At 45.1% G+C, this 144,179-nt stretch overlaps 1 protein-coding gene across 1 annotated transcript; it reads left to right on the top strand.

Annotated features, from left to right (window-relative positions):
• The first annotated feature begins 80,913 nt into the window (after positions 1 to 80,913).
• Positions 80,914 to 136,413, top strand: LOC147724387 (uncharacterized). The gene is made up of 3 exons (XM_086918032.1): positions 80,914 to 81,490; positions 101,330 to 101,469; positions 135,214 to 136,413. The coding sequence occupies exons 1-3, from the start codon at positions 80,914 to 80,916 to the stop codon at positions 136,411 to 136,413; spliced, it is 1,917 nt and encodes a 638-aa protein (XP_086774158.1).
• Positions 136,414 to 144,179: the final 7,766 nt, after the last annotated feature.

The raw sequence follows: 144,179 nt of genomic DNA, 5'->3' as shown, positions 1-144,179 counted from the left end.
TTAAATTTGAAGATGCATTCACATTCTCCAAATAACTCTTCTTTATTATTCTTCTACACTCTTTTTTTCTTTCACTTCCTTTTCTATTTTCTTTTTCTCAATTTTTCCCTCTTACAACTTTTCTTTGTATAATTATCTATTATACAGTATTTCTGTGTTACTCCCTCTAGCTGTCTTTCTTTTAACATTATTCTCTCTGTCTCCTTCCCTTATATACACTATTTTTTTTTTCATTTTTTTTTTGGTTCGCTTCCGGTTCGCGTACCAGGGCGCGAACCAGGAAGCGAATCAAAAAAAAAAGAGAATGCAAGAGTACTAAACATTTTAGCAATTTTTTATAAATGGGAGGTAGTTCTGAAAATAACTTTTTTTTTGTTTTTGTTGTTTTATATTTTTCTTTATTATTTTTCTGAACATTTTAAATTTTTTTTGTATTTTTTGAACAATTTAAAAAAAATTGTTTTTTTGAGGGGGAAGAACGAAAAACAGGCATTAGAAACGGCTCAACAGGAGCAAAAAAAAAGAAATTCACTTTTTGGGGCGTTTTGAGCACTTGTGATTTTCAAATGCTCTGTTCATTAAGTTTACACTCATTTCGCCGTAACAAAGCAATCCCCCACAATAAATACACACCAGCTTGATGTGTGCAAAATTGGTTTGGATAGTGGGGACCGTCTCCCTAGCCTCTGGTCCCGAAAGACTTTCTTGTGTTGAGGTGGTGGCCAAAGGAGTTGGTGGGTTTTCACGTAGGTTACGCACTTCAGCCACACTGTAATTTATTGGATGCCACCTTTGCATGTGACGATGCATTGTATAGTTCACAAAGCTATACTTTTTATCTGTGCCTCGGGATAGAATTTCTTTACTGATCAGGCATGTAACATGACGGGCATTCACCTATTTTTGGCCTTGAGGAAATGTAAAAAAACGCCAAATGAAATTGTCCTTGCGGTGTGATTTCCGGGGCTGTTCAGGCAAAAATATTCTGTCATGTACATCCTGTTCCTCTTCTTCCTCCTCTTCCTCAGGGTTGGAAATGAACTGGGGAGGTGGTCCTTCCTTCCTAGGAGGTGGTGGTGGTGGTGGGGGTCCACCAGCTGCAGCTACTATTGAAGCCATCTTTCAATAATCAAAATAGGTCTTCCTCTCACAAAGTTGAAAGTCAGAGTGAGAAAAAAAGGAGGGGCTTTCATCATTTGGGAAAAAAATGTTCTAAACCAATGAAAAGTGTTATTTTTAGGTCACATGACCTTGCCTTACATCATTAGGAAACCAAAAGTGAAATGAACCAATAAAAAGTGTTATTTTCAAGTCACATGACCTGTTACGCGTCCCGCTACGCACCTGGAGCGCTTCCGGGGTGCTGCGCTTCACGCCTCGGTTCGCATTCCAGAACGTTTCCGGGTGCGCTAACGCGGCGCGTCATAAGACGCATTACGCAGCAACGCGATACGTCGCGCTTACGCGACGCGTCACAATGTTGTTTTCTAACACGGTAGTTGCGCTAACGGAACGTTTACCGGTTCGCGGACCGGGTCGCGGCACCAAATTGAGCTAACGGGAAGCTACCCGGTGCGCGGACCGGTAGCGAAACAAAAAAAAATATGCACATAAAAAAATTATATTAAAAACATATAAAATATATTTTTCCATTAAAATAAGAATACATTTTACAGCTTTTGATATTTGCTATAAAAAAATACATTGAAATTCACTGAAAAAAACATAGGTTATAAACCAAATATAGTTAGGAATTAGCATTTACAAAACCTTGAAAATTCTCTGAAAAAACCATAGGTTATAGACCATATATAGTTAGGGATGAGCATTTACAAAACCTTATTTTACTCACACAAAACCATTGAAATTCGCATATATAGTTAGTTGCACTAACTATATATCGCGCACCCGCAATCCACTGCTGATGATGTCACATATTACATCATTCATGACATGGTCAGTGACATCACTGATGACATCACTGATGACATCATCCAGTGACTGTATGTTTCTGTAAAGTTAAAATATGTCTTACATATTGAAGAATGAGTAGATGTATAAGTGTCTGGATGAAGGATTTAGTAGGTGCATGACTGACTGTATGAGTGAGTGATTAAATGTGTCTCACTGAGTGCATGGGTAAGTGACTAAACTGTCTTAATTTGTGCATCATTATGTCTGTTGTTCTGTAAACTGCTGCATGTGTTAATTAGTAGCTATATGAGTAACTATATGGGTTATTGATTGGTTGCCCAAGTATTTGTATGGGAGAGTGAGTGTGTGTGTGTGGATGGCTGGGAGGTGTGTGACTCTGTGCATAGATGTGTGAGCAGTTCATTCACTAGATGTATGGGTTCAAAAGTGCATGTGGAATCAGCTGTATGGGCGGTTGACTGTGTGCATGAGTGTATTGGTGAGTGAATGGATATCTCAGTGCACATGTCAAAGTAAGTATATATGTAAAACACAGTACATGTGAGAGTTGACATATATAAATAACTGTGCATAAGAGCCAGTGAATGTGTGAGTGGCTGCATGGATCATTGTAAACTTGTATCAGGGATTTATACTAACACAAGAGTAAATATGTGTTAGTATATGTTTGAATAAGTAAGGTGTGTATAACTGTATAGTACAGGAAATGGAGTTGTGATTGGTTCTTTGCATGACTGAGTAGGTGTATGAGTAACTTCATGGATGAGTGACAATCTGTAAGTGTCTGTTTACACTGAGTGTATCTAAGGTTATATTAGAGTCTGAAGAGGTAGATCGTATTATCACATGAATGATGTCATCAGTGATGTTGTCAGTGATGTCATTTGAGTTGTCAACAGTGATGTCATCAGTGATGTCACTGACCATGTCATGAATGATGTAATATGTGACATCATCAGCAGTGGATTGCGGGTGCGCGATATATAGTTAGTGCAACTAACTATATATGCGAATTTCAATGGTTTTGTGTGAGTAAAATAAGGTTTTGTAAATGCTAATCCCTAACTATATATGGTCTATAACCTATGGTTTTTTCAGTGAATATATATATATATATATATATATATATATATATATATATATATATATATATATATATACATATATATATATATATACATATATATATATAATATATATATATATATATATATATATATATATATATATATATATATATATATATATATATATATATATATATATATATATATATTTTTTTTTTTTTTTTTTTTTTTTTTTTTTTTCACTGAAAAAACCATAGGTTTCACACCAGTTATAGTTAGCTGGAAATTTTACTGACATAAAACCAATGAAATTCCACGTTATAGTTAGTTGGACTCACTATAACTTGCGCGTGTAATGCACTGCTTATGACATCACATATTACATCACTCATGACATGGTCAGTGACATCACTCATGACATCACTGATGACACCATCCAGTGAATTTGTGTCTTTCTGAAAAATAAATATGTTTTATATATGTATATGTAAAGGTCGATGGAAGAATAAATGTTTAAATTATTGTCTTAATTAATGTTTTTTTTTAAAAAATTGATTGGTTAACTGGCTTATTAAGTGTATCTTAGTGAATACATATATTAGCGAATAATGTTTAAATATTTAAATATATGTATCAGTGTTTCACTTTGTGTATAAGTGGCTGCATGGTTTGGTGAGTAGCTACATGTGTGTGTATATGGGTTATTAGATGTATTTTTAGTATCACTATGAGTGTCTGTATGGTTTGGTGGGGATGTTACTTTGCAGATAGATGCATCAATGACTGACTCACTGTTTGTATGTTTTTTGAAGACAGCATATGTGCAGGACTGCATGGGTGGATGAGTGTGTATATGTGTGTGTTAGTGAGTGAATACCTGCCTCATTAGTGTCTTTATCAGTAACAACATATGTTTTAATGTAGTATATGTGAGTATTGATATATATATAAGTCAGTATATGTGAGAGTGAGAGATTGAAAGAGTTTCTGTTTAAATAAGTATGTGTTTCTATAAGTGATTGTTTAAGAGAGTAAGTATGTGTAAGTTTCCTTAGAAGTAAGGTGGTAGTGTGTGTATATCTGTATATGTAAATAAATGGATGTTTATTAGTTTATTTGCATGTGTGAGTATGTGTGTGAGTAACCTTTTGATGACTGTCGGTGTGTAACAGGATGTATAGGTGTATCACTACATATGATGAGTGAGTATATGTATGAGTGACTATATAGAACTGTTGGTGAATGAGTGGATGTGTATATAGATGGTGGAATTACTGAATTGGTTGTTGTAACTGGTATGGGTATATCCACTTTTTTGAAAATGTTAGTTTCTATTTTTGAATATGTGTTTCAAGGGTTACTTTACAGTGAAAGGAGGTCTGTCACTTTGTCACAAGGATAGTGTCATCAGTGATGTCATGAGTGATGTCACTGAACATGTCATGAGTGATGTAATATGTGATGTCATCAGCAGTGCATTACACGCGCAAGTTATATTGAGTCCAACTAACTATAACGTGGAATTTCATTGGTTTTATGTCAGTAAAATTTCCAGCTAACTATAACTGGTGTGAAACCTATGGTTTTTTCAGTGAATTTATTAGGTTTTTTTACTGCTAATTCCTAACTATAACTGGTGTGAAACCTATGGTTTTTTCAGTGAATTTCATAGGTTTTTTAAATGCTAATTCCTAACTATAAGTCTCAGTTTATAAGTAAGACTGTTAGCGCTCTAGTTGTTCTTTAGAACACTCTGGGACATTCTGTCATTGGGCTATAGTTGGGCTACATCTGGCTGATATTTGGGCTAGATTTGTTTTTTTTGTCTCTGGTGGCCATCTTTGGGCTACATTGGGCTACATTGGGCTACATTTGGGCTCTAACATATATATAGCCCAATGTAGCCCAATATATATTTTTTCAAAGTTAATTTTCGTAAAAACCACTGGAGCATATATCTTTAGACATAGCAAAGGCACATCGGGCTACCAGTTTCTACAATTTAGCCCATTTTCTTGTTTGTATATATATATATATATTTTTTTTTTGTCAGAGCGCTCCCGGTGCGCGCCCCGGTGAGCGCCCCGGAAAGCGTAGTATTATGAAGCGCTCCAGGGCGCGTACCGGGGAGCGTCCCGTTAGCGCCCATATCGCGAACGAAAACATGATCGTGACGTATCGCGTAGCCGCGTCCGCGTGACACGCACGGCGTAAGCGCACCCGGAAGTACTCGAGCGAATACCATTGCGCAACGTAAACATCCGACGCGCTTACACGACGCGACCCGGGGGCGCGTAGCGTAAGCGTGTCGGGTCATGTGACCTGAAAATAACACTTTTCATTGGTTCATAACAGTTTTGGTTTCATAATGATGAAGCCCCTGGTCTTGTGACCTGAAAATAACACTTCTCATTGGTTCAGGACAGTTTTTTTTCCAAATGATGAAAGACCTCACCTTTTTGCCTTATTCTGACTTTGTCCTTTGACTTAGGAAGACCTGTTTGTACCTCTCTGTACCTTTTTGATCTTTATAATGGCTTCAGTAGCAGCAGCAGCTGGTGCATCTGCCCCACCACCACCACCACAACCACCAAGAGGACCAGCTCAAAATTACATTGGTGGTCAACAAGAGGAGGAGGAGGAAGAGGAAGGGGAGGATGGTGGAAGATGGCTGCCTGAACAAAATACCCCATACAAGCCCAAGTCACACATTGTATGGGAGTTTTTTTCACTCCCAGAGGGCAAGAAAAAAGTGAATGCGGCCAAGGTAACTTGCCTAATCTGTAATGAAGAACTCTCAAGGGGCAACCCAAACAAAAAATATTCCTTTGGTAACAATACCATGATTCGACATATGACCCATAAGCACCCTAACAACTATTCTCGTGCAGAGCTCAGGGAACTGGCCAGTAACCTCCCCCAGTCTTCAAGGACCACCTCCCAAAGAAACGAACCCACTTCATCGGGATCAGAAACATCAGAGATGATGCCTTGTATTCAGCCACGATTTGCTGATTTTAAAATCACTTGTACTGCATGTGGCAAGCTTATCGCCTATGGTGAAAAGAGCGTAAAGCTCATCGTCCTTGCAGGTGACAATCACAAGTGCCCCAAAAAGAAGTAATTTTTGGGTTTTTTTGTTTTTTTGCTTCAGTTGAGCCAGTTTCAATTCCCTTTTTTTGTTTCTCCCCCTAAAAAAATACAAAAAAAATATAAAACTGTTTTGAAAAGCCAAAAAAAGTACAAAATGTTCAAAAAACAAAAAAAATATATAAAACAACAAAAAGAAGAAAAAAAAAGTTCTTTTTAGAACTACCTCCAATTTCTAAAAAAAGGCTTCATTTTTTAAAAACTCTGTCATTCTTTTTTCCTCATAGTACGCTCCCTGGTCCGCGTACCGGGCTAACCCCCTGCGCAAAACAAAAAAAAAATATTTTAAATGCCCCGCGGGCCCTTTTATAGCCCCCACATCAAACCTAGGGTGTCAGAGGGGATCTATCCCTGACGCCTTATGGTCATTTCCCCCTTTGTTTTAGCCACCTCTTGTGTCTTGATTTTACTGAGACACAAGATGGCGGCCGCTCCGGACTGTTTCGAATGTTTACAGACACCCGAGAGCCAATCAGCTTTCCGTGCGCACCTCGCGTGGCGCGCCCCGGAGCGCTCCCCGGGGCGCGTACCGGGGCGCTGCCATAGATATATATATTTCTTTGAACCTAAATTACTCAAAGACCACTGGAGCACACATCATGAGACATAGCAAAGGCACATCGGGCTACCAGTCCCTACAATTTTGCCAAGTTTGGTGGAAATCCATTCAGCCGTTCGGGCTAAAAGTGAAATCGAACGCCCTATGGAAATTAACATGGGGAAAACGCGTTTTGGGACCCCCCTTTTATCTCGACCCCCGCTTGACAAATCACCCCCAAACTTTCAGGGAAGGACCGGAACGCCGCGAGGCCATTTTGAGGAAATTTTCAGTCAGATTCGTCAACCGGCACCAAAGTTTTTCCAAATAGAATTTTGAGATTTAACATTGAAAAAAATCCTAACTATAACTACCTACTGGCGACAGCCAGTAGGTAATATATATATATATATTCACTGAAAAAACCATAGGTTTCACACCAGTTATAGTTAGGAATTAGCATTTAAAAAACCTATTAAATTCACTGAAAAAACCATAGATTTCACACCAGTTATAGTTAGCTGGAAATTTTACTGATATAAAACCATTGAAATTCCCACGTTATAGTTAGATGGACTCACTATAACTTGCACATGCAATGCACTGCTGATGATGTCTTATTAAGCCAGTTAACCAATCAATTTTTAAAAACCATCCATTTAGACACTTATTTAAACATTTATTCTTCCATCAACTTTTACATAAACATATATAAAATATATTTATTTTTCAGAAAGACACACATTCACTGGATGGTGTCATCAGTGATGTCATGAGTGATGTCACTGACCATGTCATGAGTGATGTAATATGTGATGTCATCAGCAGTGCATTGCACGCGCAAGTTATAGTGAGTCCATCTAACTATAACGTGGGAATTTCAATGGTTTTATATCAGTAAAATTTCCAGCTAACTATAACTGGTGTGAAACCTATGGTTTTTTCAGTGAATTTAATAGGTTTTTTAAATGCTAATTCCTAACTATAACTGGTGTGAAACCTATGGTTTTTTCAGTGAATTTCATAGGTTTTTTAAATGCTAATTCCTTTGTATATCGAGTTTCTAACCTTTTTTTTTTTTTACAATTTGCTGTTTTTTTTAAAGTATTCATGTTTTTTTTATATAATTTTTTTCTTTTGCGCTCTGGGTGCGCGCTCCGGGAAGCTTTCAGCTAAGCTCTCCGGTAAGCTTTTCCGTGAGCTCATCTGAAAGCGCACCCAGAGCGCTACTGTCGTTCGTGAAAAAAATATGAATGAAAAGTTAATAATAATGCAAAACATTTCGTACCATACAAATAAAATTCGTTTTTTTTAATAAGGAAAATGATTATGCATTTCTGTAAAAGTTTGATGACGTCACTTCGGCGCGCAACGTAAGTGCCCTCGGAAGCGCCTACGTTCGCGGCGCATAAACGCACGCAAAAGCGCCTACGATCGCGCCACGTTTGCGCACCGGAAGCGCCTACGATCGCGCTGCGTAAACGCACCGGAAGTGCTCCGGAGCGCGCAGCGTAAACGCGTCGGGTCATGTGACCCTAAAATAACACTTTTCATTGGTTGCTAACAGTTTTTTTTTACAATGAATGAAATCCCCACCCATTTCCTTCACTTCTTCTTTCACTTTTGTGACTGAAAGACCTGCCTTTTTTGCTGTTGCATATTTCTTGATTAATCATGGCTGCCAGACCATCCAGCAGTGAAGATGACTCCAATGATTTCATTGATGAAGAGCCTCCTCAGCCGAAGGTCAAAGAACATTTCATCTGGAAATTTTTTAAGTTTCCAGCAGACCAGAAAAAGGTGAATGCACCAAAAGTAGAGTGCAGGATCTGCAAACAGGTCCTGTCACGGGGTAACCCCCAAAAAAAGTATTCTTTTGGCAACTTCACCATGATTCGCCATGTGGAGAGGAGGCACCCCCAGAATTTTGCCCGGGAAAGTGTCAGGGCTCTGGCACAAGAGGTTCCCAGAGATGGGGCCTCTACATCAACAGGAGGAGCAACTTCTTCTGGGAGAGAGCAATCGCAGGAGCAGGTGGCAAACATACAACCTGCATTTAACCATGGGGTCGTCAAATGCAGATACTGCAATCAACTCCTCACCTATGGGGAGCAAAGTGTCCTGCTCATGGTTCGAGCATTGGAGAACCATCGCTGCCCTTCCCACCCCTAATTTTTTTCTTTTCTTTTTGCTCCTGTTGAGCAGTTTCCATTCCCTGTTTTTGTTCCTGTTCAGTTAAAAGAAGAAAACCAAAAGTTCTTTTCAGAACTACCTCCAATTCTCATCAAAGAGCTATATTCTTAAAAAAATGAAGAGTAAGTGAAATATAGTGCATTGATAATTGAAAGGAGAATGAGTAAGAAAGAACAGAAAGGTATGAGAGGTGAAAGGAAGTGAAGTAGGAGGAATGAAAGAAGGTGAGTGTTAGAAAAGAAAGTTATGACACAGTGAATAAACTGGAGGCCTCATTTCTGAAAAGTGACGCATCGCTACGTGAAAACAGCGATGCGTCACTTTTCTGGACGCACTCCTTATGACATTCCAGATATGTCATATTTAATATATGACTAATCAATTCGCAAGGAGTTACAGATATGTCAGTATTTCTGACGTATCTGTAAACACAAAAGTAACGCATTGCTGGAGTGCGTCACAAAAGTGACGCAACTCCAGTAATGTGTCCTTTCACATGGAAAAAGCACCATGTGAAAGGTTTGCTGTGAAGCAGGCGCAAGATTTTGGCGCAACAGCATCCTAAAAAAGACGCACTGCGTCATTATTACCAAGCTTTTTGCAGGGGAACACCCCCTCTGCATGCATTATACCTGACACTATTTTTAAAAAGTGACGCATCTAGGTACATGGGTCACTTTTTAAAACTCTGCGCCACATTATATCTGCATCAGGTATAATGTATGCAGAGGGGGCAATCCCTCGCAAAAAGCTTGGTAATAACGACGTACTGAAATCTATGAGATTTCTCTGCGTCACTTTTAGGATGCTGTTGCGTCAAAATCTTGCGCCTGCCTCGCGTCACTTTCATGTTTACAGATATGTGAGAAATACTGACGTATCTGTAACTCCTTGCAACATGATTCGTCATACATTAAATATGACACATCTGGAATGTCATAAGGAGTGCGCACAGAAAAGTGACGCATCACACCAGCAGTGTAATAAAATGTGCCTCGTTGCACTATATTTAAAGGATGCAACAGCATCCTAAAAGTGACGCAGTGATATCTCAAACATTTCACTGCGTCGCTATTACAAAGCTTTTTGCGGGGGAACACCCCCTCTGCATGCATTATACCTCACGCAGATATAATGTGGCGCTTGATTTTAAAAAGTGACCCATCTACCTAGATACGTCACTTTTTAAATATAACGCAACGAGGCACATTTTTTTACACCACTGGTGCGATGCGTCACTTTTCTGTGCGCACTCCTTATGACATTCCAAGTAACGCATTGCTGGAGTGCGTCACAAAAGTGACGCAACTCCAGTAATGTGTCCTTTCACATGGAAAAAGCACCATGTGAAAGGGCTTGCGTCAGTCTAACACCTGCTGTAAAGCAGGCACAAGATTTTGACGCAACAGCATCCTAAAAGTGACGCAGTGAAATCTCAAAGATTTCACTGCGTCGCTATTACAAAGCTTTTTGCGGGAGAACACCCCCTCTGCATGCATTATACCTGACGCTATTTTTAAAAAGTGACGCATCTAGGTACATGGGTCACTTTTTAAAACTCTGCGCCACATTATATCTGCGTCAGGTATAATGTATGCAAAGGGGGCATTCCCCCGCAAAAAGCTTGGTAATAACGACGTACTGAAATCTATAAGATTTCTCTGCGTCACTTTTAGGATGCTGTTGCGTCAAAATCTTGCACCTGCCTCGCATCACTTTTATGTTTACAGATATGTCAGAAATACTGATGTATCTGTAACTCCTTGCAACATGATTCGTCATACATTAAATATGACACATCTGGAATGTCATAAGGAGTGCGCACAGAAAAGTGACGCATCACAACAGCAGTGTAAAAAAATGTGCCTCGTTGCACTATATTTAAAAAGTGACGCATCTAGATAGATGCGTCACTTTTTAAATATTGCATAACAATGCGCATTTTTTTACACCGCTGGTGCGTCACAAAAATTGACGCACAGGAGGCGCAAAACTAGCAGCGCAAGGCCTTCATAAATATGGTCCTGGATTTTCCCCGTGCTTCGCCGGTGCGCGTACCATGCGCTTCCCCCGCGCAAAACGAAAAAAAAAATAAAAAATGTAATGCCCTGCAGGACCCTATTTTAGCCCCTACATCAAACCTAGGGGGTCAGAGGGGGTCTACTCTTCCCCCTTATGGTCATTTGCCCCTTTTTTTTCAAACCCCTTGTGTCTCGATTTTACCGAGACACAAGATGGCGGCCGCTCCAGACTGTTTAGAATGTTTACAGACACCCAAGAGCCAATCAGCTTCCTGCGCGCAAGTCGCGTGTCGCGCCTGGAGCGCACTCCGGTGCGCGCACCGGAGAGCGCCTATAGATATATATATTTTTTTGAACCTAAATTACTCAAAATCCACTGCAGCACATATCTTGAGACATAGCAAAGGCACATCGGGCTACCAGTCCCTTCAATTTTGCCAAGTTTGCTGGAAATCCATTCAGCCGTTCGGGCTAAAAGTGAAATCGACCGCCCTATGGAAATTTACATGGGGAAAACGCGTTTTGGGACCCCCCTTTTATCTCGGCCCCCGCTTGACGTATCCCCCCCAAACTTTCAAGGAAGGACCCGAGCTCGACGAGGCCATTTTCAGGAAATTTTCAGGCAGATTCGTCAACCGGTGCCAAAGTTATTCCAAATAGAATTTTGAGATTTAACATTGAAAAAAATCCTAACTATAACTACCTACTGGCGACCGCCAGTAGGTAATATATATATATATATATATATATATATATATATATATATATATATATATATATATATATATATATATATATATATATATATATATATATATATATCAACAACTCATTGGAACCAGTTTGGAGCATATATATATTCACTGAAAAAACCATAGGTTTCAGGCCTTATATAGTTAGGAATTAACATATAAAAAACCATTGAAATTGCTCCTATATAGTTAGTTGAACTAACTATATATGGCGCACCCGCAATCCACTGCTGATGATGTCACATATTACATCATTCATGACATGGTCAGTGACATCACTGATGACATCACTGATGACATTTCAAATGACATCACTGATGACATCACTGATGACATCTCATTTGACATCACTGATGACATCATCCAGTGACTGTTTTTCTGGAAAGTTTAAATATGTTTTACATATTGAAGAATGAGTGCATGTATAAGTGTCTGGATGAAGGATTTAGTAGGTGCGTGACTGACTGTATGAATGAGTGATTAAATGTGTCTTACTGAATGCATACGTTAGTGACTAAACTGTGTGAATGTGTGCATCAGTATGTCTGTTGTTGTGTAAGCTGCTCCATGTGTTGATCAGTAGCTATATGAGTGGCTATATGGGTTATTGATTGGTTGCCCAAGTATTTGTATGGGAGACTGAGTGTGTGTGTGGCTGGCTGGGAGGTGTGTGACTCTGTGCAGATCAATGTGTACTTGTATCAGTGATTGTATAAGAGAGTAAGTATGTGTTAGTATATGTTTGAATAAGTAAGGTGTTGTGTGTATAACTATATATATGAGGAAATGGAAGTGTGATTGATTCTTTACATGACTGACTAGGTGTGTGAGTAACTCCATGGATGAGTGGCAGTGTGTGAGTGTCTGCATAGGTGTATGAGTGCATATGATAGTGTTGCATTGATGAGTGACTGTATGTATGAGTGATTGTATGGGTGAATGAGTGGATGTGTGTGTAGACCTAGGAATCAGTGAGTGCCTATGTAGTAACTGGTATTGGTGTGTCAATGGTTTCAAGAATGGTAGTCTGTATTTAACACTGGGTGTATCAAAGGTTATATTAGAGTGTGATGAGGTGCATCGTATTATCACATGAATGATGTAATTAGTGATGTCCTCAGTGATGTCAAATGAGATGTCATCAGTGATGTCATCAGTGATGTCATTTGAGATGTCATCAGTGATGTCATCAGTGATGTCACTGACCATGTCATGAATGATGTAATATGTGACATCATCAGCAGTGGATAACTAACTATATAGGAGCAATTTCAATGGTTTTTTATATGTTAATTCCTAACTATATAAGGCCTAAAAACTATGGTTTTGTCAGTGAATTTCAATGTTTTTTATATGTTAATTCCTAACTATATAAGGCCTAAAACCTATGGTTTTTTTCAGTGAATTTCAAAGGTTTTTTAAATGCTAATTCCTACCTGAATAAGGCCTGAAATCTATGGTTTTTTCAGTGAATTTGCAAGGTTTTTAAATTGCTAATTCTATTAGCGGATAACGTTTAAATATGTTAATATCCTTGTGGGACCACCTGAGCAGCACTAGGGATCCGATTTTTGGACCGGAGCAAGATGGGGCCGAAAGCAGCGGGAACAGTAATTTGGTAAATGTGTATAAGGAACATCATGAAAAACTAATTTACAGAAAGAACAACCTTGCACGTGTATACATATGTGTGTGAATGGGTCGTTGTATAACTAGAAGTAATTTGGTGCTGCTTGCGAAAATTGGTTCGGCTACATTATTTATAATAAAGGATTGTGCTTCAAAATGTGAAATTGCAGTCACAGACTGATTCTTTTCTCCTGCAAATCAAAGTGTTGTCAAATAAATGATGCCTTGGCAACTGTGCAATTGTTTTACTTCTATCATATGCTACAGAAATTAAAACTTTAAAGTAACTTTAAACAAGCATTTACAATGCAATGGTCTCAGCAATATTATAGGTAGAGCTATTGGTATTGCTCATTATTTTTTAATCTTTTTTGTATCCCTAAATAAATTGCATTGTCATTTCTATTGGCATTAGCTTTTTTTTGCATATGTGATACCTATTGCATTAGCAGAGAGAGAGTGAGATATTGAAATAGAGAGAGAGTGAGGTAGTGTGAGAAAGTGAGGTAGATAGAGAGTGAGGTAGTGAGATAGAGAGTGAGGTAGAGAAAGAGTGAGGTAGTGAGGGAGAGGGATGTTGTGAGGTAGTGAGATATAAGCATAGAGTGATGTGATGTAGTGAGATAGAGAGAGAGAGGTAGTGAAAGAGAGTGAAAGTGAGTTAGTGAGATAGAAAGAGTGAGTTAATGAGATAGAGAGTGATTGAGGTAGTGAGTTAGAGAGAGAGAGTGAAGTTGTGAGCTAGAGAGTGAGGTAGTGAGAGTGTGAGGTAGTGATGTTTTGAGAGAGAGAAGTTGTGAGATAGTGAGGTAGTGAGATAGAGTGGAGTAGTGAGGTAGAGAGAGTTATGTAGTGAGAGAGAGGTAGATAGAAAGTGAGGTTCCCTCCCCACACACATGCACACACAACCCTTCACATCACTCCCTGCAGCCTATGCTCCCCCGGTCAAGTGCCCCGGTCAACATCACTGACAGATGCCCCCCCGTACCCCCCAACAAACTCTTACCTCAGGGCCGGGGGCAGCTCCAGGGCCGGAGACACCAGCAGGGGGAAAGACATCAGCCGGGGAGGATGGGTGCAGGGGCTTATGGGCACCGCTCGTGTCTGATGAGGGGGGGGTGGACAGAGCCCGGTCACCGGAGGAAGAGCGGGGGGGTGGGGCAGAGTGCAAACACATGCCAGCTCGCCGGGGACAACATGCATCCCTCCTCACACACACACACACATGCATCCCTCCCCACACACATGCACACACAACCCTTCACGTCACTCCTTAAAAGGGGCACAATTGCATTAGTGGAAAAAAATCACTTCAAGCACTGAAAAGGTTTTTTCAATGTGGACAATGCAAAGTACATTGTCTAGGGAAGGTTGAATGCGAACAGTACATTGTGTAACATCTGGCCAAAAGCTAAAACATTTTAAATGACTAAGATTAAAGTTTTAGGTAAGATTGTCCGTTTATATTTTGCTACCATCGTCAAACTCCATTATTTTCCCTAATAAAAGAAAAGCGCCTCTTCCTACTGAAGGCCTATGAGGTGCGCCTCGTGATTTCCTTGTGGGCGCCATCTCAATCTGTGGTGAATTTTAGTTGATAGACGCCAGCTGGGAATGTCATGATGCGGGCGGAGCGGCTGGAGTTGTACCAGTGACAACTGGAGGAAGGGTGGAGGCTCTGGGATAAGAGGCCAGTGCTGGGGACGGTAGCTGCTCCATATAGCAAAATTAATTCAAATGAATTGGGCCACTCTTGGGTTCTGCTTGGTAAAGGAAAATGAATGTTATTGTAACGATTCCCTAACTGCGGTCTTAAACTCCTATACAACTGAACTTATTTTTACTAGAATACTCCGCCGGCAAGTTTTATAATCAGGTTTTTCAAATGGACGATAAAACGCTGGTACGAGTTATTGAAACAAAGTCCAGACATGTTAAGCGTGGCCTTTAAATTCATGATCGTGCGGGTCGTCTCCGCATAGTTCGCATATTCCTCGGGGCCAGCGCTGGAGGGGTGCAAAGCATCCGACCCGATCCCACCAGCACAGATCACTCAGAGCTGAAGATGGCTGGGACTGCTAGGAGAACAGAGCTGCTATGGGACGGGAGCTGACGCGGCCAAGGCTGCAAGGGGACGGGAGAGCTGAAGGGACCGAGGCTGCTAGGGGACCAGAGCTCAGAAGGCTGGGACTGCTAGGGGACGGGAGTTGAAGGGGGCGATGCTGCTAGTGGACGGGAGCTTGAGGGGCCGGAAGCTCTGGACCTCTGTGAGACAGAAGCCAAGAATGCCGAGGGTTCTGAGAAGGCCAGTGCTGCTAGGCGAAGGGAGTTCTGATATGACTGGGAGCTGCTAGGGCGTGGGAGCTTTAACGGCCAGGACAGCAGCTGTAAGGGAGCCTACCTGTAAAGACAAAGGGGGGTTCGAGAAGACCAGGGCTGCTAGAGGACGGGAACTAAGAGGACGGGAACTAAGAGGACGGAGACGCTCCTGCGCCGATAGGGAAGAGGTGGGGGAGGGAAAGCATGATGGAGCCGCTCCTGCGCCGATGGGGAATAACAACAAAGGAAGCCTACCTGTAAAGACAAAGGGGGTTCGAGAAGACCAGGGCTGCTAGAGAACGGGAACTAAGAGGACGGAGCCGCTCCTGCGCCGATGGGGAAGAGGTGTGGGAGGGAGAGTATGACGGAGCCGCTCCTGCGCCGATGGGGAACAACAACAAAACAAAACAAGCAATTAGACAAATTAGCGGCGTAAGCCTATATGGGGATGCATTTCGACTGTGGGTATTCCCACTAGAAATGTTGGAAAATATGACATACTGGTTTTTTTCATTGATTCGTCCCGCTTTTGCTCTCCGCTCGCATTATGAAGATGGGTTGAGGGATTGGCCATTCAACCCTACCCTGTCCTCGCTTGGTGAATGTGCACATGTGCTCCGAAAAGGTTCCAATGGTGAAGGAGGTGCGGCGGGGCTCTTTTCTTGTGGCTCGCCTTCTCCTCTCTGCCGGGAGCTGCGGGGCTCTCCCAACACCATGGGGGCCCCGCTGCAGGGTGGGCGGCGTCTCCTCTTTTCCCGAAAAGGTTCCAGTGGTGAAGGAGGTGCGGCGGGGCTCTTCTCTTGTGGCTCGCCTTCTCCTCTCCGCCGGCAGCTGCAGGGCTCTCCCAACACCACGGGGGCCCCGCTGCAGGACGGGCGGCGTCTCTTCTTTTCCCGGGGCTCCCTCAGCACACGGGAGCCCCGCACCAGCCCACAATTCTCCCTCGGGCCGGCAGCATCACCCGGTCTCCGCCTCGGCACGGGAGACCGGGTGGGCACATTGAAGGCTACCCCCAGGCAGGGGGAAGCGGAAACCACGTTCTCCCAGCCCCGCCCACAACCAGGCGGCGGCCATCTTGAGGCGGCTTGGGCCGCGGCGGTGACATCAGGGGTAAAACGAGGGGTGGGCACCCTTGAAATAAAAATAAACACATTAAAATAAAAGAGAGAAGCCCCCCAAGCCCCCCCCCCCAATTTTTTTTTCCCGAAAAATCGTGGGGTGCGCGCGTTCGGTGCGCGCTTACAGATATATAATTTTTTTCTCTTTTAATTTTCTCAGGAACCACTGGAGGGATTTACACTATTTAACCAAAAGCGTGATCTGCGTACCGGACTCTACCATTTTGACAAATTTGGTGTAATTCCATTCAGCAGTTCAAGCTGTAGCCGTGTCTATGGAAATTAACATGGGGAAAACACGTTTTGGGACCCCCCTTTTTTCTCAGCCCCCACTTGACTTATCCCCCCAAAACTTTCAGGGAAGGAGAGGAGCGGAGCGGGCCATCTTCTTTGAGAAATTTGCGAAGATTCATCCACCAGCGCCAAAGTTATTCCCAATAGAATGTTGTGGATTTCCTATGGAAACTAGGTCCTAACTACATATACCTACTGGCTACCGCCAGTAGGTAATATATATATATATATATATATATCCAAACTGGTTCCAATCGCCGTTTTTTCTGCAGCGCTCAATACGGGTGCGTGCGGCACCCTGCAGCTGAACCACGCTGCTACCAATTTCCACACAATCCCTCCAGATGGAGACACAAACGGGTCGCACTCCCAAGGTCGTTTTGAAATTTTTCTTTTATTTTTCTTACATTCTCTTTGATTGTGGCAAAGGGCAGTTGTTAACGATCTACGCGTTTCGGTATATCCAGATACCTTGCTCACGATCAACTGACCGCTTGGCTCCCCCTACTTTATGTAGTTAGTTTATGTAGTTAGTTTCACATACCCTCACTTCCTGTTTGGGAACACAAGCGCCTCAATGCATTTTGCGAGATGTAGTTTTCTTTAAATATGTTATTTCTATATATGTAGTTACAATAAAACTTTATTGCTAATTTTTATGCCTTTTCTTACTTTTTTCATAACTCTAAATATGACATATTCATTTAAGCAAGGCAAATTAGTATGCATATGTGACCAACGACAATTCTGCAGTGGTCATTATGATTTCATCTTTTCGTACCCTCTAATGGGTCATTGCCTGATTAGTTTTTCATTTTAATTATAAATGTTCTGTCCATTTTAGAGTCAAGCATAATATTTTGAGCAATTGTCATTTTTTTGAAAGAGAAGTTTTTACAAATGAATGTACAATTCTTCTGACTGATTTAACCCATGCGGGGTTAACTTTCTTAGGTTCAGGATGTGACGGGATTCTTTTTGTCTAAGAAGTCTCTCTCTGTCTCCCCCTCGTTCTTTTTTTGGGACACTCTCAATTCCAAAGAATTTTAGTTGATTCCAGTCACTTTGATGGTGTTGTTCCATGTGCTTGGCTATCGCGTTTGTTCTATCCTGATGAATGGTAGCTCGAACGTGGTCCAGGATTCGCTTCTTTAATTCACACACAGTACTGCCCTCATACCTCAATGGGCACGGGCATTCCACAACATATACCACATATTGTGTTTTACAAGTGATTAGTTCTCTGATTTCCCATGTATTTTTGTTAGCCATTTCCACTTTCTTTATAGGTTTAGCAATTTGGCACGCTTCACATGCATAGCATTTCACGAATGCCGTTGTTTTCAACCACATGTCTTTTTTTGCCGTTTTTTTGAAGGGGCTATGGATTAGATGGTCTTTTATATTCTTAGCCCTTCTGTACGTGATTGTTGGATGATGTCCCATGATGTTCTTAACTGTTTCATCCAACTGTAAGATCTTCCAGTTTCGTTTCAAAATGTTTGCAATTTCTTTACTTTCATTGGAATAATCCATTATCAGTCACACTGGTTCTGATTCACTTGCGGATTCCTTCTGTTTCTTTGCCAAACACTCTTCTCTGGTTTTCTGATTTGTTTGATCCCAGCACTTTTTAATTACGCCAGTGTTATATTTTCTCCGCTTGAACCTGTCTGAGGTTGCAGCACTGTGTTTCAGCCATTCCTCTTTTTCACTTCAGATTCGGCGAATTCTTAAAAATTCCCCATAGGGGATGCTGGAGATAAGGGACTGTTGATGGAAGCTTGTGGCTTCTAGGGTGGCATTAGTAGCAGTACATTTTCGATGTAAGGTAATGTGGATTTGATTTTCCCTTATATACATTTTCGTGTCTAGAAATACTATCCGTTCATTGCTGATTTCACAGCTGAACTTTAGATTTGGAATACTGTTATTCATGATCTCAAAGTATTCTAGAAATTCGTCCTTGCTGCCATCCCCGATAATTAGTAAGTCATCAATATATCTTGTCCAACTAATGACTTTGTTCAGTGCTTGTTCATTGCTGTTGTTCCATGCCACCTCTTTCTCCCACCATCCCATCGCTAAACAGGCGTAGCTGGGACTGAAGGAAAATCCCATTGCAGTTCCATTATTCTGACGATATACTTCGTCCCCAAACACGAAGATATTCCTGGTCAAGCATATCAAGATCATTTCCAGAAGCATTTGATTATGGTTTCCAAATTGCATTTTCCTTTCTTGTAGGAAAAAGTTGCATGCCTTGAGTCCTATGTCATTCCCAATGTTGGTGTAAAGGATATGACATCCATTGATATTAATTGGTATGACTCCTGCCAGGGAGTATTTTGTAGTCGCCTAAATAAGTCACTTGTGTCCTGTATGTAAGAGTCTAAGCACGTTACAAAAGGGTTAAAAAAATAATCAATGTAATTAGCAATTGAATCTAGGAGAGAACCCTTCACAGATAAAATTGGTCATCCTGGGGGCATCTTCTGGTTCCTATGGAGTTTTGGAACGAAATATATGGTAGCTGTAACCGGATGCGCTACCGTAAGATATTTCCCTTCTTCTTCATCTATCAGGCCTTAACAAAACCATACGTTTCAGGGACGTTATAGGTAGTTGGACATTTCACTCACACAAAACTATTGAATTTCCGCTGTTATAGTTAGTTGAGCTAACTATAACTCCTGTCCCCGCAATGCACTACTGATGACGTCACATAATACATCATTCATGACATGGTGAGTGACATCACTGATGACATCATCCAGTGACTGTGTGTTTCTGTATTACTGTAAAAGTTTAAATATGTTTTATATATATATGCCAAGATGTATTGAAGAATGAGTGGGTGTATAAGTGTCTGGATGAAGGATTTAGTAGGTGCGTGACTGACTGTACAAGTGAATGATTAAATGTATCTTACTGAATGCATGGGTTAGTGACTAAACTGTGTGAATGTCTGTATCAGTCTATCTATTGCTGTGTAAGCTGCTGCATTGGTTGGTGAGTAGCTATAATGAGTGTCTATATGGATTATTGATTGGTTGCGTGAGTATTTGTATGGGTGCCTGAGTGTGTGTATGGGTGGATGGGAGGTGTGTGACTGTGCTTAGATGTGTGAGCGCTTCATTCACTTGGTGTATGTGTTCAAGAGTGCATGTGGAAACAGCTGTATGAGTGAGCGAGTGTGTATGGGTGTGTTGGTGAGTGAATGCATATCTCAGTGCTACATATCCAAGTAACTACTTATGTAAAACACAGTGCATATGAGAGTTGGAGGACATAATTGACTGTAAATGAGAGCCTGTGATTGTGAGAGTGGCTGTATTTGATCAGTATGTACTTTTATCAGTGATTTAATTGCATAAGAGAGTAGGTATATGTTAGTATCTGTATGAATAGGTGAGGTTGTGTGTGAATAACTGTATAGGTGAGTAAATAGAAGTGTGATTGAGTCTTTGCATGACTGACTAGGTATTTGAGTAACAGTGGATGAGTGGTGGTGTGTGAGTGTTTGTTTAGGTGTATGAGTGCCTATCATAGTGTTGTATTGATGAGTCACTGCATCTATGAGTGCCTGTATGGATGAATGAGAGGATGTGTGTGTAGAGCTAGGAATCCGTGAGTGCGTATGTAGTAACTGATATTAGTGTCTCTATTCTTTCAAAAATGGTAGTCTGTATTTTAGAGTGGGTGTATCAAAGGTTTTATTAAGGTATGAGGAGTTACATCAGATTTTCACGTGGATGATGTCATCAGTGATGTCATTTGAGATGTCATCAGTGATGTCATCATTGATGTCACTGACCATGTCATGAATGATGTAATATGCGACGTCATCAGCAGTTCATTGCAGGGGCGCGAGTTATAGTTAGCTCAACTAACTATAACTGCAGAATTTCTATGGTTTTGTATGAGTGAAATGTCCAACTAATTATAACGTCCCTGAAACCTATGGTTTTTAAAGTGAATTTCAAAGGTTTTTAAATGCTAATTTGTAACTATAACGTCCCTGAAACCTATGGTTTTTTCGGTAAATTTCAATGAGTTTTTTAAATGGTAATTTCTAATTATAACCTTCTTGAAACCTGTAGTTTTTTCAGTGATTTTAAATGATCACTTTATTATGAACCTAGTGAAAACAGCCGATATCTCAAGTTTTCCAGCAATATGTTCCAACGGTAATAACATACAGAGTAGACATCCACATGCAAAAATAACACAAAAGCAACAGTTCCCGATATTTTCAAAGAGCAGCGAAATCTGGGGTGCGATCCAAAAACAGGGAATAAGCCACGTTTGCAGTAGGAATCTAACATTTGCATTTTACTGGTGTGTACCAGGACGACTACCCACAATGTGAAAGGGATTCCAGCCCAGAATCACATCTGAACTGCAACATATGTCATAGAGTAATGGATCACGTAGCTCATACACCAATAAAGGCCACAACACTCACTGCCACCAGCCTCAGGATGTCCCCCCCGGAACAACCCCCTCCATACTACCACCGAGGCAGCACCGTACAGGACCTTCCAAAAACGGCATGGTTTCTCAGCCACACAATACTTGAATGTTGGCAGATATGGCATCCAAGTATGTGTGAAGGACGCACGTCACCCATCATTAATAACAATGCACACAATACCAAGTGTAGAGGTGATGTGCTGCACAGACCTCACTATGCAGATCACAAACCTCTCCATGTATACATATACTGCTGGTGCTTGTAGTGTTGTGCACAATAGACGTAACCATGTTACCTCAGGCAGTAGAGAAGATCTTGGTCATGTAGCTGTGTTGTCCTCCCCTGGAAGTGGAAGCACAGTGGGCTGGTCCAACGTACGCCACTCCAGCATAGGAGTATGAATAAAGAAGCCATGACTCTGGGCGTGGTTCACTTGTGAACTGTGCAGACCAATGTGTCTGCCAGAGCAGCGGGCCTCACCCTGCACGTGGCTGCTGCCATGAACGCGAGTCTCCTCAACACAGCCCCCCTGCGAATCCAGTGGCACAGCACTGCAGACTTATGTCTGTATAGACTACTGCCTTTGATCAACACTGCGGACAGCAGGCCTCACAATTCAGATGGAGTAGCGATTACAGATGACGCAGTACAGTACGCAAGATACATTGCCCCCAGTGCAGCTCTCTCAGACCACACATCATTGCTGGGTACGCACAAGCTGAGTGCTTCAGGTGCCACTAACTCACTGCACCATAAGTCATCGCCACGTGGCCTTATTGAGGCTGGATTCAATAGACAAACAGCATTGCTCCGAGTACGGCCCCCCAGGCCACTCATCATCGCAGGCTACGTACACGCTCAGTGGCAAAGGTACTACTAACTTAGTGCACCAAAAGTCATCGCCACGTGGCTTTATTGAGGCAGAATTCAATAGACACAAGACATTGCTCGGAGTGCGGCCCACCCGGAACAAGCATCATTGCAGGGTACGTACAGGCTCAGTGCCAAAGGTACTCCTAACTCAGCGCACCATAATTCATTGCCACATGGCCTTATCAAGGCAGAATTCAATAGATAAAAGACATTGCTCCGAGTGTGGCCCCCCGGACCACAAATCATTGCAGGGTACGTACACGCTGAGCGCCAAAGGCACCTAACTCAGTGCACCATAAGTCATCACCACATGGCCTTATTGAAGCAGAATTCAACAGACAAAAAGACATTGATCCTAGGTTGGCCTCCTGGACCATGCATCATCGCAGGGTACGTACACGCTGAGTGCCAAAGGTACTACTAACTCAGTGCACAATAAGTCATCGCAAGGAAGAGTGAACAGTTTTATGTCAGCAGTGAGGCATACTATCACTCAAAAATCACCCAGAACAGAATAATTGAAGTACATTAATGATTATAATTCGGTGATTTTAAAGATGTGGATATACAATATGTTGCAGATAACTCAATTGCTGTTGCTCGCTATGGCACGTCATATATTTCCAAGTCTGAGAAGACAAAATTGAAAGAAATGTGGGAGAAAATTCCACAGGAGAAGACACTTAGCAAAAAATTGTACAGCTTCAGCTTGAAGATGCTTTCACATCGAGAAATTGAATCCTACTAACGACCCTGAAACCTACATATTTCGACAGTGTATCCATAAATGTTTCATCTTTTGTTCCATATACCTACACTGTGGTCAGAAGAGCTCACAATTTAAATTGAGACATGTTTTATTTATTACAGAGAGAATTGTACTCTATGTCCTCGAACTTTGTCAAGAGGAAGTGTCTAAAAACATTCCTCGATGTCTGTGCTGACTACTGCACCCAAAAGCTGGAGAACTTTACGATGCCAGATGTGATGTGGCAGAGATCTTACTTGCACCTTTCTTTATAGCTGGATGAAGTTCTCTATAAATTATCACTGAAATTACAAATATGTCTGTGGAGTGGTCAGTACGTTATGCTAAAATATTTTGTGTATAATTGCACATCTGCTGTCCTACCTCAGTGTACCACTAGTCATGAACCCATTACAGTAGAATCTTTACTGTATTATTTCATATCTAGTGCCCGTACCTTAATGCAGCACAAATTATTGACTCGTTATGATTAAATCTCTGTGTCTGATACAATAAATACTGTTGTACTTGTTGCCAGCACCAACCATTCCCCGACGGTTGGCTTACAATCACCCCACACGCATCCACCACAGACGTCACTGGAGATGTGACCCTGGTAATAAAAAGGAGTTGAGCGCACGTGCCCATACCCAGTTCCACTATCTATCTGTGTCGGTGTGTTCATTATGTATGCCCCTGGGCCCTACCACATTACATAGTGCTCTGGACTGCATATGCAACCATCTTACCTTTGACAGTGGGGGAAAATGTTAGTTATGTAACTTTGTCTTGGTCATTGTACAAGTACGTACGTAGAGGCTACATCATTAGAGTACTGCAAGCAGAGTGTATAGTAAATTTATAAGTGCGTGAGGATCGTCACAGTGATTTTAGAAGTACATATTTTGGCACAGCCTAACTCCGACAACAAGCTTGTCTCTAATTGGTGGTAAGTTATTATATACCTTACTTAATGATTTTTTTATTAGTAGGCTCGTAAAGGAGTGTATGATGTACTGTACAGTAGTGCACAGTACACTAGTATAAGTACACTGTACTGTCAAGAACATTTACTAATTTAGAACTACTTTTTGGGCTATCACGGAGAAGACAGTCAACCTTGACTTGTAATAGCATTAGCGGCGGTACTTCTCTGGTAACCAATGGCCCCCTCTATTTCACTTGATCTCAGCTGGCAAATTTTTATTGCGAAGCCAAGTCATATCAGATCAGATGTAGTTTAGGGATGTGAAGAACGAAAAGTTAAAGAAGGGTGAAACGAAGGACGAGCGAGTCTTAATATTTATTTATGACTGTAAAGAATGGTTTTGTTGAATGCAATTCAACATAAGAAAGAAGACGGCGGTTTCCAAAATATAATGAAAAGGGTGTTAGTTGGTTGTTGACAAAAATAAATTTTGGTACATTTGAGACATTAAGAAGAATCATAGACGTACTTTGGAAGCCTGGACGTTATCTTCTTTATCCTCCTCGTCGATAGCAGAGGTGTATGATGTAGTAGAGCAGACGCTGAGTGGATGAAGTATGGCCAGTGGCAGTGCCACCCCTATAGAAAAGTATGACATTCCTATCCCCACCTGCATGTACTGCTTAAAGTACTGTGAGTCTGCATCATCAAGGCCTGTGGCTGTATTTCTTGCGTTAAAGCTGAGTGAGCTGCCATTATGGCGGCTACCACAAGTTCACGTACCAGTAATTTCTATTGCAAAACAAGAGAAAAAAATTAAAACCGGCATTTTTTAGTACTATCTGACTATGTATGTAGTAATGAGTCCACCTATAGTGCTGCTAGTGGAATTCCTGAAACTCACAGTGTCACAGGCTTACAAAGACGGCGGAAAGATACAGGCCAAAATGTTATACTGTGTCTGCTACTTGCTGGTGTTACTGAGTGTCAACCTTCCTTTGAATTATTTTGACTTTATGTTAAGGACTATTGGCTACAGTATTTTTCTTTCTTTCTTCATAGATGCTACTCCCAAAAAGCTCACCCGTAAGGAGATGGCTGTCCGGGCCAGGGCCCGTAAGCTGGAGGCTATTTGTGTCGAGTATCGGGGGTTGTGGGCTCGGGAGCATGAGGAGACAACATCAACATCTACATCCTCCTCCACTGCCCCCGGGTCCACCAGTCAGAAGCCTCCAGCCAAATGGAGCCGTGGTCCGACAGCCTCCCACCGCTGCACAGCAGCAACAACATCAGCGCCCCCCCCAGATCCTGGATCGTTCGTGTGCGCCGACAACGCAAAAGAGTGGACTACCTGGAGCGGTTGGCCGAGAAACATCAGCGCCAGCTCCGGGACCTCCGCAAAGAGCAGCGGGACATGAAGCAACAGCTTGCAAAACTACGCCACCGGAGGAAGTGACTGACCCTTGCTCCTTTTTAAAAGACTGTTGGGGGGTGGGAATTGGGTGCTTGGGAAAGGGGACTTTGGACTTTTGGACATTGGTTGGGGTTAGGTAGGGGGGTGAGTTGAGTTAATTTATTTCATTTTTTGACTACCTCAATATATTTCTTAATAATTATTTTTCATACCAAAACATAGAATACGCGTTCATATTATTTTGTGTGGGGGTGGGCGGTGGTTACTGGACGTTTGGTTTCTTCCAACTTACCAGCATGAATGAAACATCTAGTCCTGAAATGTACCAAAGTGCCAGTAACCGAGTTAGTGAATTCAGTAGCCCTACTAGTACTTTACTAGTAGTACTGGCAATCTCTGCTCTCCTCCCAGTCCTAGCCCATTATTCTACCTCTCCAAAATGCTTATCTTACCTGTGATTCGTGTTTGAGAATCGGGGTAGCCCCAGGGCTGGCTGCATTGCAAATGGTGATTAAGGTTGGTTGTTGACTTGAATCCTCGACGGATGCAATATCATTGTTGTGCTGGTAGCAGTAGTGGTATGTATGTATAATGTATTTATGTATAAACCATTTTATAGCGCTCTCTATGACTTGAGAGTATCCTGGCGCGATGGGAAAAAGCAGAGGAAAAACAGACGGAAATCAACTTATGTCACACTCCTGAATAAATGGGTTTTTAGATATTTCTTAGGGGCTACACTTTGAGTGGAGCGCTATTGGAGGGGAAGAGCATTCCAAGCTCGGGCAGCCACTACAGCTATGGACTGGCCTCCTAGTCTAGTTCGCTTAAAGCGAGGAAGAGTCATCTTGAACTAAGAGCATGATCTGAGGGCTCGTGTGGGAGCGTAGAGGGTAAATCTCTTCTTCAGGTAGGCAGGTCCCTGATCATGGGTTGCTCTAAACGAGAGCACTAGGGATTTGAACAAGATGCGTTGAGACACTGGCAGCCAATGAAGGCTACACAGCTGGGAGCGAACGCTCTGCCATCTTGGAACATTAAATAAGAGACGGACAGCGGTGTTCTGGATAACCTGCAGGCGTTTAACCAGATAATCGGGGATGCCGCTAAACAGAGTGTTCGCGTAATCCAGCCTTGCTAAAATGAGAGCGCGAGCGACAGTCTCCTTTGCTTCTCTAGGAAGCAGTGGAAAACATCTCTGTAACATTCTCAGAGTAGCAAAGCATGTCCCAGATAGTTTCTTTATGTGGTCCTCAAATCTAAGGTCCTCTCCGAACCATATGCCAAGATTGTTTGCGGGGCCACTCATCACCTTAGGGCTGGGGATATTCGAGGGCCACAGCAAGTTTTTAAAATTGGAAGGGAAAGAGCCATAGAAGAGGACCTTGAATTTGTTCTCATTACATTTCAGCTGAGCCAAAGTTAGCCAGCGAAAGACTGAGGACAAACATAGCTGGACTATAGAAGTATTCAGATGATCATCAGGCCAGGTAAACGACAGCTGTGTATCATCCGCATACCCTATAATCTTAGCCCCGTACTATTCCGCTAGGTATACCAGGGGAGTGATGTAAATATTGAACAGTAGGGGACTAAGAGTGGATCCCCGTGGGACCCCAGTGAGGAGTGGTTTGGTCTCTGAGGCATGAAGCGGCATCCAGACCTGTTGTGTTCTATCTGATAGAAATGAGGACAACCAGGCCAGGACACTGCCACCAATGCCAATAGCAGACAGCCTGGCGAGGAGGAGCTCGTAAGGAACAGTATCGAACGCGGCAGAGAGGTCCAACAAGATCAGGACCGCTCTGCCGCCTCCGTCCAAACACTCCCAAATCGACTCCGTCATCTCAACCAGTGCTGTTTCCATGCTATAGGCCACCCTAAAGCCTGATTGAGCTGGATGTAGAGCATTGGAGGTCTCAACAAAGCTCTCCAGTTGACGAAAGACCACTTTCTCACATATTTTGGCCAGCGCTGGCAAAAGGGATATTGGACGGTAGTTCCCAAGAACAGTAGCATCCAGACCAACACGCTTGCAGTATCACCATATGAAAAAAAGAGGAAATTAAACATTGAGTGGCCTGAGCGTAGCATTAGAAACAGTACAATAGATAGTACGGTACAGAACAGTGCCCTAAATTGTAGCCGAAGCAGTGCCAACGTAAGGTAAGCATTAAGCATTAGATTGTTCACGTCGTGTAGGAGGAGGATGTTCTTATTATCAATCCACGATGGTGCACATGAACTTCTGGTTGCTTTGACCTTATCCTCCCCAGCAAGTGTGTGGGATTTATTGTTTTTGTCAGTCACACATCAATGAAATACCACACAGCCTGGGGGAAGAGAGTTAGGGTTTGAAAATTGGATGGGAATGGGGGTTTTTGGGAAAGTTTGGTAGAGAGGAAAAAACACAGCATGGACAGTCAAACAACAAATGAAGAGACACAAATCTTTGGATTTGAAGATATCGATAAACCTTTAAAGGGACATAAAGGAAGTGCACCACTGCATGCCAGAAGTTGTTTAGTAAATGGATGGTTATCTTACTGAAAAGTAGTACTACTACTTACTGCAACTTAATAGTAACTACGAAGGAACAAGTTGGCAGTACAGGTACTGCAGTCATTACGCAATTTCACTTGCCTCTCTGCCCTCAGACAATAAACACTTAGAACATTAAATTAGTGTTAAACATAGCAAAGACGTATCAAATAGCTGGAGGGATGAATTTGAAGCAGAGATCAAACAAACGCACAGTCACACTCATAGAAGTAAGTTCAAGTTCACAAGAATATCATTTAAAAGATAAGAAGAATTTTGGATACTGTTACTGTTTTTTGTAGTTGTCCCGTTGAATTTGTGAAGTTGATGCTTCCAGCCATACCTCTTATTTGTGGTACTCCTTCATTCCATCGGATGCTCCGTCGATCAATCTTGGTGACCAGACACACTGACTGTCCACTGCCTGCCTGATGCGTATTTGCGGATTGCTAATTGTAAGCCTGAGTAGTACATCGATGGCACAGGGTAAAAGCCTGCCTGTAATTGATGATGGAAAAACACAACAGTAAGTGTTAAAGACACCTTAGAGAAAAAAAATATATAAGGCACGCTGTGTAGTGCAAAAATTGTACTGTCACTTTCAGAGATGACAATCCCCAAAATCTAGAACACCCCACTTTACCCTCCCAAAAACGTGCAGAATATTGCTGCTACCTCGCAGAGGCCTAATTTCAAATCGTGCCAAAACGCACTCAGAAAGTATGCCCCAAACCCCCTTTTCCACCATGGATTATCTTCAAACCACGTGCAATCAAAATTAGACATTCCAACAGGTGTTCCAAGACCCCACCCAGTCGTAAAAATCTAGAACCCCCGCCCAAACACATGCAATACAATACTGCTAGTGCTTACCCTAACGAGCCTTAAGTTAAGAATAGTGGCAAACGCTTTCTTTAACTAGGCCAAATCCCCCCTTTCCCACCATGGATTTTCTTCAAACCACTTGCAACCAAAATTACACATTCCCACGAGTGCTCTAAGACCCCAGAACCCAGTTGCAAACATCTAGAATACTCTCAAACACATGCAATACTGCTGCCAGTGCTAACCCTAATGAGCCCTAAGTTAAAAAAAGTGCCAAAACGCTTTTCAGCATGGATTTTGTCCAAACCTTTTTTATCCGGTATTAGACCTTCCCAGCAATGCCCCAAGACCCGCCAACCCACCCGCAAAATAGCACAACACCCCCAAACAGGCAAAAAGCAAAAATGGAAAATCTCAAACTTACAATATTTTTTGGCCTTCTTTCAATTCTGTCCAAACGCGCTGTTCAGCTGGGCCATAACTCCCGTTTTCCACTATGGATTTCCTGAAAAACAAATGCAATCAAAATTAGACTGTGCCAGCAGTGCTCCCAGACCCCAAAACCCACCCACAAACACCCGAACCCCCCAAACAGCACCTCAAAGACAAGCAAGTCAGCATAAACGCAAAACAAATTTCGCCTCCGATTTGGTCTAAACCACTTTTATCCAGTATTAGACCTTCCCAGCAATGGCCCCAGGCCGTAAACCCAGGCGGAAATTAGTAGAAGACCCCCAAACAGCCAAAAAGCAAAACTAAAAAAATGGGGACAGAAATTTTCAGGCAAATTTCCAAAATCACTTCTCGTGCGCTCTGCAGCTAGGCCCTAACTCCCCTTTGCCACCATGGATTTTCTTCAAACCTCTTGCAATCAAAAGTATCCATACCCAGCGTTGCTCCAAGACCCCAAAACCCACCCACAAACACCAGGAAGCCCCCAAACAGGCCCCCGAAAATGCTAAATTGAGCGAAATGTCAAAAAATGCAAAAACTTTTTCCTCATGGATTTTGTCCAAACCACTTTTATACGGTATTAGACCTTCCCAGCAATGCCCCAAGACTCGCCAACCCACCCGCAAAATAGCACAACACCCCCAAACAGGCAAAAAGCAAAAATGGAAAATCTCATACTGACAATATTTTTTGGCCTTCTTTCAATTCTGTCCAAACGCTCTGTTCAGCTAGGCCATAACTCCCGTTTTCCACTATGGATTTCCTGAAAAACAAATGCAATCAAAATTAGACTGTGCCAGCAGTGCTCCCAGACCCCAAAACCCACCCACAAACACCCTGAACCCCCCAAACAGCACCTCAAAGAGAAGCAAGTCAGCATAAACGCAAAACAAATTTCGCCTCCGATTTTGTCTAAACCACTTTTATCCGGTATTAGACCTTCCCAGCAATGGCCCCAGGCTGTCAACCCAGGCGGAAACTAGTAGAAGACCCCCAAACAGCCAAAAAGCAAAACTACAAAAATGAGGACTTTGTAATTATCAGGCAAATTTCCAGAATCACTCCGCGCGCGCTCTGCAGCTAGGCCCTAACTCCCCTTTGCCACCATGGATTTTCTTCAAACCACTTGCAATCAAAAGTATCCATACCCAGCAGTGCTCCCAGACCCCGAAACCCGCCCACAAACACCAGGAAGCCCAGCAAACAGGCCCCCAAAAACGCTAAATTGAGCAAAATGTCAGAAAATGCAAAAACTTTTTGCTCATGGATTTTGTCCAAACCACTTTTTTCCGGTATTAGACCTTCCCAGCAATGGCCCCAGAACTGTCAACCCAGGCGGAAACTAGTAGAAGACCCCCAAACAGCCAAAAAGCAAAACCTTAAAAAGTAAGACTTAGCAAATTCCGGCCCAACCTGGAATTCAGTCCAAATGCGCTGTGCAGCTCGGCACTAACTCCCGTTTTCCACCATGGATTTCCTGAAAAACAAATGCAATCAACATTAGACTGTGCCAGCAGTGCTCCCAGACCCCCCGACCCAGCACCGCAAATGTAGAACACATCCAAGTAAACCCAAAAACCTGCAATACTGGTATATTGAAAACATGGCATATTGCGCTGTTCACAAAAAACAAACAGCGATTGGTTTCAACAGAGACAGACAGTCATTGCTGTCCACTGCAACATGCCATCTCATTACCTGTTCTACTTTTTGTCCGCATCTTCTTCGGAAAGTGAGGGCCCACGGGGCAGCCTCTCCTTTAAATTTCAGAAGTAGGTCTGTCAACAATCAGCATGCATGTAGTCAGTCAGTTATTTCAGTCTCACTTGAGGGGACTCGTCTTCGAAGACAAAGTTTGTTTTTTCTCCATAATCCATCCATCTGCCTTGAGGGAAATGGATAGGGGGAGTCTGGAGGAGGAGGATAGAGGAGCATGATTGAGTTGTGAACTTGTGAACATCTGAATGCAGACTGCGGCACCTTCAAATCAATACGGAAAATAAGATGAAGACTGTGCTGATGATGGACTTATTGTGATTAGTTGATTAGAGTTTTGTTGTGGTAAAAGTAGCAAAACAAAGAAAGACACACAGGAATAAAAGTGAATAAGTACGGAAAAAAGGGAAGTAATTTTCAGTCCTCGTTGTCAGGGAAGCAGAGCTCGTCCTCCAAGTCTATGAATTGAGACGGGAGTAGGTCTGGTGACCGAGAAGAACTTCCATTGTCGTCCTCACCTAAGTCGTGTCCTCTTCTTCCTGCGTGCATTCACGTATTTTGTAATCGGGTGGTATGAAGTGCTGATTCATCTTGATTATTGTTAACCTCTCCAAATTTTTGGGCTAAAGGCGGGTCCTTTTTTGAAGTAACATTGGCACCAGCAGCACTGAAAACACGTTCAGAAGACACACTTGTGAGTGGGCAAGACAAATAATTTAGAGCCAGGTTGGTGATCAGTTGCCATTTTGAGCTTTTCGTATACCAATATCCCAATAGGTTCTCATTATGACAGACCTCTGTTGGGTCATCCAGATAGCCTGCACCACCGACTCAAGGTTCTCCAGGGTTGATCCACTTTGCGCACCATCTGCGACCTTTTCATCAGTGGACCGAGCTAACCCTTGCTGAGTTAGCCAATCCCCTTCCGACAATATTGGTTTGCGGCCTGGTGCAAGTGAGGATGATGATATGGTTGCTGGTGTCGTTAACGGCTGTGAGGGAAAGTGACTCCCTTCGGCCACGGATTGAGAAGTGGAACTTGACGCCGGATGGCCTGCTGATTCAGTTGTACTTGTGCTGCCTCCTTGAATTTTCTGTCGATCTTTTTCGAACCGCCTGGCTGACACAGCTAGCCAACGTTTGTACTTTGAAACATCTGCTTCATCAAAAGGAATGAATGATTTGCTGGCCACTGCTTTTTTGTACCGTGGATCAAGAATAGCGGCACAAATGTAATGTTGTTCTGTATGTATCTTTTTAAGCCTTTCATTGTCAAGGAGGCGGCATAATAACTTCTGCGCCAAACCATATGCTTCTCGCTTTTCACCATCATCTCGGAACGTTGAAGACACCTCCTTCAGTTGGGGCTCTAGCTTGCGCAACAATGGGATAGCTTTGCTCAAAGAACAGTCCTCCCTGCTGACTTCACGCGTGAAGAGCTCAAAAGGACAAAGCATGTCTGTCAGGCATGCAATTAGCTTCCATTCCTCCAACTCTAGCATCAAGTCTTTGTGAGCAGCACCCAGTTTAAAGACAAACTCATGTATTACCTCCTACTGCTCAGACAGACGCTCAAGCATGTAAAAGGTTGAGTTCCAACGTGTTGCCACCTCCTGGATTAGTCCTTTGACTGGCAGTTTACGTTCATATTGAAGGCCCCTCAGCTGCTTCCGGGCCTTAAAAGAATGGTTGAAATGGGTGCAGATTTTTCGGCAGGTGGTCAGTACTTTGACGACTGGCTCTTCTGCTTCAAGAAGGCTTGCACCACGATGTTAATACTGTGCGCCAAACACGTAACTCTGAAGTAGCCACCATCGTCCTTGGCCTTAACTATATTACTGCCATTATCCGTGGAAACATAACCAACTGTGCGGTTTCTAGGATGCAGCCATTCTTTGACCTTCCATTTAAACTCATCCAAAAGGTTAGGTGCAGTGTGAGATTTCTCCATGGCAAACATGCCTACTGTTGCATGTTTGCGAGTAGCTTTAAAAACTTCATCCGGGGCAACATCTTTGTGTTTTAACTGTTTTTCGACCCCTGCAAAAGAGACCCAGTGTGCAGTGATGCACATGTAATCAAGGGCTTGGCAACTGGTCCACATGTCTGTTGTCATGTGGATAGTGTGAACAGCACTCTTCAGAATAGCTGCGCCAATCACCTCCAGCACATCTTGATGTAGTGCTGAAACAGCAACCCTTGCAAAATAGAACCTGCTAGGAACCTTCCCTTTAGGGCAGACTGCCACCAATTCACGAAAACCCACCCCTTCCACGAAAGAGAAAGGGAGAATGTCCAGCGCTAGCATTTTAGCCAGCTTGGCGTTATACAGACGCACGGTTGGCTGGTTGCGTTCAAATGGCGGTTCCGACCAAAACATGCTGGTAATGGTGGGCTGGAGCATTTTACGTGATGATGATGATGATGCAGACTTCAAACCAGTTAGGCTCAGTGATTTAGTTTTTTGCATTGGTGTCTGTCCCAGACTCTTAGTGGGCCTCATACATGTAGCAGGGGTAGAGGGTGTGGGCACTACCACTGCAGTGCTGCTGCCAGGGGTACTGTGTGTACCAGAAAAAATGGCTGTCGCTTCTCACTTCCCCCCTGCAGGATCAGACTCTCATCATCATCAGATGCAATATGAAGGGATACATTTGGATTTGTTTTGGCTTCCTCGATGTCACTTAGGTGCTTATACCACTGGATAGGGTGGTGTTGTTTGAGATGACCTCTCTTGCCTCCGGTACCATAGTTGGTACCAAGCTTACCCCAACTAACTAATACTTTACAAATCGAACAAACGACCATGTTTTCCGCCTTTTTGCTAATAGTAAAGAAGTCCCAAACTGGGGACTGGAGATGTCTGCTGGTGGTGGAGGAGCTACTTTGACTTTCAATGCCAGATGAAGTGGAGGATAGGCTTGGCTGAATTTGTTTCTGTAGTTGACTTACAGCACCACTACTTGAGGTAATGGAGGTCGAGCTGGATGGAGGTCCATGCCGGCCCTTCTGATGAGAAAATATGGAAGTTGTAGGTCATTTTGGTGTTGTAGTTAACTGCGTTGGTGGTGGTAACAGTGCCACGCCGCCCTAATGATCATCCCGCTCAGCAGCCATTCGGGATAGGGTTAAAATGTCTGTCTGCTCCATGCCCGCTGGGGCTTCAGTGACGTCTGTGATGACTGGGTCGTCATCGGACTGTTCATCAGCAGCACAAGACACCACTTCTTCTTCGTCGTCATCACCCATGAGAGGAAGCCTTGCGGGAACCTTCCTTTAGGCTTAGCTACCTTTGTCGGCTCATGGCGTGCCTCACTGTCAGACTGCATTGCTGGGTTCCAATCAGGATCAAGGTCATCAGAATTAGGGGGCTTGAAGAAGAACATGTAGTAGTAGCAGACCTCCTTAACCTTTTTCTTGCTGGGGATCTGGAAAGCAATGGATCATCCTCAAGAGGAGTGGATTCCTGGGATGATTCTTCCACTTGAATATCAATTTCCTCATGTGCCCCTACTTCTGGAGGAACAAGCGTTGTAGGCAGTTGTGCCGCTCCATGAACCTCTAGTGGCACCTCTCCATGCACCTCTACTTGCGCCTCTCCTTGTGCATGTACTTGCGCCTCTCCTTGCCCATGTACTTGCGCCTCTCCTTGCCCTTGTACTTGCGCTTGTACTAGTTGCACTTGTGGTTGTCGTTGCGGCTGTGATTGTTGAACACTCGCCAGCTGAGTTACACCCGGCGTTGATTGGATGGTACTTTCTTGTGATGAGCCAACATCACTGGTCGATGGTGATTGAACAACCAAAGTGGCTGCCTTTGCGGCACTCATGGGTTTGGGCCTACCTTGGCGTGGTGGCACTGACCCCAATGAGGCGGAGGTACTGCTTCCGGCTGCAGGCGTAGTTTATTTTTCTCCTAAAAAAGGTGTCGGTGGGCACACCCGTCTCCTAGGTAGGTGGTGCCACTTGCTTCTTCTGCTCCTTCTTACTGGCAGTGGCACTGGCAACTTTCTTCGCTGAGGCGCTACGGCCACCTTTCTTTGGGCCCATCTTCTTCAGATGTCAGAACAGCAGGCCGCAGTTGCTCGAGTTGCAGAGTTGTCTTGTCTGTGGCCACACGTGACGTCGTGTGACGTTATGCTGCACACACCGCTGCAGGACTTCTTCCTGGCACTGGTGGTTCTCTTGCGTACCTAAAAGCAATGGAAGACAGAGGAACATCAGTTATACACCCCAAAATGTCGAAAAAAACATAAAAATCAGCACAATACTATGCCATCCATGCCCTCAATGATGTTTAAATTCAAGACACCCCACGGAAAGACTAGGCCCATGCACCACTGAGTGCCCCTGGGCATAATGGATGAAAGCTAGGCAAAATGGGTGCCGGCCTGAGAACACTGCCTGCCATCAAAATGGCTCCTTGCCCCCCAGCACATGGCCAGGCCCTGCCTGTACCAGCACTCAAAATGGCCCCCACCCACATGGCCAGTCCCAACAACACCCCCAAAAGTCGAAAAACACATAAAAATCACCACAATCCTAAGACATCCATGCCCTCAATGATGTTTAAATTCAAGACACCTCACAGAAAGACTGGGCCATGCACCACTCACTACCCCTGGGCATAATGGATGAAAGCTAGGCAAAATGGGTGCAGGCCTGAGAACACTGCCTGCCTTCAAAATAGCCCCTTGCCCCACAGCACATGGCCAGGGCCTGCCTGTACCAGCACTCAAAATGGCCCCCACCCACATGGCCAGTCCCCATCAACACCCCAAAAAACCAAAAAACACACACAAAAAACCACAATCCAATGCCATCCATGCCCTCCGTGATGTTTACATAAAATGGACCCCACAGAAAGACTCAGTCCATGCACCACTCACTACCCCTGGGCAAAAGGCCCCAACAGCAGCCAAAAAAATTGAAAAACACACAAAAATCAATACAATCCCATGCCATCCATGCCCTCAATGATGTTTAAATTTAAGACACCCCACAGAAAGACTAGGCCCATGCACCACTCACTACCCCTGGGCATAATGGATGAAAGCTCGGCAAAATGGGTGCAGGCCTGAGAACACTGCCTGCCTTCAAAATGGTCCCTTGCCCCCCAGCACATGGCCAGGGCCTGCCTGTACCAGCACTCAAAATGGCCCCCACCCACATGGCCAGTCCCCATCAATCAACACCCCAAAAAATCGAAAAACACACAAAAACACCACAATCCAATGCCATCCATGCCCTCCGTGATGTTTACATTAAATGGACCTTACAGAAAGACTCAGTCCATGCACCACTCACTACCCCTGGGCAAAAGGCCCCAACAGCAGCCACAAAAATCGGAAAACACACAAAAATCAGCACAATCCCATGCCATCCATGCCCTCAATGATGTTTAAATTCAAGACACCCCACAGAAAGACTAGGCCCATGCACCACTCACTACCCCTGAGCATAATGGATGAAAGCTAGGCAAAATGGGTGCAGGCCTGAGAACACTGCCTGCCTTCAAAATGGCCCCTTGCCCCCCCCCAGCACATGGCCAGGGCCTGCCTGTACCAGCACTCAAAATGGCCCCCACCCACATGGCCAGTCCCCATCAACACCCCAAAAAATCCAAAAACACACAAAAAACACCACAATCCAATGCCATCCATGCCCTCCGTGATGTTTACATTAAATGGACCACACAGAAAGTCTCAGTCCATGCACCACTCACTACCCCTGGGCAAAAGGCCCCAACAGCAGCCAAAAAAATCGAAAAACACACAAAAATCAGCACAATCCCATGCCATCAATTCCCTCAATGATGTTTAAATTCAAGACACCCCACAGAAAGACTAGGCCCATGCACCACTCACTACCCCTAGGCATAATGGATGAAAGCTAGGCAAAATGGGTGCAGGCCTGAGAACACTGCCTGCCTTCAAAATGGCCCCTTGCCCCCCAGCATATGGCCAGGGCCTGCCTGTACCAGCACTCACAATGGCCCCCACCCACATGGCCAGTCCCCATCAACACCCCAAAAAATCGAAAAACACACAAAAAACACCACAATCCAATGCCATCCATGACCTCCGTGATGTTTACATTAAAGTGACCCCACAGAAAGACTCAGTCCATGCACCACTCACTACACCTGGGCAAAAGGCCCCAACAGCATCCAAAAAAATCGAAAAACACACAAAAATCAGCACAATCCCATGCCATCCATGCCCTCAATGATGTTTAAATTCAAGACACCTCACAGAAAGACTAGGCCCATGCACCACTCACTACCCCTGTGCATAATGGATGAAAGCTAGGCAAAATGGGTGCAGGCCTGAGAACACTGCCTGCCTTCAAAATGGCCCCTTGCCCCCCAGCACATGGCCAGGGTCAGCCTGTACCAGCACTCAAAATGGCCCCCACCCACATGGCCAGTCCCCATCAACACCCCAAAAAATCGAAAAACACACAAAAATTACCACAATCCATGCCATCCATGCCCCCCATGATGTTTACATTAAAGAGACCCCACAGAAATACTCAGTCCATGCACCACTCACTACCCCTGGGCAAAAGGCCCCAACAGCAGCCAAAAAAATCGAAAAACACACAAAAATCAGCACAATCCCATGCCATCCATGCCCTCAATGATGTTTGAATTCAAGACACCCCACAGAAAGACTAGGCCCATGCACCACTCACTACCCCTGGGCCTACTGGATACTGTGGCTAGCTACCCACCACAATATATATTTTGTTAAAGTTGTGAAAAAAGTTTTAGAACTGGAGTTGCCTCAACTGCAATGCCCCAAACAAACAACACCAACTTACTTGTAAAATTTCAAGACCAAAAGTGATCCAAACTCCAAAGTCCAAAAAGTCCTCAAATACAAATATCCACTAGCAGCAAGAAAAAGTAATCCTTCCAGCTCCAGATCCAAATGAAAAGTGACCAGGACATGGACAAAGCTCTGGGAGGAGCCTGCTGGACAGGAACAGGAAGTTGGAGACTCTGGGGCACTTCCTTCCTCCAACCCCCCCAAAAATGGACTCCTTGCCCCAAAAAGTGCAGCCAAATGTCAATCTGAGGAGTAATTCTGATCAAAATCATCATTTTCACAAGGTTTATGCTTCCTGAAATGGATTTCTTTTGAAGAATTGCAATTTTAGCAATTTCGGGAACTTGAGCTTTTCTAACCTCCCGCCGGAAGTCAGCTGCGCGCCGTCGCAGGCATTTATGACGTACTCGCTTTGTCAAACTCTGGTCGTGCAAGATGGCAAACCGCGATGACGTAATTGCATTCAAAAAACTCTCGCGAGATCATGCAGCTAGATAAAAAATGGCGCAGCACACGCAAAACCGGGAGAAAAACAACTCGACAGGCTCAGAGTCAACGCCGCACGCGCGATATTGTATTTGTCAAGCGCGACCAAGCAAAATAATTCGTAGCTTGCGAATTTGCGGATTTTTGGGAAAATTCGCAAGATTTGCTTATTGCGAAATCGTCAAAAATCCGCAAATTCGCCCGCGAAACGGATTTTACGCCCACTTGATGTTGCAGCAGGATGCCAAGAAAATATTTGTCTAATAAAGGACTTAAACATTCTACTTTGCTGGAGCGTTGTATATATATATTTATAAACTAGCAACTAGCACAAACCAAACTTTTACCAACCAACTGGCAAAATATAGCCCAATTGTGCGTGATTTAGCCCCATCTGGCAACTCTGCCCACATCACTTGATTCCTCATAGAGCTCAGAACGGAGCAAAACCCATAGCGCCGCAGTCATTATCCACAGCCTCACTGTGAACTGGCATACTCCAGGCCAGCCCACTCCGCTTACGCTTACAGAGAAGGGCAACAACGCTACATGGCCCATATTTTCATTGTAGTCATCTGCTGGTCACAGGACTAGTTGTTAGTATGCCACATAGTGTTGCCAGATTTTTCAGCATTCTCTAGCCCAAAGCCAACCAAAAAGTAGCCCAGAATTGCTACTTTAAGGAAGAAGAGGCAGGGACACCATCAAGCAGGCGATTAATGCATCGGAATTGATGTTGCAGCAAGCTGCCAAGTAAATCTTTGTCTAGTAAAGCGCTTTAACATACTACTTTGCTGGAGCGCTGTATATATATTTATATTCCGGCAACTAGCACAAACCAAAACATTACTGCACAACCGGAAAAAAATATAGTCCAATTGTTCGTGATCTGGCAACACTGATGCTACAGCCACTCCCTTACAGCTGGTATACACCCACACAACACCCATCCAGCACAGGCGTCACAAGACATGTGACCCTGCTAATATAAAAGACCGGGCGCACGTGCTCTATGCCATTTTAGAGTTTAGAGTGCGTGGCCTCACTTCTCACTGAGTTAGTAGCACCGTAAGCAGTGAGGGTGTGTACAACCTGCAATGATGATAGGTGCACTAGTATGTCCTCTGCCATGGCGATATCAAGACTCATCTGAGACCTGTTATCTTGCAGTACAGAGCTGCATGATGTGGAGTGTGCCCTGACCGCGAAAAGGTGAGCAGTGAGGCCTTGGTGCACAATTTCAGGCAGGTACCTCTGGGCGGCGGGAGTGGATGAGATACAGCAGCCTGAATGCAGAAAGACGGCAGAGCGATTTAGGCGTACGCACTCGTATATACCAAAGTGTCTAAATGGTAACGCGGGCACTGGTGCAATGCCCGAAGGGCCGGTGCCACGTTCCAACTGTAGGCTGCTTTTCGGAGCACTTTGAGGGGCAGATTTGGGCGGTGTCGCTGTTGTTCGGATACAGCCAGCGGCCCAATGGGTGTCTGAATGGCTTTTCTGGAGGCAAATGGGCGTTATTACCTCACATTTAGCAACACTTTCTTTCTCTCACAGGGCCGACCCATTAATGTATGCATACCTAGCAGGGCAGGGGGCCTGAGCAGAAGTGGCCTCACTTATTTTTAGGTCACCAGTGTAAACAAATCCGTGCATTGTTTTGTATCTCCCCCACCCTCCCATTTTTAAATAAAGTTTCGTCGAAGCAGTGTTTTGAGGAAAGGCAATATACAAATGTGAGCCACTTTTCTTTTGCGTGCCCGATTTTGAATCCTAATCCAACCCTGCTCTGCCCTTACTAAGTCTGTACTATCTTTAAGATGTGGGAGCTTGAGAGTTTCACTAGGTTGTGGTATGTGGTTGAAGACAGAGTGGTGGCATAAAAGTAAGCTGTGACGTTTTTGTACACAGTGTGGGCACTCAGTATCCCTCCTCATCTCTTCCTTTCTCTCCCTCACAATCTTTCTATCTCCCTCTTCCTCTCCCACTGTTTCTCTCTTTCTTTCTCTCTTTCTTCCTCTCTCTCTGTTTGTCTCTCTCTCACTCTTCCTCTGTTTCTCTGTTCCACATTCTCACACTCTTTCCCTCTTTCTCTCTCTCTCTCTCACTTTTTCTCTCTCTCGCTCTCTCTCTCTTTGTCTTTCTCACTCTTTCTCTCTGTCTTCCTCTCACTTTCTTTCTTTTTCTCTCTCTCTTCCTCTCACTATTTCTCTCTTTCTTTCTGTCTTCTGCTCACTCTTTCATACTTTCTCTCTCTCTTCCTCTCTCCTTTGATGGACGTATGACACACAATCTTATCTTGCTTTTTATCTAATAGGCTGTGAATCATGAATCGATGTTCACCCCCCCAACACCACCAGAGCTGAATGCGCAAAAAATCTGCAATGATACGTGGCTATCCTCAACACATGAGAAAATTGCTTCGGCATGTGGTAGACCCTCTTACACACACCCTGGTGGTGGAAGGTGAGCAGAGAGACTTCTTTCCGCAGCAGCGGGCAGTCACCTCTGGGCAGTGGGAGTGGATAGTGTGCAGCAGTCCGGGCGCAGAAGAGCGCACAGACACCTCCAGGCAATGGGGTGCACCAGCCTCAATGCACATTGGCGAAATAGAGAATTACGAGTTGTATGTACTCTACAATTACTAATTCTACACTATCTTTCAGATCACTAAACTTGAGGGCTGCACTATGTCCCAGCACGTGGTTGGAGACAAACCGGTGGCACAAAGTTGAGCTTCAAAGATTTTTTCCAGTGTCAACACTCCCTCTCCATCTAGTCCTTTCTCTCTCTCACACTTTCTCCCTTTCTCTGTCTTTTACTCTCTAACTTATTCTTTATTTCTCTTTTCCTCTCTCTCATTCTCACTCTCTCTTTCTCTTTCTCCCTCTCTCACTTATTCTCTCTCTCTTCCTCTCTCTCACTCTTTCTCTCTCTCTCTTCCTCTCTCACACACTATTTCTCTCTTTATCTCTCTTGCTTCCTGTCTGTCACACTGTTTCTCGCATTGTCTTCCTCTCTGACTCACTCTTTCTCTCTTTGTCTGGCTTTCTCTTTCTCACTTTTCCTCTCACTCTTTCTCTCTCTCTTCTTCTCTCTCACTCTTTCTCTCTCCTCTCTCTCTCACTCTTTCTCTCTCTTCCTCTCTCTCACACTAATTCTCTCTTTCTCTCTTCCTCGTGTCTCACTCTTTCTCTCTCTTTTTCTGTCTTCTTCTCTCTCACACTGTTTCTCTCTTCCTTGTAGCTCACTCTTTCTCTCTTCCTCTCTCTCACTCTTTCTCTCTCTCTCTTCCTCCCTCTCACTCTTTCTCTCTCTGTCTTCCTCTCTCTCAAACTGTTTCTCTTTCTCTCTTCCTTGTATCTTACTCTTTCTCTCTCTTACTCTATCTCTCTTACTATGTCTTCCTCTCTCACTCTTTCTCTGTCTTCCTATCTCTCGCTTTTTCTCTCTTCCTCCCCCTCTCTCTCTCACTCTTCCTCTCTCTCTCTCTCTCTCTCCTTTGCTGGACGCATGACACACCATCTTATCTTTCTTTTTGTCTTGCAGGCTGTGAATCACAAATGGACCAGCAATGACACGCCACAACTGTACATAGTTTTATTTGTTGTTGCTTTGTTTAAATAAAATGTTTCATATGTAAATCTAAACATGACTAAGATTCTTATTTGTCCAACCTCACAAGCACCTTTTTATTAATGGTTCGCACAGGGACACTTCCGGGCACTGAAAGAACTCCAGTATGCTTTCAGAAATGCCTTGGACAGATGCCAGCTGACAGACTGAATCACAAAATGGCTTTTCAATGCCCATATAGTGTGAGTTATGAACAGTTCGCACCCAGGCTTGCAAAGGGACAACTGCGTCCCATCCGCTTGACTCACAGACGCAGATCTACGAGCTGTCTGCTCCCAAAGGAATGATGTACCAAAAATTCTCAAACTCCTTCTCAGGGGTCTTACCAATAAGTAGTCCATTCAAAAAGCAGCAAAGAAATCAACAGAGAATCTGAAATATGAAAAGACATCTTTATTACAATTAATTGTGAGGCTACGTCGCCCAGTCACACCTAAAGCAACTTTTATACCATTCATTATGCCCTAGGCAAACATTCCTTATTTTACAGTTGACCATTCACATATTTTCACTACAAAGAAAAAGCAGAGTCATGATGACAAGCCCATATTTCAGTTTGTCCAACCCATAATCAAGGCCTAGTTTTTCCATCATATATCGACGGACCCCCAATAAAAATGGGCACCTCCTCCTCGTAAAGCAAGTCATAAAGAAAGAAACTGGGACAGGTGTGTGTAAGATTAGGCATGGTTTGTGTGTAGTAAATCTTTACAATGTCCTGTGCTCTGATCTATAATCTTGATCATCTAAAGAGCAGGAACTGGCTTGGCAAGGTTAGCCTCAAGCAACAGGGTCAGCTTTTGTCAGGTCATGCAGGAGTCAGCACAAACCCATGCTAAGGTCATGTCCTTAAATACTTGTTCTGCCACGGTGAGGGCCTGCTGTAAGGGCAACCCACAAAATGGCTGCTATGCACAAGATGGAACCCGAGGGTTCAGAACAAAACCTTCAAATACACAGTGAATCCATTGGTGTAACATGACGAAAACACTCGCACTTGCTGAACTCACTAATTACGGTCTGCTGTTACCAAATTCATAACAGAATCATGATATTTAAAACACAGGTTCAGAATTTTCAGTACCACAGACCATCCTTTTGCCCTTACATAGGCAATCACTCAGTCTATATTTGCAACTGTGCCCAAAGTCTGTTATAAGCCTCTTTGGAAGGCTTCTATTGTCCATCAAATCCGCTTCAGTTGTCTTCTTCCGCGTTGGGCCTCTTCGATTCAGGCCTTTTCATGAGAAAAAGTACTGCTTAGTTGGAGTGCCCTCCTGGCAAACACCCACAGCTCACTTGAAAGTCTCAATGTCTCAAAACAATGCACCAGTGTCTCTTCTTTGTGGCAGACACTACAAATGATGTGCTCTTCATTGATCATGGGCACAAAACATCTCATGCAGATCCAGGCACTACTGAGGAACAACCTCTCAAGATCAGCAGCACTTTCAGAGTCCAACATTCATTATTTAGTGTCAGAGGACGCTCAAGCTGCTCTCTCATGGGCACCAGAATGTAGCACCTCTCCGTCGGAGCAAAGGGAAAAGAGGTGTGTGTGTGGCCAAAGCTCGGGCCAAGGGCTCAAGGGACTGAACACTGTCAGAGGTTTCCAGCACATAACAGGTAGAAAGCCCAATCCAACAGAAGCTCTCATTCTGTGGCAAACAAGGAACCAGCTCCTCTTTTTCTGCAACGCCTTCCGATGAAGCAAATGCCTTGCTTGGGAGGTACCATTGACAGCACGCTGATGATTGCTGTCCAGCCTCGCGACTTTCTGGTTGCAGGAATTGTAGAGCCAAGAAGTCTGTCATTCATCTGTAGCGGTCACTGATGGGGAGTGGGCTTAGTCTCGATCACAGGTCTGCAGGGTATCACTCTTCCTTTGACTCTGGAAGATCCCGCAGAACCTAGTGATATAGGAAATGTAACACAATTGTTAGTTTCCTTCAAATCAAGCTCAAAAAACAGTTAATGGGTTTTAACAAGGGGACTGCAAGCAGGTGGCCTGCAATCTGCAAGGGAGTGGCAATACGCCATGGGAATCTAAATGGATGTCCTCACACAGTGGCATTGTCTAATGGGGTAAATACATATTTTCCTCTATGATTAAGCCTAGGTGTTCCTAAATTCCTTATCTAGAACATCTCAAATAGAGAAACGACATAATACAGATTATCAAGGACATGAAGAAAAGTCCCTTTAAAAAATGTGCATCAAGTGCACTATGCAATACAAAGGCTAATGATCAAATGTGCAGACAAAAAGACAAGAACTAGAGAGTCCTGGTATTTGCATGATTAGAAAACATCTGATCCCACCAAAAATTAAAGCAGCAGGAACAGAAGAGAACTGAAAAATTAAAATAGACATTGAAAATTCGTCATGTTCAAAAGGTAAACTTAAGATATCTCCTATTGAGATGGAAAACTTGTCTTACAATAATATTGGGTCAGTTAACCAGTCTATCACTATCCCGACAGTCAGTCTGAAAAAACATTGAAACAGGCCTAAGGAAAATTCTTGAAAACCAGTCTCGTCATACAAAAGGGAATTATACATAACATGGGGGGGGTCCCTGATACATCACTACAGTCTAGAAGTGTGAACATAAACAATACACCCATAATAATAAATGGGCTGACTGGTGAAAGGAATATGGAAAAGGGAAATGGAACTAGGACACAACTAAAATCCCCAATAACTAAGCATGATGCGACATTGGTCAGGGGAGAAGCAACAAAAGAAAAATCTATAGGAAGAACAAGAGTTTGCTTGGGTGCCTCAGGCATGTGACACAGCACCAAGAGTGCGGGGAATACAAAAAAGACCAAAGTTACACAAATTTTTAACTCTACCGCTGGCAACTACACCATATACGGTAATCTTAACTAATGTTCCTGTTCTCTCTTCAGGGAGAGAAAAAAAAATGAAACCTGGTTTCCTTTCAAGGGACAAAGCCATATGCTATTTGGGAAATAGAACACGATTAAGTAATGCAATATAGAAATTAGGCCACCTTGAGTCACAGATCTATAATTCCATCCTTAGGTCCAATCAAGGATACATAAATGTAGGGCTGCCTATTCCTTTAAGGGAATGTGCAGTAAGTGACTAACATCAGGTGACACACTTTGAACCTGTATATCTTTTTAGTTTTCTTCAATATCATTATAGCCAAATTTAGGCATGCACTGGTAAAAGTGCTGCCTGTCTTCCTCACAGTATGAAAACCAAGGGGCAGATTTATGTTAACTGGCGCATCCCCAGCGCATCCCAAGAGTGCGGGGAATACAAAAAAGACCAAAGTTACACAAATTTTTAACTCTACCGCTGGCAACTACACCATATACGGTAATCTTAACTAATGTTCCTGTTCTCTCTTCAGGGAGAGAAAAAAAAATGAAACCTGGTTTCCTTTCAAGGGACAAAGCCATATGCTATTTGGGAAATAGAACACGATTAAGTAATGCAATATAGAAATTAGGCCACCTTGAGTCACAGGTCTATAATTCCATCCTTAGGTCCAATCAAGGATACATAAATGTAGGGCTGCCTATTCCTTTAAGGGAATGTGCAGTAAGTGACTAACATCAGGTGACACACTTTGAACCTGTATATCTTTTTAGTTTTCTTCAATATCATTATAGCCAAATTTAGGCATGCACTGGTAAAAGTGCTGCCTGTCTTCCTCACAGTATGAAAACCAAGGGGCAGATTTATGTTAACTGGCGCATCCCCAGGGATGCACCAGTTAACGTGCGCCACAGTGCGCCACAGCTCCGCCACCCATGGTGCGCCGCATTTATAATGCGTCGCACCATGGTTCAAAAACGGCACAGATGCGTGACGCATCTGTGCCGGAAATGTGGCGCATTGCTGGAGTTGCGTCGCAAGAGCGATGCAGCTCTAGCAAGGCTCGGGGGTACACCATCTGCACAATGCTGCGTCAAGACCTACGCTGCTTCAAGCAGGCGCAGGGTTTTGATGCAGCATTGCCCTGAAAGTGACTGAGTGAAATCTCATAGATTTCACTCAGCCACTTTCAGGAGGCGTTCCTGCGCAGGAGCGCCCCCCCTGCGCAGGAACGCCTCCTTATGGCGCAGTGCTTTAGAACATGACGCATCTCCTAGATGCGTCACGTTGTAAATAGGGCGCTTTGTTTGCACCGCAGTTGCGTCAAATAAAGTGACGCAATTGCGGCGCAAAGAGGCGCAACGGCCTCATAAATCTGCCCCATATCTGTGAAATTTATCATTATACCAAATCCATCCAACTGTTGTGCAACGATACGTATCGTCATACGGATCCCTTCACAACACAGGGGAACTTGTAATAGTAACAACATAAAACAAAACATACACAAAAAAAATGCACATGTCAAGCCATTAGATATACTTGCTGTATATCAAGCACAAAAAAGCAGCACAGACAAAACAATAGCATATGTGAATAAGCGGTGATACACAGCACCATGGCACATGCACTTTATGCACTGTAAACCTGTAGCCCAAAACCCAATATTTGGGCTTGTCTAAATTTGTCAGGTCTAAAATCCCTACCCTCCTTTTGACAGTAGAGCACCAGGCAGTGGGAGTCTGCTGTCAGATATAACTTTGCTGTATCTCTTCTAACATACAGGACCAACTAAAATATTTCACGATAGGGCCAAATACACAAACGAAAACATGAACATTTCTTTCCAAATAAATTACGCAAGAACACATCTCCTTTCAACTAACCAAACGCACGTGTTTTGTCAGCCTTAGAACAATCCATGAATAATCTGTAGGCAGAAGCAGAAAAATACACAACACAAAAAAAAACCACATTTTAACATACACAAAAATAAATTTTCATTACTTAACTGTTACTCTCTTGTCAGTTCACCTCGCAACATCAAGCCACCTTATTTTTACCGTTCTAAAAGAAATGGTTACACTGACACTCCATATTAATTTGGCACCTATAATTGCCACTGTGAAAAATAATTCCTAATTAGCAAATCGTTTTCACTTAGGCCTGTAGCCTGTAACCTTCAAAATTTTGGAAAGGGCTGCATCTTATTTTCTATCTAAGACTTAATGCAACACTTCGTTTTCTGTCAAATAATTGCAACTAGCAAACATTATTTTACTTAGCGTGGAGACACAAATGTATCAGTTCTGCAGAGCATTTAACACAAAGTTTGGGACTTTCAAAGAAACCCCTTTTTATTTTCCCTTTTAAATCAAGTTCTTTCATTTTATTGATGTTCTCACGGAGAAACCAGAAACCCCACTTTTAGAGGCCCGTTCAGCAAGGTCATTCTGCATTCCTCGGAGGCAAAGTCCTAATTAAAAGGTCACAAATGTCAACATGACAGCCTTCTCCATTGTTTACAGAGAAACTAAAAGATAACATCTCAGCAGCGCAACTCGAGCCAGCCTCTGCAATTCTCTCTGCCCTCAGCTTCTGCCACACTGAAGCTGTCAAAGCTAGAAGGCTCTAACCTGCAATAATTCACTCTATTTTGAAAAATAATTTCTCTTTTTTTTTAGGCGCTAAAACTATCTCTATTCCCAGATCATTAAACTACATTTACTGTATATAATTATCAAAACCCAATGACACACATACCAGTTTTTTTAGAGTAAATGCTTGTTGCAATCCTATGATACACACTTCATCAGTCTTAAATGAACAAACTTTTCCGTAGGCCTAGCTGAAGCTAGAACCTTCAACCCTGATATAAAACAAGCCTTTGTACTGGCACAATAACCCACTGAATCATAAGAAGGCACAACCTGCAAATATATATCAAAACCTAAATGTATACATTTGCTTAAGCCTGAGACACTTTAAAAAGTACTTTGAATGAAAGCAAAATGCAGTTTAAACAGTGTTTTTACTCAAAATCGGCTTTCATATTTTGGACATTAAAAAATGAATATCCTACAATTTTCTTGCATAATATGCATTACTAGAATGTCTATTACATAACCCATAAGTCAGGCGTTTGAAAATAATAACTTATACTTTATAACAATGAGCTTGCTTGCGCCTATGCCAAGGGGAAATTATACACACGAATGCTTGTCATTTTAGTGATGCAACATACCTTAAATCAACTTTTAATGCTAGGAGGTCATAGTATGAGTGTTAAGCTTTATAAATATTAAAAAACGATTTTTGTAGCACTTATTTTTAATTATTATTTTTCATAATTAATAATTTTTTCTAATAAAACCAATTATTCCTTTTTGTGATCGTTCTACATATAAGAACCCACTGCATCCCTTGCCTATCATTTAGATGCATTAACTCACAAACCTAAGCACATATGCATAACTTAAAATGCGTCACATTCCTGCGTCACATTTTTGCGCCACATTTATTTAAAAGGACGGTTATGCAAAATTCCACCCGTATTTACCTGGAAAAATTCCTGGCTGAATGAACATTCCTATCAAATATACTTTAGCTGAAATGTTTGCCTGTGAACATCTAATACAATGCATCTAAGGAAAATGCTGTAAATGTATTTATTTTTACAAAAATAGATAATTTCGTTTTTTTTTTGGGGCCTTATTTATATCTATTGAATGTGACTCACACACACACATTGAGCTCATTTCAGACATAAACAGAAAGTGTTGAAACATTCAGGACACACAATATAGCGCTTTTAGGCATTTGTTTCATAAATTGCGCGAACACTATTCACATACCGAAGTTACACTAATGAGAAAAAGCCACATAAACATTTAAACATACATTAAACCCACAAATCAACACTCAGGACGGAAACAGGACAGCCCAGACTGTACTTTAACCACATGCGCGCTGCTGTTCTTCTGCTGTCATGCTGACTTTTTAAAAAACCCATTGTTCATGACGAGCTGGGCTCGTCATCAGTGTTTGAGGAGGCTACACCATGACGAGCCCAGCTCGTCATCAGCCTCGAAGGGGTTAACCAAACCATTTTAAAATAGTAGCTGTAAGTCATATTTACAAGAAACACTTCTCAATAGTGTTCCAAAAGACTGCATAAACAGCCCAACAGACCGCTGTATGTGCAGGAAACCAAAAATACACTCAATTCACTAGCTTTAGCTTGCAGAACACCAAAAAATAATTCTGCATATCTCCATTTATAAAATTGCACAGAACAAAGGATCCTTGTTTTGTATTATGTCATATTTTAATTCCCTGGGGATACAAAATCACCAAGGAAGAAATATGTTTGTAAATCTAACCTATTTAGATATTCCCTTTAGGGGAAACCGGATAATAGAAACGTATACAAAGTTGGCCAACACAAATCTTCAAATTTGCTAAGATCAGGCATCTTATAGCTCACTAATCTAGCTTCAAACTTCAAGGGGCTATCTCTATCGATACACTCGTAAATATACAAGACCCTCGGTTATTGAAAATTGCAATCTTCAAATAGAACTAAGGACCAAACAATCTAAGCAAAGAACCACAGAACCAAAGAGCAAAGGACTGGGAGCGACCCACTTATACCTCAACTAAAGCAGATGGAAAAAATCCCTTCATTACCTGCCTACACAAATTACAATTCGCATATACAAAACCTATACAAACCTATCAAAGCTATCCTAAACAAATAGTTGTCCAAATTCTAACTGCCAAGTTCTAACTGCACTAACAGTCTCTTTTTTTTAAAAAAACACTTACGCCAAAAAAAGGTTGCTCAGTCAGGAGTGACATCTTTTGGAGAGTTTAAGTCAGAAAAATCAAACATATACTGGGCCGCAGAGACAAAAAATCCCCCAGAACCTCTGTGCACAGAGTACCTCTTTTAGTAGATTTCTGTCTTGCCTTCCCCAGTAGATTTCTGTCCTCTGACAAGATTACTCCTCCAGATAGTCACTTCTTGCTGAGGCCCATCGTTGGTCGCGCCTTCTGATGTACCTAAAATTGTTAAACTCCTTCACAGGGGTCTTACCAATAAGTAGTCCATTCAAAAAGCAGCAAAGAAATCAACAGAGAATCTGAAATATGAAAAGACATCTTTATTACAATTAATTGTGAGGCTACGTCGCCCAGTCACACCTAAAGCAACTGAATGAGGCAGCCTCCTGAATGGTCTCAGCACAGACCTTTTATACCATTTATTATGCCCTAGGCAAACATTCCTTATTTTACAGTTGACCATTCACATATTTTCACTACAAAGAAAAAGCAGAGTCATGATGACAAGCCCATATTTCAGTTTGTCCAACCCATAATCAACTCTCCGGCAAGGCCTAGTTTTTCCATCAGATATCGACGGACCCCCAATAAAAATTAAACCTTCACTGCGTCAAAATCATCATTACACAGAGCTCCGCTCTATTAAATTGTCCCTGGAACCTTTCTTTTATATTTTCACTCGATGCGGGGCACAAGATGGCTGCTAACACTTCCTGGTTTGAAGTGTTAGCAGCCAATCAGAGGCAAGTCAGTGATCAGCAGTTAGGTACCGACCCGATATATATATTTTTTCCATTAATATCTCAAAACACTACTGAACGGATTTACACCATTCTACAAAAGCGCACTTTCTGGACCAAGACCTTTCTCCCTGCCAAATTTGATGTAATTCCGTTCAGCAGTTTCACCTGTAGCCTTGTTAAAAGTTTGTATGGAAAATGCATTGAGAAAACACGTTTTGGGACCCCCCTTTTTTCTCAATTCCCCCTTGACCAATCACCCCTAAACTTTCAAGATAGGAGCTGATCAAAAAAGAGAAACTTTTTGGAAAATTGCGTAAACATTCGTCCAACAACGCCAAAGTCATAAGCACATGGAGGTCTCAAGGAGAGGGGCTGCGCAACACCCCTCCCAATATGAGTGAAGCCCCGGGTCTCTGGGAATTCAGCGGGCCCCCTCAGCTATTTTTTTTTCTTATTCCCCCGAGACCTAGCCCACCCCGGGGTCTCATGAAAATAAAATATAGGAACCTGCAAAAAGGTATAAGCACATGAGGGCTTCAAGAGAGGGGCCACGCAACACTCCTCCCAACATGACTAAAGCACTGGGACTGCGGGACCCCAGTAAGCCCCGGGAGTTAGGGAGCTCAGCGGGCCCCCGCAGCCCCAGCGAGCCTCTGCTATTTTTTACAAAAAAAATTCCCCCAAGACCTAGCCCACCCTGGTGTCTCATTATCACAAAAAGCAGGAACCCGCGACCCTAAAGCGAATAGCGCCAATTTAAAAAAAAAAAAATTGTTTTTTTGGACCTGGGGGTCCTTCTGGGAACCCCTGAGTTGGCCTAGAGGGTCAGGGTGTTTCTACCCTGCCTCATTCTCTTGTTTTCTACCTTTTTTTCTCTGTTTTCTAGCGACTCGCTTCTACCGACACACAAGATAGCTGCCAACACTTCCTGGTTTGGAGTGTTGGCAGCCAATCACAGTGATGCTTGTGCACAGGACTTAGGCTCCGCCCAGATATCGAAACGTTTTCTTTTCTAATTTCTCATCAACTACTGAATGGATTTACACCATTTAAAAAAAAGGTCACTTTCTGACCCACGCACTACCTTTGCGCCAAATTTGGGGTAATTCTGTTCACTAGTTTCAGCTGTAGCCTTGCACAAATTTTCCTACAGGAAATTGATTTTTTGACTGTTATTTTTTTAATTTCTCAAAAATTACTGAATGGATTTACACCATTAAAAAAAAGGTCGCTTTCTGAACCAAGCTCTACCTTGCTGCCAAATTTGGGGTAATTCCGTTCAGCAGTTCGGCTGTGGCTCATTGCAAAATTTCCTATGTAAATTAACATAGGGAAAACACGTTTTGGGACCCCCCTTTTTTCTCAGCCCCTCCTTGGCAAATCAAACTCATACTTTCAGGATAGGAGCTGACCTGGATAGAGTTTTTTGGGAAAATTTTACAAAGATTCGTCAAACAACGCCAAAGTTATTAGCAAATCAAAAAATGCTTTTCCTATAGAAACTAGGTTGTAACTATAACTTCCTACTGGCGAGCGCCTGTAGATGATAAATATATATGTATACCCTTAACCCTTAACAACACAACACTCTTTAGACATCTTCAGTGAATTAATAATCAGTGAAATTGAAAATCTAAAAATACAATCAACCAGAAGTCGCAAAAAGTATAATTTTCAACAAAGCGCATATCATAGACTTATGAAAAAACTTCACTCTAATGATCAAACAATCCTCAGAACGTCGGACAAAGGGGGCAATCTGGTAATATGGCCAAAGAATATGTACATGCCAGAGGCTAATTTACACTTGGATAACAAAAACTGTTACAAAAGGAGCAATGTCTAAACAGTACGGACATCGTGGATTAAATATTATTCTAAGTTGAACATTTGGCGCAGTGCGGGATTTCTCAGCATAGACGAGTTTAAATATTTAAAAACGAACATCCTGTGATGCCCATTATATATTTTATACCAAAGCTGCACAAAAATATTACAACATCTCGAGGTCGCCCAATAATATTGGTTAAGGGCAGCTTATTGGAAAACTCTTTGAAATATATAGACTTCTTTTTACAGGATTATGTCAAAAGCCTTCCATCATTTGTACAGGTCACCAGTGACTTTTTAAGACGTATTAATATTTATGTTTGGCAACCAGATGATCTACTAATGTGTTTAGATGTAACATCGCTATACACAAGTGTATATGGCGTACTGGCAGTGGAGCACTACCTGAATTCTAGACTGTTACAACTTGCCCAACATAACAAGATGCTAATAACAATGATCATGTACTGTCTGAACAATAAATATTTTCTCTTTCAGAACCAAATCCTACAACAAATTAGAGGAGTATCTATGGGGGCATGTTTTCCCCTAGCTACTCCTGCCTCCACATGGGGTGGAGGAAAGAGTTAGTTCTGAATAAACTGCATAAACAAGTTGTAGACAACTACATAAGACTATGGCTACGCTATATAGATGACTTATTTGTCATATGGCGCAGAACAAAAGAAACAGCAGAAGAGTTTGTCCACAACATTAACCAAAATGAGCTGAATCTCCAATTTACAGCCAAAATAATTGACTGATCAGTATACTTCCTCGATTTAGAGGTATACATAGAAAATTAGAGAATTGAAACCCGCCTATATCGTAAACCAACAGCGGGTAATAGTCTTCTGCATGCCACCAGCCATCATCCTCAGCATTTGATAAAAAGTATGCCATATGGAGAAATGCTGAGGATTAGAAGAGCATGCAGTAATGACAAAGATTTGAGGGACGCCCAACAACAAAGCAAACAATGGTTTATTGAGAGCGGCTACAAATCTAATATCATTGATACAGCCAGAGATAAAACAAACTCATTGAACAGACAGGTATTATTAGCAAAGAAAGTCAAAGATCCCAAGGATCAGAATAAGGAGAAAGAAAGAAGAAACTAGGCTCATATTGACATATAGCCAACAGCATAACTCACTGCACAAAATTGTGAATCACAATCCATGAAAGATTCTATAGTGAGCAGCAGTCCAGAAATTAAATCATCTGCAAATTGGTTAACAGCTCGCAAAGGGTTTGTGAAGTGCAACATTTGCCGCACATGCAAAAATATTACAACATCTCGAGGTCGCCCAATAATATTGGCTAAGGGCAGCTTATTGGAAAACTCTTTGAAATATATAGACTTCTTTTTACAGGATTATGTCAAAAGCCTTCCATCATTTGTACAGGTCACCAGTGACTTTTTAAGACGTATTAATATTTATGTTTGGCAACCAGATGATCTACTAATGTGTTTAGATGTAACATCGCTATACACAAGTGTATATGGCGTACTGGCAGTGGAGCACTACCTGAATTCTAGACTGATACAACTTGCCCAACATAACAAGATGCTAATAACAATGATCATGTACTGTCTGAACAATAAATATTTTCTCTTTCAGAACCAAATCCTACAACAAATTAGAGGAGTATCTATGGGGGCATGTTTTCCCCTAGCTACTCCTGCCTCCACATGGGGTGGAGGAAAGAGTTAGTACTGAATAAACTGCATAAACAAGTTGTAGACAACTACATAAGACTATGGCTATGCTATTTAGATGACTTATTTGTCATATGGCGCAGAACAAAAGAAACAGCAGAAGAGTTTGTCCACAACATTAACCAAAATGAGCTGAATCTCCAATTTACAGCCAAAATAATTGACTGATCAGTATACTTCCTTGATTTAGAGGTATACATAGAAAATTAGAGAATTGAAACCCGCCTATATCGTAAACCAACAGCGGGTAATAGTCTTCTGCATGCCACTAGCCATCATCCTCAGCATTTGATAAAAAGTATACCATATGGAGAAATGCTGAGGATTAGAAGAGCATGCAGTAATGACAAAGATTTGAGGGAAGCCCAACAACAAAGCAAACAATGGTTTATTGAGAGCGGCTACAAATCTAATATCATTGATACAGCCAGAGATAAAACAAACTCATTGAACAGACAGGTATTATTAGCAAAGAAAGTCAAAGATCCCAAGGATCAGAATAAGGAGAAAGAAAGAAGAAACTAGGCTCATATTGACATATAGCCAACAGCATAACTCACTGCAAAAAATTGTGAATCACAATCCATGAAAGATTCTATAGTGAGCAGCAGTCCAGAAATTAAATCATCTGCAAATTGGTTAACAGCTTGCAAAGGGTTTGTGAAGTGCAACATTTGCCGCGCATGCAAATGTGGGATCAATAAGACTGTGTACGATACCCCATTTTCACAGCATTCAATCAAGATATCTAAATTCATGACCTGTCGTACGGAGTACGTGGTGTATGAGTTGGGTTGCCCTTATGGGCTGCAGTATGTGGGCAGTACTAAATTACAGGCCCGCAAACGTATACTGCAGCATATGAGGGCAATCACCAACAGTGACCCCCACATACCCGAAGGCTTACCATTTTATAGAGAAACAAGACAACCATTTTGACTTACTAACATACTTTTTAATTGATTGTATTACAGTGTCTAACCGAGAGGTTAAACTACGTTTCTTGGAGACTAAATACATATTAGAGTTAGACACAAAGACTCCGAATGGACACAACTCCAGTGAAGATTTTCATACATGCTTATGAATATATCAAAGTGGGCAGTATGATACAAATAACATATATGTGATAAGTAATATATAAATCTGTTGAGATGGGGCGACACATCACCCCAATATCGGACGCACAGCATTATAGAAGCGTAACATTGAGCCAAAAGTTTAATCCAATTTCATCATGTGTAAATATATACACATGAAATATTTTTCAAACTTTTCGCAGTAATGACATTAGGTCATAAGAATTGTAATGGAAACATTTTAAAAGCACACTTTTTTTAGACACCATATTTTAGTGGTAGCACTATTTATTTTTAGCACTTATTTCAGGACTTTCAATATATAGAGAAATGCGAGTACGTGGTGAAAGCAGAGATTAGTATCAATGTGCACTTCTAAACAATGTTAAAGAAATCTGCAAAGCAATGTACAATACAACACGACTAATCTGTAGATCCCGCTGAGTGAAACAAATGAGGGATGGTTATTTAAACATTCTCAAATTGGCGGTTAGGTAAAAATAAGAGACCTAATTGAGAAATGAAAGGCAAAGGAATAATAATAACATAACCCGTGGAAATCATGAAAAGATAATAATCCCAAAATCACGGTATAAAGCATGTTGAGTAATCATATGCCATTTTGCACTTAATATGTCCATATATAATCAATAGAGGCCTACAGTTGAGAGTTTTTTTTAATATGTTGTTATGTACTAAATGCAATTTCTAATAAGAAGGGTTTTAGTATAATGAAGTTGGTATTTTACCTAAATTATTCTATGAAAATAAGATACATTTTTATTTATGGCAGTATGTTGAACATTAAAATGCGAAATTGCACGAACATCAATATGCATTCAAAATATGTTGTTTATGTCTATGAAAGTACGACATCACGTGTGGTTACACTGTCACTTTAAAAACAGCATGGTCACTCCTTGGCGCGTTATGTGAACAAGGGCGAGTGATGCCGAAATGCGTCATGATGGAAATGGTGACTGACTAAAAAATCAAATTACACCACGAAGTTATGGTCTTGCCATCCATTTTTCCCAGAGGAAGGGAAGAGCAAGGAGCGGCGTTTTGTGACATATATACATATATATATGTATGTGTGTGTTTATATAAACATATATATATATATATATATATATATATATATATATATATATATATATATATATATATATATATATATATATATATATATATATATATATATATATATATATATATATATATATATATATATATCACTTACCTACTGGCAGTCGCCAGTAGGTAGTTATAGCTAGGACCTATTTTCCATAAGAAATCCGCAACATTCTATTTGTCTATTTGTATGTATGTATGTATGTATAGGCATTTATATAGCGCACTACTTACCCGTAGGGTCCCAAGGCGCTTCGACCGCTGCGAAACCCTTCCTGGCTTCCCTGAGAGATGGTCCCTTAATGGGTATCTCCAGGGTGAGACCAGGCATCCCCGGCGGTCTGGTGGGGCCGTTAGTGAAGATGAGGCAAGCTAATGCCCAGAGTTGCCGAGTGTGATCGCTGATCAGAGTGGGCACCGAGGCGAGAGAATTATCGAGTCCGCTGACCCTGGTCCAGAAACCTGCCGCGCCGGGAATCGAACCCTGGTCCCGGGCCGTCCTCTGCTCTCGGGTTTGCCGCCTCTAACCAGTGAGCCACAATAACTTTGGCGCCGGTTTACGACTCTTCACGAAATTTTCAAAACTAGTGAGGCGCTCCGCTCCTATAGGAACCGTTCATCGCGGCTACAGCCCGAACTGCTGAACGGAATTACAACAAATTTGGCAAAGAGGTAGTTCTTGGTTCAGACTCGTGCCTTTTGCTTAAATGGTGTAAATTAGTTCCTGAGAAAATCACAATTAAAAGTACATATATATCTATGGCTGCGGTGGATCCGAGCATCCTGAGTGCACCCTAAGTGCACCGTCCTGATCACGTGCTGAATGCTAATTGGCAGTCAAGTGGTTGTCAACATTCAAAACCAGGAAGTGTTGGCTGCCATTTTGATCCACGGTAGAAGCGAGGATCTAGAAATTAGTGGAACAAGTGTTCTAAACGTATAAAGGGGGCAGGTTAGAAATATCTTGGCAATCTAGACCTGCTTAGGGGGTATGAAAAAACGGAGAAATGTGCGCTGGGTTCATGGATCTGCCGTAAAAAACAAACAAAATGAAGAGCGGACTCCTGTGCTTGTTTAAAAATTAGCTACCTGGGTGGGCCAAATCCCGGGGTCTAAAATATTACATTTGATTGGGGTTCAGAGGAGCCCTGTAGCCTGGGGACTGCCATTCCTTGGTGCTACAAAATAAATGGGTGGTGGGGCTCAAAGGTCCGTCTAAGCCATGGGGATTACCACCATCTGGGTCTTTTGATATTTTTGGAGGGGGGCCGTGTGGTCCCCATTCTGGAGCAGACAAAAGCCTTGGGGAACACCATCCCCCAGGACCGGCTCCTGCTGTGTCTTGGGGTGCCTACCCCCGGGACATTGCTGTTTGCTATGGTAGGGCGGGAGTCAAGGTTCTCGCTCTGACATAGAAAACTTGAGGGCATATTAACAAGCGCTATTTCGCCGCAATTTTTTTTTAAAAGCCAAAAATGCGGTGCAAAATATATCTCCCTATTTACTAGGCGATGCTAAGATGCATTAACGCATTATAGCAGCCGGTTTGCTAACGGCTCGCCTCGTATCTCCAATGAGTTGCAATATAGGCATTCCCAGAGGCAAGGTAGGTGTTCCTATGACAATATAACATGGAAGAGGGAGGTATGACAACATCGTTGTATTTTCAAGGCGGCCCTGGATTTGAGGACCGATAGTAAAACTCTTGCTAATTGCAGTTTATGTCGGATCTTAACATCTGTTCTGAAGTAGACTTAAGCATGTTTAATATGCGAGGTGGATTAATATGTTAAGTCCACAGTCTTATATTAACAAGCTTTTCACTTGCGAACATGAATTATCGCGACATTGGGGGCATATTTACAAGGACAGCATTAACATTATCATCGCTTTAGCGTTTGGAAAGTGCTGTTAAAGCGGCCATAATGGGCTTAATAATAGGCTTTTGAGAATTTGTGAGAATTCCAATAGAAGCCCAGGTACACCAGAACATTTTAACGTTGTCTTTGTAAATATGCCCATTACAGACTCCTAATTTGACTGTAAAAAAATATCACCTACTACTAATTTTTATTCTTCCTTGGGATCCCATCATGGGATTTGAGATGTCATCAGTGATGTCATCAGTGATGTCACTGACCATGTCATGAATTATGTAATATGAGATATCATCGGCAGTGGATTGCGGGTGCGAGAGTTACAGTTAGTACAACTAACTATAACGGAGGAATTTCAATGGTTTTGTATGAGTGAAATGCCCAGCTACCTATAACACCCCTGAAACCTATGGTTTTTTCAGTGAGATATATATATAGTGAAAGTGGCTGCATTCTAATTTCCTTATGTGTTTTGGCCATGCAGCCTTGATCATAGGTAAGTGAAATGCAAGCACTAGGGCCCTTATTTATGAGGCCTTGCGTCAGTTTTGGGCCGCCGGTGCGTCACTTTTTGTGACGCACCAGCGGCGTAAAATATGCGCCTTGTTGCGCCATATTTAAAAAGTGACGCATCTAGGTAGATGCGTCACTTTTTAAACCCCTGCGCCACATTATACCTGCGTCAGGTATAATGTATGCAGAGGGGGCGTTCCCCCGCAAAAAGCCTCATAATAGTGACGCAGTGAAATCTATGAGATTTCACTGCGTCACTTTTAGGATGCTGTTGCGTCAAAATCTTGTGCCTGCCTCACAGCAGGCGTAAGACTGACGCAAGCCCTTTCACATGGGGCTTTCCCCATGTGAAAGGACGCATTGCTGGAGTTGCGTCACTTTTGTGACACACTCCAGCAATGCGTCACTTTTGCGCTTACAGATACGTCAGAAATAATGACGTATCTGTAACTCCTTGCGACATGATGCGTCATACATTAAATATGACGCATCATTGGTGTCGCAAGGAGTGCGCACTGAAAAGTGACGCATCGCTGTTTTCACGCAGCGATGCGTCACTTTTCATAAATGAGGCCCCTGGTGGGGCTTTTATCCCTGCACCCATGTGGTATGATGTCACAATCCTACAGTTACCACAATGCACCAGTGTTGGTATTCAATATCCATATCGATGGTGCCATATTAGTATTGCCACCACAGTCGGGATTAAATTGTTTGTCAGTGCATCTTGTCTAATTCAAAAGTAAAGTGCTCATGTGCCTGTTCATTAAAAAATACTACAAAGATTTCTTATGCTGGAAATTCAAAATTGTCCGGGAGAGGTTGTTGCCTCTTGCATCTCCCTTTCTCAGCTCGTAATTCAGAATTCCAAAGTCAGTGCTGATTTCGTCTGATATGAGGCAACGAGTCGTGCCCCCAGTAAATGTCACCATAGTACAGCTAAACTCCATTGCGGGGGCCTACAACCATGCAGGGCAGCTTCTGCAACACCATGCACAGTTTTCTCATCAATAATTTCATTGCAGTGTTGCAGTGATATTATCAATGATGTTATAGAAGCTATCATGAGTGATGTAATATGTAGGGTAATTAGCAGTGCATGGTAAGGACGCGAGTTATAGTTATCTTAGGTCACAAGTTATAGTTACTTGAGATAACTGTAACTTTAATAGATGAATTTCTGTGGTTTTTAGAGTTTAAAATGTTAAATTTTTACTGAACATTTCACCTAACTATAACGCTACTTTAACCTTTGTTCTTGTCAGTGAATTTTTTTGTTAATGTAAAGTAATATTTTCTTACTATACATAAATCCGTCCCCTCACCACACATGGTGAGGATTTGTTTGCGGGCCCTGCAGCCAACTACCCGCATGCAGCCAACACCGCAGTGTGCACAACCTTGGGCTGTGTGCAGTGGGGTTTGGCCACAAGGCCTGGCCTGTCGTTAACCCCCACAAAGGCACCCTCCTAGCCCCACACTATGCACTACCCCAGACAATGTATGATGGCTGTTGAACATAAGGACAGGCCTGCCCTGGTACCCACCCAGGATACCCACTATGCACAACAATTGGAGCTGCTTGGGAAGCCTCAGGGACCCAGCCATTTCCCTGCATGCAGGATCTGGCATTCCTCCCACCTGGAGAGAGCAGCTCTTTATGCTGCTGACTCCAGGTAGGAGGAATCTGTTGATATGTTTCCCTGCCTGTTTAAGTACATGCAGGGAAGCAGATCACAAGTATGCTCCCAGTGGGCGGGAGCTTTAAAAATGCAGACTTTGTGGATGCTCCCAATTGGCAGGAGTTTTGAAAACAACTACCACCAGGCAGGAGCAAACACAAGTTTCCCTGCTTGCGTCAGTGCTCTCGCCCCGGGATGGAGTCCACAGAGCCGAATATGGCTCAAGAAGTGGGGTTACATGCGCCCTCTCCTTATTAATTAAATTGAGCCCTGGGGCCAAAAGTGGTTCAAAGAGGGGGGCCTGCCTCCCTTTTAATTGAGTAATTGTCCTTGGGGTGGGGTATTAAAGGCTCAGGTAGGGGTGCTGTGTGGCCGCCTCCCCTTAAAAATTACTTTAGGCCTTGTTGATGGGGTCCCCGAATGAAAACGGCTTGGGAGTAGGGTCATGCACCCCCATCTCCCCAAAAAATAAACATATGTCACACCCTGGGCCATGGCCCACCTAGGCGGGGGTTTAAAAAAAAGCAGATGCGTCCACACTTCTGTTTGCAATATTTGTTTTTTACCACTGATTCATTAATCCTCCATGAATTGACTGCAACTTTTTTTTTTTTTAAATTAAACATTGTTTGGCCGTAGGCGGTGTTCCTCTGAGACCAAACCTCCAGGCCAAGGTGGTCAGGATATCCCTACCCTCCTTCCTATGTCATTGTTTCACATTTTATTTTAAACCATTGGCTGCTGCCGTCGGCCATTGGCCGGCGGCAGCACTGCCTCGCTGGTACTGACGTCGGCCAATGGCCGATGCAACCACGCCCGTTTTTTAAAACGGCAGCACTGCCGCAAAAAAGTGGAAGCAGCCAACGGGTTAAGGGCTTGAACCGAGTCCCAATTCCTAATATGGCTTCCCCCACTTGCTGGTTGAGGTGGGTCAGCCAATCAGATCTCAGTTGGAGATCTGTCGGATCTGCAGATCCTCCGTAGCGTGATATATATCATTTTTTCCACCTTGTTTTCTCCAGAACTACTGCATGGATTTACACCAAAATACATAAAGCACTCTACCTGGACCAAAATATATCTTCCTGCCAAATTTAGTGTGAATCTATTCAGCAGTTTGAACTGTAGCTGTGTCTAAAGTTCCTGTGGAAAATGAGTAGGGAAAAGCGTTTTGGGAGACCCCCCTTTTTCCAGGACCCAACTTATCGAATCATACCAAAACTTTCCATGTGTAAACTAGTCAATGAGCAGCTTTCTTTCTGAAAGTTTCGTGAATATTTGGCAAACGGGGCCAAAGTTGTAAGCAACAAAAAAAAAGCATTTCGTATGGAAACACAATTCTATCTATCTATCTATCTATCTATCTATCTATCTATCTATCTATCTATCTATCTATCTATCTATCTATCTATCTATCTATCTATCTATCTATCTATCTATCTATCTATCTATCTATCTCTCTCTCTCTCTCTCTCTCTCTCTCTCTATATATATATATATATATATATATATATATATATATATATATATATATTCACTGACAAAACCATAGGTTTCACACCAGTTATAGTTAGCTGGAAATTTTACTGACATAAAACCATTGAAATTCCCACGTTATAGTTAGTTGGACTCACTATAACTTGCGCGCCTGCAATGCACTGCTGATGACGTCACATAATACATCACTCATGACATGGTCAGTGACATCACTCATGACATCACTGATGACACCATCCAGTGAATGCGTGTCTTTCTGAAAAATAAATGTGTTTTATATATGTATTTGTAAAGGTCGATGGAAGAATAAATGTTTAAATAAGTGTGTAAATGGATGTTTTTTTTAAAAAAAATTGGTTGGTTAACTGGCTTATTAAGTGTATCTTAGTGAATACATATATTAGCGAGTATTGTTTAAATATTTAAATGTTTGTATCAGTGTTTCTCTTTGTGTATAAGTGGCTGCAGGGGTTGGTGACTGACTCACTGTTTGTATGTGTTTTGAAGACAGCATATGTGCAGGACTGTATGGGTGGATGAGTGTGTATATGTGTGTGTTAGTGAGTGAATGACTGTCTCACTAGTGTCTTCATTAGTAACGACATATCTTTTAATCTAGTATATGTGAGTATTGATGTATATAAGTGAGTATAGTATATATAGTGAGAGATTGTAGGAGTTCCTGTTTAAATAAGTATGTGTTTCTATAAGTGATTGTTTAAGAGAGTAAGTATGTGTAAGTTTCCTTAGAAGTAAGGTGGTAGTGTGTGTATAAATGTATATGCAAATAAATGGATGTTCAATAGTTTATTTGCATGTGTGAGTATGTGTGTGAGTAACTTTTGGATGACTGCTGATGTGTAACAGGATGTATAGGTGTATCACTACATATGATGAGTGAGTATATATATGAGTGACTATATAGAACTGTTGGTGAATGAGTGGATGTGTATATAGATGGTGGAATTATGATATGATATGATATGATATGGTTTTTATAGAGCGCGACTTACACTCCAAGGAGCATCTTGGCGCTAGTGGTAAAGTGTCACAGAGGAGGGGAGAAAGGAAATGTACGAAGCGACCAAAAAGGGAAGGAGGGAAAGGTGGACCTGAAAATGAATTAAGTTAAATTAAATTAGTGCTAGAACGAGGGTGTCAGAGGCATTAAAGATCCAGGTTTTGAGGGCCTTGCGAAACAGGTTTTCTGAAGGGATCAGACGCATCTGGGTGGGGAGCTTGTTCCAGGCTCTAGCTCCCAAAAAACCTAGGGATTTTCCTCCTTTCGTTGAGAGTCTGAATCTAGGGACCACCAGTAGGTTCAGGTTCGAAGACCTGAGTGAACGAGAGGGAGTGTATCTTCCAAACCTTTGGGACAGATAGGTGGGACCCGACTGGTGGTAGGCTCTGAAAGTGATAAGTAGGATTTTAAATAGCACTCTCTTGTGGATAGGCAGCCAGTGCAGGGTTCTGAGTGCTGCTGAGGCAGATGACTTCCTAGGCAGTCTCAGTACTAGGCGGGCTGCGGCGTTCTGAACCATCTGTAGTTTGTGCAGAACACTTTTATTGGAGCCTGCGTAGATGCTGTTGCAATAATCCAGACGGGATGTGATGAGGGCCACTGCTACTGTCTTCCTAGCTGTCAGGGGGAGGAGGTCAAAGAACCTTCTCAGGCCCTTGATGATGTTAAAGCAGGACCCTGCCACAGTACCTGCTTGTTGCTTGAAGGATAGAGCTTCATCAAACCTGATCCCGAGGTTGCGGGCTGATTTGATGGTGTTTGGCGGGACCTCAGCATCTTGGGGCCACCACTGTTTAGGGCAAAAAAGGTTGTCCTGACCAAAGGGGAGGATTTCCGTTTTCCCTGAATTACACTTGAGGTGGTGAGTTCTCATCCATTCAAAAGTTGCGGTGAGACAGTCTCTCAGATTTTCTTCAGCTGTAGTAGTGTTGTCTTGGACAAGGATGAGCTGAGTGTCATCAGCGTATGATATCGTGCTGATGTTGAAGGAGGTGATGAGCTCTATCGGAGGGGTAATATAGAGGTTGAAAAGAATTGGGCTCAGGCTGGAGCCCTGTGGCACCCCTATGTTGAGTGCTTTTTCGTCTGACCGATAGTTTCCTAATATAGTGACTTGTTTCCTATGACTAAGGACATTTTTTAGCCAGTTTAAGGCAGTTCCTGTTAGTCCCGAGTCTGCCAGGCGGCCAATTAATACGGGGTGTGAGACCGTATCAAAGGCCGCCGACAGGTCGAGCAGGATCAGGACGGCTTTTTTTCCTTGATCCATTGCTATCTTGAGAGTCTCCACTGTTTGTAGGAGGGCTGACTCCGTGGAGTGTTTTGCTCTAAAACCTGCCTGGCTCGGGTGTAGTAGGTGATTGTCTTCCAGAAATCTGGTCAGCTGTTTGTTTACCGCTGCCTCTGTGAGTTTGAACAGTAGTGGAAGCAGTGATATTGGGCGGAGGTTAGAAAGTGTGGTAGGGTCAGCTAAGGGTTTTTTCTAAGAGGTTTCACGGCGGCAAGTTTCCATTCAGATGGAATGGCGGCAGTGGCTAGAGAAGAATTGATGATGGTATTTATAGTAGGGTTAACTGTGTCCACTAGAGTGTGGAGCAACAGTGGGGGGCACGGATCAAAAGGGGAGCCTGACTTGATGGAGAGGATAGCTTGACGAGTTTCGTCAAGACTGACCAGGGCAAATTTGTTTAACTGAGGGTTTTTGTTGGTAAGTGGTGGATTTTCATGGAAAAGGAATTCTGGGGGATCTGGAAAGTCTTTAATGAGGTTTTGGATTTTTTGTTCCAAGTAGTCTGCTATCGAATTGCACAGGGCAGGTGAAGGTGGAATCTCTTGTCTAAGGATTCTGGGGTTTATGAAGTCATCAACTATTTTGAAGATTTGCTTCTGATTGTTGTTGGACATAGTGATGATTTCAAGGAAATGATCTTTTTTGGCGGTTTTTATCATTGCGTGATAGTGTTTCCTAGCAGTTTTGTAGTCTAGAAGTTCAGTAGCACTATAGGTGCGGCGCCATTTCTTTTCAAGGGTTCTAACCTCTGAGCGCTTGTCTTTAAGGTGGGGGGAGAACCATGGGGCGCGTTTTTTGTTTTGCTTTTTTCTCACTTTTTGCGGGTTGGAAGGTCCGCCGAGATCTGTGATCCATTTACAGAAGTTGCTGTAGTCTGTTTCAGTACAGCCAGTGGGGGGGGGCTTTGAGTTCTCAGCGACGAGGTGCAGATTGGGGGAGTTTACTAGTTTCTTCCAATCTGTCTGTGTCTGGGTGTCGACTTTTGGATTGAGAGTGTTGGACCTTTTCTTAAGGGCGATCAGTTTAAAAGGGATCAGCCAGTGGTCGGTCCACGTTTGAGGCAGGGGAGTTGCTACGGTTAGGGTTTTAAAATTGGTGCAAATGCAATCCAAGATGTGACCTGCTTTGTGTGTAGGCTTTTTGGTCAGTAGTTCCAACCCCAAGATGTCGGTTAGTTCATTGAGCCATATTGTGTTAGGGTCGTTAGGTTTGTCGAGATGGAAATTTAAATCGCCTAGTACTGTAAAATTGGCGTATTTCATGGTAAGAGTGCTGAGTGCCTCTTCGAAGCTTTGTGAGAAACCATTCTGTGGTCCTGGTGGGCGATAAATGAGGGCGCCGGCAAAGGTGCTCTCGTCATTTATCTGGATGCAGAAACCCATGCTTTCTGCCCCCTTTATGTCCGAGAGTTCGAACGTGGAGCATTTCATGGAGTCACGGTGGATAATGGCTAGGCCACCACCTCTTTGTTCCTGTCTGTCGATTCGTTGGATGAGGTATCCCTGGGGGACAGCCTGAGCTATAATCGGGTTGCACCATGATTTTAGCCAGGTTTCTGTTACAAATAGCAAGTCAAAATCGTTTTCTGTGATTAGGTCATAGATATGAGCTCCATTTTTACATATTGACCAAGCATTGATTAGGGCTCCTTGGAGAGAAATCAGGTCTTCCGTAGTGGGTAACGGTTTCTCCGGGGTAAGAGGGATTTTGCAGGAGTGGCAGCATAATGGCCCTAGCCATTTTTCAACATTGATCATATTGTGACAGTTTTTGCTGTTCTGATTTAGGGAGAGGATGTTATCTCTAGTGAGAGTAGGTATTGGGCTGGTACATACCTTAGGTTGGACGGCGTGACAGGCCCTGGGCCCGGTCGAGGCACGGACGGGCACAGACGGGCTTGCCTTAGGCGCGCCCGCTGCGCTTGTCCGCTGCGCGTTCTGTGATGGCACATATTTATGGGAGAGAAGTGATGTCTGGAGTGGGCGTGGCCTAAGCGAAGGGGCGTGTCCGTGCTCCTCGCTACAATGGCGTCAATGAGCCTGGGTGTTTGGGTCCCGTTTCAGCGCTAGAATCCGCTGTACGGTAGTGAGGAATGCCTGGGATACAGGTGAGGGAAGTGTTGCTTTCTTAAAATCAAAGTAACAGTGACAGTTTTCAAATTTTTTAAATATTCGCGCTTTCACAACTCCCGGCTTCCGCCTCAGGAGACACAATTACTTACAAGCGTCGCTCTGGACCGTGGCGCTTATGTAGTCGATTGCAGTGGGCGTGGCCTAAGCGAAGGGGCGTGTCCGTGCTCCTCGCTACAATGGCGTCAATGAGCCTGGGTGTTTGGGTCCCGTTTCAGCGCTAGAATCCGCTGTACGGTAGTGAGGAATGCCTGGGATACAGGTGAGGGAAGTGTTGCTTTCTTAAAATCAAAGTAACAGTGACAGTTTTTAAAATTTTTAAAATATTCGCGCTTTCACAACTCCCGGCTTCCGCCTCAGGAGACACAATTACTTACAAGCGTCGCTCTGGACCGTGGCGCTTATGTAGTCGATTGCAGTGGGCGTGGCCTAAGCGAAGGGGCGTGTCCGTGCTCCTCGCTACAATGGCGTCAATGAGCCTGGGTGTTTGGGTCCCGTTTCAGCGCTAGAATCCGCTGTACGGTAGTGAGGAATGCCTGGGATACAGGTGAGGGAAGTGTTGCTTTCTTAAAATCAAAGTAACAGTGACAGTTTTCAAATTTTTAAAATATTTGCGCTTTCACAACTCCCGGCTTCCGCCTCAGGAGACACAATTACTTACAATTAATTACTGAATTGGTTGTTGTTACTGGTTTGGGTATCTCCATTTTTTTGAAAATGTTTGTTTCTATTTTTGAATATGTGTTTCAAGCGTTACATTACACTGAAATTAGGTCTGTCACTCTGTCACAAGGATGGTGTCATCAGTGATGTCATGAGTGATGTCACTGACCATGTCATGAGTGATGTAATATGTGACGTCATCAGCAGTGCATTGCAGGCGCGCAAGTTATAGTGAGTCCAACTAACTATAACGTGGGAATTTCAATGGTTTTATGTCAGTAAAATTTCCAGCTAACTATAACTGGTGTGAAACCTATGGTTTTGTCAGTGAATTTAATAGGTTTTTTAAATGCTAATTCCTAACTATAACTGGTGTGAAACCTATGGTTTTTTCAGTGAATTTCAAAGGTTTTTTAAATGCTAATTCCTAACTATAACTGGTGTGAAACCTATGGTTTTTTCAGTGAATTTCAAAGGTTTTTTTAATGCTAATTCCTAACTATATAAGACCTGAAAGCCCACCAGGAATCTCCAGTATGCGCCAGGGGACTGCATTGCAGAGAGGTGTAATGAAGCCACAACCCTTTTTACACCTCTCTGCAACGCAGCCCCCGTGCATGTTTGAAGAGGGGGAACTAATTCCCCTTGCATACTGGGGGCCCCTGGGGGCCAATTAGCCCACCTGGAACCTCCAGTATGCGCCAGGGGCTGCATTGCAGAGGTGTAATGAGACTATGCCCCTTGTTACACCTCTCTGCAACGCAGCCCACTGCCGCGTTTGCAGAGGGGGAACTAATTCCCCTTGCATACTGGAAGTCCCTGGGGTCAACTAGTCCACCAGGAGCCTCCAGTATGCGCGAGGGAGCTGCATTGCAGAGAAGTGTAATGAGGCCACACCCTTGTCACACCTCTCTGCAATGCAGGCCACTGGCGCGTTTGCAGAGGGGGGACTAATTCCCCTTGCATACTGGGGGTCCCTGGATCATATCTGCCCAAACACCGATATTCCGAACGATTGTAAATGACTTTTCTTGAGAAACATTTGGATTTGGATTATCATGTCCTATACTTTGGAATTTTTGAAAGACTGACTTTGAGGATGCTATAAATTACTCAAGTCTGCCCGAATTGTGTGGGTAAAATTGATACCTAGTCACTTTGAATAAGAATATACTTATGTCTCGTCTAACATTTGGAAGAAATATCTAGTTATATGACAACTGGATACCGACATAACTTGAAGGAAATAAGAACGCCCTGAAGAAGTTCTGTTGTACAGAACGAAACCTTTCGGCTGGCTGTGGTACATAAACTTAAGGAAAATAAAAGCATTTGAATATACACCAAGATTCAGCGCTTCAATAAGGACTCTAAGTGATATGATTTGATTGGACTCATTGTGAAAGTGGTGCTGTGCCAAACTTTGGAATATTCTCCACTACTCTCTACTACTTACTCTCTCCTACTCCACTACTCTCAAATACTCACTGCCTACTACTCATTCTCTACTACTCTACTACTCTCTACTACTCTCTCTATACTACTCACTCCCTACTACTCGCTACTCACTACTCCCTACTACTCACTATCTACTACTCTCTACTACTCACTCTCTACTACTCTCTCTCTACTACTCACTCTTTACTACTCACTACTACTCTCTACTACTCACTCTCTACTTCTCACTCTCTACTACTCTCTACTACTCACTCTCTACTACTCTCTCTCTACTAGTCTCTACCACTCACTCTACTACTCACTCTCTACTACTCACTACTATTCTCTCTGCTACTCATTCTCTACTACTCTCTACTACTCACTCTCTACTACTCACTCTCTACTACTCACTCTTTACTACTCTCTACTACTCACTTTCTACTGCTCTCTACTACTCACTCTACTACTTACTCTCTACTACTCTCTACTACTCACTCTCTACTACTCACTCTCTACTACTCTCTACTACTCACTCTACTATTCACTCTACTACTCTCTACTACTCACTCTCTGCTACTCTCTCTACTGCTCTCTACTACTCTCTACTACTCACTCTCTACTCTCTATTACTCACTCTACTATTCACTCTACTACTCTCTACTACTCACTCTCTGCTACTCTCTCTACTGCTCTCTACTACTCTCTACTACTCACTCTCTACTCTCTATTACTCACTCTCTACTCTCTACCTCTCTACCTCTCTCTTCTTCTCTCTCTACTAATCTCTACCTCTCTACCGCTACCTCTCTACCTCTCTACCTCTACACCTCTACCTCTCTACCTCTCTCTACACGCACACATATACACATATATGCATATATATATGCATATGCATTTATATATATGTATGTGTATGTATAAAAAAAACAACAAAACATTTTTTTTTTTAAACAGCTACTTTTAAAACTGTCATTCTTTTCCCCCATGGTACGCTCCCCGGTACGCCCACCGGTGCGCGTACCGGGCGCTCCCCCCGCGAAAATAAAAAAAAAATATATTTTTTTTTTGCCCCGCGGGGCCCTTTAATGACCCCCACATCAAACCTAGGGTGTCAAGGGGGGTCTACTCTGCCCCCTTATGGTCATTTCCCTCTTTGTTTTGGCCACCTCTCGTGTCTCGATCCTACCGAGACACAAGATGGCGGCCGCTCCGGACTGTTTAGAATGTTTACAGACACCCGAGAGCCAATCAGCTTTCCGTACGCAAGTCGCGTGGCGCGCCCGGTAAGCTCCCCGGTGCGCGTACCGGGGCGCGGCTCTAGATATATATATTTTTTTGAACCTTAATTACTCAAAATCCACTGGAGCACATATCTTGAGACATAGCAAAGGCACATCGGGCTACCAGTCCCTACAATTTTGCCAAGTTTGGTGAAAATCCATTCAGCCGTTCGGGCTAAAAGTGAAATCGACCGCCCTATGGAAATTAACATGGGGAAAACGCGTTTTGGGACCCCCCTTTTATCTCGGCCCCCGCTTGACGAATCCCCCCCAAACTTTAAGGGAAGGACCGGAACGCCGCGAGGCCATTTTGAGGAAATTTTGAGGCAGATTCGTCAACCGGCGCTAAAGTTATTCCAAATAGAATTTTGAGATTTAACATTGAAAAAAATCCTAACTATAACTACCTACTGGCGACCGCCAGTAGGTAATATATATATATATATATATTGATATATATATATGTACACACATAAGGATGACATGACGCTCTCACGGGGTAATCTTCAATTCATTTATTCGCAAGTGACAGGTTTCAGCATTCTGCCTTTTTCAAATTTGTTTTAAACAAAAGAACACAATGGTTGTGGCTTTTAAATATCAATAATATCCCCCCATTGGACAATAGTCAATAGCAAAAGAGACAGGACTGGTAATTCGATGATTTTGATATGATTTTCATTTTGGCTATAGCTATATGATTTTACATATGTTTTATTTCAAATGGTAACCCTCATGCTGCGCCAATCGTGCACCATTATAGTCTTTGTTGACCAAACCAATTATTACCCCTGCATAGATACACAGCGCTGTGGTGTTAATACTCCATTCCTCACAAAGTCTTTTTCCCCTCAGCATGTACTCTCCAATTTGATCTTTCACTGTGTAACTGATGACTAAAATAAAAAGTGTCCACCACTACAGCCATATTATGGGTTTTTCAGGTAGATAGCCGTGGGAGTCGGTCCTCTATGGCCGTACTTCCAACAGTTCAATAACTGTCGATCCAGTCGACGGGAGAGCCATGAACATCCCAGTCAAAATATTTACAAATTTGATTACATCTATAAAGTTTACACTGGATTATGTTTACCTATAATATTATTTTTAGATTATTACTTTGCATTTTAAATCTATTAAAACATTACATTCTTACCTTGGTTCAGATGACATTCCCTTTCACAATATTTGTCACAGGATATTTTTAGCATTCCTATCATAAGTATAGGAAGACGATATTAAGGTATTTGATATTTTTTACACACTTTTTATGTGTCTTAATATTTTTCAAAATGATTCTTTGTTATGGATCTGTGTAATAATATGCTTTGGTACTAACTATTTTGCATAATATGTTAAGACATCATGCACTGGTATTAAACAATAAAACTGTTAAAATCAAAACATGTCTTGTCTCTGTGATTTGCTCAGAGCTTCTGTCTTTTAGTATTTGTCTAATGAATCATTTCATTGAAATCAGGTAATGTCACTTAGCCATCAACATATTTGAATAATTTGACAAGTGAATTTTCAGGAAGTTTTAGTTAAAATATTTTACAACTTTGAAAACGATTTTACCTTGTTAAACTTGAAGAAGGTAGTGATTGACTTGTTTTAGTATATCAGTGGAAAGTTTTAAAGATCGATTACTTATCTGATTACCCAGAGATAGTCAGATTCAGAAAGGCTTTATTTCGATAAAAACATATCATAAAAGCATCACATTATTTATAAAAACACATTTGGATTTGGAATTAAAAACAAGAGATAATCTATTTACACCAAATTTTTACAACCAATATTTACAAGTTAAAAACAATGTTTAAACAATTGATTAAAAATCAAATTAAACATTTCATTTAAGCCTTTTGTTTCTAACATGCCATGCCCATGATAAAAATTTAGAGAGGCCACAAGCATACGATGGCCATGAATCTGCCATCAAAATGCGCAATGCCTCCTTGTGAGACCTAGTGCCTAACAACAGACATAAAGGTTTGAGCCACCTATTTCTTGGTTGCATGTACGCCGGACATTCAAACAGGAAATGCGCTACAGTTTCTAATCTGGTTAAACAGATAGGGCAAAATGCTGTTGTTTGACCCGGGGGTTTCCAGCGAGCTGTTAGGGCGCGCACTGGAAGAGCCCTGACCCTAAATCTAAAATAAAGGGCCCTATTGAATGGCTTCCAGATAATATCCAAATAAAGTTCCCGAATCGGCGAATCCTTGAACTTTAGGAAATCATCCGTAAGCCTACCCAGAGCGTGATCAGTACTAGTTCTAGACGCAACCCAATTCCAATAGACGTTCTTTAAAGTTGCCTTCGGAGGAGAGGACCTACCAACCCATGCCTCACTAAGGCCCAAATCGCCAAGTAAAGCTTTTACATCTTTTAACCACTTTACTTTGTGCCATCCAGGCAATGACATTACTTCAGATAGCCCTTTAGCATATTTGGCCAATTCAGGTACTCGCCACAGCCGGGTCCATAAGAGCAACGGCCGAAGCTTTGCCAAATCGCTAATAGGGTGACAACCTAAATCAAGCAATAAAGGTATCATTGGGGTACTCTGGGGAAGTGACTTAAGGTCCCTATAGAACTTATTTTCGGACCTTGTCAGTTCATCTGTACTAGTAGTACCCCATAGCTCTGCCCCATAGAGAGCAGAGCGGACTCCCTTTGCTTTATAGATGTCTATGACAGGGACTATCGCCTTATCGAACAGGAGCGCTGTTCCTTGAGCAGCGCCCCGGCTACCCTCTTATGGGTTAGCAGCATTTTAGAAAGATGTGGGGTCCACTGCATGGTATGCGATATACGTATGCCTAGATAATCAAACACAGTGACCCTTTCCATAGGCACAAGGTTCAGTGTAGGGAGATGGCCAAGTTTTTTCTGGGGATTCATCACCAAATACTTTGTTTTGTCAGTGTTTATTACTAGACTCCGCTGCAAGCAAAAAATCGGGAAGTTATCTAGGAGGTTTTGGAGCCCATAGGGGTCTTAGATATTAAGAGCGTATTGTCCGCAAATAGGAGGGTAGGGATTCGCTCGCCCACCAGAGATGGTTCATCTGAAGGATCTTTAAGCAGATGCTCAACCACACCATTCACATATAATGAGAAAAGAGTGGGAGCAAGAACACATCCCTGGCGAACCCCTCTCTCTACTGGGATTCTGTTGGTTTTCTGGCCCTCTGTGCCCCATCTTACTTGAGGAAAGTTGCCTTCATGGAGCCTCACCAATATGGACAAGATGTAACATGGAAACCCCATATCGGAGAGTACTCCCCAAAGAATCTCCCTGGGCACAAGGTCAAAGTCAGTCTTTAGGTCGATGAACGCAAAATAAAGACTGCTTTTGCCTATAACAACCACCTTCCAGTAAATTAACATTAATCTAAACGCCTGCTCTATTGTGCCCGTACCAGCCCTAAACCCCGCTTGGTAATCGGAGAGGATCTCGTTTTCATTAATCCATTGTAATATTCTCTCCAGTAGCACCTTACTGACAACCTTCTGGGTTGAGTCTAGCAAACTAATAGGCCGATAATTAGAGGGGTCGTCCCTCAGCCCCTTTTTAAAGATGGGCACGACCTCTGCATCATTCCACGACTCGGGGATGGCAGCACCTCTCTCAATGGCGATGAGCAAGGAATGAATGAACTTCCCCCATTTCGGCTTATCCGATCGGAGCAAGTCCCCAGGGATGCCGTCCGGGCCGGCTGCTTTTTGGGGCACAATGGTGCTAATGGCATACTCCACTTCCTTAATTGTAAAGGGGAACTCGTTAGGATCGCCCTGCAAAACATGAAAATAGATGTAACTAAAGCGCTAGACCCTAGTAGACAAGTATACAGTTTTGAGAAGTGGTCAAACCATGCTTGGCTAGTAATATTACATGTAATGAGGTCGCTATCTGGTCTATTTCTTGCTCTTATTTTATCCCAAAAGCGTCTAGCATCCTTGCTAGAGCTGCCAATACTGGTCTTCCCACTCCTTTTTCGCATTTATTATTGCCTGCTTATACTCTTTTCTAGCACACTGTGTCAAAGGTTGCAACTTCCCTTTGACAGCCTTAATCAAGGCTGACTTTTTATGCCTGCATGTAGGAGTGAACCAATCATGAGCACCCTTTGGCTTCTGGGACCCTATCACCTTGCCCCCTCGTACTTGCTTCAGGAATAATTTCCCTACAATCTTTTTTTTTTTTTTTAAATTTTTGGTAAACCTTTATTATCACATAAGGCAAGAACAACATAAGGCCAGAAAAAGCACAGCCGGCCATTTTCACAGAGATGATCAATGCAAATCAGTAAATCAAAACATATACATTCCGCCTCCTCAATTCCACATCGACGCCCAGGATACTGTCACACCATAGTGGTATCAGGATAAGAGAGTTTTTTTAAAAAAGTTTAAAGATAGAACAGGATCCGATAGCATACAATCTAGTAATACCAGAACTAGGGGACATCACAAATCAGGATATGCACATTCGGGACCGCTGCAGGCGGGGCGCTGGCACTAACGCACAATAAACAGGATAGACAATAAATAGTACATTACCCCCCCCAATGCAGCACATGCCCGCCGTATCTGAAAGCACTATGATAGTATCCCCCATACTGGTTCAGGACATAAGAACACCCAACAAGCCATCTACCTCTCGGAATCCCAAAGATAAGAAAAAGAAAGAAAGGAAAGAGAAAGCCAAGCAAAGCAAGAGAAAAAAAAGAGGCCCTAGGAACTGGAAAAGGGAAAGAAAACAGAGGAAACCCCTCCCCCCGACCCCCCACCCTGCACCCCTGCCTCCGGCTACGGCCTCCCCCTCAGCAGCGTGCCTGTCGCCCATTTATGAAACCCGAGATTTAGAAGAGAGAGAAAAGAAACTACCACCCACCTAGACTAAAAGAAGAGCCCAAGAGAGGGAAGGAAAAGAAAGAAAAGAAAAACGGAGGGGAGCCCTCCAGCAGTCCTCCGGCCTTTCCCTCTGCAAATAACGGGTGTGGACAGGACGTAAAACATTTCTGCTAAAGTCAGTACAATAGAGCAGTGCACTAGGCACAGGATCAGCCCAGCAAGTCAACAAGTGAAACAATATGCCGCACATCCCTCATAGACCCTTAGACAAAACGTATCGAAAGGGAGGAAACAGCATTTATCCTTGTCCAGTTCTGCGCATACCACGATGGCCCACCATATTGTCGCACTCCAAATCCGCAATCGTAGGGAATAGGATGAACAGAGCAAACCCAGACCGCAGCAAGTCTGCAATGCTGTGATGTGACCGGACCCCATCCGAGCCCGTGTCCTGCCAGCGTGATGGACCCAACCTGACGCTATAACATGACTGCCACATTTCAATCGGCGTAACAGAGCAGGGAAAGATCGTCACGTTGTCAAAACATGGCTGGAGCAGAACCATAGATACCAGCAGCAAGGCGTGGAAGGAAGTTCCATCGCTCGGTTCCAAGCAAGTGCCCATGGATAGTTCTAGATCACCAATGTCACCAACCGGAGATGGTTCGAGAGCCCGTGTCCCGGAGTTTTCGATATCATTAGCCGGCGCCATAGTGCCGTGTCTGGGCAATAGATGAGGCAGCTCACTGTGCGCCAACGAACCACCCGGTCCCATTTGCTCCGCCACAAAGACTGCATCATCCAGTTTATCACCCAGTGATCGGGCATCCTGCTCCAAGGTATCACGATGGTCAGCTAGGGCAGCAAAGAGATCGCCAAGATGTAATTCTGCTCCGTGCCCCCCTTTAACCAGACTTCCCTGCTCCATTGTTTGTAAATCAGGTCGGGACTCGGTCTCATGGATGCAGCACTCTGCTCCCCTCGCTACGTTCCGAGGGAGCACAATCAAAGATTGTGGCCGAGGCACGCGCAGCAGGGCATCAGGAGTCATAATATCACCGGCAGGTCACCCAAACAGTGGAGGCACAACCAAAACACAGCCGCCGATGGTGTCAGCGCTATTAAACGCGGCCGGGTGTAAATTCGGGATTCTCCCGCAATTAGCGGGACGGGTCTCACCACGGTCCCGGGCGGCAAGCGACCAAAGTTCCTGAAAATCACGATTCACTTAGGGGAACCATGCAAGGTCGATCCCCAACTCATGCCCCCAATCAGCCAAGTGGGCGATCCATATGTCAGCAGTTCCGATTCGATCCGAAGCCGCCCGGCCCCCCACTGCAGCTGGTGGCCATTGTTGTTCAATTAGTGGCCGGCCCTGCAGTCCAGTCGAGTCCCCGGCCTTGAAGCATCCTCGGGCCGCAAACGCCGCTGGCTGTTTCTCCCCGTGTGGGGCTGGTACGAACCTCGGGGACGCGCCGTCAGGTACCGGAGCTGTTCCTGCACCCGTGTGTGCCCTTTCGAGTCAGGACATCAGGCAGAAGGTGCCCTCGGGAGGAGATGTTACACGGAGCCGAGGGACTTGGCGGCCATCGCGGTCGCCGGCTTGGCTCCGCCCCCCTTCCCTACAATCTTGATGGTATCCTGGAAGACGAGTGTTGCCCTACCTGGGACAGGGTGGTCTAAAAAGATAGTATCCAACTCCCTTTGCAAGGCTGTCAATGCTATATCAATAGCCTCTACCTTTGCTTTGTCCAGGGCGACTTTACACCACTTAAGGCGTCTCCCACAATTAGATGGGAAAACTTTAGGGGCAGGCTCTGATTTGCTTGATGTTACTTCATTATCTTTTCTGGGCCACAAACACTTAAGGGTTGGAGAAAGCAAGTTGTGGTCACTATCTACAGGGGGTAAGACAACCATGTCCAGGAGAAACTTCCAGAGTATAAAATCAAGGAGGATGTAGTCAATCCTTGACATGTTGTTCACCCTATTGAATGTGTCAGTGCCCATTGGGTCAGAATTAGTTCGGCCGTTGGCTGCTCTTAACCCAAACTCCATGGTCAATGCATTCAGCTGAATCGCCCTTTGGGGCCATCTTTTTGTTGGCTGAATGGTTAACATGGGTATGCCCCTCCTTGCATCGTCCTCACCTAGGTCCAAAATATCCTCTGTCACAAGGGGTTCATATGTACAATTAAAATCACCTGCGACAAGGACTTGCATGCCATCATTGCAATCTCTAAGTTCGCTTTCAAGGATGGCTACTGTTGGAGACAAAGAACCATTTTTGTACCTCTAGCATATATGTTAAATAGTTCAAGGGTTCGCCCCCTATTAGGACCCCTCAAAGATATTCTGAGGACATCTGGGGAGTTGCACTGCTTATGCGTAATATAGCAACCCAGGGAAATGCTTACCCAGATAAGAAGCCCGCCCGAAGGACGGCCCCTCCCAGTGAATGGGGGTACTGCAGGTTGGAAATAGGTAACATAACCAGGTCTGTGGATGGGTTTCAGGCTCCACGTCTCCTGGAAGATGCAGATCTTATGCGCATCCACCAAGACATTCCAATCTGGTGAGCCTATTTTCCTGTGAATATCTGCTATGTTCCAGCTAATAATCTTGATTATCTCATTGTCATCCAATACTTGGTTCTGCGGGGAGACGAGTCGTGCACTACGGGGGTTAGGCTCTGTTCTAACCGACTCCGTAGCCAAAATAAGCGGGGGAGATATGCCCGATACCGGGACATCTTCTTGGTTAATTGGTTGTGCTGCTAAAGTCAGGGGATCACCTGTAGAGCTATATGCTAGGTTAGAAGAAAAAGGATCATTATGTCAATACCCTAAGTCGGGGCCATAATATTCTCGTCTATTGCCGAGGTTTGGAATGGGATGGATACAGTGGTCATCAGGAAGCCCTCCCCAGGATTGGTATCCATAATTCTGCCATTGGGTCTGAGGCGCTTGCTGCGGGTAGAAATACCCCAAACCAAATGCTCTTATTCCGCTATTGCCAAACTCGTTATAATAGTTGCAAATAAACTTTATGACACGCATATCCCGAAAATTAACTAGGATGCAGTCGCCTGGAGTGTCTTTTGCTCTGCTACCCACCCAGCCCACTCTTCTAACAAACAGAACCTTTCCATCTAATTGCCTCGGCAAGGGCCTGTTATTGTTTAACCAATATGTAGTTTTGTTTTTGAGTTCAGAATATGAATCTGTTTTACCCAGTAGTAGCCGAGTAACTCCTGTTAAGACAACTACATAGGGCATACTTGCAGGGGGCAAGTCAATAATGGGAGAACTAGGCCGTACACTACCTGTTGCACTGGATTTATGGGCCGGGTTTATGTTCTCATTTGCTACATTACTGGGAATGTTTTTGTCTTTCTGAATCTGCATAGATGCACCAGTAGTACCTCCCTTTCCTTCTATAGTTGCTACGTTAGTGGGGGCATTTTTATCTACTAAAGTTTGTGAAGGTTCACTGGCTCCATGCCCCTTATCCCCTTTTGCTGTTGAGTGTTTACTTGGTTCACTCCCCTTTTTTGGAGCTGGTGCTGAGGGATTATGACTACCCGTTATCCCAGGGACATCTTTTTGGTTTGGAGAGGCAATAATGCGTGTCTGTGACGAATGTGGCAACTTCTGTTCAGCAGGAGCAGAGCTATTTTTAGAATGTAGCTTAATTAACACCTTTACTGAAAAGAAGTTGTCAAGAGTGCCTTGTTCAAAACTGTCGAGCCTTTTTGATAGAGCATTTATCCTCTCAAGTACCGGCAGTACAAGGGACTTCATGATTTGTTCAATATGAGCAATAAGAGTGATATCTTTAGAGGGACTTGGTGAGCTACCTAGGTTTAAGCTATCACCAGGGAATGGAACGGTATTGGTGTTAGAAGTTCCACTGTTGGTTTGGGCAAAGGGTTTCTCCAGCAAGGCCTCCATTCTTTGCATGAAAAGATCATCAGATATTGGGCCTATGGTTTCAGCTAAAGTAGTTACAGTATCAGATACATAGCTACAATTATTCTCTTCCCGTGATACTTCATGCTTGTCGGCCCCTTTCTGTCTCTTTTTCCTATTACCTTCTACGGTCCCCTTAGGCTTTTGGGCAAAGAAATTATCTCTAGAAGCTAATTAAGACCTAAGCCTAGCCAGCTGCCCTCTTGTAGTTACACGCGGAGAGCCTCTATTTACACTTTGGTCTCCCTCAGAAATCGAGGTCGAGCTTAGTGACCTTTCACAATTCTCGCTGATTTTAGAGTCATCTGCCTGGGATAAAGGGGTAATTGGTGTCTGGGATAACCTATTATTAGGGGATAGAGGTAAAGTCTCAGGGGGCACATTACTCTTCTCAGGAGATACAGCTTGAGCCGATGTGCCCTGCCGAGCGCCTGGGAGGGAAACAAAAGTAGGTACCAAAATTGAGTCTTGGGAATTAGTAGTAAACATTGAGATGTTAGAAGAGGGCAAGGGGGGTGAAAACCCACAGGCAGTGAAAGACGACGTTCGGTGCTTTCTCTAGCGTTTACCACCACCCCAATTGTTTTTTGCAGCATGCGATCTATCGCCGTCAAACTAGGAAGCTGAGGATTAACGGCTGCATTTTCCTTGGATACAGGGACAGATATTTAGGTTTTGCGCCTTCCCATTTTTAAGCACTCTCAATAAGAAGCAAAAGTGTAGGACATAAGACCATTGGGCCAAGAAGGGTTGCCTAGCCCAGCCTCACCCGGCCACTAACGCCACAAATGGTCCCGCCCTTGTCCCGGGCTTCTACCGGCGCGTCGAGGGACAGGACGTGGCTTTATGCGCCTCCTGGCGCACAGCGGTGATGTCACACGTGCACCGAGGGCTGCTGGGGCCTGTAGTTGTCCGGCTGACCGGCGGAGCCAAGCCCGGCCGGTCAGCTTCCTGGTAGAGCAGGCAAGCCCGGGAAAAGAGAAGAGCAGAAATGCGGGGGAAGGCGGAGCCAAGCTCGGCCTCGGGCAGAAAGCAGGTCAGTTTTGTTCCCCAAAACCTCCACAATAAGGTCCAAGAAGTTTCGGCTGCTCCCAGAGGTAGTCATATTGCAAGATGAACCAACCCAAAGAGTGGTTAAAAAGAACGAGGCAAATCCTGGCAAGAAATTGAATTCCATTAGTGTGGTATAAAACAGTACAAAGGAGATTCTAATCAAAAACAAATGCATATTAGAATGGTGGTGCAAAGCCTTCTTGTACGATAGGTACAAATTACACTGAATGCATATGTTCAATTAAAATCTTAACAAGGAGGCATCAAGTGATATTTTCTTAGATCATACTTTCTTTAGCAAATGGAAGGCTATGCTTCCATTGGCCGTTCCTGGCAGTCCTGACTGGACTGTTCCTATTGCAGCAGGACCTAGGCTGATTTGAATTATTTGAATGTGGTTACTTCCTGACTGAGGTGGGATGGTGGGTCAAAAATGTACTCTGATATTGCTGCAAGTGATTACTAATGGCCGAGATTAATTCAAGCATTCTACCTATCACTTTTTGTTTTACTCATCAGAATCACTTGCATCGCATGTCAACTTCTTCAATTACTGACAGCTTAAAAATAGAATGTGAAATATTTGATGCTAAGATTTTCTCAACACTCAGGTATGGCCACAAAAATAAAATTTGGTAAACATTTAACAAAAAGTGTTTAGTATTGAGCGAAACAATCAAATTAGTGAAATAAGCTGTTCTTTTGTGACAAGAAAGAATACGGGTCTGCAAAAGTACTTTTTTGCATGGTCTCCCCCGTATTCGTGCCGGCGTATGTTTCTCCTTTTTTAGCACTGCACACTGGGGCACTGCTGTCCAGTCCCAAATGTATGTGCTCTGGTCCTCAAAACATTATAAAAGTGGGCAGTTCTGAATTAGCCTAATTAACTTTCCAGTACACCCATAGTACATGATGTAGGAAAATACTTCAATTGCATGGAAAAGTTAAATATCACCCTGGACTGCAGCACATGTTGTGAAATCCACTAGGCTGGCAATGAAAACATAGGGGCATATTTACATGGAGCTAGCGCACTGCAGCATCATTTTTTTAATGGTGCGCTGGTGCTTTCTTTGCACCATATTTACAAAGTGATGCTACAGGCCTTTAGCGTCACTTTTACCACTCCTGCGCCTATTTTACACTGTGCTAGATCCGGATTTGGCAGAGAGCGAACATGACATGCAAGGAAGTTATTCTCACTTAAAAAGCCACCCAAAACGACACTGCTATTTACAACGAAACAGGAAAATGACGCTACTTTGGCAAAAGATGCGCAGAATTCTACTAGCTCCAAAATGTACTGATACAGCACACCAGGAGTAAAAATGACCACATTGCCACTTGTATAAAAGCAGAACATACACAAATCACTCTGTCAAGCTCAATAACAATATGGACCTACTGCTACTGCAGCTCAGAGCACCAAGAAAACCACCACCACCATCACCACGGAGGCAGCACAGATGAAGGGAGCAGATGTACCAGCAGAGGATTATTGCCCACATCATTGCCCATTATAGGCTAAGAAGGGAGTGCATTGTCGACCTCCTGTACCAGATTGCAACAAGGCTGCAGCCAACATCGCAGCGGTTCACCAACATCCCTCTGCAGGCCAAGCTTCTGGGTGTGCTACACATGCTGGCAACTGGAACTTTCCAACCCACCATAGCCATAGTGGCAGGAGTATCCCATCCATCCTTCTCGGCATTCCTCCACCTCATCCTGAATGCCATCATAAGCCTCACATCCCAGTACCTCATCTTCCCCAACACAACACAGAAAGAACAGGAAAATAAGCAAGGCTTTTATGCCATTGCAGGATTTCCACATATGTTGGGAGCAATGGACTGTACACATGTGCAACTTGTGCCTCCAGCAGCTACATCAAGCCTGTACAGCAAAAGTAAGCACGCACATTCCATGAATGTGCCGGCAATCGTGCACAATGTCCTCACAAAGTACCCGGGGAGTGCTCATGATTCCTTCATCTTCGGCCATTCCACCATTAATGAGCGCTTCCAGAATGGAACATATGAGAATGACCTACTTGTCGGTAAGTTCTTCTGAAGTACATGACAGATCATATGACAGTCAATTATGTTGGATAATGTTGTCATGGTAGCGTTGGGCTGAATGAGACAGTGCATATGTAGTAGGTGTGGGCCTATATACTTGCGTCATACTACATGCGCAACACAACCCTACAGAGTCACCCATATTGAGACCACCTATGCCAGTGTGTGCCACATGTACAAATGAACTGCGCTGCTAGAGCATCACTTTTCATGATGCTCTGGTGGAGCAGATCTCCAACTCATATATATGAGGCTATGCAAAGTCAGCCTGCGTCCCCTTCCATGGTCTCGTAGATATGCAGTACAGCAAGCCAGAGCAAAGTGCTGTATTTCCTCATCCTACATTAAGGATGTGACCCATGGGTCAGCAGTGGTCTTTTACATGCCACACCAATGAAGATCTCACACATTTCCACATATCCAAGGAACAGGGACCCTGGGACTGTTTGCTAATGGTGTGCCTCCTAGGAGGAGTTGAAATGAGGGTAAATGATAACATGTCTCTTTGTCATTTCCAATTTCAATGTGTGTTCTGCATTGCGCAGGGCCCATAGTATGAGGGAATTGCATAGATTGTTTGCTTTTGGTGCAGTGCAGAAATGTGTCCCTTAAAGCATTAAGTTATTTGAGGACACAACGCTGACACACATGCACCCTGGTGCAAAGGGGTGTGAGTTGCCACTAGTCACCAATATGTGATGGTGCATATGCAGGTGAGCCATTGATGTGCTGAATGTTCGTAATATGGCACATTCCAGCCTTTCTCGTTGGATACAGGTAAGTGTAGTCAGGAGACATTCAGTGTTGCCCTGTGGCAACAACTGCTAAATGAGGCCCTGTATATGCATCCAACTGTTTGAAAGATCCCCACTAATGCGACACTGTGTGAAATGCTATGTCTGTGTCTCCCCAGGTAACTCCCATGGTCTTGAGTCATGTGATGTATCCCAGACTTGTGAAACTGAGAAATGTAGTCATATTTTAACCTTGCAAGATCGTGTGCATCATGTTTAAATTCAAATGTCATCATAGACACACATCCCATCCTATGTGCACACCATTTTGCAGTGCACAATCCACGTCATCAGTCTTCCAGGGCTCCATACTATGCAACAAGGCACAGCCTCATGCGCAAAGTACATCTCCTGAGACAGGCAACAACACAGTCACCTTGGGAATAATGTGCCTGCTTTGGAGTGATGCTGCACATTTTCTCCCAGCGCAAGCCACAAACCCTGGACACAGATTCATGTGGAAAAGATATCCAACACTGTCCCCAAGCAGTGTGGCAGTGTAGTTTACCAGATGCACTGTACAGCACAAGACTGTCACATAACTGTAACTCCTTGTGTACTGTCAACATAGTGGACACAGTGCACTGCTATGTGTACACTATCATGGCCTACATTGATATCCTCTCACTACTCTCCCCTTGGCTGTAGCTATTTAGCAACAGTGGCCCCAACTCTCGAGATGGAAGCCCACTTGTATGTGTGCAGGCCTCCTCTGGCTATTCCCAATTTGGTTCTGGCAGCTGACTTACTGCCACACAGTGATGGAACCCAGATCATAGATGGACTCCCATGTGACAACAACACCTACATTATGCATGAACATATCCAATGGACTGACATGGCAAGCTGCTCTTACGTGATATCGGTCAGGCAGCACCTCACATGGTAGTACTGCTGGTAATGGTGACATGTACCTACCCACTTTTCTAAAACAACTTCCCATCCACCTCAGCCTCTGATTCTCCCAGACTCCTGTCCTTTGTGGTGACTAAGACGTTTTTCTTATCCCTTGACAGTTCCCTGAACGACATCCTCTGACTTTTACATGTGTCACAGTGAGACAACTTAGGTCCAGATTCCACCCTGGCACATACTACATCATCACTCAGATCCACCTGACATGTAGAATGTAGTACCACAATGAGCTATTGTCTCTCATCCCTAACCAGCTGCAATACAAGTGTGATCCAATCAGACACAGCAGTGCATGTGTATTGGTGAGGGTACCTTGTAGTAAACATGTGCCTTCTCACCTCCTTGCCATGCAATGTCTCCCCATTCAGAGTAGACACAGTGGCAGTTCAAAGTGCACAGCAAAATTCCTACTATGCACTGCACCAGCAGGAACACACCATCATTTGTTTAAACACATGTAGTCCTCTGGTGTACATGACTTGCATTTACTCCCACACTCAGTCATATTTTGTAGATGACAGGAGTTCAGGTTGTCCCTACCATGGCAGCTGAAACTTGTGTGCTCTGACCCTGCATGCCAGGACTGCTGCTTGCAATGCAGTTTAATGTTGGCTACTCTAGACGAGGCTCTTGGAATGTCCTTATGTGTAGATACATCCCATGGAAGAAAAATCCCCCACCCCTCAGGTGGGTTGTTTCTTCTCTAACAAACCCATTATATGCCATGGATTTGCAGGCTAGGTCAGTGTGCATGGGCCCGGTTATACAGAGGGGCATACTTACAAGATAATGACGCAGCGCCACAAGCAATTTTGCTTGGTGAGTGGGTACCTGCATTGGCGCTAGGCAGCCTATTGTTTATGTTTATGTTTATGTTTTTGGGATGTTTATTGCGCACAACTACCCGAGGGTGTCTCGGCGCATGTCGGGCTTCCTGAGCCGGAGAGCAACCACGTAATCATTGATTAAATAACCAGGTTTTCAGGAATTAACGGAAGCTGAAAAGAGTGGGGCTGGGTTTGATGAACAGAGGGAGAGAGTTCCATAGTCTAGGTGTTGCTACTAAGAAACGTCTATCTCCCCAGGAAGTGGTTCTGGTACGTGGGACGGAGAGGAGATGAGTGGAGGATGAACGAAGTGGTCTTTTTGGAGCGTAGATCTGAAAAGCAACCTTAAGAAACCTGGGTCCCAGGTCATGGATGGCTTTATAGGCAATGCAAAGTGCCTTAAACTTTATCCGACTCTTGACCCTTAGCCAATGCAGGTGACGAATGGCCGAGGAGGTGGGACTGTGACTGGGGATGCCGAGCAGAATCCTAGCTGCAGCGTTTTGGACTGACTGTAGTTTATTTAAGACGTGTTCTTGAGTGTTGAGGAAGAGAGCGTTGCCATAGTCCATTTTTGAAAAAGCGAGGGTGGTGATCAATGTTAATCCTGCAGTTGGAGGGAGATATGGCAACAGTTTCTTGATCTTCCTCAGTATGTAGAAAGAGGATGAGACCGCTGCGTTCACATGGTGCTTAAATAACAGCCTGTCATCAAACATAACCCCGAGGTTTCTGACCCTTGTAACCGGAGTGGGAGGGGGGCCCATTTGACTGGGCCACAGGTGGCGGACCATTCCGGTGAGAAGCTGCCAAAGGTCATCACCTCGGTTTTGTCCGAATTTAATTTGAAGCAGTTATTTGGCATCCATGCGCTGATGGCCAACATCCCCTCCTGAAATTTTGCGGCAACGGCTGGTCCATCCTTATGCACTGCCAGTACCAATTGGGTGTCATCCGCATAGGTGGTTAGGAACAGCCCATGTGCTTTTATCACCCTTGCCAAATCCGCCACATATATTTTGAATAATGTAGGGCTTAGCGCGGAACCCTGAGGCACCCCGCACGGAAGGGTGAAGGTGGGAGAATAGAAAGAGACCAGTTTCACTGTCTGCATGCGGTTGGCCAGAAATGAAGCAATAAGGTCCCTGGCTAGATGGGAGACCCCCAGGGATGTGACACGGTCGATCAAGCTGGAGTGATCGACCGTGTCAAGGGCAATGGATAGATCAAGGAGTATTAGGACCGCCACCCCACATTGGTCCATTATGGTCCTGATCTCGTCAGAGGCCTTTATCATGGCGGTTTCGGTGCTGTGGCCCTTCCTGAACCCGAACTGGGTATCGTCTAAAAGTTGGTGACTGTCAATGAACCCTGAAAGCTGGCTGTTCATACCTGCTTCGAATATTTTGGCCGGGAATGGGAGACAGGCAATCGGTCTGTAGCTAGCTGAATATGCAGGGTCCAAGGAAGGTTTTTTCAGCAGGGCCTTAATGACCGCCTTTTTCCAGATTTCAGGATAAATACCTGTCTGAAAAATGGAATTGCATAAATCAGTGAGCGGGGGAGTGATAACCTCATTGAGAGCGCTCAGTATGACAGGGGGACAGGGGTCTAAGGGAGATCCCGATTTGATGGAAGTGGTGAGTTTGCTGATCAAGTCTGTCGAGACCAGCTGAAAGTTGGGAAAGATGGGTGTATTTAAAGGGGCAGAGGGAGGTGGGTCAGAGAGGTCCAAGCATTTAGGATGGGAGAAAGATGAAAAAATATTGGTGACCTTAGTAAAAAAGAAAGTGGCAACCTCATTACAGAGGTCTTGAGATGGCTCAGTAGGAGGTCCTGTAGGAGGATTGGAGAGAGAATCGACTACTTGGAATAGCCTTCTTGTGGAGTTTTTGGCGGGTTCTATCTGAGCTTGAAAAAGCGCCTTTATGATTAATGATGGATTTTTTGTATAGCCCTAGCGCATCTTTGTAGGTTTGTTTGACCAAAGGACTGTAATGCTTACGCCAGCGTCTTTCCCAATTTCTACAGAACTGCCGCTGTTGTCGAAGATCCTCGGTAAACCATTGGGCAGATGGCGTGGCCTGGTTGGAAATAATGAATTTCGCCGGGGCAACATGATTAATAGCATCCAAAATCCACTTCTGGTACCTGCTTGAGAGGAGATTGGGATGTGGTGCTGCCTCGTAGGAAGATGCAGCCAATATGTTGGACAATAAGGGGTAATCCAGGTTTTTCCTTGCTCTGGTACTAATGGGGGTACGAGATGTGAGCTGAGAGGAGTTGGGGTTGTGAGCCAAAATGGTGAAGATGACAGCGGAATGGTCCGACCATACTACAGGAAGAACAGTGATAAGTGAGATGTTGGGGTCATTGGTGAACAGGCCATCAAGCGTGGGACCTGCTTGGTGAGTAGGTGCTGCTACTAGCTGCTGTAGTCCTACCGCCCGTAGGTCAAAAATCAGTTGATTGGTATCTTTGTCCCCTACGACTTCAAGATGAAAATTGAAATCCCCCAAGATGGTATTGTTAGAATGGGATAAGGAGAGTTCTGTAAATTCGTCAAGAGCTGATAAGAAGCGGATGTGTGGGCCGGGGGGGCGGTATAGAAGAATTCCTTTAAAAACGTGGTTGTGGTTAAGAGTGATGGAAAATGTACAAGCTTCACAGTCCAATCTATGCACAGGCTCGATTTTGGGCTGAAAAACCGCTTTATGAATGATAGCTAAGCCACCTCCTCTCCCTGTGGTTCTGTCCTGTCTTACCACACAGAAGCCCTCTGGTGTGGCGGAGCGGAAGTGCGCCAGCACAGAGAAAAACACTGATGGTGTGCCTCCTAGGAGTCATATTGTTGTAAATATGACACATCCCTGCACTTTCCTAATTACACAGCTCAGTGCAACAAGATGGTTTGCTGCACCACGTTGTTATCTTGAAAACATGCCCCCATCTTTTTTTCCTTTATATTCTGGGACTTGAAGTTCTACTGACTGATGTTGTACATTCAACTGCAAATGCCATTATGCAGAGGAATGGTAAACGTGGACTGGTGCTGCACTTCACACAAGGAAGGGATAAAGGTGACAGAGCTAGACTGAGCTGTGCAAAGTGTAACTGGGCAGTGAGACTTCCATTTATGTTATATTTAACCATAAATGATCCAGCATAATAGGTCTGGGAGGGGTCCCCATTTTCCGTGAAGTTCCACCAGTGGCACAGTCTGTTAAGTCGTGCTTCTTGCACTTTTTTTTAGCTCTGGGAGTTTGTCCAGTTCTTTAATATCAGCACGAACTGCACTACACAGTGCACCTGAGGGTGCTGCTGCTTTCTGCCACTCAAGTAGACATTCTACTCAAGCTGCAGCTTTCTGAAAGCGAGCAGCAGATTTCTAAATGCTAGCGGTCGTGACCTGGCGCAACAACCTGGGTTGAGAAATCTCACCGGGATAAGGTGTAGCATCTGATTTTTTCTTGTGAGTACTCTCCAACTTTGGCGAGCTGCTCGAGAGAAAAAACTATACTCTGCTTCATGTCACAGAGTTTTTACGGATCTCTGTGCAGAATGAGCAAAATTCTGCAAACTCCGTAATGGTTCCTAATTCTTCGCCCACCCCTACAGCATTATCAGGTAGATTCATCAAGCTAAATTGCGCTCGCAAAGGGCCAGATTCTGAGAAGCTGGCCCTTTGCGAGTGCAATTTTTGCATTTGGGATTCATCACCCCAAATGCAAAAATCGCTATTTGCGAAATCGCATATTTGCGAGGAATTGGATTTAAGGAATCTCTATTAGAGATTCCTTAAATGCAATTCATTAATCAATTTGAAATTGCGAATTCGCAATATTTGGTTATACCACGAAGTCTGACTTCGTGGTAAATTGCGAAAAATTAGAAAAAAGCACTTTAGTGCATTTTTCTCTGTTGCATGTTACACACACACATGTCCTTTGGACATGTGTGTGCGCAACACCTGTGTAAATTTGCATTTATGGGGTGCTACAGGGTGTCCTTCTGACACCCCTGGCACCCTTGAAATCGCTATCTTATTTGCGATTAGCTAATTGCTAATTGCAAATAAGGAATACTCCCCATTCATTCCTAAGGGCCTTTAGGCCCATAGGAATGAATGGGGAGTTATTCCTCATTTGCAATTAGCAATTTGCTAATCGCAAATAAGGAATGTGTAGGAATCGCAATTTATTTTGCGATTCCTACATGAATCCCGTTTTGCGAGTCTGTAATAGCGATTCCTTATGAATCGCTATTAAAGACTCGGAAAACGGGTCTTTGATGAATCTACCTGATTATCCTTTGGCCTACAGATAGTAACACAGAGTCCTGGGACACAGCTGCCTGCAATGTATGACAAGACCTACTTAGCCTATTGCTGTTGTGGCTCACCATAGCCAGTACTGTCCTGTCCCACAACTCCTGCCACGGTCTCCTCCTGGGGCACTGGACTTCCACCTCAGGCCTGCATGGCTGCCTTGAGGTTGTTTGACAGTTTCTCCTTTGTCCTGTGCTTGTAAGCATGCCAGCACTTTTTGCAGCCATTTACTGTCCTCTTTACTTCTACAACGCTGTTGACCTTGTCCACAATGGTCTGCCATATGACCTTTTTCCTCCCTGATGACATTTTGAGTTGACAAAGAGCTGTTTTTGTTGCTCCGTCCCCTCAGTGATTAGGATTGCATTCTCCTCCTCACTAAAGTTGCACTTCCTCTTCCCCTGGGACTCTGTCAGGACATTCTTGCTGGTACTGGGGTTGCTGGGGTTGTTGTCCGGGGCTTTGCTCTCTGCTGGCTCCTGCATGGCTGCTTTCAGGTAAGTGTGCCATTTTTTTTAATGTAACGACATTTACAAAAAATGTAATGTTGACGCTAGGTGCACAAGTAATGCTAGGATGGCTAGCATCTATTTACGAGATGCTATTCAGCCCAACGTCACTTTTGCAGCATTAGCATCAGTTTTCTTTATGATATGGTGCACAAAACACCATCATTTTTTTTATGACGTCCGATACCTCCATACGACATGGTGTGCCATATTGTAAATATGATGCAACTATTGTATAGGAATCTGTCATACAGCAGCGTTAACTTTTTTAGCCACATCGCTGCGGCAACACAGCGATGCTCCTGTTCTTGTAAATATGCCCCATGGATTCAGGCTTATCTGTGTAGCCTGATGCCTGTAGCTGCTGAACTTGCATGTGAGCCTGCCAAAATAACCATTTTTAAATGCTGAATGTTACCAATAGTAGGCCTTGTAGACCACATGGTAGGGTGCATAGTATATACAAGTGGTACATACACAAATGTAATGTTGCTATGCGCCTACATTGACTTCTCCCAAAAGGTATTTTCATTCACAGTGAAGGGCTGTAACTATCATAGGAGGAGAAAGTTCAGGATCAAATCATAATTCTGCTGCCTCTAGTTTGGAACAAGCTACTTGCATAATTTAATCACTGTCTTTAATGATGATTTAAAATCCAACTCAATGTGAAGTCAATAATGTAATAAATATTTAGAAAAAGTGACTTTTATAAAGTCAGTCTTTGGGCCTGATTTAGATCTCAGTGGATAAGTTACTGTACCACAAACTTGAGGGATATGCTATCTGTCATATTACAAGTGTGTTATGTCCAATGTCACTTGTAATATGGAAGACAAAATATCCATTACATTTGTCACGTAGTAACCTGTCTATCGAGGTCTTCGCTTGCCAGCCGATCTAGGTGCTGGGGCGATTGACGGCCGCCATCTTGAGGTAGGCAGGTCAGCGCTGTAGTCACTGGCTGCCTCCTACCCTCCTCACTACCTATAAATGTGTATCCCCTACAGACGGCGCAGCGGGCTGGCGCAGCAGGCGCGCCGGAAGCGTGCCGGAAGCGCGCCGAAGTCGAGCCAAAGTCCAGCCCGTCTGCGCCCGTCCGCGCTGGGCCCGTGCTGAGTGCCAAAACCCCTGGTTCAGCGACCAGACTGGTCTACTCGTCCTCATCCCTCTCTGTACTTCGATCACCAGGTAGTGATTGCTGTGTTACTTGTGACCCACTTTCAATCACTGATGTACCCTACCAATTATCTTGTTCACACTGCTCATTTCGGACACACATTGTCAACTCCAAAATTAAGGCCCTGACTACTCCGCCCCCTCCTATCACCACTTTTCACTTAGCACTTATCAATGCCCGTTCCATGTGCAAACACAGGCAAGAAATTGCAGACCTAATAACAGATGCCCACTTGGACGTCTTGTTTATTACGGAAACCTGGACGGATGGTGCATCGGACCCTGACTTGGTTATAGCAGTCCCTAGTGGGTTCACCATACATAGACAGGACAGAGTAGGCCAGCGGGGAGGTGGGGTAGCAATTATTGTCAGAGACCATCTCCCAATCAGGACGACACCGATACCATCCACATGTTGCGAAGCCCTACTATTTAGTATTAAGCTCACACCCTTCTTCAATTTTAAAGGCGTATTGGTATACCTCCCACCTGGAGCACGTGCCCCCTTTTTACTCAGTCTTGGGTCTATATTGGAATCCATAGCTCTTGAAGACCACTTTGCAGTGTTAGGCGACTTTAATTTCCACCTTGAATCAAGTAGTGACACAGACACTGCATGTCTCTTAGCGGACATGGAAACACTAGGTCTGTATCAACGTATTTCTGCCCCTACCCATGACGCTGGTCACACTCTTGACGGCATTTTCACTAATATTGAGACGCTACATATTGCAGATGTCTGCCCCCTGGCATGGACCGATCATCATGCCATTTTAAGTCATTTAGCTATCCCCTACACCTCTAAGAGGAGGGCCGTTAACAATAGCCCCAAACAGGTGAGAGCATGGAAGGACATAAAGGTGGGGACACTGAACACATTCCTGGCTAGAACATCGTTATTGCTGTCAGATGACCCTACTGTCGCCATAAATCAGTTCAATAACTGGCTCAATCAGGCCACACTTGAGCTAGCGCCTGTAAAATCTATCTCCCAGAATCGAGCCACCCCTAGTGCTCCTTGGTTCTCGGATGAACTAAAAAAACAGAAACAATTAAATAAACAAAGAGAAAGACTCTGGCGGAAGCGCTACGACCCAGAAAGCAAATCATTATACAAAGATTCACTTGCCCGGTACAAACAGATGATCGCAGAGGCGAAAAGAGCCTATTATGCCGCACAAATTGAGACTGCCAAAAACTCGTGCAAAGAGTTATTCAACATCACTAAACGCTTGTCGGGTGGCACGCACGACCTCACACCACCTCCCTCACAACATCTTTGCGACGCCTTATCTGATTTTTTCTTTAAGAAAGTTAACGACATCTATCAGGCTTTTTCTTCAAACACGGACACTACCCCGTTATCCTTGTCCTCCACCTCTCGGGATAACACACTGACCCGCTTTGTCGATCTTACTATGGATCAGACAAGGAGCATCATTTCAAGGATCAAATCAGGTTCAGCACTGGACCCGTGTCCGCTCAAAGTTCTTATGCCAGTTATGGACACGTTGATACCGGTTATAACTCATGTTTGCAACACTATGTTTAGCTCCGGAATTTTCCCGGCTTCTCTGAAACATACGTTGGTCAAACCCCTCCTAAAGAAAGTCAATTTGAATAAAGATGACCTGAAAAACTATCGTCCGATAGCCAGTCTTCCTTTCCTGGCTAAGGTAATAGAAAAAGCCATGAATCAGCAACTGTCGGAATTCGTGGAGCAGCACCAGTTGCTCGACAACACCCAGTTCGGATTCCGCAAATGTCATGGCACGGAAACTGCCGTCCTAAAGGCTGCGGATGACATCAGAGCCATACGAGACCAGGGGGGGACAGCAGTCCTGGTACTGCTGGATCTTTCGGCGGCCTTCGACACGGTCGACCACAAGATCTTAGTCGACCGTGTCGAACGACTGGGGGTCCAGAAAACTGCTCTGGACCTGCTTGTATTGTTCCTGGCCAATAGATCACAGGCAGTATCTCTAGGACCCTACCAATCATCTAAGGTGTCTCTGCCGTGTGGGGTCCCTCAAGGCTCATCCCTGAGTCCGACACTATTTAATATCTACGTGTCGGACCTTGCTAGTGTCATCAAAGCATTTGGGATGAGCCTGACCTCCTACGCCGATGACACCCAATTGGTACTGGCTATCAAAGGGGACGGTGAGGAAGTGGCCAATCGATTCACGAGAGGAATGATGGCAATAGGTGACTGGATGGCCACGAATTGTCTGAAACTCAATTCAGAAAAAACTGAAGTGGTCATCTTCGGTCACCTCTCCCCGGGCTGGTCACCTGTCTGGTGGCCACCATCTTTCGGTCCCCCCCCTAGTCCAGCCAGCAAAATGAGAAATCTAGGCGTCACTTTTGATGTTGGCCTGAACTTTATGGCACATGCGAACAAAACTGCGGCCACAGCTCATATGAAATTGAGAATGATTAGGAAAATACTACCTTTCCTACCTAACACGGCCGGGAAAACACTGGTCAGCTCACTAGTCCTGTCCTTCTTGGTGTATTGTAACGATCTATTCTTAAATGCTCAAGTCCGAGTGACAAATAAGATGCATTCAATCCAAAATGCAGCCGCACGAATGCTGGCTGGGATCCCCAAGTTCGCACCAGTCACAAACATCATTAGGGATCTCCATTGGCTCCCGATACGCAGCCGTATCAAATTCAAATCGCTGTGTATTGTTTACAAGTCACTCAATAATCAAGGTCCCCACTTTCTCAAACAGAATCTTCTCCATCATGTTCCAACCCGATCTCTTCGTTCCTCTCATCAGAACTTCTTGGCTGTGCCTCGCACTAGAACAGTCACATGGGGCGACAGGCATTTCCTGGTTGCCGCCCCTAAACTCTGGAACACCCTTCCGGCACATATCCGAGCAAGTCCCTCCCTGTTCATATTCCGCAAACAGCTAAAGACGTGGTTATTTGACCAATAGCCTTGTATATCTTCTTTACCCCAGTTGCTGATCTATGCCCTTAATTAGCGCCGAGACGCCCACGGGTATTCGCCGCGCTCTATAAATGTAAATAAATAAATAAATAAATAAATAAATCAGGCCCTTTGTTTACCTTCACTACAGTTAGCCCATTAGCATTAGCATAACAGTTGTTGACCAGTCAGTGTGTCCCCTTAATGAGGTATGAACAATACTTCCACAGCAGAAACAATGGCTTATGTCTTTTGATAGGAAGCCCTGGATTTGAGCAGTGAGACACATATCAGTTCAGAGAGGGCAGCTCGGAGGTGTTCAGAAATGTATTAATTTAGAAGAGACCAGAGTGTGACCTGCCTAGACATAGGTAAATGTGAAAGGAGGCCTAGGGAAGAAACACTTTTTGTCCCTGGGCTCACTACTGGATACCATCCAAGTGGAACCGAGAGCTAGTCGCAGAACCAGTGTGATGTAGCTCAAAAGAAAGGGACTTCTCATTTCCCTAAACAAATCATTGGCTGGCACACAAGCCACCTCAGAGGGCAGAAAAGCTGTGCCCTCTTGGATTTTACTTTGAATAGAGCACTGTGGGAGAGTTTGCAGTAAAGCAAACAGCAAAGGTGGGAAGGTTTGTCCCCAGGACCGTTTTCCTCATTGGGTAGGGAATGTCCAGGAGTCACTACCATCCACTGGTTAGTGACTGCTACAAAAATGGTACCTCTCCCACAGCTCATGAGAAGATACCTAGACCTGCAGGAGAACAGGATTGAATTTTTGGTCTATGACTTGTGTGAAGACCTGAAGGCTGGACCCTCTCCTATATATACTCAGGTCTGAGAAGTGGACTACAGGTGTCAGTTGTGTGGCCTCCTGTTTGGATACAGGGACACTACAAGCTGCGAGATGACTTTTTCATGGAGTGCCCAACTCACCCGTAGCAACCTGACCTGGAATGGACTTTACTGGTGGCCGTGGGTGGGGTGAGTGCTGGAACCAAGTGCTGTTTCTGAGAGCTTCTGTTGTGACCAAGAGGAACTGCTTCTGAGTTTAACTTCTAACACCTCTGGGTATCATGACAATGTTCAAGCTTCAAAGATACTTTGAAGTATACAGCTTCCTGGGCTTGCCGCACCCTAAAAGCTCCATAAAAAAGATTAAGGGCCTGATTTAGATGTTGGTGGATCTGGTCTTGCCATCACTTTTTGACGCTTTTCCTGCCCGCCACTGTATTTAGATGTTGGTGGATACTTGGAGGGAAGACCGTTGGAGTCCCGCCATCGCTGCCAGAATCTTCCTCCTGTGTTGATGGGGTCATAGCCAGAAAAGGCTGCTGGAGGGAGTTTTGTCAAGAATACCATTTGGCTGATTGCAATGGCCTTTCTGTCAAAGCAACTGAGGCGGGAACACCTTCAAACTCGGGTTGGCAGAATAAAAGAAAAAGAAGTGAAAACATACCTTTTATCTGGTTCACAATTCTGTTCCATCTTGAACCCCATTGTTCATGTTACTTGATCATGACAGTTAGCAACCCAGGTGTCACCGGAATCTAAGGTAGGTTTCCGTGTCACTCATCTCACTATGAATCATGTTTTAACAGTATCTTTTGCCTTGTGCATTTTTACATTGCCCTTACATGCATAACTGTACATCTTACGACTTATCATGGTAAAATATACACACATGTAGTGACACATACAAAAAATATTTATTTGGTGGTGGTGGTGGTCGTGGTTGTGGGTGTTTTGCTTGTGGTGACTGGGTGTACATATAATATTCTGTGTATGTGGCTGGTATGCAATACTATGTGTAAATTAAATGGCATTAAATATTAACTACATATTCATATTGACAGATTCACAACATATATGGGAAGTGAGATAATGATAAGTAGTACTTACCCGTCTCCACACAAGCATGGCCTCACTCCATCAGGTCTCCTCCACCAGGACAAAACCAGCACAGTGGGAACATCTGAATCAGCTTGGCGCAAACCAACCGGTCTGACGGTGATAGAGTGATGATAGCTAGCTGAATAGACCACCGCCGTAATGGAACCAGTCTGTTAATGTCACATCTAAATAGAGCATATGAACCCCCATCAGCTTGATAGAGTACTTGGAACAGCCACCTTTAGCGGGTGGTGTTAGTCCTTCCAAGATCTAAATCAGGCCCTAAATTTGAAGGTAGAAATCTTGACCCGGCAAATGCATGACACAAGGACCTCTGTGGCCATGAAACTTGATTTTCTCCTGCTTTGAGCTTTACTGGCCAAATCCAATGAGTTTGGCGGCTCCTCATCCAATAACTATCTGGCTTTGAGAAGACTTTGGCTGATGTAATCTGCAACTTTGTAGATAAACAAAAGAGGGACCCGAGAACCAATTCCAGGGGAACATCAAACCAGGGAAAAACATTAACAACACAACATTCAAAAGATGTCCCCACCTTAAATAAACACAGGGCAATAGCTCCAAAATATTGAAAGTTCACCCACAGAACTGCTCAACTATTTTTTTATTATTAGTTTATTTATCATCATCAAATATTTTATCAATTTCTTTAAAAAGCGTCAGACAGCACAAATACATAAATTCATTCATGAAGGTGCACAAAATATATCACATTACATTATATTCCAATAAACTTTGTACAGATATTCATAGGACAAAACAAAACCCAGCCCACAATTAGCAACGTTTAGGGATAAGCATCATACACACTATATATCCGACAACCAAGAAACGAATACATGAAACACATGCAATAAATCTAAAGCACTTTCAGTTACAAAAAAGTGAAAAACATCAGACATTACAAAAAAACAGGAATAAACAAATCACAAATGCACAATACAAAAACACAAAAAGAAGAAAAGCGCTGACGCGTGTTTCGGAAAGTACCAAAAAAGGTTTTAAACAAATTCCTTCATCAGGGCGCACATTTCATGCTTTATTCCATGTTCGTTAACCAGTTGTGGTCATAAAACTATATATATGTAAGATACAGTGTGCACAACAGGGCTGAAGAGACTGTCTGTGGGAGAAAAATATATAAGGAACTAAAAAGTTAAAAACAGCACCAATAGGGGTCAGACATTGAGCAAGACATGAAAAAAGTTCACAAGCAAGTACAAAAAAACTAAAAAGGAGAAATGAGAAGTAAGATAAAAAGAAATAAAAACATGCATAGCAGTCCAAAGAAAGCCTTATAACCCAATCAACCGCCGCTGCGTAAGGGTCAAAACATATATATCCATCACCAAAATCAAAATAAGTACCTCCTAGAGATTCAAAGGCGCAAGATAAGCATCCTAAAGGACTTGGATTCCTAAATCGAATAGGATACAAAAAGAAAGTTATCAGTAGGACTTAATCTTCACAGAGCAAGTAGAAAATGTGGAAATAAGGATTCAAACATAAGTGGCCACATGCATCAAGGTATTTAGGAATCGCAAACGGTGCGATTCGGTAAAATCGTCCGTTTGCGATTCCTAAATATCTTTTTAGTATGCATCAATCATTTTTGGCAAAATCGCTATTTTTAGCGATTTCCAAAAATGCGATTGCTTCTAAGGAATCGCAAATTTGCGATTCCTTAAAAGCAATGCATGATTGTTTTTCAATTTGCGAATTCGCAATTACGGGGTGCAAATTACCACGAGGGTGAACCTCGTGGTAATTTGCGAAAAATAATTAAAATGCTCAAATTAGCATTTTAAACACTGTCATGTTACAGACACACATGTCCTTAGGACATGTGTGTGTGAAACATCCACTTTAAAATACATTTCAGGGGTGCAGGGGGGGTCCTTTGGACCCCACCCCTGCACCCATGGAATGCATTAACATTTTGCGAATTCTAATTTGCGAATTCGCAATTCCCATTTATTCCTATGGGCCTTTTGGCCGTCACCCATTGTTCTTCGGATAGACTAGTTCCAATTCCGTGTTTATTCGGTCGAGCTAGGCCATTAATTAGTCTCCAGAACTCCCTTGAATTTGACAATTTGCTTGCGTGGAATATTTTTGTCCACAGATCTTGTTTGGCTTTGCTTTTTTCATTTAATGGTAATCGTACCCACAGCCTGCTGTTCTCTCTCTAAATTACTGCCAATGCACTCTAGGTGCATTACGAATTGGAACTGGTTCACCTTATTGGCCCCTGTAACAGTGTACCCTAGGTACCCAGGGCATAGGTGCAACCAAGGCCTACCAGGGGCTGCATTTTAGAGAAAAAGGAGGACCCCACACAGAGTTATAAGGGACTGTGGGGAAAGACAGTATTAAAAATGACAAAGTCCCAAGTCGGTGGACGAAGAAGATTTGTCCTGTTTTAGTGTTTGTGATATGGGTATAATCATAAAATGGGCATGCCAAGAGGTCGGCGACCTCTTGGCATGCCCATTTTATGATTATACCCATATCACCAACACTAAAACAGGACAAATCTTCTTTGTCCACCGACTTGGGACTTTGTCATTTTTAATACTACCAGGGGCTGCAGCATGTATTGTGCCACCCCTGGCCTGGCCTCCATATTTGACACAACTGGCTGATCACTCAGCTGGGGTAAGTTTGTGTAATCACCTCTTACTTAGATATAGTATCCCTATATCTAACCTTAACTGGACACATATGTTCCTATCAGCAACTCCAATGGAAGGCCTCATCAATTCTGGAGGCAGAGTGCTTGGAAATATGTGAGATGGTGCCCTAGCATGAGCTGAGCCTGTCTGCAGCTGTCGGGAACCACTCCCTTAGCTGTTCCGGGATATTGCCATACCATATACTCTTAAGTGCATTATAATCCTCGCGGTTATATGCTAACGTTTGACTTTATCAAAACATGTCGAGTAAGGTGTCATACGATTTGGAATACTATCCCCTCGACAGTTCTGTTGACGGGGATATCATTCCACCCTTCTAGAGGGACACAACATGTGTGTAGCCTTAACCCCGGTTAAAGTTAACCAGAGCCTCAGCATCACAAAATGGACGCTGCCACCACAGACACAAGTCTGACCTCCTGCTGCTTGGAGTCTTTCCAGCGAGGGAGGCTTGGACAAAGGGTTTCCTGCCTTGGGAGGTGCGAGCACCACCCCAGACAGGATTTTGTGTATTGGGTAGGACAGGGCTGAATAGATTTAGACATGCACGGGGCACACAAGGTGTCCCCGTGCATAAGCCAGTCCAAACCGGTCCTGGTACTTTCCAGACCCAGGCCTGGCAAGGAGCTGGACAAAGGAAAGGGGGTGTAACCACCCCCCTTCCTGGTCCTACCCAGAGGAGGGACCTAGCAGGTGATCCACCCCTCAGATTGGGAATAAGAGTGGGAGCAGTGCCAGAGCACCTCAGATCATCCTGAATCAACTTGAAATTAAGAAGACGACGGGACTTCGACATTCTGCTGCACAGAAGACTGCAGAGCATCTCCCTTGTGGCCTAGGAGTGACCACCCTGTGAACATAGGCACCATCCACCAACTCGACGTCTGCTTTGCCGACGCCTCCTGCCGGAGCCCGAGCCCAGAGCCTGACAAGACCCAGACTCCCAGACTTCTTCCAGCCCTGTCCACAGTCCCTGCAAAGAAGGGACCCGTGGAGGCACCGAGAGACGTGGGACCGGACCTCTTGAAAGACCCCCGAGAAGCTGACTGCGCAGCATCTGAGGCATCCTCGATGTTGTGCTTTGGGGACTGAGAAGCCCCACCACCGAGCAGCCCTTGCACTGAAGATGAGCCCCCCAGCATCTCCACGATATGCGTGAGGCCCTTTTGCATTGTGCCACTTGACGCGCCATCCTGGCCACTAGCCACGTGGTCAGCGGCTATCTTGGCGAGAAAATCTACAAACTACACTGCGGGTCTGGTTGCTCCAGGCTTGCCCTCGCTCCTGTAAAAGGGAGCACCCGCTCTGACCTTGCTGGTCCGAGCGATAAGCCTTTTTTGATTCCTGCATGGCTTGCCTTAGCCAAGGCATGTTTGCTCTAATCAAGTTGCAGACACCGCCAACAGTGAGAAGCCTGCGTGGGACAGCTCGTGATCGACTCCTGGACGTCCTTGACCCCTCGTGTCTACGTGGCTGCAGAGAGAAGCTACACCTCAACGCCTGTTTGCACCCGACACCGCCTGGTTCCAATCTGGTTCCACGGTAGTCACTGGCTAGTGACTTTGAACATTGTCCCCTCTGCTTTCAGGTCTTCACAACTTCAGATCCACCCTTGGATAGACCGGAACTCTTCACATTGAGCCGCCTGCAGCATCTTCAGCTCCAAGTGTTGGATTCCACGGGCCCGGACACTGCAGGAAGGAGGTATGCCCAAATCCACTACCCTGACTCAGATGCCTTCCATGAGATAGAGAAACATAAGAGGACACCCGAGCCCAGGGCAGGGGACAGGAAATCAAAATGAAAGGGACGTCAAAAAAGGCTTCACCCCTGAATTGGACTGGACGATGAGACTCGACCACCACCTCCTCGCCTCTGTACCTATGAAACAATGTACACACAATTACTTCTGTGTCCAAATCAATGGCTACCCCTTATCCCCTTAGCCACACTCCACCATACAATGATAAGACCCCTCCTTACTTGTGTAATATACAGGATTAGCCTCGGGAGGTCTTTGGCAGCAGGAAGACGAATATTTCACTGATGTCGAAGCATCCAATTCCAATTGAGGGAAAGAAAATCAAGGGAATTCCACTCGAGGAAGCTGACTGCCAAAACGGGACTTCTAAGGGGAAAAAGCCATAATACTCGGCATAAAAAACCCCCGCTATTGTCCTTCCGAGTGTATTTTAGTCTTTTGGAACAAGAAGGGGGAGAGCGCAAACAAACGTTTCCCTCTTCCGGGATCTGCAGCTCCTCTGTCGTCCCAGCGCGACTGAAAGCGCCCAAGCGGCACACAACGAGGCGGACAGCCTCACAAAACGCGGAAGTAGAGGACGCTGCTTGGAATCCACGCAGCTAACACGCCAGCCGGCGTCCTTCGGATTAATTACTGACTGTCCTTCCGAAGAGCTGGTATCAGAGGAAACTGGAGCCCCAGCAATCCTCAAGTAATAAAATAAACACAGCAGCTCAATTATCCAAAAACGAAGGAACAGTGGGAAGGTAAGGGAGGGGAGGGGGGTGGAAAAAATGGGATTCGAACTTCTCCTAAACTGCACTAGCTACAAGGGACAAATAACGAAATAACCAGGGAAAGGAAAGGGCAAGACCTGAACAAAACTAAAAATACAGAGGGAATCCAAAAGTAAAGGAACACGAGCCCGTGAACCAATCTCTCTCACAATGTAGAAACCACAACCCAGCACCTGGAACCCAATCTAAAAGATACCAAGCACTGAAAGATAGAAAGGGCGGTTCTTTTATCCCCCCAGGGCCAATCATTTGATGGTGAAGCATGGCCATAGAGGACAGACTAGCCCTATTTCCTAACAGTATCTCCCCCCAATGGTCCTCCTCACCGGGCGGGGTTTAGAGGGATGTTGTCTATGGAACAAACGGACCAACCGTGGCGCATGCACACTACCCGCTGGTTCCCATGTCCGATTTTCAGGTGTATACCCCTTCCAATCCACAAGGTAGAAAAGGCGTCCTCTCCTCCGCCTAGAATCCATAATAGCCTGAACCTCAAACTCCTCTTCCCCATCAATTAACAAGGGAGGGGGTGGTGGCAGAACCTGTGTAGTTGGTATATAGGGTTTCAAGAGTGACGTATGAAACACCGGATGGACCTTGTATTCATCAGGCAAAACGAGCTTCATGGCCACAGGATTAATCACCTGCGTTATGACAAATGGTCCCACAAACCGAGGCTGCAATTTACGAGACCCCTGCAACCTAAGGTTGCGCGAAGATAGCCACACCTGATCACCCACCTGATAAGATGGAGCGGGGACTCTATGTTTATCTGCCTGAGCCTTCATGGTGGCTTTAGTTGCCTGTAGCTGTTCACGAGCTCTGTCCCATATTCCACCCAAGGACCTGCAAATATCGTCTATGGCTGGCACATGCCCAGTAGGCTGGATGGCTAACGCCCTAGGATGGTAACCCATTGAACAAAAGAAAGGAGTCATACCCACTGCGGAATGCAGACTATTATTGTAGGCAAACTCCGCAATAGGAAGAGCCACCATCCAATCACAAGATAATGACGCAACAAGACACCTCAAATATTGCTCCATGGTCTGGTTTGTCCGTTCAGTCTGGCCATCTGTCTGAGGGTGGTACGCTGATGACAATCGCACGTCTACCTTCAGCACAGAACACAGTTCCGTCCAGAAATGAGACACAAATTGTGCTCCCCTGTCAGAAACAATCGCAGATGGTAACCCATGGATCCTGACTATGGACGACATAAATACCAAAGCCATCTCCCTGGCAGTAGGAACCTTGAGTAACGGGATGAAGTGTGCCATTAATGTGAACAGATCTACTACCACCAATATGGCGGTATGTCCCGACACAGGAGGTAAATCCGTCACAAAATCCATGCTAATGGTATGCCAAGGAGCAGGAGGGACCTCTAAGGGCTGTAACAGGCCCGACGGCATGCTATGGGTAGGTTTGCTAGTGGCACAAATGGAACAAGCAGCCACATAACACTGTATATCCTTAAGCAATGAATCCCACCAAAACCACAGCAAACACATTTCCCTCGTCTTTTGTATTCCTGGATGTGCTACTAGCGAAGAGGAATGACACCACTCCAAGACCATCTTTCTCAAGGCAGGAGGGACAAACAAACGGTCCCCATGATACAACAGCCCATCCTGCATCAAAACCTGGGGCAAAGTCATCCAAGGGGCTAAATCTATTTGTCGTAATTGCCCCTTGAGAAGCGAGGGAAAATCCTCAGTGTGTGCCACCCCTACAATCTTCTCTTCACAGATCATAGGTCTGTCTTCTTTCACACGTCCCTCCTCCTTCCCTTCCACATGTATCCTAGAAAGGGCATCAGACTTTATCTGCTGTGCGGCGGGGCGATAAGTAATGACAAAGTCATACTCGTTAAAAAACAAGACCCACCGCATCTGGCGAGGTGTTAACGCCCGAGCAGACCGAAAGAATTCAAGATTCTTATGATCGGTATAGATCGTGACTGTGTGTCGAGCACCCCATAAATAATGACGCCACTCCTCAAATGACAATTTCACCGCCAACAGTTCCCTCTCAGCCACAGTGTAATTACGCTCCGCAGGCAACAGGGTCTTAGAAAAAAAGGCAATGGGATGCATCTGGCCAGTTTCAGCATCCCTTTGGGACAACACCCCTCCCACTGCACACAATGAAGCATCCGTTTCCACATAAAACGGTAAGACGGTATCGGGATGCACCAAAACAGGAGCAGATGTAAAGGATCGCAACAGAAGTTGAAAAGCATCCTGGACTTCAGTGGACCAGACAAAGTGAACCCCCTTCCTTAGCAATCGAGTCAATGGGGACACTACATCAGAGAAGTGGGAGATGAAACGCCGATAGAAATTGGCGAACCCCAGAAGGGCCTGGATCTGCTTAACAGTAGATGGTATGGGCCAGGTAACAATAGCCTCTATCTTTCTAGGGTCCATTCGAATGCCCTCAGCAGTGATGACAAACCCTAGGAATTCTACCTTCTGTGTGTCGAACTGGCATTTCTCCAATTTGGCATACAGATGATGGTCCTGTAACTTCTGTAACACCTTGGATACATGTTCATGGTGTTCTGCCACTGTCTCTGAGAAAATCAATATGTCGTCCAAATAGACGATGACACTTCTGTCCAGATACTCCCGGAGAACCTTGTTAATGAAGTATTGGAAGGCCGCTGGCGCATTGCACAAGCCAAACGGCATCACACAATACTCGAATAGGCCAAATTTGGTCTTGAACGCCGTCTTCCATTCATCCCCGGGTCGGACTCGAATGAGATGGTAAGCACCCCGCAAGTCCAGTTTGGTAAAGATGGTTGCTTTGCGGAGCTGGTCTAACAACACAGGGATGAGAGGAAGAGGGTACCTATTCTTCACGGTGGCCTTATTCAGAGACGTGTAGTCCACACACGCCCTCAACGTCCCTTCCTTCTTCGGAATAAAAAAGATCGCCGATGACACAGGCGAACAAGAGGGACGAATGAATCCCATCCCCAACATCTCCTCTAGGTACTCTTTCAGATGTAATTCCTCGGGTTCAGAGAGCGCGTATATGCGACAAGAAGGCAAAGGGACGCCAGGTATCAAATCGATTTTACAGTCAAAAGACCTGTGAGGAGGGAGGCCCTGTGCCTTAACCTTATCAAACACACCCCGAAAGGCGGAATACTGAGTGGGAACCGATATCACCTCCACCCCAGCACAAGACAAGGGATGAACCTGTTCGATAGCCTCCCTGTAGCAATGTGTAAGGCAATGCTTGGAATCCAGAGTCACCAAACGTTGCACCCAGTCAATCTTGGGGTTATGTTCCTGAAGCCAGGGAACTCCTAACACTAACCCAAAAGAGGGGGCGTCAATAAGGTCAAAGACCACTGACTCTGAGTGCCCGTTCTCACACAACAACGTCACTGGTTCTGTCTGGCGCGTAATGGACCCCGAGGTTAGTTCAGTCCCATCGATGGCTCTCACAGGTTCTGGTTGTCTCTTATATTGACATGGGATGTCTAGCTTTTCCGCCAATGAGATGTCAATAAAATTCCCAGTCGCCCCGGAGTCCAACAAAACAGACACTGGTACACGCCTACTCCCTGACATCAAGAGCTGAGCCGGAATAATAAAATGTCTTGGCACCTGATCGATCACACCCAGCACCAGATAGGTCCCCCCTACTCCGCTGTTCATGGCTTGACTATGATCCACCTGTACACATGCCACCTTTTTCTGGAATGCCTGTCCGGAGGGTTTAACAGGACACTCTCGGGCAAAGTGCCCCCCTTGTCCGCAATACAAACATAAGTTCAATTCCCTCCTCCTTCTTTTCTCTTCCATTGTTAATGGGCCTCTCACCCCTCCTATCTCCATAGGTTCGGGAGCAGGCTTATTATCCCCAATAGGTCTTGTTTCCGGTTTCGTATAACTCCTCCAGGGTCCCTGAACCCGACTACGATCACCCCTCCTCTCAGTCAACCTGTGGTTTAACTTCACCACCAGATCTATAAAGGCAGCACAGTCGTCTGGAGGATCAACCACCTGAGATACCACATCTTTTAGTTCGTCGCATAAACCCTGGTAAAACAAGGAGGTTCTCTTGTCGATGGGCCAATGTGTCTCTGACACTAACCTATTAAATGTTGACACATAGGTTAGCAAATCCTGTTTGCCCTGTCTTAACTTGAGGAGCTCAGCATCACTCGCCTGCATAAAAGCATGCTTAGCAAATAGGCCCCTCATTAATTCTTTTAAGGCCAGGTAATCGTGCAATACCGGAGCATCACTTTCCACAAGAGGGATAGCTCACTGTGCCGCAGTGCCAGCCAAATACGATATTGTAAACGCCACCTTAGCCGTATCATCCGGAAAAGCGGTCGGCCTGCACATAAAGTGCAGTTGACATTGGGTCATAAAGGTCCCGTATTTGTTGCTGTCTCCCATGAACCTCTCAGGGGTGGCCAATGGAACAGGAACAGGTGTTGTTACAGTAACTGCTACAGGGGCTCCCCCCTCTGCTCTCTGACCCACCCCGCCTCCATACTGAAAGGTAGCTGGTTGGATAATGGGAGCCTGTGTCCTATCTCTCTGCTGTTCCCTGGCCTTCACAGCCCCCAGTTCCTGTTTAAGTCCCAGGTTTTCCTGTTGTAAGTCCTGTACCTGAGCCTGGAGGGCCGCCACCGCCCCCACTATGTCCTGCATTGTAGGCGTTCGCTCGGCTCCCCCCAAGGCCCCACCCAAGTCTTCATCCATACCTCGTCCGGGCAGTGTATTTTAACATGGGCTTCGTATTCTGTTGGATTCCACGGGCCCGGACACTGCAGGAACGAGGTATGCCCAAATCCACTACCCTGACTCAGATGCCTCCCATGAGATAGACAAACATAAGAGGACACCCGAGCCCAGGGCAGGGGACAGGAAATCAAAATGAAAGGGACGTCAAAAAAGGCTTCACCCCTGAATTGGACTGGACGATGAGACTCGACCACCACCTCCTCGCCTCTGTACCTATGAAACAATGTAAACACAATTACTTCTGTGTCCAAATCAATGGCTACCCCTTATCCCCTTAGCCACACTCCACCATACAATGATAAGACCCCTCCTTACTTGTGTAATATACAGGATTAGCCTCGGGAGGTCTTTGGCAGCAGGAAGACGAATATTTCACTGATGTCGAAGCATCTAATTCCAATTGAGGGAAAAAAAATCAAGGGAATTCCACTCGAGGAAGCTGACTGCCAAAACGGGACTTCTAAGGGGAAAAAGCCATAATACTCGGCATAAAAAACCCCCGCTATTGTCCTTCCGAGTGTATTTTAGTCTTTTGGAACAAGAAGGGGGAGAGCGCAAACAAACGTTTCCCTCTTCCGGGATCTGCAGCTCCTCTGTCGTCCCAGCGCGACTGAAAGCGCCCAAGCGGCACACAACGAGGCGGACAGCCTCACAAAACGCGGAAGTAGAGGACGCTGCTTGGAATCCACGCAGCTAACACGCCAGCCGGCGTCCTTCGGATTAATTACTGACTGTCCTTCCGAAGAGCTGGTATCAGAGGAAACTGGAGCCCCAGCAGTCCTCAAGTAATAAAATAAACACAGCAGCTCAATTATCCAAAAATGAAGGAACAGTGGGAAGGTAAGGGAGGGGAGGGGGGTGGAAAAAATGGGATTCAAACTTCTCCTAAACTGCACTAGCTACAAGGGACAAATAACGAAATAACCAGGGAAAGGAAAGGGCAAGACCTGAACAAAACTAAAAATACAGAGGGAATCCAAAAGTAAAGGAACACGAGCCCGTGAACCAATCTCTCTCACAACGTAGAAACCACAACCCAGCACCTGGAACCCAATCTAAAAGATACCAAGCACTGAAAGATAGAAGGGGCGGTTCTTTTATCCCCCCAGGGCCAATCATGTGATGGTGAAGCATGGCCATAGAGGACAGACTAGCCCTATTTCCTAACACCAAGCACCATCGACCAGCGTGACGAAACCCGACACTACTTCGACCCTATGCACCCGCGTCCTGTGGGTGAGGTAACTCAGCAACGCCGGTGTTCTCACACTGGTACACATCTCTAGGGCCTGTGTCTTAAGTTTCATCTTTCTAGGTCACTCGGAAGGTTCCTAACTAACTAACTTTATAACTTTTACGCACCATAGACATTGCTTTGGTGAGTGCGTGCACTTTAAACACTGCACCCGAGTCCCGTGGGCCTTTCCCGACTTAGTCACTGCTAGTCCCGATCAGCTCCAGCGATTCCCAAGGCCCTAGGCCTGTTTCCTTTTCGATTGGTATCTCTTATACCACTTTCTTAGTATGTGGTTTAGGTGGCCCCTGGGCTCATCCATATTGTGCAACTTTTGTGTATTTTAAACTGTGTTTTGTTTAACACTTGTGCTTCTGTGCTCATAAAGAGTTCAGGGGATATTTGTAGTTAAGAAATATATATATATTTTCAATATATATCTGTGTGGTGTCCTTTCATTTGGTATTCAAGGGGGTTGTGTGTGGTAATACAGCTGGCTTCACATGCCTTTCAGAGTTTAGCCTAAGACTGCTTTGTCCACGTTACCACTAGGATAACTGGTCTATAAGGTTGACTTACAACCGATCATCATAAGGGTTGCTTGGCATGGTACAAAGTGATCACTAGAACTAGTGAGCATTATATACCTGGCCAACTTCTCACATTGGTGAGCAGCGGATTGGGATCTGAGCTTGCTGTTGTTTTACCATTACAATCTTTGAGATTATCATTTGAAAGATCATACAGGTACCTGCTAGGTACATATAAAACAAGACTAGTATACTTAAGTTCTACTGAACTTAGTTGTTGTAGAGGATAGGGAGTAGCACACCATGACTACAACTACTAGATAGGTTTAGTAGGTAAACACCAGTGTAGGTAGATTGCAACATATCCACCCACACTAGAGCAATGTCTGGAGCAGAGGGTTCCACTGGGAATGTCTCTGTTGAGAGTGACCCTCCAAAGGCACCATCCAGATTTGCCATATTCTCCTTTAAGGAGCTAAGGCAGCTTTGTGCCTTAAGAGGTCTGAAGACAGGGCCATCCCCTACTACAGACCACCTTAGAGAGATCTTAGATCAGTCTGAGACTCTAAAGACCTCTAAAGCAGACCCCACCGGGAATGCTGAAGGAGGCTCTCCTTCTGAAGATGACAATACTGATGCCCCTGTCCCTATAGTCCAGGTAGATGAGGATGACCAAGTCACTGGAGCTCCTCGGGTTGATGTGGAGGAGGAAGAAGAGGAGGAGACAGAAGGGGGAGCAGTGATTCTGATGATGGCAGAAATAGCCAGGTGCTAGTCAGCAGGCTTAACCAGGCTAACTTAAGTGTATTTGGGACTGAAGCAAGGCTGACCTTGCCCAGACACCCAAGTGGACTTAACCAGGAGCGTAGGAGGAAGAGGAATCACTCAGGTGACTCCAATACCTCCCAGGCTTCTAGAGGTTCTCATGGTCACTCCAGAAGGGAGATGACTAGCCCTCAGAGAAGGGAGCATGAGGCCAAAATGAGAGAGGCTGAACTTAGGATCCAGAGACAAGAATTAGAAGTTGCCCTGGCCCAAGAGAAACTTGCTAGAGCAAGACAGCCTAGAGAGAGTGGGGTAATAGAACCCACTGGTGGCAGCATTATCCACAAGGATAAAGACAGGTCTTTTGATAACAGGAACCTGAGTAAGATTGTGCCCCCCTACAAAGCTGGAGATGATATCCACACATGGATGACTGCACTTGAGAGAGCCTGCAAGGTACAGCAGATCCCTCAGGAGCAGTGGGCAGCAATCTCGTGGCTCTCCTTTGAAGGTAGAGGCAGAGACAGACTCCTCACAGTTAGTGATGGGGATTCTAGAAACTACCTGGTCCTGAAGAGTGCTCTGATTGATGGGTTAGGCTTAACCACTGAACAGTACAGGTTAATGTTCAGAGATACCCAGAAGACACAGACTCAGGACTGGTCTGAATTTGTTGAGTGTGCCACTAAGACTCTGGAGGGATGGTTGCTGGGAAGCAAGTTTACAGACTATGAAGGATTGTACAATTTGCTTATGAGAGAACACATTTTAAACAATTGTCAGAACCAGCAGTTGCATCAACATTTGGTTGACTCAGATTTGACCTCTCCACAAGAATTGGGAAAGAGGGCAGATAAATGGGTTAGAACCAGAGTTAAGCAAAAGAACCAGAACCAGGGTGGTGACCAGACGAAAACAGACCAGAAGGGTGGGGAGCAGAAAGGTAAAGACCAGAAGTCTTCAACAGGGCCCCAAACTAATGCAGAGGGTGGGTCCCAAACTTCCAAGAAAAAGAAGAAAGAAGGTCAAAGAAAACCCTGGTGTAGTACTTGTAAAAACACCTCTCACTGGACAAGTGAGTGTAAAAAGGGTGGAGCCCCCAACACTGCAGCCCCTAAGGCACCTGCACCCACTAGTACAGCTGGCAGTGTTGGTACCACAAACCAAGGGGGTAGTGGGTATCACCTTGGGAACTGAAGGAGATTCTGACCTAGTCAGAACCCTTACACAGGCTGTTCTGATTTGTGAGGGGGACATAGATTTGGCCCCACCATAAGTCCCAGTAATCTGGGCAAATACAGACAGACACCTTTGATTAATGACAAAGTGGCTCAAGCATACAGGGACACATGTGCCAGTGTCACTATGGTGACACCTAACTTTGGGGACCCTGGTCAATACATGCCAGGTGATAATTACCTGGTGACCAATGCCTGCAATGTCACCACTACCCATAGTGTGGTATTTGTTAACTTTTCCTGGGGAGGGGTAACTGGCCTAAAAAGAGTTGTGGTTAGTGCTGATCTCCCAGTTGAATGTTTGTTGGGCAATGACCTGGAGAGCTCTCTATGGTCAGAAGTTGAGTACAGGACTCATGCAGAGATGTTAGGGATATAATCACATGTCCTTGCTGTGACCAGGTCACAGGCCAAAAAGTGCCTCTCTGAACCTCAGGTCTTGGATCCTGGAACAATGGACCAAGCACCTTCCAAGAAGAAGAACTGGAGGGTAAAGGCTGTGCCTTCCCAACTGCCTACAAGTGAGGATCAGCCTTCACAGGAAGCTGGTCTTGAGACCCCTGAAGGAACTGTCTCTGAAGAACTTGAACCTGACCAGGTTGAGTTTCTGGGGACAGGGGGGCCTTCTAGGGCAAACTTGGGGCAGGCTCAGTTAACCTGTCCTTCTCTTGAACCCCTCAGACAGCAGGCTGCTGGGAATGCACAAGGTGCCCATAAAGTTTATTGGGATGATGGACTCCTTTATACAGAGGCTAGAGACCCCAAGCCTGGTACAACCAGGAGGTTGGGTATACCTCTGCAATTTAGGGGTTTCCTTCTGACCTTGGCCCATGATATTCCTCTAGCAGGACATCTAGGCCAGAATAAGACTTGGGACTGGCTTGTCCCTCACTTTCACTGGCCTCACATGTCTGAAGACACCAAGGAGTTTTGTCGCTCCTGTGTAACCTGCCAAGCCAGTGGTAAAGCAGGTGGCACAACAAAGGCCCCCCTGATACCACTACCTGTGGTGGGGGTACCCTTTGAAGGTGAGGTGATTGGTGGCCTCCTTCTTTAGGTAGCTGCCCTATACCTACACAATCTGCCAGAAACCTTGGCGTCATCTTTGACACCCAGCTCTCCATGGAGCTCCAGGTCAACAGAACAGTGGCTACCTGTTGGGGTGTCATCAAGACCCTGAAAAGGATCGTTCACTATCTGTCCCCACAGGCACGGAAACAGGTGGTGATCGCCCTTGTTGGCTCAAGGCTTGATTACTGCAACTCACTGTACGCCGGGGCCAACAAGGGCCTGCTTCAGCGTTTGCAGGTTATACAAAACGCGGCAGCGCGGTTTGCTCTCGCTCTGCCTTGGTTGGCATCTATGACCTTAGCGAGGAAGAACCTCCATTGGCTCCCCATTCCCTCAAGGATTACTTTTAAACTCCTCTGCCTAACATATAAGGCTTTAACTGCAGGCTCGGCTGATGCCCTTGGATCGCTACTCATCAGATACGTTCCGAGCAGACGTCTACGTTCCAGTGAGCTCAATCAACTGGTAACTCCCAGAGCCAAGAAGGCTAGATGGGGGAGCAAAGCTTTTTCTATACTGGCACCTCAGATGTGGAATTCACTCCCCCTGGAAATCAAACTACTGCCTTCCCTTGACCTCTTTAGGAAGTCACTGAAAACTTGGCTTTTTATTAATGCATACCAGTAGGCTCTGTTTCTGTCTGCTAACAGCCTGTTATTTGATTTAGGCGCCTTGACGCCCACTGGGCATAGCTGCGCATTATAAATGATATTTCATTCATTCATTCATTCAAAGAGTGGGGATTGATATTGTAGGTCCAATGGATCCCCCTACAGCATCTGGGCACAGATTCATAGTGGTGGTGGTGGACCATGCCACCAGGTACCCAGAGGCAATTCCACTTAGGACCACAACAGCTCCTGTTGTGGCCAGGGCCTTACTTGGAGTTTTCTCCAGAGTGGGGTTTCCTAAGGAGGTAGTATCTGATAGAGGTGCCAACTTCATGTCAGGATACTTGACAGCTATGTGGAAGGAATGTGGTGTCAACTACAAGTTCACCACTCCTTATCATCCACAGTGTAATGGGCTTGTTGAAAGGTTTAAAAAGACCATAAAGGGTATGATCAAAGGATTACCTGAGAAGCTCAGGCGAAGATGGGACATCCTTCTACCCTGCCTTTTGTTTGCTTACAGAGAGGTCCCTCAAAAGGGGGTTGGCTTCAGCCCCTTTGAATTGTTGTTTGGGCACCCTGTAAGAGGACCCCTATGTCTGGTGAGGGAAGGATGGGAGTTACCTCTCAAAAAGCCCAAACAAGACATAGTGGACTATGTACTTGGTCTCCGCTCCAGGATGGCTGAGTATATGGAAAAGGCATCCAAAAACCTTGAGACTAGCCAAGAATTACAAAAAGCTTGGCATGACCAAAAGGCTGTCTTGATTGAGTATCAGCCAGGACAGAAGGTATGGGTGTTGGAGCCAGTGGCCCCAGTAGCACTCCAAGACAAATGGTCTGGACCCCATACAATTCTTGAAAAGAAGGGAGAGGTTACCTACTTGGTGGACCTAGGAACTCCCAGGAGCCCCCACTTGGTGCTCCATGTCAACAGACTGAAGGCATATGTCAACAGGGAAGACATGGGCTTGCTCATGGCTACAGATGAGGGACAGGAGGAAGAGAGTGACCCTTTCCCAGACCTGCTCACTCAGAACCCTGAGGATGGCTCAGTTGATGGTGTGGCCTTAGATGGCAGCCTCACTGAACATCAGCAACATGACTGTAGACAAGTTTTGCAGTCATACAGACATATGTTCTCCTTGACACCCAGTCAGACTAACTGGTGTACCCATGTGGTGGACACTGGTGACAGTCTTCCTGTAAAAAGCAAGATTTACAGGCAACCTGACCACGTCAGGGACTGTATAAAGACTGAGGTGCAAAAGATGCTGGAATTAGGTGTCATTGAGCCTTCAGAGAGCCCCTGGGCTAGCCCTGTGGTTCTGGTCCCCAAACCTCACACCAAAGATGGCAAGAGAGAGATGGGGTTCTGTGTGGATTACAGAGGACTCAATGCTGTCACCAGGACAGATGCACACCCTATTCCAAGGGCAGATGAGCTCATTGACAAGTTGGCTTCTGCCAAATATTTGAGCACATTTGACTTGACAGCTGGCTACTGGCAAATCAGGTTAGCTGAGGAGTCTAAAGCCAAGACTGCATTTTCTACCCCAGGTGGGCATTATCAATTTGTGGTGATGCCCTTTGGTTTGAAAAATGCACCTGCCACCTTCCAAAGGTTGGTGAATCAAGTCCTTACTGGGTTGGATGACTTTTGCGCAGCATATCTGGATGATATTGCAGTCTTCAGCTCCACCTGGGAGGATCACCTGGTCCACCTGAAGGAAGTGCTTGAGGCTCTGCAGAAGGCAGGCCTCACTATCAAGGCAACAAAGTGCCAGATAGGGCAGAGTAAGGTTGTATACCTGGGCCACCTTGTAGGTGGAGGCCAAGTTCAACCACTGGAGAGTAAGATCCAGACCATCAAGGACTGGTCCCCTCCAACCACCCAGACTCAGGTCAGAGCTTTCTTGGGCCTGACTGGGTACTACAGGAAGTTTGTTAAGAACTATGGGTCCATTGTGACTCCTCTTAATGATCTGACATCCAAGAAGATGCCCAAAAAGGTTCAGTGGACAGTAAACTGTCAAAGGGCATTTGATGACCTGAAGAAGGCCATGTGCTCTGCACCTATCCTGAAGAGTCCTGACTACTCAAGAGAGTTCATTGTCCAAACAGATGCTTCTGAGTTGGGAGTGGGAGCAGTGCTTTCACAGCTTAATGTAGATGGTCAAGACCAGCCCATTGCTTTTATTAGCAGAAGGCTGACCCCCAGAGAAAAACATTGGTCAGCCATTGAGAGGGAGGCCTTTGCTGTGGTGTGGGCCCTGAAGAAGTTGAGACCATACTTGTTTGGCACTCACTTCAATATTCAGACCGACCATAAGCCCCTCTTATGGCTTAATCAGATGATGGGTGAAAACCCCAAACTACTCAGGTGGTCCATTTCCCTACAGGGGATGGACTTTACAGTGGAGCACCGCCCAGGGACTGACCATGGCAACGCAGATGGTCTCTCCAGGTACTTCCACTTTGAACATGAAGACACAGCTGGTCAAGGTTAGTCTAATGTCCCTGCATTTGGGGCGGGGGGTTGTGTAGGAGAGTAGGGTCTGCTATCCTATGGTCACCCCAAATTTTTGATTTTTGCTTCACTGGTTTATGACTTAATGTGGCTGTGGGCCTGCTAATCAGACCCACAGCCTGCTGTTCTCTCTCTAAATTACTGCCAATGCACTCTAGGTGCATTACGAATTGGAACTGGTTCACCTTATTGGCCCCTGTAACAGTGTACCCTAGGTACCCAGGGCATAGGTGCAACCAAGGCCTACCAGGGGCTGCAGCATGTATTGTGCCACCCCTGGCCTGGCGTCCATATTTGACACAACTGGCTGATCACTCAGCTGGGGTAAGTTGGTATAATCACCTCTTACTTAGATATAGTATCCCTATATCTAACCTTAACTGGACACATACGTTCCTATCAGCCACTCCTATGGAAGGCCTCATCAATCCTGGAGGCAGAGTGCTTGGAAATATGTGAGATGGTGCCCTAGCATGAGCTGAGCTTGTCTGCAGCTGTCGGGAACCACTCCCTTAGCTGTTCCGGGATATTGCTATACCATATACTCTTAAGTGCATTATAATCCTTGCGGTTATATGCTAACTTTGGTTTGGCTTTATCAAAACATGTTGAGTAAGGTGTCATACGATTTGGAATACTATCCCCTCGACAGTTCTGTCGACGGGGATAGCATTCCACCCTTCTAGAGGGACACGACATGTGTGTAGCCTTAACCCCGGTTAAAGTTAACCAGAGCCTCAGAATCACAAAATGGACGCTGCCACCAAAGACACAAGTCTGACCTCCTGCTGCTGGGAGTCCTTCCAGCGAGGGAGGCTTGTACAAAGGGTTTCCTGCCTTGGGAGGTGCGAGCACCACCACAGACAGGATTTTGTGTATTGGGTATGACAGGGCTGAATAGATTAAGACATGCCCGGGGCACACAAGGTGTCCCCGTGCATAAGCCAGTCCAAACCGGTCCTGGGACTTTCCAGACCCAGGCCTGGCAAGGATCTAAACAAAGAAAAGGGGGTGTAACCGCCCCCCTTCCTGGTCCCACCCAGAGGAGGGACTTAGCAGGTGATCCACCCCTCAGATTGGGAATAAGAGTGGGAGCAGTGCCAGAGCACCTCAGATCATCCTGAATCAACTTGAAACTAAGAAGACGACTGGGCTTCGACATTCTGCTGCACTGAAGACTGAAGAGCATCTTCCTTGTGGCCTAGGAGTGGCCACCCTGTGAACATAGGCACCATCTAGCAACTCGACATCTGCTTTGCCGCCGCCTCCCGCCGGGGCCCAAGCATAGAGCCTGACAAGACCCAGACTACCAGACTTCTCCCAGCCCGATCCACAGTCCTTGCAAAGAAGGGACCCGTGGAGGCACCGAGAGACGTGGGACAGGACCTCTTGAAAGACCCCCGAGAAGCTGACTGCGCAGCATCTGAGGATTTCTCGACGTTGGGCTTTGGGGACTGAGAAGCCTCACCACCGAGCAGCCCTTGCACCGAAGATCAGCCCCCCAGCATCTCCACGATCTGCGTGGGGCCCTTTTGCATTGTGCCACTCGACGTGCCATCCCGGCCACTAGCCACGTGGTCAGCGGCCATCTTGGCGACGAAATCTACAAACTACACTGCGGGTCTAGTTGCTCCAGACTTGCACTCGCTCCTGTAAAAGGGAGCACCCGCTCTGACCTTGCTGGTCCGAGTGATAAGCCTTTTTTGATTCCTGCGTGGCTTGCCTTAGCCAAGGCCTGTTTGCTCCAATCAAGTTGCCGACACCGCCAACAGCGAGAAGCCTGCGTGGGACAGCTCGTGATCGACTCCTGGACGTCCTTGCCCCCTCGTGTCCACATGGCTGCAGAGAGAAGCTACACCTCAATGCCTGTTTGCACTCGACATCGCCTGGTTCCAATCTGGTTCCACGGTAGTCACTGGCTAGTGACTTTGAACATTGTCCCCTCTGCTTTCAGGTCTTCACAACTTCAGATCCACCCTTGGATCCACCGGAACTCTTCACATCGAGCCACCTGCAGCATCTTCAGCTCCAAGCACCATCGACCAGCGTGACGAAACCCGACACTACTTCGACCCTATGCACCCGCGTCCTGTGGGTGAGGTAACTCAGCAACGCTGGTGTTCCCACACTGGTACACACGTCTAGAGCCTGTGTCTTAAGTTTCAGCTTTCTAGGTCACTCGGAAGGTTCCTAACTAACTAACTTCATAACTTTTACGCACCATAGACATTGCATTGGTGAGTGCGTGCACTTTAAACACTGCACCCGAGTCCCGCGGGCCTTTCCCGACTTAGTCACTGCTAGTCCTGATCAGCTCCAGCGATTCCCAAGGCCCTAGGCCTGTTTCCTTTTTGATTGGTATCTCTTATACCACTTTCTTAGTATATGGTTTAGGTGGCCCTTAGGGCTCATCATATTGTGCAACTTTTGTGTATTTTAAACTGTGTTTTGTTTAACACTTGTGCTTCTGTGCTCATAAAGAGTTCAGGGGATATTTGTAGTTAATAAATATATATATATTTTCAATATATATCTGTGTGGTGTCCTTTCATTTGGTATTCAAGGGGGTTGTGTATGGTAATACAGCTGGCTTCACATGCCTTTCAGAGTTTAGCCTAAGACTGCTTTGTCCACGTTACCACTAGGATAACTGGTCTATAAGGTTGACTTACAAACGATCATCATAAGGGTTGCTTGGCATGGTACAAAGTGATCACTAGAACTAGTGAGCATTATATACCAGGCCAACTTCTCACAAGGACCCCCACTGAATCACTACTGGAAACCGGGGACCCCTGAGCAATTTGTACAAATGAAATTTCAAAAAATGAAAACAGTCATTCGCAAAAAATACACAAACAAGTACACACCAAATAAATGCTTGCATTACTAAAGGTTTTATTATTTTATATTGAAAAATTTGCAAAAATCAAAACATTTTAATGGGAAGGATGGTGCAGCATCTCGGCCTCATTAACAAGCAAGTGGTCTTTTAAAGACCTGTAATGTACTCTGGTGCGACTGTATGTCAGCCCGGGAAGCTGTCTCAACCCGGGCTGCCACACACGACAGGGGAGGATGGGGGCTGAAGCCCTTTGAGCCCAATGGGCGTTGCGTGCCGGGTGTTCACTGCAGAAGGTATGGCCTGATGCTGGAGCCCAGCGCCAGGAACTCACACTGTTGCAGTTTAAAGTAGGTAAGTGCTTGTGATAACCTATGAATGCTTAAAGTGTAACTCATAGTATTTGAATGTCACTCAAAATGACACTGAAATTCGTCCGCGCTTGTTCATCATTATCTTCTGTTCACCCTTTGTTCCTTTCTTCCCTCGTTTTCCTTCTCCCCAGACACTACTAGCCCACCTTTCTGTCTCTTGACAAAGTTGACCTTCTTTCATAATAACTACTTACCTCACACTTTTCTCCCCCCCCTTTCTTGCAGTCTTTCATGCCTTCTAGGTCTTTTGTAAAGATTTTGGTTGTAGTAATGCTTTGTTGGACGGTTGCCCCATTCACAAGTCAGTGTGCCAGCCCACTTTAGTTAATCTCACTCAGTAATTTGCACATAGTACTTATTTCCAGACTGTAATAAATGTGTATTTCTTGACACAAAAGCTTCCAAACAAAGATGTTTTTTAATATTGCCTTGTCCCCGGGTAGCCCCCTAACAAAGTTTTACAGAGAACAAAATAAGCAATGACAAAGTCAAGCCTCGCAGGCAGTGCCGGGCCTACTGACTATGACAATGCTTGGTTCTTTTAGCTTCCTCTTGATTATGTCTGGGGGCCCACTTTAAATGTTTTACGGTGTCTTTTCTTCGATGTCAGTGTCTATTAAGTGGTCCTGATAAGGGAGCATATTCCACAACAATTCAGGCATTAACAAATAGATGTTTTACACAGGGGCAGCTTGTAGCTCCCTGAAGGCCCTAGCGACTGTTTCCTCCAGGTTCATACAGGTGAACCTTCATACACTTTTTATTTTTTGCATATTTTGTATAGCGCGAACTCGACCCGAAGGTATTGGAGCGCTTTACATGAGCACTGTATTTACATTACACATTCAGGCACGGGGAGATTAAGTGATGTGCCCAGTTGCAGCATAACACGTCTCTCTACCTTTTGCAAGTGCTCCTCGTAGACTTAAACAGCTATTATTCCCTCTAGTTATTACCCTCACATAGACTAACTCCCTTGCATAAATGTAAACACATGTCCTCCCATGATGCTATTTGTAGTGACTAAAACTCTGCTCATCTTCATGCTGTCGCTCGGATTTAAAGTAACCAGATTGCCATCTGGCCGATTAGGAGACTGGAATACCTCAGTACAGAGAGATGGGTGATTGAATGATAACGTGACCTGCTAGGCCACGCTGGAGCTGCCAATACTAAACCTGAAGACATCAGTATATCATCATAAGAGAAGAGAAAACGCATGCACTGCCGTGCGGGTGTGACTTCAATCATCCTTCAGCTTGCACTACAGCGGAATGGTGATTGGCCAGTGTGGTGTTGCTGCAATTCTATTGTAGTCTTGCCACCCTGGCGCCAGCTACTTTCACACCTCTTAGTGCTGTAAGGGCACATGGTCGTTCATTTTTTACAACAACAGTAGGCAATCAAGTCCTGCGGACCCCCTGGGAATATGTCACGGACCCCTGGGGGTCAGCGGACCACAGTTTGGGAAACGCTGATCTAAGGCTTACAAACGGGCGAAAAGCCACACAAAGCTTTGATAATTGCATTTTCCCACGGGAGATATTCATTCAAGCCCATGGTAGCTGTCTGCAATTGAAAATCCAGAATACCTCCCTTTTGCCTCTCAGGGCATCAGCATTACCATACTTGGGGCATGTCACTCATTCAAGAATAAGCCACTTGATGTCCTCGATGGTATGTTTAAATTCATTCTAATGGGCAACCAAAGGCGCTCCCATCCGATGATTACGGATGGATGACTTATGCTCGCTGAACCGCGTTCTAAATTGTCTACCGGTTTCACCGACATAACCCTTCTGACAAGGGCAAAGCAGGAGGTAGACAACATTAGTAGTACGGCAGTTTGTCATTACCCTGGAGAGAAATGTTTTCTTGTCCCACACAAGTTCAGTGGTGGTGATAACGGTGTCACATGCGTGGCAACTGCCACATCTGTGACTACCATTGATGGGGTTAGGACCTGTAATAGATCTCTGGGAAATCCCTGGGTTCGGGGGCACTGAGGCCCTAACTAGGGCATGTCTGAGGTTATTATTTCGCCTAAAAGCGAAAATCGGTTTTTCCAACTTCTCCAGTGATTTTTCGGTGTTCAAAATATGACATTGAGAGATGACAATATATCTAAGCTTGTCATTAAAGTTGGAGTGGGTAGTAACCACAACCAGCTTGGGATCTTTCTTCTCATTGTTAGGGGGCAGCAGAGCATCACAGTTGTAGTATTTCGCCCTCTTACATGATTCTCTGACCAATCTGTGTGGGTATCCCCTCTGCAGAAACTTAGTCTTAAGTTGTGAGGCATGAAATTCAAGATTGCCGATGTCAGTGCAATTTCGACGAAGCCTCAGAAATTGGCTAAAGGGTATACTACTCCTCTGGCTCCGTGGATGAAATCTTTCATAAAAAAGAAGAGTATTCCGTGCCGTTGGTTTCGTATAGAGTGATACTTCAATATGTCAATTGGTAACCTGAATCCAAACATCCAAAAATTCAATTTTATCTGTACTGATGTTGGTACTGAACTTGAAGTGTAGATCACAAAGATTGATCCATAGGATGAATTCATTGAGCTGTTCCTCAGGGCCCTTTCAAATAAAGAAAATATTGCCTATAAAACGATTCCAGTTGGTAACATTCTCAAAAAAGGGGGCAATCTCGTTATAAACAAACTCCTCCTCAAACGTGCCCATATAAGCATTAGCAACATTTGGGGCACAATCCGCGCCCATGCTTACGCCCTGGACCTGTTCATAGATAGAATTATCAAACTCAAAGAAGTTCTCCTTGAGGACAATGGCAAGACTTTCCATGATAAACAATTTCTCAGAGGGACAGTTAAAACGGTCAAGAATATTCTTAACCGCTTCCAGAGCACCACCTTGAGGAATATTCGTATAAAGGGCCTCAATGTCCATTGAGACCAAAATATCTGTGTTGGCATTAAAGCTAAGATCCTCAATTTTGGTAATCAGGTGTCCTATATCACGGACATAGGCAGGTAGTTCACAAACCAAAGATGATAGACAAGCGTCAAAAATTTTGACAAAGGTTCAGTAAGAGAACCAGTCGTAGACACAATAGGTCTATATGGAGGCAACTTTTCCCCGCAGGAGTACTTTGACTTGCATTTCAGAGGCTAAGTTAGAAAGTAAAATATTTGATCAGGAGGGTACTTTTGGTGTGTCCAGCCAATGCTCCATTATGCCTAGGTCCTTGTTAACTGAGAAAAGAGACTAATAATTGGGGTTTTACTTTTTCAAGGCATTTTTTGCCTTAAAGGTTAAAAATTCATAATTCGGATTTCCTTTATTGGGTTTTTAGGATTTTCCTGTTATGTTGCTCGTTTTTCACTATTTTAAAAAATGAGTTACAGAATGTTTATTGTGTGTTGTTTTGACTTCATACTTGTTTTGTTACTCCTACATGTTTTTAAGTTAAACCTGTCTGCTCTGTGCCAATGTTCCAGGGGTAAAGCTCAGGTTTAAATGATTAAAATTATGTTTTACTCTGAAAAGTTTGTGATCTCATTACTTGTGATTGTTAGAACCGGCTGTCTCTAGTTGGCAGAGGTATACACTTCTGACAAATAGGGACACACCTTTTCTAGTCAGGGCAAGGGGATCACACCCTTCGATAACCCCTGCTCACCCCCTTGGTAGCTTGGCAGAGCAGACAGGCTTATCTCAGAGGCTGTGTGTTAAGCAATTATGACCACATACAGTAATACAGTGAATACACTACAAATGGACACAACACAGTAGTATTATAAAAATAAGTATTTTTACATAAGGCTTAGCACAAGACCAAATAACGACACAACTGTACACAATCGTAATAAATACTCTGGGAAGGAAAAAGGGATAGTTCAAAGGTAGGTTCTTCTTTAGCACAAAGTCTTTCGTATCAAAGCAAATCTTCTTCTTGGCAATACAGTTCTTAGCAACAGGGTAACCCACACGGGGGCTACACGACGTCGAGGCAAAGTTAATCCAAAGGTTCGGCGTCGACCGCGAGGAGCGCTACGTCGAGCCCGGAGTCACACGGACCCCCAACAACACAGTACCTTTGGAAAATGAAGCACACGATGATCAGCGGCGTTGAGTAATCCGGCGTCGCGTCTTCGGTGTCGATCAGGCCTCAGCAGGCGTCGTCGATGATGCGGTTGCACAGAGTGAGCAGCGCTCACGGCGTCGAGAGGGCACACAGTTGATGCGATCAGCAGCGGTGCAGACACGAGGTCCCTTGGAGCTAGAGCCGTACTCCCACTCACTGGCGTTGCTGCTGGCGTTGGTCGGGCCCGGCGGCCGGTCGTCGAGGAAGCGGGACACTGGGGCCGTTACCCACTGCGTCGAGCTGGATTCGGCGACGTCCGTCGGCGTCGAGATTGCTGGTTCTTTCAGAGGTGCTGGATTCACAATTCCAGCAAATAGCACCTTAGCAGATGAAGTCCTTTAGCCGTGTGACTTCAGCAGGAGACTGGCACTCTTCCAGTCCTTGGAGATTTTCTTAGCAAGCGTGAGAGTACACACACAGTTCCTCTCTCCTGGTTCCTTTGCAAAAATAAAGAAGCACTGCAGGATTCCCCCAACAACAGCACACTGGCAGAAGGGGTAGGCAGTCCTTAGATCAGCAGGTCTCTTGTCCTTGGTTACAGGGTTCCTTGTCAGAAGTGATCTAAATTCTTGGTTCAGGGGTCCTTCTCTTATACCCCTTTCCGGCTTTGATCCCTTTGTCCATGCCGGGGATTTCCCAACATCCTGGGTCTGTTGTGGGTGGAGCCAGGCAGTAGCACCTGGCCTATTCACTGAGCAGGGCTGGGTCCTCAGACGCCCAGCAGGAGGTGGAGCCAGCATTGACACTGGCAGGAGCAGAGCTATCGGCCTCCTGGCAGGAGGTGGGGCTAGGATCGTCCATGGCAGGCACAGAGCCATCAGCCGCTTGGCAGGAGGTGGAGCCAGCATTGTATCAGGCAGGGCAGGCTATCAGCAACTACTCTCCTCCTACTCTCAACGCAAATGTCCCACTCATCCCACACTGACTCATCCAGACCTGTGGAGCCACCCAGCTCCTGTCACACACATGCAAGACCAGCAGAAACCAGATATGGTTAGACAAGAAAATAGACACTTTCTAAAAGTGCTATTTTCGAACCCAGAGTCCAAAACCCATCCACACCAACGGATGCGTAATTAAACCCAGAGTTCAGGGATACCAAACTCGACATTGCACCATGCTCCCCGAGCCAGCTAGGATCATAGCGTTAATAATCCCGGCGGCCCATTCTACCCAACGGAGAGCAGGCTACCTCTCAATAGTGAAGATCGAAGATGGCGGTAATTCACTATTAGGACATGCCAACTTGGTCAGGCGTGTCCTACCTTATACTTACAATGCACCCTGCCCGCGGGCCTACCGTAGGGGTGACTAACATGAAGTCAAGGGAAGGTTTGAGGGGCTGGCAAGTAGGTATACTTGCGCAGCCTGCATGACAGCACTAGGCTGCATGTGGGTCTCGCAATGACCGACCCGTAGACATTCTTTTACGAGGCCGCTCTTGTGGGTGGCACAACACGTGCTGCAAGCCCACGAGCGGCATTTGTATTTACAAGCCCCGGCACTCCTGGTGCACTAGACTAGGGACTGACAGTAAACCAAATAAGCCAAACATGGATACATTAGATACATCAATTTAACGTAGGGAGCACTTGCGCTGTGGCACGGATCAGCCGTGGCACAGCGCCCAAAGCATATACCAGCAAAACATCGAAAAACAGTGGAGGCAAAACAGAAAAAATGGAGGAGAGACTCAAGCCAATGATGTCAGGTCTAACACGTGTCCCCTCCAGCTGAAATGTGGGGAGAACTACCCTTGACCTAGGGAGTCCTCATCACTAAGGCGGACAAATCTGGACAGACCATCAGCATTGGCGTGATCTGTACCAGGGCGGTGTTCCACCGTAAAGTCCATCCCCTGTAGGGAAATGGACCACCTCAACAGTTTCGGATTCTCACCCCTCATCTGCATCAACCATCTGAGGGGCCTGTGGTCTGTCTGAACCCGGAAGTGAGTCCCAAACAGGTAGGGTCTTAGCTTCTTCAGCGCCCAGACCACAGCAAATGCTTCTCTTTCTATCGCACTCCACCTTGTTTCCCAGGGAAGTAACCTCCGACTGATGAAGGCTACAGGCAAGTCTCGGCCCTCTTCATTCACCTGAGCTAGAACAGCCCCCACGCCATGCTCTGAAGCGTCCGTCTGGACAATAAATTCTTTTGAAAAGTCGCGTGCCTGGAGTATAGGTGCTGTGCACATTGCAGTTTTCAGGGTGTCAAAGGCCGTTTGACAGGCATCAGTCCAGATCACGTTTCGTGGCTGCTTCCTGGAAGTCAGCGAAGTCAAGGGGTGCACAATGTTGCCGTAATCCTTGAAAAACCTCCTGTAGTAACCCGTGAGTCCTAAGAAGGCTCTCACCTGAGTTTGGGTTTTGGGCGGCGCCCAAGCCAGGATGGTATCAATCTTGGGTTGCAGGGGGGCAACCTTACCGCTCCCTACTTGGTGCCCCAAGTACACCACCGAACCCTGCCCAATCTGGCACTTACTGGCTTTGATTGTGAGGCCTGCTCCGCGCAGGGCCAACAACACTTCCTGGAGGTGGCGCAAGTGTTCCTCCCAGCTGGCGCTGAACACTGCGATGTCGTCCAGGTAGGTGGCACTGAAATCCTCCAGTCCAGCCAAGACCTGGTTGACCAACCTCTGGAAGGTGGCAGGGGCATTCTTCATCCCAAAGGGCATCACCCGGAACTGGTATAGCCCATCTGGTGTGGAGAATGCTGACCTCTCCTTTGCCCCATCGGTTAAGGCGATCTGCCAGTACCCAGACGTCAGATCAAACGTACTAAGGTACCGGGCAGCCCCCAACCGATCGATGAGCTCATCAGCTCTGGGGATGGGGTGCGCGTCAGTCTTCGTGACCGAATTGAGTCCTCGGTAATCCACGCAGAACCGGAGTTCTGGTGAAGCACCAGGCGCTGCAGCCTTCGGGACCAAGACCACTGGGCTGGCCCAAGGACTGCTTGAGGACTCAATCACCCCTAACGCGAACATTTTGGAGACCTCCTCCTTAATGTACGCTCTGACCTTGTCAGTCACCCTGTAAGCCTTGTGCTTCACAGGAGGGCTGTCTCCGGTGTCAACGTCATGGACACACCAATGAGTGACACCCGGAACCAAGGAAAACAGATCCGGGAATTGTCCCAACAGGTGGCGACAATCCTGTTTCTGCTCAAGGGTCAGTGTGTCAGAGAGGACCACACCATCCACTGACCCGTCTTGCTCTTTAGCACACAGGAGGTCAGGAAGAGGCTCACTCTCCTCCTCCATTCCAGCATCTGTAGCTAGGAGCATGCCCACTTCGGACCTCTCTAAGTGGGGCTTCAAACGGTTGACATGCAGGACCCGCAAGGGGTTCCTGGGAGATTTCAAGTCCACCAAGTAGGTGACATCGCTCTTCCTCTCCACAACCTTAAACGGTCCAGTCCACCTGTCCTTGAGCGCACAAGGTTCCACAGGGGACATGACCCACACTTCCTGACCAGGCTGAAGCTCTACCAGAGTGGCATTCCGGTCGTACCATCGCTTCATCTCCTCCTGGCTGGCCTCCAGATTTGCCTGAGCAAGTTCTCTGAAGCGCCGAGTCTGGTTCCGAAAGGCCAGCATGTAACTGTATACATCCTGGGGAGGTTTCCTGGGAGATTGCTCCCAGCCTTCCTTGACCAGACTCAAAGGCCCTCTTACCGGGTGACCGTATAAGAGCTCAAAGGGACTGAACCCTAGAGACTTCTGCGGCACCTCACGGTAAGCAAACAACAGGCATGGCAAGAGGACGTCCCATTTCCGCCTCATTGGTTCTTCAAGACCCATGATCATGCCTTTCAGGGTCCGGTTGAATCTCTCAACCAGCCCATTTCCTTGAGGGTGGTAAGGAGTGGTGAACTTGTAGGTTACCCCACACTCCTTCAACAGAGACTTCATATAGTTCGAAATGAAGTTGGTGCCCCGGTCTGACACCACCTCTCTGGGGAACCCCATCCGGGAGAAAACACCCATCAGTGCCCGTCCCACCACGGGGGCCGTCACTGTTCTGAGAGGGATGGCTTCCGGGTACCGTGTGGCATGGTCCACCAAGACCAGGATGAACCTGTTGCCCAGGGCTGTCTTGGGGTCCAGGGGCCCAACAATGTCAATACCCACCTGGTCAAAGGGGGTACTGACCACTGGAAAAGGTTGGAGGGGAGCCTTCTGCTTCCTTCCGCTTTTCCCACTTGCCTGGCAAGTGCGACAAGTCTTGCAATGGATGTCTACATCCCTACGCATCTGAGGCCAATAAAAATGGGTGACAAGCCTGTCATAGGTCTTGTCCTGCCCCAGATGTCCAGCTAACGGAACGTCATGAGCCAACCCCAGTAGGAAGGCTCTGAAGCGCTGGGGTACCACCAGCACACGGGATGACCCAGGCTCAGCAGCCTTACGCTCGCTATACAGGAGGTCGTTCTCCCAGTACACAAAATGTGACCCTGACTGATCACCTGAGGATTGGGCTGAGGCCTGCTGCCTCATGCCCACAAGAGAAGGGCACACTTTCTGTTCCGCACAGAATTCCTCCCTGGAGGGACCACCATCCTGCTGCCAATGGGTCAGCTCGGGCAGGTCTCCCAGTTCGGCAATTTGTTCCCCTGTGGGCTCCAGGGCATCTCCCTCAGGGTCTACCTCCTCCTGGACTACGGGGGCCGGTTTCCCGCGCCTCCTGCCTCTTCTCTTCACAGCTGGGTCCTGGGCCGTACTTTCAGGCTCCGGGACCCCATCAACACCCTTACTCGCTGTCATCGAACGAGTGGGTGCACACACCCACTCTGGCACACCCAACATTTTCAAGTGCGCCTCTCGCTCCACCTTAGCCCAAGGGGAGTCTTCTAAATCATTGCCCAGGAGACAATCGACAGGCATGACGGGCCTCACAGCAACCTGAAGAGTACCTGAAACTCCCCCCCATTCAAAGGAAACCTGAGCTACCTCACACTGTTTCTGGGAGTTGTCGGCAGCTATCACGGGGTAGAATGCGTGGGGAACCACCTGCTCTTTGGACACCAAGTGACACTTGACAGCTGTCACACTCGCTCCGGTGTCTCTGAGAGCTTCCACTCTATGGCCATTAATGGTCACCCACTGCCTATATTTACTAGTGTTACTAGGCAGAGGGGGTGGAGGGACCATTTGCATGTCTCCTAGCGAGACCAGGGACATCTCTGCGGGACCCCTCCCACCATGGACAACCATCTCCTCCCCTCCCAAGGCTACACTCGCCAACTGACGGGGGGTGCACGCGGCGGTGCATTCGAATCCTTTTTGGGACACTGGGGGTCATAAAACCGGTGTCCCACCTGCCCACAACCGTAGCAGGTTAGGGGGCCCCTATGAACAGGTTTACCCATCGGGGCCCCTGGCTTCTTCTCAGGGGGAGGCTGGGAACCTTTCCCTTGGTTCCCTTGGGGATTACTTTGGGGCCCTTTCTGAGACTCCTTCTGTTTACCCTTGTCCCCCCCACTCTTCTGCTGGGGACCCTGCCCACCTTTGGCTGAGTCTCCCACTGGACCCTTGTGGACCCTGGTACTGACCCAGCGGTCCGCCTCCTCAGCAAGTTTTCTAGGGTTAGATATCTTGCTATCAATCAGGTGCTGGCGCAGCTCTGGAAAACAGTTATTAGACAAATGCTCCCAAGCAAACAAATCATAAAGAGCTTCATAACTTTCCACTTTGCTGCCCTTTACCCAACCATCCATGGCTCTGCAAAAATAAGACACATATTCAACCCACGTCGTACCAGGCAACTTCTTACATTCTCTAAAAGCTTGTCTGTACTTCTCGGGGGTTAGGCCATACCGCAACATTAAAGCATCCTTCATATGAGCATACGACATCCTATCCGCAACAGGCATGTCTAACAAGGTATCTCTTCCCTCATTCACAAAGCGACCCCACAACCCCGCTCCCCAATTCTTCTCAGGGACCTGGTGGGCCAACAATGCTAGCTCATATGCCTTAAACCACTGACCAATATCTTCGTTTCTATGATAATCCTTTATCACATCTTTGGGAAAGTAAAACTTACTTTCTGCAGGCCCAGATGGAATGCTGCCACCAGAGGGATTCAATTCTAAATTTTTAGCTTGAATATCCAGCTCCCTCAACCTGGTTTCACGCTCCAAAGCTAACTTTTCTCTTTCAAACTCTAGCTTTTTGATCTCCAAATCAGCTTCTCTTCTACCTCTTGCATTTTCTAACTCCAACTGCCCATTTATCTTTAGCCTTGCCATTTCCATGTTGTATGCACGCTCCTTCGCCCTTTCTTCTCTTTCTTCAGGGGAAAGACCTTTGGAGGAAACACTGCTTCCGGGAGAGGACACAGGCCCATTCACTGGCACCTCCTCATCCCCTTCCTCTGTGGGTACCACCACCGCATCAGAGGGATCTCTGGACTCCAACCAGGCCTCCAAAGCTTTGAAATACTCTGGCTTCCTGGAGAGGCCTTTGGTAGGAACTTTAAACTGCTTGCAAAAGTATTGCAGCTGCTTCTTCTCGTATGTCTTCATCTTCTCCTTATCAAACTCCTCCACAACAACAACAGGGGTAGTGACTCCGTTGTCACTCATGGTCAAAACTGACAGTGTTCAAAAAATCAAGCTTCAGAAAAGCGGAGAACCAAAAATAGGATCCTTCCAAGTTAGATTGTGACTGCGTTATGGTCTGCTTTCACTATGTAGCGCACACTAATCACTGTACATGGGTCATAAATGCAAGGTCCAAATCCTCACCGCTGCATCCAATGTTAGAACCGGCTGTCTCTAGTTGGCAGAGGTATACACTTCTGACAAATAGGGACACACCTTTTCTAGTCAGGGCAAGGGGATCACACCCTTCGATAACCCCTGCTCACCCCCTTGGTAGCTTGGCAGAGCAGACAGGCTTATCTCAGAGGCTGTGTGTTAAGCAATTATGACCACATACAGTAATACAGTGAATACACTACAAATGGACACGACACAGTAGTATTATAAAAATAAGTATTTTTATATAAGGCTTAGCACAAGACCAAATAACGACACAACTGTACACAATCGTAATAAATACTCTGGGAAGGAAAAAGGGATAGTTCAAAGGTAGGTTCTTCTTTAGCACAAAGTCTTTCGTATCAAAGCAAATCTTCTTCTTGGCAATACAGTTCTTAGCAACAGGGTAACCCACACGGGGGCTACACGACGTCGAGGCAAAGTTAATCCAAAGGTTCGGCGTCGACCGCGAGGAGCGCTACGTCGACCCCGGAGTCACACGGACCCCCAACAACACAGTACCTTTGGAAAATGAAGCACACGATGATCAGCGGCGTCGAGCAATCCGGCGTCGCGTCTTCGGTGTCGATCAGGCCTCAGCAGGCGTCGTCGATGATGCGGTTGCACAGAGTGAGCAGCGCTCACGGCGTCGAGAGGGCACACAGTTGATGCGATCAGCAGCGGTGCAGACACGAGGTCCCTTGGAGCTAGAGCCGTACTCCCACTCACTGGCGTTGCTGCTGGCGTCGGTCGGGCCCGGCGGCCGGTCGTCGAGGAAGCGGGACACTGGGGCCGTTACCCACTGCGTCGAGCTGGATTCGGCGACGTCCGTCGGCGTCGAGATTGCTGGTTCTTTCAGAGGTGCTGGATTCACAATTCCAGCAAATAGCACCTTAGCAGATGAAGTCCTTTAGCCCTGTGACTTCAGCAGGAGACTGGCACTCTTCCAGTCCTTGGAGATTTTCTTAGCAAGCGTGAGAGTACACACACAGTTCCTCTCTCCTGGTTCCTTGGCAAAAATAAAGAAGCACTGCAGGATTCCCCCAACAACAGCACACTGGCAGAAGGGGTAGGCAGTCCTTAGATCAGCAGGCCTCTTGTCCTTGGTTACAGGGTTCCTTGTCAGAAGTGATCTAAATTCTTTGTTCAGGGGTCCTTCTCTTATACCCCTTTCCGGCTTTGATCCCTTTGTCCATGCCGGGGATTTCCCAACATCCTGGGTCTGTTGTGGGTGGAGCCAGGCAGTAGCACCTGGCCTATTCACTGAGCAGGGCTGAGTCCTCAGACGCCCAGCAGGAGGTGGAGCCAGCATTGACACTGGCAGGAGCAGAGCTATTGGCCTCCTGGCAGGAGGTGGGGCTAGGATCGTCCATGGCAGGCACAGAGCCATCAGCCGCTTGGCAGGAGGTGGAGCCAGCATTGTATCAGGCAGGGCAGGCTATCAGCAACTACTCTCCCCCTACTCTCAACGCAAATGTCCCACTCATCCCACACTGACTCATCCAGACCTGTGGAGCCACCCAGCTCCTGTCACACACACGCAAGACCAGCAGAAACCAGATATGGTTAGACAAGAAAATAGACACTTTCTAAAAGTGCTATTTTCGAACCCAGAGTCCAAAACCCATCCACACCAACGGATGCGTAATTAAACCCAGAGTTCAGGGATACCAAACTCGACATTGCACCATGCTCCCCGAGCCAGCTAGGATCATAGCGTTAATAATCCCGGCGGCCCATTCTACCCAACGGAGAGCAGGCTACCTCTCAATAGTGAAGATCGAAGATGGCGGTAATTCACTATTAGGACATGCCAACTTGGTCAGGCGTGTCCTACCTTATACTTACAATGCACCCTGCCCGCGGGCCTACCGTAGGGGTGACTAACATGAAGTCAAGGGAAGGTTTGAGGGGCTGGCAAGTAGGTATACTTGCGCAGCCTGCGTGACAGCACTAGGCTGCACGTGGGTCTCGCAATGACCGACCCGTAGACATTCTTTTACGAGGCCGCTCTTGTGGGTGGCACAACACGTGCTGCAAGCCCACGAGCGGCATTTGTATTTACAAGCCCCGGCACTCCTGGTGCACTAGACTAGGGACTGACAGTAAACCAAATAAGCCAAACATGGATACATTAGATACATCAATTTAACGTAGGGAGCACTTGCGCTGTGGCACGGATCAGCCGTGGCACAGCGCCCAAAGCATATACCAGCAAAACATCGAAAAACAGTGGAGGCAAAACAGAAAAAATGGAGGAGAGACTCAAGCCAATGATGTCAGGTCTAACAGTGATGGAGCCACATCCACTCCAAATGATACCCACGGTCTTACAATGTGATTGGCATGTGTTATTTACAGCTCTTTCCTGAAGTTACATGTACGACAGTGTAACCTGGGGCTAGAGTATACAAATGACTAGATTCTCAAACCTAAATCAGCTTATTAACACCTGATATTTACAGTACATACAAATTACACAGAGCTATATTATGAAACATAATAATAACAATAGTTATTGTTACTTGTGTTACTATCATCATTATTATTAGTAGCAGTAGCAGTAGAAGTAGTATTAATAGTAGTGATACTAGTAAAACATTATTAGTATTAATTAAAATATTTAAAATATATAATTATTATCATTAGTAGTAGTAGTAGTAATTCTGGTTTATTATTATTTGCAACCACTAAAATGCCTGTAGTAAATATGTGGGTGGAGTCCCAAAGCCTGAAAATCTCGATATACAATTGGAACTGTCAGGTGGTGGTGGGCCAACCAGACACGGCAGAACCAGCATTTGCATTTCGTTGCAGGTTGTCCAAGAATATAAGGACACCACGTATGTGCACCGGCACAGTTGAGACATGTTGGTTTAGTGATGGAGCCGGTTTAGGCCTATACACACCTGTACAGAGAGAGAAACCTTTTAGTTAGGTCTGGACCAATTAATTTACTTTCTGTGTGTACACTGTTCTATAGGTCTACAATGCAAACTTGACATTTAGGCCTCTTTTGATATTTTTTTTGACTTGGCGGGCGCCTGGCATGACATATTTTGTTGATATGTACTTTAACCGTTTTTTTTTGTTTTGCGTCAATATATGTTTGTTACTTTTCTCTGGAAAACGAATGAATTATTTTTCTGCGTAATATAATCTCTAGTCTCGTGGCATGAATGGATCCATCTCACCCAACCTATTTGTTGGATGAAAGTACATGACAAGGAAGAAAAATAGTATACTCGTCTTATTTGTGTCATCAAGGATCGTGATTAAATAACACCCTAATAGCAACTGCAAAGTTTTGGCGGAGGAAAACATGGGCATGTTCACCTTTCATTGCCGAAACAAAATAGATTTCCGCACGTTCCTTTACCTTTTGCCAAGCACGATGAGACTTCCACTAGGTGTGAACGAACTGCGCTGCTGTCACAAAATGGTCTCTGTAGACTGGGTCGTACCATGTGTGAACATCTCAGCCGCTTAACTCCAGCATTCGCTCATCAGCACATTTCAGAACTTCACATCGCTTCAAAAGCTTGATCGGGCTTAGTCACAACTGAAGGAGGGAATTACCGAGTACGGCTGGGTACCGTTTAGTTAATGCTGAGCTGCAGTTGTCACTGCCTGATTTACACCCGGGGTTTACCTGTCATCGTCTTCCAGTTGTGCGCTGAATAAAGAAGTGCGGAGCTGGATTTCCAGTTCGCGCAGCTGATCTCATAGTCACACATGACAGCAACGTTAATGGCGTTCTCGGGATTTAAGATTTTGCAGTCTGGGTCTTTCTTTTTGTAGAGGAAGTCACGCGGAATGATTTGCAGAGAGCGGTTCTCTAAGAGGTCCAGGCCGAGTCGGGTTTACCGGTATTAGCGAACAAAAAGCCGGCGTAAACAGGTGCAAAGTCATTTTTATCTGCTGCTCAGCAAGTATGACAGACAGCACCATTAATTTTAGATTGGAACATCAGAGTGACAACAGCCCTGGCATTCAGGAAGGGAAATGTTGAAATAGACTTGTGTCAGGTACACTTTTATCAATAGTGTACGACTGACAGATGCCCTGTGGCCTTTAATATAATGAACATGGCTCGCAAACAAAGTTTATGATCCTTGACCCGAGGTGTTTTTGCAGGGAGTTAAAGGCGGTTTTAGGACTTGAAAATAAAAACGACGAGCATCTATGTTTTCGACGCAGGCAACAGAATAGCCATAACTGTGCGTTGTATGTAGCATTATTAATGGCGTTGAAGGTTTGTTGAAACTGAAGATATGCTGTAAAAATATTTGGGCTTCGGATGGTAACATTTTATCGCACGTGCCAATGGATATTAGTAGTCCATAGACAAGTAAGCCATATTATATTTTTTATTCCCAATATTTATATATTTTTCTCCTGCTTGCCCAGCGCCCAAGATTTTAACTGGAAGGTATAACTAAGACAATAGCAAGGATCTTGACTAATTGATATTTGAAGAGTACAGCCGCATAGACACCTTCTCCAAGCGCGTCGCCGAAGGAGAGTGTTATTACACCATAGCCCCCTTGTTTCACTGGCTGTTGGGCTTTTCACGTTAATTAAAAAAAAATTTTTTTTTGCATATGATTGTGTTTTTGCTACATATTTTTTAGGAGGAGGCTTGCCCCTGATACTTCTATTTTACTGAATATTTTCAGGAAACTGTCAAAAACTGCGTTTTATTTAATCCTCAATTGGCTCTCAGCTCCTCTTCTTTTGGCGGTCGTGCAGGGGGCACTCTTGAGAAGCCGTGGGTGTTATAAATGTTAATAACATGACAATATCGACCAGATTGTAGAGATATGAGGCACTTCAGGTAGTATCTTGGCTCTCCACCCCCCCTTCTCAGTCAGGACCTTTTCATATCAAATAAACAGCTAAACTAGTCCTTTTAATGTGTGCCAGGAGGAAGATTTCTTCACCTCTGACACATTTTTGATGTCAAGGTTAGCCTGAAGGGCTCTCAATGGTACACAATCCTGTGATTGACTGTGCAGGTGTTAAGCTACTAACAGAGTTGAAGCTCTTTAGTCTCATTAGAAGGTGAGCTCCCTATCATGGCTTCACTTTCCTCACACTTTAACCACACATTACATTCTAAATATACTTATTTTTCTTCTACTACAGGCTTACACAACTGTCCCATTGTCCTGATGAGGAACCTACAGTGATATCATTGATGCACACACAGTAATATGGGTCGAAACGTCGACGTTCAATATTAAGCGTTGGTGCCCAACCAGACCTGTACAATTAAGGGGGTCTGGCTAGGGTTTGTGATATTTTTTGTACAACGATACCAAAAGGAAAAATTTATGTTACATGTACTGTGATTTTTTTGTTTGTATTGTTGATATTTGTACAGTCACTGTCTATCCCCTTTTATATGTCACGATTGTAGATAAGCACGTATGTTTGTTGTATATGTTTTGATATTTGTCCAGTTATGTCATTATTTGAAAATATATGATTCGTTTCAAATACACTAACGTCTTTTCAAGTTGATTTTCTTTTTGTTTCAAATATCAGAGTTGTGCGTTTGCATATCATTGTTTATCGTCCCACCTATGGGGGACACAAAATACAATGTATTAATGTGGCAGAAGAAAGACTGTTCATATAACGTATTTATCCCCAGGTTCTGCACGCTACTTGGTTACCCTAGTGAGATTATCAAGAGAAATGTAAAGGAGGCATGAATAAATTATCTAATCCACATTTGTTTTTCCAAACAAATTGTTATCAAATACATTTACAAGTGCATATATGTTTATGTATATTTATATATATAGTCACTGAAAAAACCACAGGTTTCAGGAACGCTATAATTGGTTTGATATTTCACTCGTACAAAACCAGAGAAATTCGGCCGTTAAAGTTAGTTGAGCTAACTATAACTCGTGCCCCCGCAATGCACGGCTGATGATGTCACATATTAAATCATTCATGACATGGTCAGTAATATCACTGATGGCATCTCAAATGACATCACTGATGACACCATCCAGGTGTCCAGGAGTTGTACAAGTGTGTTTCTGTAAAGATAAAATATGTTTTATTTATATATATATAGTAGGGGGGGTGAAAGTCGCGTAATGGACATTCGTGGAGAGGCACGGAAATCGAACCAATTTCTGTGCCTCTCTGCAAATTTCCGTTACGTGACACCTGCCCTCCGCCCGCCCGCCTCCCGCCCGCATATTAAACAGATTAAAACCTGAAATAAGATTTAAAACACTTTCCTTATCGCGAGGACATCTCTTCCTGGTCTATTGCGCCTTTTTGAAACTGCACATGCGCGGGAGCCTACGCAAATGCGCATGATTTAATAGGTGTGTAACTGACTGTATGAGTGAGTGATTAAACGTGTCTTACTGAATGCATGGGTTAGTTACTAAACTGTGTGAATGTCTATATCAGTCTGGTAGTTGGTATATAAGCGGTTGCATGGGTTAGTGAATCGATGAGTGTCTGGGTTATCAATTGGTTGTCTGAGTATCTGTATGGGTTTCTGAGTATCTGTGTGTGTGGGTGTGGAGTGTGTGACTCTGTGCATAGATGTGTATGTGGGTGATTCACTTGGTGTATGGGTTCAAGGCTGCATTTGTGAAGGACTGTATGGGTGGGTGAGTGGGTGTATTGGTGTGTTGGTGAGTGAATAGATGTCTCAGTGGTACTTGTGTGAATAACTACATTTGTGAAAGACAGTATATGTGAGTGTTGGAGTATATACATGACTATATGTGATAATGAGTGATTGTGAGAGTGGCTGTATGGATGAGTTTGTGCTTGTATCAGTGATTGTATAAGCGAGTAAGTACGTTATCTGTATGGATAAGTGAGGTGGTGTGTGTATAACTGTATAGGTGAGTGAATTGGTGTGTGATTGATTCTTTGCATGACTGACTAGGTGTGTGAGTAATTCTATGGATGAGTGGCAGTGTGTGAGTGTCTGTATAGGTGTATGAGTGCATATGATAGTGCTGTATTGATGAGTGACTGCATGTATGAGTGACTGTATTGGTGGATGAGTGTATATGTGTGTAGGCAGAGAAATATGTGAGTGGGTATGTAGTAAGTGGTATTGGTGTGTGTATGGTTTTGAAAATGGTAGTTGTATTTTAAGGTTATATTAGGGTGTGAGAAGGTGCATAAGATTATCATGGATGATGTAATCAGGGATGTCATTTGAGATGTCATCAGTGATGTCACGGACCATGTCATGAATGATGTAATATGTGACGTCATCAGCAGGGCATTGTGGGGGCGTGTGTTATAGTTAGCCTAACTAACTATAACTGTGGAATTTCTCTGGTTTTGTACGAGTGAAATGTCCAACTAACTATAAAAACCCTGAAACCTGTGTTTTTTTTCAGTGAATTTCTAAGGTTTCTTAAATGCTAATTTCTAACTATAACGTCCCTAAAACCTATGGTTATTTCAGTGAATTGCAAAGATTTTTTAAATGCTGATTTCTAACTAAGCCTACAGATATAGGACATGCGCAGAAAGAGGACGAAAGATGCAGAAAGAAGCAAGAGAAATGCAGAAAGAGGCAACAGAAGTCCAGAAAGAAGAAAAAAGGTGCAGAAAGAAACAAGAGATATGCAGAAAGGCCCAACAGAGGTGCAGAAAGAGGCCTTGTTGCACGGTCATCCTGTGACTCCAACATTTTGCTGACTGGTATTGGTGGTAACTGACTCTGACTAACCAGGCATCGAGCCAGTGCTATGCTGAAAGACACTTAGAATACAGTGAAAACACCTACACACACTAGGGAACTTTATGGGTTGGGGTACCCCTGTGATTTGCGTGACCTCCCCTCTAAGGACCTTGTAAATAATAGGGCAGGGGGATTAAAACTACCTCTAAGTCAGAGGTACAGAAAGAGGCAAGAGAAGTGCAGAAAGAAGCAACAAAGGTGCAGAAAGAGGGAAGTGGGGTCCAATAGGCCTCCAGGCCAAGATACGCAGTATCAGGCGTTGTTTGACATTATCACCGCCCTGGCCTTGAGCCACTCCAGACTGCTGCTCCTAGGTGATTTTAACCTATGGGACAATGGCACCCTAGGGAGTCATCTGAAGGACCTACAACATGTATGTGAGAACTGCGGCCTTGATCAGCTGGTTTCGAAACCTACCCACTCAAGTGGACATGTGTTGGATCTTGTGTTTGCTAATCAGACTGAGACAGAGGTGACTGGCATACTACCCCAATGGTGGACTGACCACTCCCTAATCCACTTTAAGATCACTATATCCACTCATGTAAATAAAAATGCCTGTCCTGCAACCTACCGAATGGGAAGAGACTGGTCTAAACTACCAAAAGATAAAACGGATCCTACCTTCACCAATCAGACACCTTTTGCTCCGGGTAAATCGGTGGGTCAGAATTATCTTGCCTACTGTAATTATATCACTGATACCCTTGATAAACTTGTCCCCCTGAAAAAGATAAGGAATAGAGGGAAACCGTCAGCCCTCTGGTTCAGTGAGGAGCTGAAATTACTACGTAATCAGTGTAGACAGGCAGAAAGGAAGTGGCGAAGGCTCTATCTAGAGTCAGATAAGAGACTGCTAAAGATAGCGCAGAATAAATATAAAGGGGCCATCGTCAAATCAAAAGCTCTTTTTTATGCCACTTCTATACTTCAATCACCGAACAGCACAAAAACTCTCTTTAATATTATAAGGGACCTCTCCAACCCGGACTGCACAAGCAACATGGTGGTTGCAACACAAAAGCTCTGTGACGAAATCTCTATCTTCTTTGAAGAAAAGATTACCAAAATCGTGGGGGGACTTGTTCAGTATAAAGCCAGCAGTCAGGACACTCTCCTTTTGACTGTCGAGGAGGAACCATGGGCAGTATCATCTATTGAGAGTTTTCAACCTCTCACAGAAGAGCTTTTTAACAGCCTTGCTCTTAGTGTATCTTCTGGCTCCCCGTTAGACCCCCTTCCTCATAAGATCTGGAAGGAGTATGGGCCAGAGCTATTTTCCTGGATGCCACTGATCTGTTGCCAGTCACTGGAGGAAGGAGTAGTGCCGGAGATATGGAAGCAGGTAACCGTAACTCCCCTACTTAAGAAATCCTCACTGGACCCAACTATCCCAGCTCATTTTAGGCCTATATCCCTCCTGCCCTACCCTATAAAAATCCTGGAAAAGGCTGTTAGTAGATTTTTGTTGAGCTATCTTAAAGATAACCGCCTACTGGATAAGGATCAGTTTGGGTTCAGCCCAGGCCATGAGACAGAGACTGCGTTGGCTACCATGCTGGACACACTGCGAATGCGAGCCGACAATGGTAATTCATCAATACTAGTGTTGTTGGATATGTCGGCCATATTCGACACGGTAAGCCACACAGTCTTATGAGGCTGACTGGAGAAACTGGGGGTGAAGGGCAAAGCTCTGACATGGCTACAATCATACCTGTCAGGTAGTCGACAGGTAGTGACCATGAATCCGTATGCTTCTCCTAAATCCCTGGTTCACCATGGAGTGCCACAGGGCTCGGCGATCAGCCCTATCCTTTTTAACATATATTTGCGGCTTTTGATCCCCATTATAAAATCTTATGGGATCGACCTGATCAATTACGCTGACGACACCCAATTGGTGTTTTCCCTTGAAGGGAAACATGCAGTGTCTATGGACACATTCCAGGAATGCATGTGTCAGGTTTCTGGTTGGCTCAATGCAAATTCCCTACAATTTAACGAGGGGAAAACAGAGATAGTCAACTGCTCGACTGCGACATTGAATCAGCAGCCACATTGTCAGCTTAGGCTCTCCCTGGGGGCTGATTTATGTGTCCCAGTTAAGACAGTGCGTAACCTGGGAGTACTGTTTAATGAAGATCTTCAAATGGTATTGCAAACTAACAAAACTATCAGCGTCTGCTTTGGTCTGCTAAAAGCACGTAGACAGATTCTCCCTCTTCTCCCCGTCGAGACCAGGCCCCTGGTGGTAAGGAGTATAATCTTATGCAGACTGGATTACTGCAATTCCCTATATTTAGGTGCCCCCTCATATACCTTGCAGGGACTGCAGAGAGTCCAGACTTTTGCGGCCAAGCTGTCACTTAATAGACCACGTAGCTCCTCTACCACAATGGCTCTGAGAGACCTCCATTGGCTGCCCGTGAGGGACAGAGTCACATTTAAATCACTATGTATTGTCTATCGATTACTGCACAGTACGGGCCCCTACCAATGCAGGAGAAATTTACATGGTACAAGCCCACTAGGCCTCTTCGTTCCTCTAGTCTGAGTCTAGCAACAACTACCAGATTCAAGAGAGCCAGGATGGGAGGTAGGGCTTTTTGCACAGTAGCGTCCTGGCTGTGGAATCAGCTGCCCCAGAACATCAGGCAAGCCGACTCCCTGATAGGTTTTAGAAGGAGCCTAAAGACCTGGCTATTTGCCAAAATCTGAGATTTCAGTACCCACTATTCAGCCCTTGCCATCGGCCGGCTCCATCTGATTAGGTTCTCTCAAAAACCGCCAGGATACCCGTAGGGTGGCAGTTGCGCTATACAAGAACTTTATACAACACAATACAATACAATACAAAAAGAAGCAAGTGAAGTGCAGAAAGAGGCAAGAGAGGTTCAGAAAGAGGGAAGAGAGGTGCAGAAAGAGGCAGGAGCTATGCAGAAAGAGGTACGAGAGATATACAAAGAAGCATAAGAGATACAGAAAGAGGCAGGAGGGATGCAGAAAGAATGAAGAAAAGTGCAGACACGCAAGAGAGGTACAGAAAGAGGCAATAAAGGTACAGAAAGAGGCAGGAGGGATGCAGAAAGAGGTACAAGAGGTACACAAAGAGGCAAGAGAGGTACAGAAAGTGGCAGGAAGAGTGCAGAAAGAGGCACGAGAATTACTGAAAGAAGCAATAGAGGTATAGACAGAAGCAAGAGAAGTGCAGAAAGAGGCAAGTGAGGTGCAGAGTGCAGAAAGAAGCAAGAGAACGGTTCAGAAAAAAACAACAGAGGTGCTGAAAGAGGTGCAAAGGCAGCAGAAATAATAAGAGAAGTGCAGAAAGAGGCAACAGAGGTACAAAAAGAGGCAAGAGAGGTGCAGAAAGAGAAAAGAGGGGTGCAGAAAGAGGCAATAGAAATGTAGAAAGAAGCAACAGAGGTGGAGAACGAAGCAAGAGCAGTGCAGAAAGAACCAAGAAAGGTACTGAAGGAGTTGCAAAGGGTGCAGAAAGTATAAGAGAAGTGCAGAAAGAGGCAACCGAGGTACAGAAAGAGTCAATAGAGGTGCATAAAGAGAAAAGAGGGGTGCAGTAAGAGGCAAGTGAGGTGCAGAAAGAGGAGAGAGAGCTGCAGAAAGAGGAGAGAGAAGTACACAAAGAAGCAAAAGAGGTGCTCAACAAGACAAGAGGGATGCAGAAAGAGACAAGAGCAGTGCATAAAGAACAAAGAGAAGTGCAGAAAAAGCAACAGAGGTGCAGACGAAGGCAAAGGGGTGCAGAAAGAAGGAAGAGAAGTGCAGAAAGAAGCAATAGAGGTGCAGAAAGAGTCACAGAGAGTGCAGAAAGAGGCAAGAGAATTGCAGAAAGAAGCAACAGAGGTATATAAAGAGGCAGTAGTGGTACAGAAAGAAGTAAGAGAAGTGCAGAAAGAGGCTAGAGAATTGTTGAAGGAAGCAAAAGAGGTGTAGAAAGAATCAAGAGAAGTGCAAAAAGAGGCAAGTAAGATGCAGAAAGTAGTGAGAGTAGTGCAGAATGAACCAACAGCGGTTCAAAAAAGGCAAGAGGGTTACAGAAAAAGGTAGGAGGGTGCACAAAGAGGCAAGAGAGGTACAGAAAGAGGCAGATGGGGTGCAGAAAGAAGGAAGAGAAGTGCAGAAAGAAGGAATAGAGGTGCTGAAAGAGGCGCAAAGGTTACAGAAAGAGCAAGAGAAGTACAGAAAGAGGCAATAAGGGTACAGAAAGAGGCAAGAGAGGCACATAAACAGACAGGAAAGGTGCAGAAAGAGGCAATAGAAGTGGAGAAAGAAGCAACAGAGGTGCAGAAGAGGCAAAAGGGGTGCAGAAAGAGGCAAGACGTGCAGAAAGAGGCATCAGAGATACAGAAACAGGCAAGAGAGGTACGGAAACAGGCAGGAAAGGTACAGAAAGAGGGAACATGGGTGCAGAAACAGGAAAGAAAAATGCAGAGAGAGGCAACAGAGGTACAGAAAGAGGCAAGAGAGGTACAGGAGCAGGCTGGGAAGGTGAAGAAATAGGGAACATGGGTGTAGAAAGAGGCAAGAGATGTGAATAAATACAAAAGAGGGGTGAAGAAAGAAGGAACAGAGGTACAGAAAGAGGCAAGAGTGGTGCAGAAAGAGAGAAGAGAGGTATAGAAAGAGGCAACAGAGTTGTACAAAGAGGGAAGAGGGGTGCAGCAACATGTAAAAGGGGTGCAGAAAGAAGTAAGTGAGGTGCAGAAAGAGATGCAAAAAGAGGCAAGAGAGTTACAGGAAGAGGCAAGTGAAGTACAGAAAGAGGCACAAGAACTGCAGAAAGAGGCAATAGAGGTACAGAAAGAGGCAAGTGAGTTGCAGAAGAAGCAAGATAAGTGCAGAAAGAAGCTACAGAAGTGCAGAAAGTGGGAAAAAGGGTGGAGAGAGAGCCAAGAGGGGGGCATACTAGGCAGGAAGCTAGGCAGGTGCAGAAAGAGACAAAAGAAGTGAAGAAAGAAGTAGCAGAGGTGCAGAAAGAGACAAAAAGGGTGCAGAAAGACATATGAGGGGTACAGAAAAAGGCAAGAGTGTGGAAAATTAATACGGTTTGGTGAACATTATCTGCGCCATCTTCCCTTTGCCCCGATGCCACACTCTTTGTTGCACACACCCGCCATTTTAGCTGCCCTGATCAGAACCACCCTCTGCACACCCCTGACCCCCAGCACGGCTCTTCACCCTCACAAGCACCCCCACGCACTGATCACTCCCGCTCTCACATGCCTTGCGCGTAAGCGGCAGCCATTTTGAGCACCATGGCCCCTCTGCCCCTCGCTGATAGCCAGCGCGTCTCTCACTCTCCCTTAGCCCCGCAGGCATCCCCCGCATGCTGACAACCCCCTCGCTCTCATATGCCTCGGGTCATAAACCCCTCTTCAGCGCAGCTCTGCCTCGGAATCCCATCCTGTTCCCAGCGCGACACCTCCCTCCATCCCTTTCATGGTCTCGGGTCCTTTGATACAAACCCCCTTTTTTCCTGTGTGCCCATTTGTCTTCCTTGTTCCCAGGCCGCCACCTGGCCCTGCAGATACTGTTTATTACCCCGTACAGTAGGGAGCTTCCCCTCCCCATTGAAGGACCCTCGACTTGATCAAAGCCCCCACCCTATGAGATCCGATCAAACCCCACACATTCCGTGAATCGGCGGAATGCCCAGCTGTGCGATAATCATCACCTGTTGTGACCGGGGCAGGGACTTCAACTGTAAATGTGTGGGAACGGGCTTGAAGCGGCGATTCCTAGGATACCTTTCCGTACATCAAAGTACCGACAAGTGTATGTTGCATGTAATAAAGCAATAAACCTGTGTATAAGAGGCCAGGCCTCAGAGATGCGGTTAGAGCACCTCTTGACGATACTTGCTGTCCGAATTGATGTGTTCTCCTCCGGAGAGAATAAACCCTCGTTTCCTGCCTTTCAGTCTCCAGCGCCTGCTTCTTCATTGATTAATATTTTGTGGGTAATAGAGGCGACACCGCCGGGCAACACAAAAGGGTCTTTTGGTCACTGGTTGTCTAGCCACCCTTTTACAAATTGGCGTCCCAAGCGTGGGGCCCATCAGCGACTCGTGGATCCAGTGGGAGAGGTCCTGACGACAGAGTGAACGACTGCAACGATCGGGAGGTGCCCTGTCCGATAGACCCTCATCTGACAGCCGATCATCCGAACTTCACTGGTTCCGAACAGACCTCTCTCAAGTGATCTACGGTCCTGACTGGGAACCATCAGGAGTGCCGCGAGGATTACGAAGAAAAGAGGACGATCGGGCGCTGGATTCGGAAGACAAGAAACTGTCCACGCGGTCCGGGTAAGGTCGTGTAGACACGACGAATTACAAAATAATTGTTTGATTGATTGAAAAAAATACTAGTATTACTCTTTGTTAATTTATTTGGAGTTTCACTGTCGGCAAACGGAGAAACAACCGGCTCTCTCTTTGCAAGCAGTGAAGGATAGGTAACGCACCCGTCGTACCTATCTTTCTCCCCCACTGATTAATTGCCCTCCCCCATTGATTAACTGTTATGGATTATTTTCTGGAGATTCTCTGTCTGCAAACAGGAAAGAATAGGTTCCCTCTTTGCAGATAGTGAAAGGGTAGGTGACGCAGACCTTTTTGCGGGCCTACTTATTCTCCCCATTGACCATTTTTGATTGATATTGGTTCATGAGGTATTCACTGCCTGCAAACAACGTAGAATAGAAATATTCTGTCTAGTCTTTGCACACAGTGATAAGATAGGTAGTGCTGACTATTGTCCCCATTGTGACCCGTCATGCCTGTCTTCTCCCCACTGATTGGTAGCTGGTTCAGCCCGGACCGTTTATTAGAGGTGGACCATCTAGCCCCGCTGGAAGGCACCCCTAATAAAGAAATGTTCACAAAGTATGGATTAATTACCATAGCCTATAGTAAGCTATGGCACAAGTATACCTAAGCAAATCAAGAGAAACAGTGGCCACTGATAGGATCCTTCGATCTTGACAAAATAGAAACATTAGAAATAGCCCTCCGTAGTAGTAAGACAACGCCTATTATGCTCGACAGTCTCGGTATGTGGCGCAAAGAAGCAATGCAACGAAAGGAAAGAGACGAAGTCAGATTAGGTAAAGAAACGCGACAGACAACCTTCCAAGCGTCTGGTAGGCAAAAGGAAGGGGCAGCGACGACACAGTTCCAAGGATTAGACACAAAAAGGGAACAGTGTAAAGGGACGTACCGACAGGACAACCCCGAGACACAACGACCCGAAAGTAATCCCCGACACTACGCACAGGACGAACAGACATAGGGCAGAATCAATGTGCTTTTTGTAAACGTTTCGGGCACTGGAAAGCCCAATGCCCGACTCTACGGAACATAGGTAAGAGCGGAGGGCCGACAGAAATAACAGGCCGGCAGAAAGGGAAAAGGCGTGAGACAAAGACGAATCAGACTAGCACGGACAGGACGGATAGAACCACCACGTTTGATTACGCCCGGTGGCACAGATTTCGCCAGGCCGATTTTAGCGACATGTTTGAGTTCTCATAGATCGGACAACACTAAGACGAGGAATCCAGTCAAACTCTGAGCTACCCAGTAACGAACCCCGTACTACCGCTACTGTTCCCGAACACGAAAAGCTACCCTTTTGGATAACATCCAGGAACAACGCACAGAGTAGTTTCGGACAGATTAGTATACATTCCATTAATGAACTCAAACTTTGAGTGCAATGGGACTGATTACTGTCTGTTTGCCCCCACTCTGTGAACAAAGCAATTACAGGCCTGCATAGACAACCCCCCCATGCAGGAAATCTGTGCTTGTGGATACCCCGCCCCCATTACCCAGGCATAACTACCTACCCCCACTGTAATGAGGTTCTCGTAGTAAAAGGATTCAAGGAAGCCAAGTCTCTGTTATATAATTTAAGATTTAATTACAGTAAAGATAACACACAACCAACGATAAATAGAAAACTAGTAAAACATTCTGTAAAGTAAAAACCGTACTAATAGGAGCAATATAAAACATATTACGCCAACTCCGGAAGTTCCCAAAATGTAGCAGGTCACCGGTCCCGCCCATCCGGAAGGTGAAACACACAGCACGTGTGGGGCGGGGCCTGCCGACAGCCATAGACCAAAGAGGTTGCCTGTGAGATGTCCAGGAGGCCCCATGGGCCCGGCATGAAATGGTCTTCCCATCCTCTCCTTCCTGGGGCGGTGTCCCCCGGGCCACGAGTAGGGAGGGGGCGGATGCAGATGACCCCCTCCCTTGTATCTCCTGGTCCGGCCATCGCAAATACCTCCGCTGAACTGGTGCAGGGTGGGCTAGGAGGGAGAGGCGGCGCGAACGAGCCCCTCCCACCTCCACAGGTAGGAGGTTTCCCAGCCCCGTCCCGGCGCCGAAATCCTCCAGCCGGGCGACGGATATACCTGCGCAGCACAGAACATACAATGTCCGACGGACCTATTTCCGCAGCACAGAACATACAATGTCCGACGGGCATACTTGCGCAGCACCGGACATACAATGGTTCTCCAGAGTACTCGCTGAGTCAGGGGTGTAAGGTGGTCATCATGTACACCCCTGATTCGAAGGAACGGCGTGGGGTGCACTGGGAGAGGGAGGCGGCGTGAACGAGCCTCCCTCACCTCCCCAGGTAGAGGCGCCACAGCTGCATCCTAGCGCCCCGAGCCAATGTCCTGCTCCAACGGCACGGTGTTCCATTTTTTCGCCCCAAGAAGTCTCTTCCACTCTTGAAGACGCGACGAAGGGCGGCTGCTGCAGGGTCTCAAAATGGCGTCTGGGCCCCCTGGAAGGCGGGTCTAGGCCGCTGGAGTAACTTTGTCCGGTATTGTAACTCGGGCACTTGCCCGCCTGGGCACGAGCCCCCACCTCCGACAACATCCCCACAGCTTTGAAGATTCTACCAAAGTCCCAGGAGTCCTCGGCATCCACAGGCTTCCGGTGGGGAACAACTGCCTTGATCACTAGCGAAACGACCACGACATAGCCACAAGATGGTGGTGCTCTCGTGTCAGCACCAGCTTCAGTCCGAACCATCCAGAAACATTGTGGGCTAACGAATTCGAGTAAGTTCCGGCTGAACCTCAACGTGACCTGATAGGGAAGATTCTACCTCCCTCCCCTTTTGATTGACGGTCCACATTACCAGCCCCTCTGTTAGCACAGGTTTTTGAACTGCCGAAAGGGACTCTGGTACAACCGCCGGTCGTTGGAAACATTTTGCCCCTGATACTACTCCCAGACTAACCCGGCCTCGCCCAAATGGCGCCGGTGTCAATAGGAACTTACGAACACCTCGTGGTTTTTAGCTAATAAGACTTGATGTTCTGAGATATGTATGTGATCCTTTATACACATGACGAAAAAGGGAGGAGGGTTCACTTGGC

Source organism: Lissotriton vulgaris, chromosome 4_1, assembly GCF_964263255.1.
Source record: "Lissotriton vulgaris chromosome 4_1, aLisVul1.2, whole genome shotgun sequence".
In the NCBI taxonomy this organism is placed as follows: domain Eukaryota; kingdom Metazoa; phylum Chordata; class Amphibia; order Caudata; family Salamandridae; genus Lissotriton; species Lissotriton vulgaris.
The sequence above is the reverse complement of the archived record's forward strand: the minus strand, read 5'-3'. Positions and strand labels throughout refer to the sequence as shown.

Excerpts from the sequence above, each read along its gene's own strand:
- LOC147724387 (XM_086918032.1), top strand. The coding sequence starts at position 80,914 with ATGTACCAGCAGAGGATTATTGCCCACATCATTGCCCATTATAGGCTA. Across the intron at positions 81,491-101,329 it reads TGAGAATGACCTACTTGTCG|AAACAATCGCAGATGGTAAC; the intron begins GTAAGTTCTTCT and ends CTCCCCTGTCAG. Across the intron at positions 101,470-135,213 it reads CTACTACCACCAATATGGCG|ACTGAGACAGAGGTGACTGG; the intron begins GTATGTCCCGAC and ends TTTGCTAATCAG.